Raw genomic sequence first — 144,179 nt, 5'->3', positions numbered from 1 at the left:
ATTTGTTTTATTGCTTAAATGCAAGGTAGAATCACAAGATGCGTTATCGCACATATTTGACGAAAAGCTTGAAGATACATTTATTTGAGGTGAGAAGCACACCCTTCCTTCGCACACTGAACAGGTTTTGGCAAAGGCTCCAAATGATTTTCTTCCTTGTTCACAGGGTACACAAGATGTGGGACGTAAGCTCTGTAAGCCAGAATTTCTAGTACGGAAATGATTTGAAGGGCAATATGTTGCCATAAAAACTCTTCCGGTGCTTAACCATTGATCATTGTTTGGCCAAGTTAGGACGCCAGGTATTCCAAATAAGATAGTGTCACCTTTGAAGGACACAGATGTTCGAGTACCCATACCATCAATCCGTAGTCCACTTTCTCTTGCAAGAACTGTTCCTAGATCGACACATTCCTTCCTCTCTTGAAGATCGTTAGAGTAAATTCCTTGGAAGCCAAGCAATTGGACCCCTTCAGAACCTTTTAGTGGTTCAATGCCGATAGCAACAATTAACCCTTCTTCTCGGGTGTTTACATCAAAATTTCCACTTAGTTCGTCAACACCTATCCAAGCTCTGTACTCACACACATCATGGTAAGAATTTGAAGTGGTGTTAAACTGAAACACTTTCAGCAATCGTGATGTCTTAGACAATACTACAAGGGCATCAGTCTCAGTAAGATATATAGAAAGAGGTGCCACTAGGCTTGCAGACTCGGCTATACAGATCTTTGTAAGGTGAACTAAGGTCGGTATCGAGTAAATATAGATGCAGCACTTTTTTCCCTCTCCGGCTGCTATCGCCATAATACGGTTGTTCAAAGATATTGAATGTCCAAAGTTTGCATCTTTCACTTCCTTGCCACGGCCAATGACCTGAGTAAACATCCAATTTCCGGCATTCTCTCGAAAAACTGCGACAATGCTTTTGTTGGTGATTGAATTGGTTCCGGTTACTGCAATCACGTGCCCACTGAAAGCAAACGCCTGGCCAATATTATCTGCCCATGTTTTATCTCTGGGGCAATCCAACGCTGAAACGCTTTTGCATTTTCCTATTACGATGGTCTTGCTTAATACAATCACGTCGGCGTCACTTTCCGTGTGTTCGTAGAGATGGAGTTTACCATTCAGAAGAAAACCCGTTCTGTTTTCATGCGACGTCACCTTCACTCTTGCATTAGGATCAGACTGGTCATCTAGTGCCATATAATAACTTCGATTCTTCAGTGATTGGAAAACTATTTTTCCTTTGCATCCTATAGCTGCGACATCATTTGGTAAAACCGCGACGGAAACACCGAAGTCGTCTGTTGGTAAGATTGGCTTAAAGTGAGTGTCACTTAAGGAAGATGGTGTATTTGCAGAATAATTGGCACAGCATGGACCCTCGGAGTCAGTAAAGCCTGGGATTGTCTTCATTGTTCTGGACTGGGAAGTCGTGTTTGAGTCGTTTTTTCCACTTGTCACTCTCTTTACGACAATTTTAAATTCCGCCGTTGGGCTAAACATATTGTGCCCGAGAATAAAATCCGTCCTGTTAAGTGTTTGGTTTAAGGTGTCACTACTGACAGTGAGTTCTAATTCCGCTGGAGAAGAGACAAAGGTGGTTACGGTGTCTATTGCACTTTTATTAACAGCAGGAATCCTTAGGTTCGGCCACCAACGAAGATGTTCATTTTCGGCCGCCTTGTCACGAATTGTCAGACCGCGGGTTGGTGGAGGACTCGGTTCCATTTTCAACCCATCGCTGCAGCCCTCTGAGTAGATACCGCCCTCGTTCCACACCCTTACTATACCACGATAACGTTTCCAGGGGTGAAAAGTTACACTTCGTATTGTAACATTGCGTTGCCATGAAAGCACGTCCATGAAAGGTTGCTTAAAAGGCTCGCCATTCCAAGACTTTTCCTGAAGAAGACGTGGTACAGAGCGGTTTGAAGACAGTTTGGTAACTGCTACTTGGACACGCAGGCGTGAAATTTCCTCAAGATAGCTTCCGATGACAGTCCACCTCAGCGATAAACTTTGCGTGGTGGCCTTCCAGTCAATGTCTGTGAAATTGCTTGTGTTAAAGCTTAAAATATCAATCACCTCGGATAGTTTTGGCGCTACGGAAATGACTGTACATGGATCAGATATTATTCGCCTTCTCAGCTTCGCTCCATTTACGGGATACACAGTGGAGAAAAGTTTCGTCCCCGAGCGAAGTCTGTTGACAATGGCAGCGCCTCGAGTTTTTATTCCGACCGACCTCATAGACACCACGTCACATAAAGCCTCTGCTGTTCCGACACACCAATCATACTTCACCATTCCACTCTCTTGGTCTTCATATTCTTCCCAACTGGATGTTAAGTATTCTTCAGAGCACACGAGCGTGATAGGGGAGCTTGTTTGGTTCTCTTTTGACGATGTTAAATTGTTTGCCTTTGGAAGGGAGACATTTAAATCTGGTTGGGTCACGGATAAACGTGTCGTATGAGATAGATAGCCATCATGTTTTAGAGTAGGCAACGTCAAATCGATTACCACTCCATTACTTGCCATCTCCGATGACAATCCAATTCTATTTGTACCTCGCACGATAGCGTAGTACGTCTTCCCATGAGAAAGGTGAAGGCCATCGATTGTGTAGCTTCTATTCAATCCTACTTCGACAAAAGTGGTGACGGTGCAGTTTTGGAGAGCAGAACTTGCACAAACTTCGTACTTAACTATGCCACTCTCGAAGTCCGTAAAAGGAGTCCAACTGCAAGAAGAGATACACATATCATGATTAAGAAAACAAATTATTACTATTACCACGACTTATAACAGATTCATGCTACAACTTGTATATAAAGTGGAAAATGTAAAATGCTAAAAGATAGAGGTGCTGTTGGCCTCTCAGGAGGGGAAAAGCCTTCGCCGTATAAAATAATTTATAAGCCCGATAATTTTTTATAAGATAATTTAAAAATTTAATACCCTACACAAAGCACTTCAACTGTACTGGTGAGAATAATATTTACGTAAGAATCATGTCTTTTTTGTTTTGACTAATATCAACGGTATCTTACCTGACTAGCATCTTGCTGGAATCGGACTGATAGCTTACATGCCCGGTTCCAGCACCAGCCCACACTTTGCCTTCAGTTGGAGGAGTAAAATCAACGGTAAATCCATCAGAGAATGCTTTCACTTTAAGACCAGCGTAGTTTGTGGCCCTGACAATAAACCTGTATTGCCCGCCTCTCCCCAGATCCAAACCTGTAGAAAGCATAGTGTTTTTGATAAAATGAATTTTACCTTATTTTAACTTTAGCTGTTCATTTTTTTACAACAATATTGCTTAGACAGTTAAACAGAGAAAAATCTATTAATCACGACACACTTTAAATCTAAGTCAAATTCTGTTACCTGCCATAAGATTCTTGTGAATTGATAGCTATAGTTTACAGCCTACTGCTGAAAAAAGATAAGGTAAGATATATATAGGTACATGTGCCTATTGCCTTACCTGCGATAGTGACATTAGTAACCAGTCCCACTGCAGTGAAGGGTTGAGGACAAGAAGATAAGTTCCTGGCATCACATATGGCGACTTCGTAAGACTCGATACCAGACTCCAAATCCACAAAGTCTAACCAACGTGCACTGATGTCATCTTCGCCATTCACATAATCAATGTCTGATGCCAATCCATCGAACACAGTACCTGAAATGGGTGCGGTATCATCAGCTGTCACTCCATCTGATGTCAATGATTTTGTCACACCTACACCGTTTGTTGCTTTGACCGTGACATAATACCGCTGGCCATTCATAATCGGCTTGGTGAGAACTCTGTGAGCACGAGTGCTATTATGGTCAAGTTGCGTTTTATTCACGAGGTCACAAGCACCAGAGGAAAACCCAGCACACCAAGTTACTTTTATTACGTCACTTTCAAAGTCTTCAAAGGCGTTCCAGTGAGCTGCAATGAGGGTTCTGCTTTGTTGAATATCAATGTCTTTGCCTTCTTCAGTTCCATCTAGTATGGCACCTTCATTGATAGGTCCTGTTAATATGGAAGAAAACTTTTGTAAACGTAGTTGTAAGCCCACGAATACTTCAGTAATACTACATTTGACGTCTGGTAAACAGTGTCATTTTTACCTGTGCTTGAACCACCTAATTAGCCAGTCCGAGTAGGAGTAAATTGAAGATCGTTACACATTTTCCCGAGAAGTAACAAAACTTCATTGTAGTATGAAGTGGTCTTTGGACGTATTAATTTTTAAGTTAGATTTGTTCGTTTTAATGTGTGACAGCACAGCACCTTCGGGAATGGCATAATATATGTACCAGAAAGAGATCTGGCACTCATGTAGTAAAATGGTATCATGGTAGATGCAGGCACTTGGCAAAAATTTATGTACACATGATTCGCATAAAACGCAGAAAAGTAAAGTAAGTGAAGAGTATTCCTGTAGTTATTAACATACCGATCCTTGCATCTTTACAGATGAAATATCATAATATGTAATGAAATCTAGAAATTAATTATTCCTGGTAGATGTCCGGTAAAAACGTAACAGGTATAAATTTAATTTGTACCTGTCTTGTCAACGACAATCCCGTCAGATGCTTTGACGTCACTAGTTAGACCAGCTCCGTTTTCCACCTTGACCGAAACAAAGTACGTTTCCCCTTGATCGAGCGACAAATTTTGGAAATTGTAGGCTGTAGAGTTTCTCACTTCGGTAAAGTTTTTGATGTTGCATTCTCCTGGCTGAGTTCCAACACAGACATAGGAAGTCCGTATACCGCTCTCCTTGTCCCAGAATCCATTCCATTGAACAGAAATAAGAGAATGTGTGAAGTGTTCTTCAGCCTTTTCCACTCTTGAGCTTGAGCTCTCAACGTAAGTTATTTCACCCATAAAGGGAGGCGTCGAGTCAACAACAAAGCCATCTGAATAGAGTTCTGTGAGCAGTCCAACCTTATTTTCCATTCGAATTTTTGTCACATACGTGATTCCTTCTTCGAATTCCAGATCAGCCACACAGACAGATGTTTGGTTGCCTACATCCAAATTATGTAGCAAACAGTCATTTACGTCCAACTGAGAACATACGAAGACCTCGCTTTTGAGTACACCACTCTCGGAATCACCGCCATCCCAACTAACACAATAACTGTCTTCTGCAGTGAGGTAGTCAATATCTTCATCACCTAAGCCAAGCTGCAGGTCTAACACCTAAAGGAAATGAATTTAGACGAAACATGAAATTCCGGACGTAATATTTTCACATTACATAACGTTATTTACAATCATACAAATCATAATGCATCATATTAAAACAATCGCTTAAAATCTTGATGCCATAGCTACTTGTTTCAACAACCAAATTCATGTCCTTTACGGGCCTAAACAGTGCATTTTCTTTAAAAATTGGGTCAAGCAATGACCAACTACAATGAAAGCCTTGCTTAAAAACGTGTTTCAGTGAATACAACTTAAGAAGTAGCATACTTAACTGCGATGATTTTCCTCACGCATAAAATATATATAGGCTGTAAGCAATCATTAATGAATACATTCTACTAACCCTGGAAAGTATCGGCCCTGAGTCGTCAACTTTAAACCCGTCTGAAGATACTCTGTTGGATGCGCCTGCTTTGTTTAATGTGCTGACAGTGACAAATATTGATGTTCCGCCAGGAAGTGGTGGCAAAACCTCTTGACCAACACTTGTGCGATCACCGGCTTTGGTTTCTGAAATGATGTCGCAGATACCCTTTCTCGTACCAGCACACCATGTGTACTCGGTAATGCCCGATTCTTCATCCTGGAACTCATCCCAGTTGGCATAAATATACGTGCCATCTGCTTGATAATCAATGTCCACGAGCGTCTGACCATCTCTCACTTTTCCTCCTGAAGGTGGAGTACTGTCAATTGTAACGCCATTCGAGGTTGCTGTTGTGCTGTAGCCGGACTCACTCGTTGCACGTACGGTAACAAAGTACCTCCCATTGTGATTTAAGCTTAATCCTCTTAACGCTCCTTTGAACTTGATACCAAGATTAACAAAGCCACTCACATCACATGTTTCTGGTTCACGTCCTGCGCACATCTCGTAATAAGCAATTCTGCCACTAACATCAATAAATGGCGACCAGTTAGCTGAAAGTTGAGTAGTAGACGTTTGAAATTCGATATCCTTCCGTCGCTCTTGTCCATCATACACAGTCCCTGCAGATGGTCTTTCACCATCCACTATAAACTGGTTGGATGTAGCTTCGCTGAATAAGCCAACCTTATTAAACGCTCGGACAATTACCATATAAGATACGCCATAACTCATACCGAGGACTTCGATATTTGTTGTAGTGTTGAGGCCAACGTTCACGAATGGACTAATACACTTCTCTTTCGAGCTCGCTTGACATATGGCCCATTCAAAATGGCTGAAACGGCTCTCGCTATCTTCAAATCCACTCCATTTAACTGCCATTAAATCTCCCTCTTTGACATATGTCGTTCCTGTTTTTTCTGTCACAGTCACATTTCCAGCAGACGGTGGAGTGTTATCGAGCAAAAGTGGTGGGGCGACCACCGTTCTTGTCATTCCAGCACCATTAGTGACAACTAACATTACATGCACGACAGTACCAGGGGTAAGAGAAGGCAAGTAGTGCTTTATCGAAGTATCTGTCTGACCTACAGAAGTCAAGGAGATTAAATTACAGGAGTTGTTCTTAGTTCCCGCGCACCATTCAACAGACGATATTTCACTTTCCGTGTCATAGGGCTTATCCCAATAGAACTCCAAGTAACCTCCATCATTTTGGATCTTCAACAGAGACTGGTCATTTTGTTCACTTTGAACACCATGGTGAACCCCTTTGATCACAGGTGGCGAGGTATCAACAGTGATACCATCAGAGTAGATTGCTTCTGTTAAACCAGCGCCATTGGTTGCTGTGACCGTAAAGAAATACCGCAAGCCTTCATGTAGAGCACTCAGGTGATTGACGCTTGTGTGCAGGTCAGCAGATGACATCCTTTTTACGTCACAGATGCCTACAAAAGAACACGACGCTATGTTCAATGCCTTCAGTTTTTACGTAGGAGACTTGTGTTTTTCGCCAATTTACAAAAGATGTAAAACGGATCGCTACATTGTAACTATAAAAAATTGCCCAATAGTTGGCAAGCAAAGTACTTTAACAAAAACAAAAAATTGAGAACACATCCTTACCCTGAGCTGTTCCAACACACCATTGATATTCTATAACGTCACTTTCAGAATCTTGAATTCCACTCCAGTGGGCAAACAGCATGCCTTTGTCTCTTTGGTAATCGCTGTCGATAAATACCTCAGTCATCGGCATGGTACGATTTCCATCCACAATTTCACCAGCTTCAGGGGGCGTCCAGTCCACCACTACTTGCTGTGATATTAAAAATGTCTCCAAACCGAGCATGTTAACACCAGTAACAGTCACGTAAAACATCAAGCCTTCGTAAAGCGTAAAGTTTACTTGGTCTAAATCAAGGGAACGGCTGAGACTGTCGATACGTTGAAAAGGCAATAGGTCACTCTGAAATGGAATGCTGCCAACGCCAACAAGAAAGTGACTTATTCCACTTTCGGGATCGTCCATTGACCAGGTAACTACAGGTGCAGAAGATGATGTTAAGAACAAAGTGTCTTTTCCTGATGACGGCGAGATCTGGATTGATTTCGCAACGGGAGGAGTTCTATCAATAATGACACCATCCGAGGACGACATTACAATATCACCTCTTTTGTTTTCAGCCTTGACTGTAACGTAATATTTCTTTCCATGAGTAAGTGTCAGATTATGAAAGCGACTGGCTCTTGTTTTTAAATGACGTACTTCCATGAATGGCCATGCACATGATTCTAGTCCAGATAGATTGGGTGGCTTGTCTCTGATGCACCAATCATACCTTGAGATACCAAACACAGGATCCCTGAAACCACGCCAGTGAGCCCAAATTGCTCTGTCGTCAAGCTGGAAGTCAATGTCATTTGCTAACGTAGCCGGACCATCGCTTACTACACCAGCAGATAGTTTACCCATTGCAATTAACATTCCTGGCGAGCAACTTGTTCTGTAAAGTCCAACCCCATTTGTAACACGAACAGCAACGAAATATGTTTCATTTCCTACAAGGGTTTGATTTTCAATGATGACTCCGCCAACAGAGTCATCAGCCACTACCTCAGTGTAAAAATCGCCACCATCTCTTGTGAGTTTTTGGCAGTCTGTTCCAATAGCCCAGCTGGTCTTTTTAATGCCACTTTCAGGATCTGTAAATCCTGTCCATGCTACAACAAAAGACGAATTTGGTACACTCTTCCCACTTTGATTATAATTGCGCGGAAAGGCATGATATGCGGCTACAGATCCATGATTTGGTGCTGAGCGATCAATGATGATGGCGCTTGAGGAGGATTTGCTCGATAAGCCACCATTATTAACAGCTAATATGTTCAAAAAGCAAGCAATCCCCTGCTGAAAAGACATACTCGATACTGAAATATTATTTAACCGCGATGAAACTTCGGTAAAGTTCTTGATGTCATTTATCTCTGGAGTTGTTCCAAGTCCCCAGGCTACAGACCTCAGGCCACTCTCTTTGTCGCTTACTAACCATTTAGCTCTTAAAAAATCATTTGGTGGATAAAATGAGAGCTTTAGGTTAGTCACTACGGGAGGTGTGCTGTCAATTGTAACACCATTTGTCCAGTTTATCGTCTTTAAGCCAACCGCGTTGACAACCTCGATGCCACTTGCGTATGTGTGTCCTTCCTCGAACTTCGTTACCATTTTACCTTCGCCTGTAATTATTGCGGATCTTGATGACGTGACATTCGTTTTGAAAATGTAAAATGGAATTGCGAAGTCATTTGTTTGCACATCTCTGACCGAAAATCGATACCCTACTATTGGGGACTCCGTGTCATGGCATACCCATGAAATAATGAATCTGTTTGAGCTCGGAGCATATTCAATGTCATCTCCATAGTCGCCTTTGCCATCCCAGATCTTCGAGCATATTGGAGGAGTGGTATCTACAGCAAATCCATCTGACTGCTTGGTAGCTTCCAATCCGACGCCGTTTACTGCAGTTACATTGACATAATATATTTTTCCGCTGACAAGATCCTTTGACAGTTCTAAAGTTGACCTGGTAACATTTCCACTAAAATTGAAAAAGCCATGCACATTCAGCGAACCTGTTTCCCATACTTTTACTCTGTATGCCTGTATACCGCTTTCAGGATCAACAAACCTAAAACCAACAATAACAGTCCTTTTTGTGCTTTGATAGTCACCGTCTTGCACATAAACATGACTAGGCGGCGTATTGTCGTAAACGATACCATCTGAGAAGGACACAGTCGTAAGGCCAACTTTGTTTGTGCATCTAACACTAGCAAAGTAGCGAAAGCCAAACTGAAGCTTATAATTGGTCGCGAACGAAGTTTGGGACACAGGTAATCTGGTGAAATGCATTACGTTTGTATCACCTGGCTGCAGGCCAAAACCAATTTCGATAGTGGAAAGCCCAGTCTCAGGATCCTCGCACTTCCATGTTGCTTTCAACACCTGTACAGACGTGTAACTGAAGTCGCTACTAGAATCATTACCATCCCTAACTGGTTTTGAGAAAATTGGAGGAGTAAAATCTACTACCACGCCATCAGAGGAAACCATTGAGCTAGGCATTCCGAGTACATTGTAGGCAACCACAGTTGCAAAATAGTGATGTCCAATTGTAAGCTCTGAAACTTTTAATTTAGAACTCGTGGCGGTGTTTACCATCCCCACATTTGTAAATCCCTGCACGTCTTGGCCACCTGGGAAGGAACCAAATGCCAGTTGATATGATACAATGCTTGTTTCGTTTTCTGTAAAGTTACCCCATGAAGCTCTAAGAACTGAGTTATCCATTTGTACGTCTATGTCGTGTCCTGGTCTTCCATCATTAACATAACCTGGATGAGGAGCACTGGTATCTACGACTAAACCATTGGACTGAAAGAATTTGGAGTTTCCAGCTCTATCCACCAACTTGAGACACGCATAATATTTCTGCCCTGATATCAAAGCAAGTCCGGATAAAACGTGAAAGTTTCTGTTATTTGAGACAATTTCTTCCATTTTTACATCACAGGCGGTTGAATTAGATTTGCTGGACAATCCGAGGTAAGCCTTCTCGATTCCTGAAAAATCAGTAAAACCATACCAGTGTGCACGATAAAGAGAACTAAAGCTCTGAAAACCAGCATCCTGTAAGTCCCATCCATCCAATACCAATCCATTTTCGGGTGCTTCAAAGTCAGATAGCAGAGGAGGAGACGATTTAATGGTAAAGAGGCCCGCGTTGTTTATAGCTAATGCGGTGATGAAGTAACGCTGGTTGTTTTTTATAAATGTTGGTTTGGGTGATGTCCAGTTAGCCCGCAGTGATGATTTCGCGACATTTAATGAGAAGAGCTTGAATTTGATAATGTCGTCCGCACCAGAATAACTTCCGACACCGATTTTGTAAGCTTTGACTTTTGAAAGATCGTCTTCGATCACAAAGTAAGACCGAAATGTTACTTCAGCACTATTAATATACACCAGATTTTCGCCAAAATGACCATGTTGCACAATCGTTATTAACGGAGGACTACTGTCAACAATAAACGTGTTAGAAAGACCACGGGAAGCAATGCCTGCTTTGTCTGTGGCCTCGATAGCTACTGAGTAAACACCATCCTGAAGATTAATGTTACGGCCAGCGTTTCTTTGGTGTCCAGCCGACTTGAATGGTGCAAGGAGCTGATCAGTACTTTGGGACACCACCGAGATACCAAACATACCAATTCCACTGTGAACATCATAGAAGCTGTCATTGTTACATTGACTGGAGTTAAGAACTGCAAATAATCTCTTTTCGTCTGCCAAGCACCAATTCCATCTCGCCCATACTGACTTAGTTATCCACTGATACAATACTGGGGGACCTGTCAATCCAGTGAGGACTTTTCCAGAATGCGGAGGTACAAAGTCTACAATGGCACCATCACTGCTTGCGTTGACACACATTCCGACTCTATTACAACCAACCACAGTCACAAAGTAACGCTGACCACTTTGGAGGAGGATTCCCGTCATTGTTACATTAGTCTGCGAGCCCACTGTACTAAATGCTTTAATGTCAGCTAGTCCGGGTTTAGTACCAAGCCCCACACGATATTCAGCCATCCCACTTTCTGCATCAGCGAAAGCTTGCTTCCAGTGCGCACTAAACATAAAGGGGTCGGTAGTATAGTTCTTGTCCTTTCCTTTTTCTCCATCTTTGATATACAGTGGGGCAACTGTCGGTGGTGTCGTGTCAATTAAAATGCCATCTGAGGAGACAGTTTTCTTAAGACCTGCTCCATTGATGATCTTTATGACGACGTGATAACGAACTTTTGCAAGAATGGTTATGTTTCGAAATTGAACATACGACACACCATTCACTGTTTTTTGAGACAGAAAGCCGAGTTCCTCAAATGCTCGTATGTCATCACCGCCAGGGTACGTCCCGACACCAACAAGCTGTGAACGAAGGTCACTTTCAAGGTCATAGCATTTCCACTTTGCTTGAATGCTTTTTAGCTCACTCACGAAGTCTAAGTCTGATGTGTCCGTCTCATTAGTCACGTCAATCACTTGACCTTCGCAAACTGGCGGTGTATTATCAGGTATAAATCCATTTGTCTCAATGACTGCCTGAAGCCCAACTGCATTAGTTCCACGGAGAACAAGTCTGTAAGAAGAGCCTGCTTTAAGAGAAAGACCATCCATAAGAGGGGTCTGTTGGGTGAGGGGTATATTGACAAAACCTGAGATGTCTTCATCCGATTTGTTTGCCACAATCTTCCATTCATACTTGACAATAGGACTTTCAGGGTCAATAAAGGGATCAAACTTCCCACGAACGCGTCTTAGTGATATAATGAACTCAGCGTCAGCTTCACCAGCACCATCTTGAAAATATGTTGGTATAGGGTGGGTTGTGTCAATTATGATACCGTCACTGCACATAACTCCCTTTAATCCAAATTTATCCAAAGCATATAACCGATTGAAGTACATTTGTCCATGTTGAAGATTTAAGCCAGATACTTGAATAGATTTAGAATCCCCAAGCGGTATCAAGGGAACTACGTTTAGCTCTGATTCATCCAACGTGCAAGTTGCCTTTGACGAAACTCCCCATTTGAGATTGACAATCTCATTGACGTCACTTTTAAATGCAAAGTTCATTCCTATAGAAAAAGTATCGAATTGGTAGTCAGCATCTTTTTCTTCCACAACGCCATCATACACATAACGAATTTGTGGTCCCTTTCGTCTTGCTTGGAACAACGGGCAATAAGCTAAGGGACTGTCTATTCCACCGTTGTTTGTTGCCAGGACACTGACAAATACATCTCTGCCATGCATAATTGGCAGGTTGGTAACAACCTGGCTTAGTGATGTACCCACCCAGGAAGAGTAATCATCACCAGAACCTTTTATAGATCCTATCCTGACTTGGTAAGCAATAATTTTTGTATCCTCCATGAAGCTATTCCACTGTACAAAGTATTTGGTGTCCGCCACTTGCCGTGCTGTGCAGATGCCCGCCACTGGAGGCGTTTGGTCTACGTTTTCTTTGCAATTGGTGAAAAGGGTTTTATATAGTTGTGGCGCATTCCATCCCCATTCCCAGATAATATTCTTTGAGCCCCAACGGAAGCCTATGTCACATCCAAAAGCCCAAAACTTGGCAATATACGGAACGCGGAATCTATACCACAGATAAACTCTGATGCTGAGAGGGGTCATTTCAAGTGTCAGCTCGATACATGCTTTTAATGGCCACCTATCAAATTTTATTCGTAACTCTGGAATAAGGTAGGTTTCAAGCAGTCTGGCCTCAATTGTAACCCCACCTTGCAAAAAAATAATATCTGCGTACGCCTCCTGCATATACTGAAATCCACGCTCCTGGTATCAGACCCACACTAAAGATTTTATTTTCTAAGCAAAGTTCTGCTTGGAGATCTACACTATAATGACCAGCAGCTCCAACAACAAAAAACACAGGAACTGGACCAATCATCATAAAGAAAGATTGACGATAGAATTGTACAGAACCACGTAATAAATTTTCTCTGAACGAAATTCCACATGAGGCTTGATCTGCAGCATTTCGTCGCAATCTTTTGTTGGTTTCATGAATTTCTTCAAGTTTCTTATCGTAGACATCTGTTTCAAGGAGCTTCTGGAAGATACTTCGTTTTCGTTTTGTTCCACATATCATTTTTCCAATGGGAAAGAGCCTTCGCGGTCTCAAAAAGTAGTAGGAACTGACTCTAAAGTAAATACAATTCTCGTTTATTCCAAATGTAGTTTTGAGGATTGGAAGCCTTATTTTAAAGTATCTGTCTTCAAAGTCACCACCAGCGAGTTCCACATTTTCCTTTTCAGCAAACGTACCACTTGAAAACGCCAGTGCAATAACCTGATCAACGTCATCAACACTGTTGACAGACTCTAAGCCGGATGGAGTTCGAACCACCCTTACTAAAGTACCTTCTCCCGTTTCGTCACCCTCTTTTAAGGTCATGAAATTCGAGCCTACATTGGAAACCAGCAATCATTGCGCACCTTGAAATACACGCATACTCGTTGCCAAACTGTCTTACAATCGTCATTCCTTGAGCCTTTCGTTCCAATGTAGATAACTCTGTCCGGAGCTAGCCCGGCCATTAACAGATCTCCATTTGATGACAACTTATAACCGTACGCCTTTCCATCATTACCGTCTGCTACCCACAGGAAATTACTTTGCTTATCATAAGAGACAGAGCCAGCTGTTCCCTCGACAGATACAATCTTGGAGACATCCACTTGTGAAGGTTTTTGTGAAGAAATAGTTGACGTGAAGTCAGATTTTTTAACTGAAAGGATTTCCTTTTTATTGCTATTACTGATCCAGATATAATCTTTAGCTATGGCAATACCACCCAGCTTCACAGTCAGTATACTCCCTTGTTTCGTTAGTTGAACAATTTTTTTGACGCCTCTGTCGAAGTTTGTAACGACAAGAAGTGATGCTTTGTCTTCGTTACTTGCCACGCCATACATTCCAAGAATCATTTCGTTATCGGAGAGTTGAGCAATTCCTTTCACTTTGTAATCATCAAACAAGCCTGGTGTTAGCCAGCGTCCGCTCTTTGACATAGAAGATAGATCATCGAGATGCGGAAATTTCCAAGAGAAAATATCGGATAAGTATTGTGGTGATGATCTTCTAATAGATCTCAAGCAAACCTCCTCAGAACAGTAAGGTATATCTTGCCAACGTTTGTACTTACTCGGGTTCAAGCCTCTCTGTCTCGTCTGAACTGAGTTCAAGAAATCGGTAACTTTATCTAAAAACCCGTTGACCTTGCTAACCGCACCTGTCACATCTGGAGTGTACTTGTCAAGATGGGGTTTAACCACATCACTAAGCTCTTCAGCGTTAGCGAGAAGAATGCCAGTTGGGTTCGAAACTAAATTCGTTACATCTTGTAACTTGTTGGCAAATTCAAACGCACTTTTGGTATCAGTGTCCAAAGCCTTCAAAGCACCGCTGACATCTTTCGTCTCTAGCCACAGACGATAGGATAATTCTAGATTGGAACGCATGTTCTTCACTGAGCGAACTTGTTTCAGTATAGCGTCATTATAAACGCTTCCTAATGCCTGAAACATATTTCCTAGAAACGTTTGAATTCGTTTTTCCATTTTCTTGATTTTCTGGATATAGTCAGCAGTTCTTTCAACATCGATATATTTTGCCTCTGGTATGGATCTCTTTCCACTTCTGCTTCCCATCTGCTGGACCTCTTCATCAGGCGTTCGTCCCGAGATCTTTTGTAAAACAGCTTTCACTCGCTTGTTATTGTCTTGCAGAGAGAAGTTCCGTACTTGTTCCATGAGTAGCTTTATGCTCTTCACCACGCCGGTCATGTTGTTGACACCTTCTTCGCACTTGCTAAGCAGATCGGTATATTCACTGGCTTTCTCTAGCTTTTCTTTTATGATATTTACTTTGTTTTTAATTACCTTTCCCTGTTCGATGAACGCTTTGGAAATGCATGAACCACCCCTCACACATTTCTGTATCCTGAAGTTCTTCCAAGTTTCCGGCACCAACTTGTTAAGGATTACTATCTCCTTCTTAAAGTCTTTATATTGATCGATAAGGAATCCACCAACCAAAAGTGCTTTTCGGACGCACGGTTTCGTACTGTGAAAGAAAATCTTAGTCATCCCCTGACAATCAGGTAGCTTTCTCGCCGATTCAAGTATAGGCGAAAATGAGTACGTGAAAGGCCTGAGATCTCGAAAAATTGTGATCACTTCACCAGCCATAGAACTAACCTCTTGCAGTTCTCTTCGAATCTCGACTACAGTATGTTTTATACTCCTAAATTTCGGCAAAGCTTTATCGACGAACATGTTGGCTTCTTTGATGAACAAAGTGTTGAGTTCTTCGACAACATCAAAGTTTCTCACTTTTCCAAGCATTACGGTAGCGATGGATTTGAACTTGTTACAAACATCCTTTATTCGCTTGTCAAAGTCAATACCGAACTGTTTTCGGACGTCAAGTTTTTGAATTTTGTCCTTATAATTCTGTGCTCCGGTTGCGAAATCAATGACTTCGTCTACCGTTTTCTTCGCTTTGATCGCGTACTGTGGGAGATTTTTGAGCTGTTTAAGCACCTCATTTAGGCGAGAAGCAAGGTCACGAACGTCATTAAGAAAGTTATTTTTTGTGTTTACAATAGACAGAAAATCTGTTGTTGTTTGGAAAACACGAGACATTTTTCCTACACGAGCTGCTAAGTTTTCTTCGTACCATTTTTCGACTTTAGTGACTGCAGACTTCAAATCTGTCCCAACAGCCTTGATGTTCGCTTCCACGGGTCCAATCACAGAGGATAGGTCATTAACGGCCTGACGAGCGTTGTTTTGCACTTCGTCGATTATATCTGCAGAGAATGCTGCTGCATTTGTACAAGCCCCACTGAACTTTGACGAAGTTCCGCTCGTAAAGTTCACGACACCATCCGCTAGATCCTGGATGTTTCTCAGCTTGTCCGTGGAATCCTGCAGAGAATCCGAAATGAACCCTTTTACAGAATTGGTGAAATTTCGTTCGATTTTTTCTATCAACGTGTCTAAGGTAATTGTAAGATTAAGCAATTCCAAAAGAACCTTTTGCGTTGTATTTTGAATGTCCTCTAGAAAAAAGATTTCCTCTTTTTCAATCTTTTCTCCAAAATCTTTAATCTCGTCGGAAACTTTAAAGGCTGTTTCATGGATTCGGCAAACTTTCTGGGCATTCTGTTCAGCGAACTGCGTCGCTGCTGGTCCAAGCTCTTGAAAGAAGTCCGTGATTTGACTGATTTCCGATATATTTGAAACATGAAAGTTAACTATATCAGTTATTGCAGAAAGAAACAATTGCAGCGAGTCAGAAGGATTAGATGAAAGTCTATGGTTAACTTTGTACACTCCAGGGAAATGTGCTTGTAAATCATATGATCCTCCAGGTAAGATCTCTTGAAAAAACGTTTCGAGACCGAAATTGAGATGTGTAAACTGACTAAAAAAGCCTCCGATATCTTGAAGGAGACTAAGGAATTTCAGAAAATCTTTGCGATTTCAACTTCAGATCGAACTTTAAGGTAGCCTTCCAGTCAAAACCGAGGTCAAAATTTGATCTTCTTTCTTGAAACGTTGGAGAATGTAAATTTAAAAAAGGCAGGTTTAAAGTTGGTGACTGTGTCCCGTCCAGTAAGTCGAGCAAATCATACATTTCCAGGAAATTGTTGCTGAAATGCTGTAACCTTAACAAGACTTCCTGAAACTTCTCTAGTGAAGCGGAGAAGTGAATAGAGAACATGAATGGAAGCTGTAAGTAGAATCCATCAGGTACAGACGACCCTAAGGTCTTGAAATATTCCTTAATCTTGGCACTCTGGTGACTGACAGGAACCTCCCTGAGAGTTTGAAGAAGGGTCTTAATATTGAAATCATCCGGCAAACTGTTTGGCAGGTGCTTGCTTACGTCATCGATTATTCCAAGTATCGTATCAAGGGTGCGAAGAACTTTGTTGTATAGGGTATCCAAACCAGTAAGCTTTGCAAGGTTTTGCTGTATTCTGTTGACTCTATATATTAGCGACATCCAGTCTTTGACACGAATGCCTAAATCGTTGGAAAAACCGATTACTTTTCTGATGCCTTTTAAAGCTTGCAAAGGAAATGTTATGTCTTTTAAAAAGTTATCCATTTTCCTGACAAAAGCTGTGAATTTGTCAATGCTTAATGGGACGTACCCTGCAAGTTTTGCTCTGAATTTCTCTATTTTCTTTGTGATTACACTTGTAATGCTATCAAAGTTCCTTAAAAGTTCATCTCCAGCGTCCGCAACAGTATGAATAAGGTCTTTTGGAAAGTCGTTCTTAAAACTTGCTGAAGCCTTAAACGCAGCCTTGCCCTTTGCTATTTCAAACGGGAACTTGAGAATGTGAGCTTGTATTAGCGCATTATTATCAAGATTTATTTCGAACTTTCCGCCAAAAATTCCAACTCGTAACTGAAGCTTATTCATGAAATTAACGGCGGCTTCAGCTCCCAACCAATCTCCTCCCACTCCCATATCCCAGTCTCTGGTTTTGCCGATCTCGAACTCTCGAGGTCGGAGCTCTGGAATCAGTGCGCGCTTGCGGCGACGAATGACTCCCCGATTGGTGCGTAAATAAACTGCTTTGGTATGATTACCATGGTTTTCTAGGAATGTTTGTATTGACGAGTCCAAAGCGTCGCCCTTATTCGCATGCCAGAGCGCATGCTCTAAGCCTCGAACTACTGATTCAGTTAAATTCTGGTGACGATCTATGAATACGTTAACAACTGCCGCTTTAACTTCACTGTGTTCATCGTGGTGCAAGGTTCTCATCAGATGTTGGTCTGTGTGCTTTGGAGACAGTTTCCGCATAGCTGAAATTACAGATGACCGAATATCAGAGTTATCGTGATCAATATGTTCGAGAAGGACTGGAAGTCCTGAATGATGACCAAGATTACCAAACGCCCATACATGGTCTCTAAGGTGTGACTCATATTCCTCACTGTCGGGATGATAGAGGCTTGACCTGTTTCTGTATCTGTGGTGAACCATCTCCGCAACGGTGTCGCTTAAGGTGTCATTGTATCCTGCTCTCTTCGCTCTCTCTGTAAGTGCAGCTAAGACCAACATCGCTGTAGCTGTAACATCCTCTCCTTTTCCATTTTCCATAGACAGATCAGAAAGAGCTTTGAAGAGACTAGAGTGCAGTGGCCCATCCGGTAAGAAGTAGATGGATAAAAGCAAAGCCTCGTATTCTTGATCGGTGAGAGGTCTTGGGTAATCTGTCTTGACGGCGTGTGCTAGAATATTTTGAGCTTCATATTTGCCATGCGCAGCTAGTGCAGCTGCATAGACGGCCCAGGAGGTTATGTTTTGGTGATTTCGATTTTCAACAAATCGCTTGACGGCTGTAAATGCACTTCTATCATTGCAAACCATGTGGTGTAGTTCGTTTGTACAGTAACCAATTTCCCGCTCTTTTACGCTCTTGTCAACAAAACAGCGCAGGACTTCGTGCAGAGGTCGCACTTTCTTCTTTCTCCTTACCTACCTCTGACCATTTTATTTTGTCAATGTCATCAAACACCAAACTGTCTCTGGTAAGAGCTTTGACAGTCTCCAGATGTCCGTTCTCGATCGTAGAGCGTTTTGAACGCTGATATTTAGGATTAGAACAAGATCGTAACTTCAATTTGATGTATCCACTGGTTGACACTTCTATGTCCTGCTTTTTAAAGTCCTTGAAATTCTCTGCCCTTGGATGACCATTGGCAGGTTTAAAGAATGCTAGTGTAGAACGGTGAACATTATCCACTTTTCCATCTTTCAAATGAACATGAACGCTGTGCTGAGACTGTACCTTGTGTTCTCCTTTCGCCGGAGTACCGTCTGCAAATTGTTCATAGTCGAAGTTCGACCAGGTTCGATGAAGGTGCGTGTGTGTATCGTTCGAGGAAATGACGTTGTACTTGGCTCGAAAGACACCAGACTCATCGTGTTCTTGTACTTCATAGGTGCTGGATTTATGCGCGTCTCTCAGGTTAAGTTGAAATGCACCAGCGATGCCTAATGTTGAGAATTGTATCACATGTTACTGTGCCTTTAATAATACACGAACCCTGAAGTTTAAAACCCAGCAAACCATTGCATTTTTTACTGCCCTCCATTTTAATAACGACGGAGACAAACGAATACATGGTTTGAAAACCACCAATCAAAAGCCGTAAAAAAAAATCCTTTGCTTTTCGAGACGTCCGCCTGGATAGTTGTTGGCAGCGTAAAACGCAACAGTGGGCTACCAAGTTTCTAGCTTCAATGTTCGCACCTTAATAAAAGACGTACTTATGATCGATAATTTTTGTGTCTTGTTGTTTTATGCTGAATGTACTGCTAGACTTCTTATTTTTAGTTATTATAATAAGCTGAACGAATGAATGATTGATCAAAAATTCCCACAACATCCAGAAGATTCACGAGAAAAATTAACAAAGTGAGCATTAGTTAAGAGGAGAAATAAGGTGCAGATTTAAAAAAGAAGGTTCTAATTAAGTATTCGAATGATTTCAAAACGTCTAAGTTGGAAACATTTGGTCTGAGATATTTTACTCAATATCTCGTCTTCTCATAGAGTATTTTTCGTGAAATCAAGAAGCATGTGTGGCTTCGTAAACGTTCCCTGGTCTTCCCTGGCATAAGTTATCATCTGGCTGCGTGTAGACAAAAGCAGTTACGCACGATTGATGTAACGACACATCTTTGAGAACAGTAATTCTGTGTGACCTCTAGATCTATCAAATGGCAGGCAATTCTAGACAACACCAGCAAAACTTAGAAAAAGCGACCTTCACAAAGAATTGATGAATCCTTTGTGACCTTTGTAACAAAAGACAGAAAATTCTAGAAAACACGTGACGTAGGCACGAGGACTTGAAGAAACCTCGTGCTAACATTTTTCCCACGACGATATGAGAAGTGTTTTGTCGATCTGTAATTAAATGTCAAAGGATGTGTTTTACGAATCTCGCTGGTCCTGAACTTATTTCCTAACACAAGGAAACTGAACTTCAACAGTCCAAATTACAACATCAGTAGTCTGGAAAGATTGGAAAATCTAAGGAAGGAGTGTCCTTGACAACAGCAACCATGCCAGTAATACATGATGGGACTAGAAATGCTAGACAATGTCGAGGATGTTGACACCTAAAAAAGGACTATCTTTGACAACAGCAATCACGGATGCGTATTACTGTAACACATAAGAAAGAACTTCAACAGAAACATAATGTGGTGGTAACTAAGGAAGGGGTTTCCTTGATAACCAAACTTTCTTGTGACCTTTTTAACAAAGGACAGACAATTCTAGACAACGTCAGCACTCTACTACGATATGACTAAGAAAACAACAGATGAGAGGGAATTCTAGACATTATAAACAGTCAGATATGATCATGATATTTAAGAGGCTCCGACTGAGAATATGAAGAATCTTGGACAGGCTGTTGTTCGAAAATATTATTCTCATCTTCTAGGAATTTATGGTTTTCGAGAAATTAAGAAAAAACGAAAATAACGGTTTTAGCTCATTAAATATGCAAAAAATATGCGTAAAAATGGCAAAGTTCTCGATATTCCTATAAAAGCAATTTTCAATGCTCGGAATCGAAATAAACTTAGAATAATAGCTTGACCTTTCTTCTTTCAGGCAACATACACCTTTAATTTTTTCCGGCTATTTTGAGGTTTCCTTCGCCTTTTAAAATATTGCTTTATCAAGCACTTCGGGAAAGGGCAAAAATTGAGAAACTTTGGAGGCCGAAAAAGCACCTTGATATGTCCGATATCGAGTCAAACTAAACACTGTGCAAAAGCGCAATGTCTCTTCTGTTATAATATTAAATAAAAAATCTGGGTACTCAAGATTCACACAAATGAGAAACGAAAGTCTACGACCTCCTCGTGTCTAATTTGCATAAAGCTAATTTTTGAATTCGTCCTCCGCTAAGTGATCTGGTCCGCTAAATTTAAATTTGGGAGCTATGATTTGCACAAAGAAAGCAAGTTTAAACTTTATTTGATTTTGTTGACGACTTATGCTTATCGACAGGTTATATTAACGCGAAGAAAGAAGAAAAAACAGTAAAATCATCGACTGAGCTCATTGCGTGACCTGCGTCACGTTATAAATTTTCTTGTCAACAATTGAATTTGATTTGTTTGTTAGTACTCAGTTGCATTTCAAATTTAAGATTAAAGAATGAGATAATAATATCATTCACTTACCTGAAATTGGGAATGATTTGTACCTTTTATTTACTCTGGCGGGTAACTCACGTCAAAGCCGTAACTTGCGTAGTATTATTAATTTGGAAGTTGACTTCAGTTATAAACATAAACGTACATAAATATTATGAACATATATCGCTGTTAGTTTCCGTTCAGTTGTCATTTATAATAGAAATAATATACGAAAAGTTTCTCATCTTGTTTTAAAACAACTATATAAAAGGTTTCGATCGTGCAAAAACCATTCATTCATTTATTCAGATGCACATCACAAAATTAAATTAATTTATAATTCAATTTAAAGAGACCGAACACGTACACAGCGACAGAACTCGGCGCCAGGACATTTAACACAAAGCACAAAATTATTTGGCTGAAATTTAAAAATAGAATGATGTAGCTGTGTACATGTTCGGTCTCTTTAATCTAATTTTGTGATGTACATCTGAATGAATGAATGGATTTTGCACGATCGAAACCTTTTATATTGTTGTTTGAAAACAAGATGAGAAACTTTTCGTATTTTATTTCCATTAATGACAACTGGACGGATCTAACAGCGATATATGTCCATCATAGTTTTAATAATTATTTACGTTTATGTTCGTAAAAAGAAAACTTCCAAATTAATAATAACTACACGATTTATATTTTTGACGTAAGTTTGCGAGTAAATAAAAAAAAGGTATACAAATCATTCCTAATTTCAGGTAAGTGAATGATATTATTATCTTAATCTTTAATCTTAAATTTGAAATGTAAGAGTCCTAACAAACAAATCTTTCCTCCGATCTTTTTAATTCAATTATTGACAAGAAAATTCATACCGTGACGCAGGTCACGCAATGAGCTCAGTCGATAATTTTACTGTTTTTTCTTCTTTCTTCGCGTCTATATAACCTGTTGATAGGCATAAGACGTCAACAAAATCAAATAAAGTTTAAAATTACTTTCTTTGTGCAAATCATAGCTCCCAAATTTAAATTTAGCGGACCAGATCACTTAGCGGAGAACGAATTCAAAAATTAGCTTTATGCAAATTAGACACGAGGAGGTCGTAAACTTTCGTTTCTCATTTGTGTGAATCTTGAGTACCCAGATTTTTTATTTGATATTATAACAGAAAAGACATTGCGCTTTTGCACAGTGTTTAGTTTGACTCGATATCGGACATATCAAGGTGCTTTTTCGGCCTCCAAAGTTTCCGGAAAAAATTGAAAGTTTATGTTGCCTGGTAGAAGAAAGGTCAAGCTATTATTTTAAGTTTATTTCGATTCAAAGCATTGAACATTGCTTTTATAGGAATATCGAGAACTTTGCCATTTTTACGCATATATAGAGGATATTACATGGTTGCGCGGAGATATGAAATTTATCTTCGAGTGTTCAAATCGATATTTCACGAGTGAGCGCAGCGAACGAGTGGGATATCGATTTGAACACGAGAAGATAAATTTCATATCTCCAAGCAACCATGTAATATTCTGTTTATTATATAAACCTACCAATTACGATGTTTTTGACGATTTTCCGAAGATTTTTCGATCATTTTCCGAAGATTTCCGAATATTTGCAAAATGTTGTCCGAACGTCGTACGAAAGTTTGCGAACATTTTTCGAACTTTTCCGAAAATTTCCGAAGATATCCGAAGATTTCCGAAGATTACCGAGGAACATCCGAAGATGTTTCGACCAAACATCGATTTACTTTGGATCATTCAGCATTGAAACAGGGCAAACTTGTCATAAAAAAGGTTTCGAAATCGATATCTTCACATGTGAAAATAACATGTTATTTTCACATGTGAAGATATGATTTTTTCGCGCGAAAGATTTCCTGGTATTTCACTGATGTTTATATAATAATGTTTGCATATTTAATGCGCTAAAACCGTTATTTTCGTTTTTTCTTAATTTCTCGAAAACCATAAATTCCTAGAAGATGAGAATAATATTTTCGAACATAGTTCCCCAAAGGTGTTATTCAGGCAAAGTTTCAAGATTTTCGATTTCCCCAGCCTGTCCAAAGATTCTTCATATTCTCAGTCGGAGCCTCTTAAGAAAGGAGTATCAGACAATAGGAATCATGCGTGCCTACTGTAACTGATGGGACAAAGCTTCCACAGTATCATAAGGTGGTGGTAACTAAGGAAGGGGTTTCCTTGACAACAGCTATCCTGTTTGATCTTTGTAACAAATGACAGACAATTCTAGACAGCATTAGCAGTCTAATAAGGACGGAAAACTAAGGAAGGAGCATCCTTATAACAGCAATCTTGTGTGACCCTTGTAACAAAGAACAGAGAATTCAAGCTAGGCAACATTTGCACTAGATTGCACTAGAATTCTAGATTGTGTGACTTTTGTTACAAAGGGAAGATAATTCTAGATTGTGTGACCTTTGTAACAAAGAAAAGAGAATTCTAGAATGTGTGACCTTTGTAACAGAGGAAAAAAAATTCTAGAATGTGTGACCTTTTTAACAAAGGAAAGAAAATTCTAGATTGCATGACTTTTGTTATAAAGGAAAAAAATTCTAGATTGTGTTACTTTTGTAACAAAGGAAAGAAAATTCTAGATTGTGTTACCTTTGTAACAAAGGAAAGATAATTCTAGATTGTGTGACCTTTTTAACAAAGGAAAGAGAATTCTAGAATGTGTGACCTTTGTAACAAAGGAAAGAAAATTCTAGATTGCCTGACTTTTGTAACAAAGGAAAAAGAATTTCTAGATTGTGTTACTTTTGTAACAAAAGAAAGAAAATTCTAGATTGTGTGACCTTTGTAACAAAGGAAAGATAATTCTAGATTGTGTGACCTTTGTAACAAAGGAAAGAGAATTCTAGATTGTGTGACCTTAATTTGTAACAATGGAAAGACAATTCTAGATTGCATGACTTTTGTAATAAAAGGAAGAAATTCTAGATTGTGTGACTTTTGTAACAAAGGAAAGAAAATTCTAGATTGTGCGACCTTTGTAACAAAGGAAAGAAAATTCTAGCACTCTAATAAGATTGCGAAAACTAAGGAAAGAGTTCCCATGATAACAGAAATCTTGTGTGGTCTTGTAACAAAAGACAGAGAATTCTTAACAACTTTAGTACTCTTATGAGATAGAAAAAACTAAGGAAGGAGTATCCTTAATAACAGCAATCCTGTGTGACCTTTGTAACAAAGAACAGAGAATTCTAGCAAGGCAACCTTAGCACTCTAATAAGATTGAGAAAACGAAGGAAGGGGTATCCTTGACAACAGCTATCCTGTGTGATCTTTGTAACAAATGACAGACAATTCTAGACAGCATCAGCAGTCTAATAAGGTCGGAAAACTAAGGAAGGAGCATCCTTATAACAGCAATCTTGTGTGACCTCTGTTACAAAGGACAGCGAATGCTAAACAACCTTGGCAGTACTCTAATAAGAATGAGAAAAGGAAGGAACGAGTACCTCACAACAGTAATCTTGTGTGACCTTTGTAAGAAAAGACAGATAATTCTAAACAACCTTCGCAGTCTAAAGAGATTGATAAAACTAAGGAAGGGGTATCCTTAAAAACAGCAATCTTGTGTTACCTCTGTAACAAAAAAACAGGAATTCTAGATTGTATGTCTTTTGAAACAAAGCAAAGAGAATTCTAGATTGCATGACTTTTGTAACAAAGGAAAAAGAATTCTAGATTGTTTGACTTTTGTAACAAAGGAAAGAAAATTCCTGATTGTGTGACCTTTGTAACAAAGGAAAGAGAATTCTAGACAACCTTAGCACTCTTATAAGATTGAGAAAACTAAGGAAAGAGTTCCCATGATAACAGCAATCTTGTGTGATCTTTGTAACAAAAGACAGATAATCCTTAACAACCTTAGCCCTCTAAAAAGATTGAGAAAACTAAGGAAGGAGTATCCTAAAAAAACGGCAATCTTGTGTTACCTCTGTAACAAAGTAACAGGAATTCTAGAATGTGTGACCTTTGTAACAAAGGAAAGAGAATTCTAGATTGTGTGACCTTTGTAACAAAGGAAAGAAAATTCTAGATTGCCTGACTTTTGTAACAAAGGAAAAAGAATTTCTAGATTGTGTTACTTTTGTAACAAAGGAAAGAAAATTCTAGATTGTGTGACCTTTGTAACAAAGGAAAGAGAATTCTAGATTGTGCGACCTTTGTAACAAAGGAAAGAAAATTCTAGCACTCTAATAAGATTGCGAAAACTAAGGAAAGAGTTCCCATGATAACAGAAATCTTGTGTGGTCTTGTAACAAAAGACAGAGAATTCTTAACAACTTTAGTACTCTTATGAGATAGAAAAAACTAAGGAAGGAGTATCCTTAATAACAGCAATCCTGTGTGACCTTTGTAACAAAGAACAGAGAATTCTAGCAAGGCAACCTTAGCACTCTAATAAGATTGAGAAAACGAAGGAAGGGGTATCCTTGACAACAGCTATCCTGTGTGATCTTTGTAACAAATGACAGACCATTCTAGACAGCATCAGCAGTCTAATAAGGTCGGAAAACTAAGGAAGGAGCATCCTTATAACAGCAATCTTGTGTGACCTCTGTTACATAGGACAGCGAATGCTAAACAACCTTGGCAGTACTCTAATAAGAATGAGAAAAGGAAGGAACGAGTACCTCACAACAGTAATCTTGTGTGACCTTTGTAAGAAAAGACAGATAATTCTAAACAACCTTCGCAGTCTAAAGAGATTGATAAAACTAAGGAAGGGGTATCCTTAAAAACAGCAATCTTGTGTTACCTCTGTAACAAAAAAACGGGAATTCTAGATTGTATGTCTTTTGAAACAAAGCAAAGAGAATTCTAGATTGCATGACTTTTGTAACAAAGGAAAAAGAATTCTAGATTGTTTGACTTTTGTAACAAAGGAAAGAAAATTCCTGATTGTGTGACCTTTGTAACAAAGGAAAGAGAATTCTAGACAACCTTAGCACTCTTATAAGATTGAGAAAACTAAGGAAAGAGTTCCCATGATAACAGCAATCTTGTGTGATCTTTGTAACAAAAGACAGATAATTCTTAACAACCTTAGCCCTCTAAAAAGATTGAGAAAACTAAGGAAGGAGTATCCTAAAAAAACGGCAATCTTGTGTTACCTCTGTAACAAAGTAACAGGAATTCTAGATTGTGACTTTAGTAACAAAGGAAAGAGAATTCTAGATTGTGTGACTTTTGTAAGAAAGGAAATAAAATTCTAGATTGTGTGACTTTTGTAAGAAAGGAAAGAGCATTCTAGACAATCTTACTAAAAATAGCACTCTAATTAGATTGAGAAAACTAAGGAAAGAGTAGTCTTGATAACAGAAACCTTGCGTGACTTTTTTTAAGAATTCTATATTGTGTGACGTTTGTTAGAAAGGAAAGAGAATTCTAGTTTGTGTGACTTTTGTAACAAAAAATTTTAGAGAACATTAGTAGTTTAATAACCGCCACCAACGTCTCGAAAACTAAGGAAGGCGTGTCCTTTTTCATTTGTTACATTTGTTTGGATATTGCAATACTGTGGTTACTAATAAAAGAGCATGCCTAGTAACGAGCCATTTAAATTAAGTAACAATACTTCTGGTAACAAACGTGTTTTCAAAAACGAGCCTCATGTAAATTGAAGTGATTTTCTCAGTCGAAATGCTTGCAGCCTGGTTCCAAGGAAAACGCTGCGCTTTCTATTTGCCTTAAACCAAGCACTATTTAAAACTTAATTATTCAAAAGACGTCCTTGTTTTATTGGACTCCCACTTGGTCACGTTTAACAACTGGAATATATGTTGGTGTGGTACGTACTCATCTAAATAGTGTTCAATCCTACCTTTCTTAAAGCCAGCTATTTGCGGGGATTCGGTAGCCTTGGGGAACAGCACTTCTACCACAGTTCCGTGGTCTTTCTGTCGAAAGTAGAACGGCCCTGACAGCTGCTCTTCAAACTCTTCATTAACAGGATAGTTGGAATGAACACGTCCATATAGCGCACGCCTCAATCTGGGTTCCCGGAGGTCTAACTTGTAAAGATGCAAGGGAGATCTGCCATCGTGCTCGCGTGATACAGACGTTACATCAACCTGGAAAAAATTGAAACCGCATTATTCCAAAGAATAATTCGTGCTTAGAGAAGATATGTAGCACATACTTGAAAAAACTTTAGAGTCGCCACAGAACACGAAATCAACAGGTCGAGTTTGAACAGAGCAGTCTACGAAAACGAACGCTAAAAATTGTTCCTTGCGTACGCCACCCCCAGATATAGTTCGAATAATTATTTTATGTTGTGTGATTATGAATTTCTTTAGCCTGTTGCTGATTAATTTGAAAAGAAAGCGATCAAATATTGGGAAGGGAAATGTTCCTTTTGACAAATTCCAGTTTTGACTGAAACTAGTGTAATATAATATATTGCCAGTTTTGAAATTTAGTGTATATAAGCACTGCTTAAACGTGACATGAGCCATAGTTAAACCTCCTGTAAATTAACGTGGTTGTCGCCTTTAAATCATTCCATGTAAGCTATATCAGTGAACGAATTAGAAGATCTACATCAGACATTTTTGAAGCCATTTATTAAACTTGCAATTCGTGCTTTATCGAGATTAAAGCACTCCTGCTCGTTTATTAAGCATTACATAATTTTATGTGGATTAAGTACACAGCTGTTTTAAGTTTTAACTCTTGAATGAGATCGTAAAGCGTAACCATTCAAGTAAAAGCCATTCAGGGCCGCCCATGCATTATCACTCGGAAATGAGGCACCATCAGTGTGCTCTTAAACCAAACAGGTCAAAAACAAGCACAATGCCTTTACCCCCAAAAATGGCTACGTAGAGTTTCAAATATTATAGAAAGGCTAGCTATTGCTTTCATATATATTTTTTTCATAATTATATCATTTTGGGTTTTATGTATTGGGGTACTCTTGTGGAGTGGGAATATCAATAATATTTTTTGTTGTATTCGCAACCCGGCTAAGGTGAATAATGATGTAACAACGCTTACAACAGCGAGGTTAACGAAACACACACTTTGTTCGACTTGGTTATATCTACGGCATATTTCGATCAATCAATACTTACAAGAGCGTGAACTTGAAAGCCGTTACTTTCTGTAGACTTGGAGCCTCGTGCAGTATGAACTGCTACCTCGTAAGAATAAGTACATTTGGAGTGTTGGACAAATGAAAGTCGTTTTTCCTTTAGCTCTCTAAATGCTGCTGCATTTTTGCCAACGGCTAAAGCTGAAACTTGCAAGAACAGTAAAATCCAGCAGTGCCAATCCATGGTCACTGCTTCCTTGCAAACCCTTATCAAGCCTCAGCGTGTTCGTTCTGGTTTGCTTGCATTCCAGCGATAAACAAAACTGATACCAAGATAACTGAGGAGTTAATTAAAGCTGACAGGGTATTGTTCTTATTAATAGATAAGCAATAGGATTGAATTAAGAAGCATTGTCATTTGCTGTTATGATGACATGGGGTCACTGGCACATCTTTTCTACACTTGTGCAGCCGATACTGCAAACCTCGCATGAAGGACCATGATCATCACACAAAAAACCCGTTGCCTTTCCTACATAAAAGGAGCCTCCATAGGGAGGGTAGTAATTTTGTTTTTCTTATGAAATACAGGTTTTTGTACCAAATGAAAAAGAAAACAGTAAGTTCCAATTAATTCACCTGCTCTTTTTTATGAGTTATTTCGTGCACTCGGCTGAATTCCTACGGCTACAGGGTCAGGCTTTTATTTTGCCATTGTTTGTTAGTGCCTGGCGCTGGATGGTGCAATACGCCCGTGATTTTAAATAGAAGGGGAAAACATGGCATTCGGGGAAACAAAAAAGACAAAGACAATAACAATGCTTATTTGGACATTGGTGCTTCCTTGATACCTTACGTTTAGTTCTCATTCAAATATCTAGCGTGATTCCAAACAAGAAGAAGAACGGCCGTGTATGTACATAAGACAATAGATAGAGATAAGCTTTGGATTGCACACCATTATTATCCTGACTATCAAATGAATGACTCGTAATATTATTCCAATGTCTGCAAATGTCGTGGGGTCAAGCCTTGTCGGCATTTAATTGCGTAACGTTATCTTTTGAGGGACCTGAAACGAGACGGAAACGCGCTCCATTTAGCATTTGCGTTGATTGTGTTTTGTTCTGAATTGGGCACTTAAGATTTTGCTTGGTTACCCCTTCATGTTTGAGGTTCTTTAAAACGTGGTAAATTATTGCAGCGCACAAACCAAGTAATGCAATGATTTTTACAGCCAGCTTTTAATCTTGGCAACGTTTTTTTCTTATGTCGTAGGGTCAATCTATTCTATCGTTTTTTTTTTCAGTGCCCGGTACTAGATGGTGCAACATAGTTACTCCTGAAAAAATAACGTGAACCTGGACCAGAAAATTCATGCGCATAATTAAATAAAAAGTGAATTTCCAATGAATAAAAAATAGATTTCTTTTGAGTTTACTAAAAACTTTGTTTTGAATTCCATCGAAATATGCTTGGGCATGACCGTAATAACTCATAACAGAGGCGGACCTTTTTATTTACTTTTATATTTTGTTTCATCTTCCGATTGTACAACATGTTTTTAGAAGGACTATGCAATTCAGTGGCTTCAAGTAAACGTTTTAACAGAAAACAAAGACAACGACAAATAGGTAAAAGAAATGAGAGTTGTTTTTACTGTTGCATAAACTCTTTGTATCTAACCTACTTATGGATGACAGCATTAGTGAAGCCGTTATATACGTGCCCTTCATCTCTTAATCTGATAATCATTCTTCGATTTTTCTATTCTGGGGAGTTTTTTTTACCATGAGCTGCTTTTATTTAATGCAAGTGTCACCTTAACAAGCACAAAGAATAAACCATGGAGATAAGAAGTGGTAGTGTTTTTTTAAGCAAAAGTGAAAAAAGAAAACGGAATTTCGTCTTTTTTTTTTTTTGGTGTTAATTTTGCAGTGCTTCTCAATTCACTCAGTCGAAATTTTCACGTTTCATTGCAGTGCCACAAACAGCATATCCATTGAATTGGTATTACATGTAATTCTCGTGAGATATAACATGTTTTGGCTTGAATAGAAATCGAATACTGCAGTTCTAGGATAAATTTAGATGCTGGTTTAGTATTGTTTGAATAACTCGCTGATGCCAAAAGGTTAACCGTTAATCTTCGCTTAGAATGTTTGTTGATACAAAGCATGCCTTTCCTAATTGACCGAAGACTCGCTGACAGATAAACGATCAGTTGCAAGCGCTTGCACTCCTTGATAGTCCTGACAAGCCGTCTTTTTTGCTTGAAGACAAAGATACAACAGTGCACTAACATGACTAAAGTTAAAACTTTTCTTTTCGCTTTATGTATCGTCATGCTATTTTCCGAAACGAGTTCCTGGCGTCGAAGGCGACGACGGCGGGCTCCTCCTCCTTGCAGACCCCGTGATTGCACCGTCATTGTTTGGAAAATCGGTCCGTGTTCTCATCCTTGCGGTACAAGTGGTATAAAATGGATAACGCGAAAAGTTGATAAACCAGCAAGTTGTGGAGGACGTTGCCCCTATCGGTTAAGCGAACCAATACCGTGTAATAGAGGTCATTGCGCAAATTATGGCACGCCACACAGTTCAGGTTGCCGTTGTAGACCGGGATATACTGGAACTTGCTGCCAATATGGTGAGTCCGTTTGACGGCTTTTGCAGATTGCAGATTAACGCTACACTAACAGTTAGCTAGCTAGTTTAATTCTTAATTGAACTATTGCAGGCCTGATTCCTCATAAAATTATGTGATAGCTTTGTAAAATACTGTTTATAGCTAATTTTAAAACTATTTTATGTCCTAAAAATAGCGCATTGGTGACCATTGGCGGACGTCCAAACAAGGAAATAAAGAAATGACTTAAATATAAAAAAGTAAAAACCATTTATTTTAAGAAGCTGTTAGTCATTGAAGTGCTCGCACTTATTACTTAGTAAACAAGCAATTAAAACTAACAGGAACACTGTCCCTTTCTTACGTGTTTTCAAATTTGCTTTCAAGCGAAGTACAAAGTTTCCTAACTGTTGAAGAGTTTGTGAGTATAATTATTTTACCGGCTTTGATGCTAAAAAGTGTTTTCGTATCTGCTTATTCGAAATAAGAACTACATGTCTAGGAATCCGTTGTCCTCATATCCGAGTCCTACCAGTTTGTCTTTCCTAAAAGTAGGCTTGGTTACCTAGCACCCGCTCTCGCTCGCACGCGAGAAGAAAGAAGAAGGAAGAGGTTTCGCTTACGTAAATTTTAACAAAATATCCGTCATGGTGAGGTCTAACTAAAGTATTTAATCCGAGATATAGCTTAGAACACTCTTTTAACGTTACATGTATGCCGTAAGCTTTGTTCTGTATGTTGTATATGCATCCAGCTCGACTCATGGTCATTACGTTTTAGGCACGTTTCTGCATGATTTGTTCGACAAACTGGTCATTTGACAATCATGAATGCCAGAATTACAAACGCTTCTATTTCCTTTTTTTTTAGTTCCAACTAACAGCAAGAGAAGGTTTTAAGGACGTTTATGATTGTTATTTCAGTGACATTTCTGAAAATTAGCCAAAAAGTTCAGGTGTTACCACAGGCAGACCACACTCAAGACAGTGGTAATTCATCGAAAGTCCAACACCTCAAATTTCGTCAGAAATACTCCACTACGCGTTGTATTTTCAACTTTCTTCTCGGTGTTCGGATGTCCTCGTACATATAAAGCCAACGGTCGAAAGCGAATCAGTGAAATAACACTTTAAACAGTGCAGAAAGGCAGATTTATAAAACGCCACACACAAAATAGTGGACTTACACGTTTCACTTTACTTAACTGAGATATTCAGATCAAGATGAGCCTAAATATGCATTGTTCAGTGCTTTATTGATGTTTATTCAAAACGTCATAGTTTCCTTTAAATTTCTATCAATCGAAACAAAAAGTTGGAGGTAAACAGAGAAATAAAATAGTAAAAATCCATGCTACCGGTAATTAAGATCGAGTATCCAAACCTCCTTTGCAGTTATGATTTTCTTTGTTTTGACGTGATGAATTAATTATTGATGTGTTTGAGAAGGATGAAGCTTTATATCGGTACAGGCATGAAGAAATATCTAGTTGATCGGATGCTGGTGTTTTTGAGGTGATCATTTTGATGGTTTGGCATCATCTGAGCATGCGGATAAGTTTTTTTGTCAGTATAAAAAATTATTCTATGTGTTCTGCTGACTATTTCCGGTTTCTGGGCATTTTGAAAACTGAGACAGTGCCATTCTGTCACAAGGCAAGTTAATATTTAAAGGAGAAGTTCACTCTAGAATGGCCATTTATTTTCTTTACGCCAATAAAAAGTTTATACAAAGATATGTTATTCACCAAAATTTTAGCCCCCAACGTGCGCTATAACCCTACGAAATCTTATCCAAAACTCGACAACTGGACGCCGCCATCTTGGAGCTGTTAATGTGTGCGTGATCTTTTATTACACTGTAAGCAACCAGTTAATATTGAAGTCACATCATTGTTTTATAGCTCTTTTTTGCAACAAAATTCAGCAACAAAACTCAGCTAGCTATGCAGGCTTAGAGTTAAAATATGACAACACTATTATTTTAACTTGTTACGGTTTTTGCTGGTTGTTGTTTATTGTGATGTTCAGAGCCAGCAGTGCCCCCCCCCCCCCCCCCACTCTTACCTGTGTCGATTGAGGAAACTGGTCAACAGGGTACTGTAATTGCACTTTTACTTACATCATGGGAATATTTTTTTCTGAACATGTAGATGTGAATGAGTGCAACTCAAGACCATGTCAACACACCTGCCACAATACATATGGAAGTTATACCTGCAGCTGTTACTCGTGCTACACTAAACTTGGGACAAGATGTGATCTGAGGCAATGCCGAATAAATGGTCGCTGTTATTCATATAATACAGTCAATCCATCAAATCCTTGTCAGGTATGCAGTTGATAGAGTCATCTAAAACATTATTGTCCATGTATGTAAAAAATGTTTGCATGCACACACAGACAGACCAGCTAATTTAAGGGGGCCCTTTTTAACTACAGGCACAGAGCAGTTGTGTAACACAGTATTTTGTGGCAATTAGGGATTTTTGTGGGTTTTGTCATGCTCAAAGGTAAATTTTACTTTGGAGAATACATGACTTAATAAACATTGCACAAACCCAAAACTACATTTTGTATAGTGCCAGTCCCAAACCATTTACACTGGAATTTAAATTCTTTTAAAAATTCAGAGGAAACTGAGAGGGTAGAGTTCTGACCTTTTTTTTCGAAAATGGGAAATACCTGACTTAATAAACATTGCACACACTCAAAACTATAGATCTAGTCCCTAACCATTTACACTGGAATTTAAATTCTTTAAAAAATTCAGAGGAAACTGAGAGGGTAGAGTTCTGACAAATTTTTCAATTCAGAGACAACAATTTGCTTTTTGTTTAATGTAGGCAAATACCGTTTGCCAAATAAAGGAAATGGCCAATTTTTGAACTTCGGTAATTTTTTGACATTCTCTGTCTTTGTTATTCTTTAAACGCGCGATTTTGGTTTTAAAATATTAAAAAGAAAAAATATATATATTTGTATATCTTTGTATCACTGCTATAAACTTCGCTGAAATCTCAGCCTCGTCAGGCATGTTCCACCATCTTACATGTAATTCTTTTATAGCTTCGACGAAAGAACTTTCTGAAGCAGGCCAATTTTTGCTTAAATTATAAAGTTACTACAGCTTATTAAGATGAGATGAAAAGAAATTTTTTAATGATTTTTGTGATACTCTTTAAAATAGGCAAACATAGTGAATTTTCTTTCAAATAGTTTGTCTCTGGCAAGATTCTACAGCTGTTACAAAACGGATAAAAATTTAAAGAGTTCATATGGTTTTAGGGGATGCTGGCTCACATTTAGAGATAATTGTATGGATTTTGATCCATGTTCCAAGGCCCGTCTCTCTTCATCCTAGAGGCATCAACCTTGGTCAAATGAACAATCTAACCGAGAACTTTCATATGGTGGTGTCAGATTATCGATTACTTAAAACTTGAAACTCGCCCCAGTTCCCTGCACAACTTCAGAACGGCCAATATGAGCTCATATACCATTTACCACAATTTTTGTCAGCGAGATTACAGCTGGGGAGCTCAAATATTTCAATTCTTTGGGCGTTTTTAATAAAACAATTATTCCACTTTTTGGATATGAGAAATGTTATAGCCAACTTGGGGCTTCGCACCTTGTTGGCTATCGACCATCTCATATCCAATGCTCCCGTGGAATAATTGTTAAAAAAGATAATTTAATTTATTTAGAACAAAGCAAAAACAGATTAAAAAAATGGATTTGTTAATTTTTTTCTCTCAATTAGAAATGCAACATTAACAGAAAGACAACGTGGACCAATGACAATGCTTTGTCCTGCAATGATGGTAATGCCTGCACCAGAAATGACCGCTGCTTCAATGGAAGATGCATCGGTACAGTATTCTTGACCTGCTTGTCATGTGAAGAGTGTTACAAGGAGACATGTCGTGTCAAACCAGGGTACTGTTCAATCATGGTGGGAGGTGTGAGAACATGCTTTAATCATGGAGACCTGAGGCCAGGATATGAATGTCAGGTGATCTTGACTATACAAATATTTGTTATATATATATACCATCGAATTATTTTTTCAGCGAAACACTCGGCTACAGTATAAGCCGAACCCCCAATTTTGTTGAGTTTTGACCAGTTTTCAGTAAAATTTGGTGAAAAAATCGCTCGGCTTATAGCCGAATAAATACGGTAGTTATTTATAAGTAAAAAATAAGCTTTATGCATGTAAAACAAAATTTCAAACTTCATTGTGACCACGGCCACCTTCTTCAGGAATTACCAACTGGTCTTTTCCTTTATTTTCAGGCTCTTGTAAGTGACCAGGCGAAGATTTGTGTTAGTTTTTACTGAAATTTTGCACAACTTGATCACATTTTACACTGTACTTAGTACAGTTGTAATATAATGCAACATTGCTTTATGATGTTGGTTTATAAACATCTTTAAAATGAAAGTTCAATTTGATTTACAGCTGCAGAAAAAGTGTCACGGTATTCTTATGTGCTGTGGTATATAGAAGCTCCGTTAATCATCCAGTCTCTACTCTATAAGTGTGCGGTTGCTTAAGGGAGCCCATTCCTAGCCTGTAAATGAGCAGCTCTAGTTACATGTACATTATCTCTGACTCACAATACAATACATATCTCAATACAAGCACCATAATACGATAGACATTGCAAGGAATTGTTTACACAATTTATATTAAACCAGAGCTGTCATTTCTTTCAGCAATGTGACAGCAACAACCAACATCAGTGGACAAGCAACAATTATCTTCAATGTAGTGACAACAACATAAAGACGAAAGATCGTTGTGTGAATGGAGCATGTGTGGGAACACTTTATGACTGCCTTTCATGTGAAAGGCATGATGGCAAAGGTTGTCCAGTGCAACCTGGATATTGCACCATACACTATAATGGTCAAAGGACCTGCTTTGCTAAGAGTCAGTATAAACCTGGAAATCCATGCCAGGTAATCATAGATTAAAGTTATACACAGTGTGTGATTACATGTAATTAATTCTTGTCATATTACAGTGGTAGAGATGTTGTGGTTTAATTTTATCTTTGGTTTAAAATTTTGCAAACCATAATTGAATGAATGGTCAAACATGCTTTTTTGTAATAATAAGGCATATTTAACATTTAGCTATAGTTTGCACAATCACTTAGTGACATTATGTGGTTCCAGAAAAATTAATGTCCACATCCACCACATGGAAAGTCAGTGTAAAATCCAAAGGTGGTGTGGGAAGGGGGGGGGGGGATGGGCTCAAAAACTAAAATCGTTTAAGGGGTGGGGTAAGGTGTTTTTCTTCAACATTCGTTGGAAGGTATAAAAATTCGGATCAATTCAAACAATAAATTATTTGAACTTTGTTTGGTGTTTGAGGAAATTTTGTTTTGTTTAAATTTTTCGTTTTTTAGGGGGCAAAATTTGTTGAATGACAATAGGTATATGACTTTTTGTGTATTTGTATGTTCTTCTTTCTATCGCAAATTAGAAAATCATTAAATCTCGTTGGAACTATTTTGTTTGCATTACTTTTGCAGTACTGTTTAAATATATCTGATAATGGGAAACATTTATACATCTACCATAATGACAAGTGTTTTAGTTACCAGAATGTTTTTTTTTTTTTGCACTAGTGGTGTGATCCAGGAAGCAGCACCAGCACATGGTCAAATCGTGAGGGTGTGGCATGTGATGATGGTAACAAATGCACAGGTGGAGACACCTGCCGCAGTGGACAGTGCACAGCCACGCCTTTCACTTGTAACTCGCATTGTCAGTACTGTAATGGCACCAGCTGCAGCCTTAAAACAGGATTTGGATTCGCGAACAACAAGTGCACATGTAAAATAGCAGGTAGCTGAAGTGTCACTATAACCTATTCCCATTCAGATCTTACCAGTTTATGTATCTTTTTTACTTCTCCAATTTTGCACGATTTTGAATACTTGATTTTTGTAGACCTTACATGGCATTGACTTACAAAAGGAATTTATTTTGTCAATATTGTTTTTTATAGGGCAGGACTACAGTCATCAGATGTTAAACCCATCAAACCAGTGTCAGTGGTGTGACTTGTATGATGCAATAGCTCGTGCTAATAGTGATTGGTCTAATCGTCCCACAGTTCCATGTGATGATGGAAACAAATGTACAAAGCAGGACACGTGCAAAGCTGGGAGGTATAAACCATCTCTTATTCTATATAGTAGTTTGCCTAGGGTAGTGGTGGCAAGTCGTAACACCTTTGTTAAAAGTAAATTTACAGTACTGTACAACTATGTACATGTAGATACATGTTTACTACTATGAACAAGTAAATCGTATCCTGTAAGTTCAATTTCCAAATTATTTTTTCTTTCTTTCTTTTTATTTTTTAAATGTTGCTTTAGTATGGAAATGAGCCACAGCTATTTGCAGTCTGTACATTGCATGTAGGCTTACAAGTGAGTTCTCTGTACACGTGTCCTATCTGTTTCAGGTGTTCAGGGCTGGGCTACTCTTGTCAATCATCTTATCCTCCGTCACGTTGTATCAAGACATCTGAGTGTGTTGGAGATGGAACTTGTAGGTCTATAATCAGGACAAATGGAACTTTATGTCGACCTGCTGTTGATTTATGTGACCAGCCAGAGAGGTAAAAGTTATAAAAAAATTATTATTATCAAGCTTCTTTTAGAGTTAACAAACACATACAGTATGTATTTTTAGTTAACAACAACTCAGAGGATAAAGGACTGAAAGTTAAACCATACTGTGAGGGATAGTTCAGAATTGTCGTTAGAAATGTCATTCCGGTAATTAAACCTTTTCATCAGTCGCGACTGATGAATGGGGTTATTCCCGAAACTCCTGCAAAAACGAGGTAAGAACTAAGCACTTTTCGTGATACCACATTTTTATGATATTAATTTTATGTTTATTTAGATTGTGTCATATGTTTGTTGGTCAGGTGTGATGGTGTCCTTGGAACATGTCCTGGACAGGTCACAGATGAAATCGTCTTGAAAACTGGCATCCTGCAAATGATGGACTCCAAGTTCCAGTCAGTTAGCACCTATCAGTACATCACAGACAGATTATTTTTGAACATATCTGGATTTTCAGTGTCGTGTGGACAGCTTAACCTCAGATGGTTTGTTCTATTAGGAAGTTCGCCTTGTTCCTTTAATTCGTCTGCAACTGGTACTCTTCCAGACACCAATGTATACCAGACTATCACTGGGTTAACGCTTCAAGATAATACCACCTACAAAGTCTCCGTGAAAGCATCTGACGAAAGAGGCAAAACATATCAGCTTGTCTGCAGCAGTGAAGTAGTCGTCGATACATCAAAACCACAAGGTGGATGGATACGTGATGGGCCTGGAGCTGACCTGAGTTACCAAGCCTCCACATTGTTGCAGGCAAATTGGGGAGGAGTGCAAACAAGACATGGTGTTGGCAAGTATGAGTGGAAAGTGCTTCTCACTTCATTTAACACCAACCAAACCAGCGAATTAATGCCTTTTACCAGCACAAATCTAAACACCAATACTAATACAGGGAAAACCTTCAAAAACATAGCAGATGGTTCAAAAGCAAGGTTCGTTATTCGGGCCTACACTAAAGCAGGCCTGTATTCCGACTTCACAAGTGATGGAGTTGTCATTGATACCTCACCACCAGTAGCTGGCAAGATATATGATGGCAGTCAACTTGGCGTAGATGTGAAATATGCCAAATGGACAAGCACGTTCACTGCAAACTGGGACCGTTTTACTGATCCACATTCTCCCATTTCACGATACACTTGGGCTGTACAGCGGATTGGCGCTGGATTGATTACTTCGTTTAAGACCACAGCACTAAATCGCTCTCCGACAGCAACCAACCTGAATCTAGTTTCTAAAGAACGCTACTGTGCAGTCGTCAGAGGCTACAACGAGGCTGGTCTGTACACTCAAGTAAAGTCAGACAGTGTGCTAATAGACCATGATGCTCCCCAAGCTGGCATTGTTAATGATGGACACTTCAGTGATGTAGACTACCAATCAGAGGACACTATGATAGCAGCGAACTGGAATGGTTTCACAGATGGAAGCAAGGGAAGTGGAATTGCTGAATACAGATACAAGATAGCAGACAGCAATGGAAACATAATTGTGCCTTGGACCTCTGCAGGAAATGCAACGAATATCACACATGATGGGTTGACTTTGAAGAATAACACAAAGTATTTTGTGACTGTAAAAGCGGTTGATACTGTGGATCTAAGCACTGACGTCACTTCTGATGGTATTACCGTGGATGCCACTCATCCAGTGTTCACTGGTAAGGTTCTAGTAACAGGTGAAGATGACTTCATAAATGGAACCCCATGTGTCTACATACCAAGTGTATCATCCGTATCAGTGCAGTGGGTCAGTTTCTCTGATGCACACAGTGGACTTCTTCGATATGACTGGGCTATTATCTCTTCAGACATGTCACCATCGAGCTCTAATTTCACTACTGTGCCAGGATCTAACCTGCCAACATCTGCAACATTTACTGGCTTAGCATTATCTCAGGGTAGACGTTATTACACCATCATAAGAGCCTACAATCGAGCCAAAATGTTTAAAGACGCGTATTCAGTACTTGTCATACCTGATGCTACACCTCCAGCCCCTAGAGATGTGTCCGATGGACCAACTCCTCAAGTAGACATCGAGTATCAGGCTGACTTGAAATATGTTTCCGGTTCATGGACAAAGTTCTCAGAGCCACACACTGCTGTCAAGCAGTACTACTACGCTGTTGGTAGCTGTATAACAGGAAATTATCATGTAACAGGAAATGGATTTATTCGACTTGATCCTCCAAAGTCAACTTCGTTTATGCTAACAAACATTGTACTGAATAATGGCCAAAAGTATTGCATTAAAATCAAGGCTGAAAACAAAGCTGGACTAATCAGTTTAGAAGTGTCTTCGAATGGCTTCATCGCTGACGTGACAGCTCCAAATGTATATAGAGCTCAAGTGCGTGATGGCAATACCGGTTTGGATATCGATTATCAAGCCAATACCACAGGATTGTCAGCAGAATGGGATGGTTTTGTTGACTCCGAGTCTGGGATTCACTATTATGAGTATGGAGTGAGCCGAAGTCGTGGTGGTACACCCGATGTCTTTCCATTTGAAAGTGCTTTTCTGAACACTTCGGCTACTGTCACTGGCCTATCACTGGCTGATGGTGTCTATTACTTTATAGCTCTGTGCTGTGAACAATGCTGGACTTCGCAAATGCATCAGCTCTGATGGTGTACTCATCGACATGTCCCTTCCAAGCCATGGTGTGGTGCATGATGGGGTTATCGAACCAGATCTAAAATACCAGTCTTCCCTGTCAAGCATGGCTGCAAACTGGGAAGGTATCTGGGACTTAGATAGTGGCGTTGAGAAATTTGAATGGAGTATTGGAACGAGTAAGCATGACAAAACTAGTATAAAGAACTACACAGACGTTGGTCTTTCAACGCATGTGAGAAGTCAAACAGCTCTTAATTTAGTAAGTGGAACAAAATACCATGTGCACTTAAAAGTGACAAACCAAGCAGGGGCAATCAAGGAACTTGTCTCAGATGGTGTCATAGTAGATGGAACTCCGCCAGTGCCAAGCAAAGTCTATCCAGGTCTTGGGTCTCGAGGTGAATGGAAATACAACGACCAAGAGAGTACTTTCTACTCTGCTTCGGCACTAAGCATTGCAGCCTATTGGAACCGATTCTCTGAGCCTGAAAGTGAAGTTTGGTACTACAAGTGGGCCATAGGTACAAACAAATGTGGTACTCAAGTTCAGCCATTTATAAACATCGGTCGAGCAAACTTCGCCAACCATACAATGACTGATTTAGTCTTCAGACCGGGGGTGAAGTATTACGTTACTGTTATGTCTAGAAATAGAGCTGGTCTTGTGTCACAATCATGCTCTGATGCACTTATCTTTGACAGAACTCCGCCACTTCTGGGAAAAATACACTTTGGACTAAAATCTAGCAGAAATGGGGAAGAAAACATTTATCGGTAACAAAAGAGCCACAGTCTTCTGGGAAAAATTTGCAGATCCGGAAAGTGGAATAAGAAGGTGCAACATTACAGTTCTCAACGAAGCTGAAAATGCTGTTTTCTTTGCAATAAGAAATACTTCTGCAGGCAATGCCACACTCCCTGGCGGCATAACCCTTCCGCAAGGCAAATACAATGCCAGCGTAGAATGTATAAACAATGCAGATCTTGCATCTTCGTCATCTTCAGTATTCGTCATCGATACAACACCTCCCATTGAGACTGGACCTATTATAGCAGGTGTATCTCGTGATCACTTTTTCCAGTATCAGTCAGACACAGGTTCAATTACAGCATCATGGCCTTCATTTAAAGACCTTGAAAGTGGTATAGAGAACTACTATTTTGCCATTGGCACTCAACCTTACCAAGACGATGTTGTAAGGTTTGAAAACGTACACTTAGCCACTCGGGTAACCAAGAAAGACCTCGGTCTTTTGCATGGCGCAACATACTTCATCACAGTCGTAGCAACAAACCAAGCTGGATTAACCTCCAATATTTCGTCAACTGGTCTCACAATAGATACATCTTCACCGCTTGCTAAGAACGAAAACGTCCAAGATGGTTTTGGTGGAAAGATGTTGACTACTTCTCCCCCAGTGTGGTATTATCAGCGCATTGGGAAAACATCACAGATCCCGAGAGTGGTATCATGCAGAACGAGTATTGCTTGGGCACCAAACCTCTAGGCTGTCAGATAAAACCCATGACCAGCACTGGGACCAACAAGTCATTTACTTGCCCAGAATGTAGCATACACGAGGGAGATAAAGTGTTTGTGACAGTCCGCGTAACAAATGGTGCAGGTCTGTCTGAGACAGTTACCTCTGATGGAATGCTTTTGGATGTCAGTCCTCCAGTAATGGGAGATGTTGTTGATGGAAGCCACGTGACTGGATTTGACTACAATGTTGTACTCGAAGATTGGAATATTTCTATGACTTGGTTTGGTGTAGAGGATGCTGAAAGTGGTGTACGATCATGTAGGTGGACCATTGAAAATACTGATGGAGTCATTTTGTTTGAAAGGAAAATCACCAACAACTCCAGGTATGAAGAAAGGAATATTTTCTCAGACAACCAGCCATACAAAAATCTTCAGTTTATTAGAGACATCACTTACTATAATGTGTTGACTTGCTTGAATAAAGCAGCTTTGCGAAGCACTGTGCACGTCCGATGGCTTCAGGGTAGAACCTATTTGGCCTATTCCAGCTCCTGTTCGAGATGGCTCAATACCAGGGACAGACCAAGTTTATCTTACCAATACAAAAAGAGTTGGTGCCCACTGGGACCCATTTCCTGCGGACAACCGAGATCCTGTCGTCGGCTATGAGATGGCTATCGGGACGGCTGTAGGCAAAGAAGATATTCTTCACTTCACAAGTGTTGGCCTACGGAAGAGTATTGAAAAGGACTTGGCCCCAAACATTCCAGATCTCGATATTTTAGAAGCTGGTAAAATATATTATGTAACCATAAAAGCCACGACCTTAAGTGGTCTTAGCTCGATAGAACATTCGGATGGATTCACTGTAGACCCTAGCCCACCACTTAAGACAGAAGTTTCAGTGTCACACAAAGTCGTTGATCAGGAAATGCGAACTGTTGAAATAAGTGTTTCGTGGAATGATGTTAAAGACGACGAAAGTGGCATAAGTAGCAGTGGATACTGCCTTAAAACAACTCCTGGCACTTGTGGAAGTGGTCTTGTTCCAGCAGGTTCTTCAACGTTTGGAACTATTGGTCCATTTAGACCTGAGCCATGGGTTGAATATTTCGTCACGGTTGTTGTTGTAAATGGGGCTGGTCTAAAAACAGTTATGTCATCAAAGAAGCTTGTTTTTGATACTTCACCTCCATCTGTGGGCAGTGTGATTGATGGCATTGGCCAGGACATTGATTTCATGAATTCTACGAATTTCTTGTCAGCTCAGTGGGAAGGTATTGAAGATGAAGAGTCTGGCGTTGCCAGTTGTTCATGGGCACTGATCGAACAGTCGGCTTCACAGGACCGATCCGTATTTGGAAATGATACTGTTATGTTAACAAAAGCTGTGGAAAGCAAAGGAAACCTCACTCAAGCAAATCTTGATCTTGTCCCAGGCGCTCGTTACATCAGTCAAGTCACGTGCACCAATGCTGATGGCTTCAGTAGCACTTCATCCTCTGATGGTGTCATTGTAGATATTACGTCACCAAATCCTGGTAAAGTTCATGGATTATCTCAACTGACAGATATTCAATTTCAGTCATCGGCAACTTTGGTAGAAGCAGTATGGAATCCCTTTAAAGACCAAGAAAGTGGAATCGTGGAATACCGCTGGGGCCTGGGGACCACTCCTGATGAGGCGGACGCCGTGAATTTTACCGCCGTCGGAAGATTGACATCAGGGAAGGCAGACAATGTATTACTAACTCATAGTGTCAAGTATTACGTCATAGTGGAGGCTGTAAACGGCGCGGGAATGACGTCACGTGGTTGGTCACGGGTTTTTGTTGTCGACATCACTCCTCCTGAAATTACCGAGGTAACTTATAAGCTGTTTTCGTAAATTGCAATAACCACAAAAATTAAAAGGCTTGCGATTCTTTCGAAGAAAAGGTCCGTTTAAGCAATTTAATTGAGCGACTTGGGCAAGCGGTCGAAATCTTGCTCAAAACTTGCAAGGGATGCTTTTTATTATTTAAAGAATTACCTTCATTATTTTGCGGTCCTTCTCTGCTGAGGCAACCCTATAGAAGGAATACCTTAAGCTTTCTAACTTTCTAGCAAAATCAAGTAAGTAAAGGTGGTCTGATAAAAATGCTTTATTGACTGACTAAGGCTGGGATGTGTAGGAAAGCATTTGAGTTAGATCATTTTGCTTAAACCTTACAACAGGTGCATGCCATGACAAACCTTGCGCCAAATATTTTTCCCTCTGGCCCTCTGACTTAGTCAATAAGTTCTTAGAATTTTTGAGCCAGAAACACCTTCATAACTTAATTCATGTGGTTAATCGAATCAATTTATACATTTGCAAAGCTAAGAGGAAATGTGGTCCTTTTAGGATATAATGCCCAATATAGGTTAACACCGAAATAAAAGTCAAAGTTAAGTAAGGCAACATTTATTTAAATGTCTATGAAATTCTCCAAATGTCGGAAAGGAAAAATGTCTCGGCAATTCGTAATTTTTTTTCTCGGGGGGGGGGGATTCTTGTTTACCAGTTACGTAATGTAGCTGTTAAGTCATTAAACTCAGCTATACGCATTCTTGTCCTGTCAGGTCACTTCTGGTTCAAAACTTTGGATTGGTCCTACAGACGATCTGCGCGCCTCCTGGAAGTCACATGACCTTGAGAGCGGTATAGAGAAAACGGAATTTTGCGTTGGAACATTGCCCGTTGGATGCCAGATCAAATCCATGACCGAAATACCCCCAAACGCAACAGACGTGACATGCAGCGACTGCCGCTTGAGCCATTATGGGACTTATTACCTTAGCATAAGAGTAACAAATGGTGCTGGTCTTTTTACTGTGATTGCAACAAACGAAACAAGGGTTGATCTGACGGCTCCTTTCCTCGGAGATATCATCCCGCAGTTCTCCGTGACATCGTGCGTTACAAAGTGTACCCTGGTTTCAAATATCACTGGTGTCCAGGATGATGAAAGTGGTGTCAGACTGTGTAGCTATGCTATAAGAAAGAGCACCAACTTTGTGACTGACTTTATTGATAATGGTTTGAGTACGACTGTGCAGGCCACAGGTCTTCAGTTGCAGCCTGGACAAAGCTATTACACTGTTGTGAAATGTGAAAACAATGTTGGAATTGCCACAGAGATGGTGTCTTCTCCGGTAATTGTTGACAATACACCACCTTCAAAGGTACGATCAAGTCCTCCTCCCCAGTACATTAATTCATTAAGGCAGTGATTGAACGCTTTAATTTCTTGACTTGGGGAAGCTAGGAACTTTCTCTAAACTTTTCTTTAAAATAATGTCACCCCTAGGAACGTGTTATTCTTCCTTTTTTTCATTTATTGAACGCTTTTTTTTAATGGAATGAGTTATTTGAATTAAAAAAAGAGAGAGAGGGCGAGTAGATTCAACTGAATTTTCCTGTTTATTCAGTGTCCTTTAGGAACATGCTTTTTTAGTCCTCAATAGCTTTTCTGATTGTCGGTATTTTTTCTTAAACATTGTAAAGCGCCATGAGAAACTAGTTGAACATGTCCCTTCATGTATACAACATATAATCATTGTTGTTGTAACTTATTATTATTAAAAATATATTTTTATTATTATCATTCTTTTCGCGCGCGCTTTGTTATTGGGTGATGATTTTTTCACCTCCAGAAGAAAAAAAAAAACGCGCGCCTTGTTACCAAAGGATTTTAGTCCGCAGTTATTCAACTTGTGTGGTATATACTAAAACAATTATTCACCTCCACTTCGTTAATAATGATAATTATTGTCCCACTGTCGTCTCTCCACGATCTATATGGACAAATGTTATATTTGGTAGTAATTGTTCTATTTTGATTACAAAAAATTGCTTGCTAGAAAAGAGTTGGTGCAGTACAATGAACAGTACTCTTTCTTCTTTTCCCAGGGCTCGGTTATTGTGAGTGAAGACCGCACGCATGACGTTTTTGGGATACATTCCAGTTGCCATCTGTTCAACAAAACACTGCGGGCCCACTGGTACGGTTTTAACGACAAAGAATCTGAAATAAGCGGTTTCCGTGTAGCAGTTGGCAAACAGGCAAACGCAACCGACGTCTTGCAGTTCCAGGATGTTGGCTTAGTGACAAACGTTACTCTGCCTTTGGCCAACATCAGCACGTTGTTTGATGGTGACATCGTTTACGTGACAGTTGAGTCACGCAACGGCGCAGGCTTGGCTACTCAAAGTTCGTCACCTCCTACAAGGTTGATTGCAGCTGACAGTGAGCAGTACTTGAGAGAAGGAGATTTTTACTGTCTGAACGTTTAAGAAAAGAGACTGATAATAGCGACAAACTGTTGCATGAGTGATTTGTGTTTAATTCACTGCTCGACAAAGTGATTTGAAAATCTAAAATTGTCTTCAGATGTTTCCTTAAGGGACACGTGATTTTTCTTAGATCACATATTATATCAAGAAGTAGTAATTGTTGAGAGTTTTTTTTTTTTTTTTGATTATTATTAATGTGATTTTTTTACTTCGGTCCCCTTTGTTTTTAAACATATAATTGATGAAATGATTCATGACTGGCTTTTAAAAGAAAACAGAGCCGATATCAAACTGCCTAGATTCATGAGCAGGTCCTTGTTAAAGCTGATTTCCAGTCCGTACTGCGCAATCTCTGGCTTTATATCCATGTTTGTTTTGAATTCGTTTATTGATACATTACTCCTCGGTAATAGCGTACATAAACTTTTTTAGTCTGCCATAAACGGGTCGTTTCGTTCAGGTCTGCTCGATGAGCTGAAGCGTCGAGTTGGAATAACGACGGCGTTCTTCTGCTGATTATTATTGTTTTCCAAGGATAGCTGGCGGAATTTTTAATTTTGGCTAGTAAACATTCCTTAGTGTAAGGCTCACGTAAACATTGCAGGCGGAGATTGCGTAGTGCGGACTTAATAACCTCTAAAGAATCAGATTTATTACTCACCGCGTGAGCTTGACCTTGTTTGAAGAAGTAGGTTTTTTGATAAACGTCTTGGGCTTTGATTGCAGTTAATAACATAATTGTCGTGTTTTGTTCAAAGAATGTACTGATTGGTATCGCTACGGCTTCTCTGACGTCACAACTTTTTAAGAGTTCCTCTTTTTTACCCCCGTGGCCTTTACTTAGTGTTTTCCCCAAAGTGTCGGTTTTGTCATCTTGTATAAGCTGTGTGAGTTTACTAAAACCCGGAACACCGTAACTGACCCCTTTAAACAAGGTTAGTTTATACGGTTAGAAGTTAGCGATTGGTGGTTGGTTAGCAATTAGTGTTTTTGGTTGTTTGGGCGGGCTCTTGGAAGGGTGTTCCGGGCTATTCCGGTGTTCCAGGTTTACAGGGGCTATGTCACGCAATTTTAGGCAATTTCGGCACTGACCAACTGTTTATAGAACTGACTCAAAAGAAACACAGTAAGGCCAAAAAGCGGCATGGATGGGCAAAATTCCAGAAGATTAAAACCGATTTCGTTGGGGTAAACTTGAAAAACTCTCATTTTGTGTAAAAGTGTCATTTACAAAACTGGAAAATCACCCTTGTTTGTTATGTGGCCGTGATTTTGCCAATAAAAGACTTTTGCTCTGCCAAATTAAAGATTAGAGCTCTCAATTGACAAAAATAAATAGAATTACTTAAAACACGGTGACGTAGTCCCTTTAAGTATATGCCGAGATAACGTGCTTTTTGTTTATATAGCTGTACTCTCGAGTCATAGGGGGTGATCGTGTGCACGTGCGTGCATAAACAGTTTACAAAAGAAGTGACCCTGTTTTTTTACGGCATGTCTCAGACCACTCTTGTAAGTTAAAAAATTCGTGAGGTGTATTCTTTGGATAGGTCTAAATGATAGCATGATGTTATAATGTGGCTTCTCAGTTTAATTTATATATTTGTTTGTGGGAAAGCAAAAACAGTGTAATGTAGCACAGATGAATTAAATTACAGTTGGTATCCTGAAGAGAAGTTTTTAATGGACTTAACGGTATAAAGAACAGATAGGCTGTTCCCATCGGTGGCATTAAACATCGACATCAGGGGATTTTTTTCCTTTGCGTAACCTTGTGTTTTCTGCTCGGGAGCTGCTATGTCGCTAGTGTGAATTAGGCCTTACACGCCGTTTTGCATGTGTGGGTAAGATGTGGCTAATTTTAGAAAGGGGTCTTGAACCAAATTAATACCTTGTGTAATCTTGAATCGGGCCAATATCGCCAATGCAAGAGAACAAATAGTACAGTTGTACAACTCAACAGGAGATAATAGAGAGATTAAGCATGACGTTATACGGCAAACGCGAGCTTACCTTTCACTTTTTTACCTTTTTATGGAATTCTAAAATTAATCCCTCAAAAACAGGGGAAAAATCCCACATTCACGACAAATATAAAACTACTTATTTCCGCGTACGAACGGCAAACGGCAGAAGTTGAATTTTTGCCGTTTGCGGGAAAAATAAACGTCATGCTTAACCTCTCTAATACCTAAATCTTCCTTCTTTAAGCTACCGCTCCAGATGGCATGGGGATTCCCCCTCCCTGACCGGCTCGTGCACGTGCCGCGTTCCCGCGTTAACACAAAAATCACGTGAGGTCACGCTAATGTATCTCTACTGATAGTATTAAAACAACTATATAGATACAGTCAATAGTGAATTAAGACTTTACTGCAAGGAGAGCTCTGTCTGGGATCTGTTCTTTTACTAAACTTGCATTCCGTTTTGTTAGCTTTTTATGGAATTCTAAAATTAATCCTTCATAAAACTACTTATTTCCGCGTACGATGGCGCGGCTTAACCTCTGTAATACCTAAATCTTTCATCCTAAAGCAACCGCTACAGATGACATGGGTATCCCTTCCCGCCGGCTCGGCATGTGCCGCGTTCCCGCGTTAACACAAAAGGTCACGCTAATGTATCTCTACTGAAGTATATTGAATTAAGACTTTACTGCAAGGGAGCTCTGTCTGGGAACTGTTGTTTTACTAAACTTGCATTCCGTTTTGGCGTTTTCCATTGATGCGACTGAGAACATACGTACGAAACGCTGTTTTCTTTTATCGCGGTTTTACGCCAGCACTCATACAGATACAGTCAATAATGAATTAAGTCTTTATTGCGAAGAGCTCTGTCTGGGAACTGTTGTTTTACCAAACTTGCATTCCTTTTTGTCGTTTTCCATTGGTGCGACTGAGAACAAACGTACGAAACGCTGTTTTCTTTTATCAGCGGTTTTACGCCAAGCACTCTTATTTTTGGCGCAATTTTGAAAATCACTCTCTCTTAGTAAGTGTGATGTTTCTTCCCGTCAGTTAAGGTAATTCAGCATGAATTTTAACTTTATAAGGCAACTTGGAAAGCTGTGCGCTAAAGGTAAGTATTGTTATCGAGTAAGAGTTCTTTTAGCAGCGTTACAGCTGACCCAGAAGGATAAAAGCGGCAAATTAAAGCGTAACATTAAAAGGTCATTTGCATGTTTTAAAAGATTGCATATCTCTCACCGCAAAGATTATATTTCAGCTGTTGTGTCTAATCATAGCTCCTTTAAGCGGCGTTTCAGCGTTCACTTTGTAACTTGAACAAGCATGCTAGCGATTGTGTTCCATACAATTATTTTTTATACATGCAGGATAAAGGTTAATCCGAGCAGATGCATTTTTTTAAATAAGGTTTCTAATATGTAGACAAGTAGAATACCCACTTATTACTCCTAAAACATAAGCTGCGCGCATACCAAACATCATTTCATGATTATGATTCTGAAATATTGCTGAAATATTGCACTTAACTGCATTATTATATTGTGATAACCAAAACTTATTTTTTTTTTTTTTTTTTTTATTTATATAGTTTATACGATGAGTCCAAAGCTCGGCCCGGGGGGGGGGGGGGCACTCAAAAAGTTTTATACGGGGAGGCTCCGCCCCAAGCTCTTACCCCTTACCCTTTTATATACCATTTTGACAGAAATTGTACCCCTTTCGTATACCTTTTACTGAAAAAAGGTACCCCTTTCATATATCTAAAAGACGTGACATAGCCTTAGAACAGGACGTTTTCTTGTCATTTTTATGAAGCGCTTAATAAATTAAAATAATACAGCCATAAAGTGGGTCTGTTCGAAATATTTTAATTACAGGCCTTTTAAAAAACCTAAATGACGGATTTTTATACCCTTTCATATACCTAAACTTGTGAAATCGCTACCCTTTATATACCTGAAGCCTGAAAAAGGTACCCCTTTCGGGCGGAGCCTCCCCGTATAGGCCGTTATATGGAGTACCCCCCCCCCCGGGAGCTCGGTCTCGCTTTCTTTATTCTAGGTTAATGTAGTTGTGTAGAATGGTACAGTTTGTCATTAAATTTACTTTATTTGGCCCTCGAGAAATCTCAGGAGCCTTATGCCCCATCATACGTCCATACTATTAATTGTGAAACAACAAAACGATCGAATCCGTTTAGGATCGACTTAGAATAATTTTACAGAAGAAATGATCCAATGTCTGGCTTTACTATACTTAATTAATATTTATGATGGCTTGCTTAAGCAATCTGTTTTTGTCAATGAGACAACAATTCCTGCACTTGGCAGAGAAACAATCTTTTAAAGAAAAAAATAACTGGAATTTCTCAGGAATACCTCTCTGTTATAGGCCCATGCAAAACGAGTACACAACCAATCAGAGCACGTTCCATGATCAAAATTATAAGAATAGATATAACTTGCCCTAGCTTGAATAGCAATACAAGTTTCTAGACACTATAACGACAATTGTAATCTATATTACAGTTGCGTTCAGTTGGCATAGCCGGGAGCATAGTTTGTAATTTGTTGCGAAACCCAAACCGAAGGGAAAGCCCTACCCATCACGCCACGAAAATCACGTCATGTTAATGTAATTATGTAAGCTTAGCATGCCATGTAAATGTAATCTCAACAACAGCAACTTTATCAGTTGTACCCAAAATTAAATAATAAGAACAATAATTAGAAGAAATAAAATAAAAACGAGTACATGGCTGTCCGAAACAACCATTATCATGGGCTAATTAAAGACTGGCCAGCCATCCTTAATCTCCATTAAAGGGTGCACTATGTTACAAGGCACTCTTTCTGGTATGACGTGCTTGTAACTTGTATGAAAGCAGATTGTCAATGTCAATAAGTCTTAGCATAGTCTATTGAAGGAAAGACGAAATATGCTCCTACTCAACAATGTTTTATATCTACTCATGCTGTACTCTTTGCTTGATACACCTTTTACGGGTTGCATTTTCGAACTGGTACTGCCAACAGAAGCTAACAGATTCCCATTTGGACAAATAAACGTAGACATACTTAGAAAAACACGCAAATGATACTGGGCATATGGTAAGACTATGGTATCAATTGCAAAAGTGGGACATAACGTGTTTTGGCATATATAGCAATCGAATAACGTATAGAAAACATACCGTATTTTTTTTACATACATGAAGTTTTTGCGGATGTGCTTCAAACTGCAGTGTCACAGGGTCGGCTTTAATCTGCATAATTTTTGTAACTTTTAGCATTTCATAACTTCGAAGTTTGACTTGAAATCAAAAATAAACCAAAGGAAACAAACAGTTTAAACAACTTGTGTGTGTGGTACTTTCTCCAATGCGCTTAACTCTTTATATCCCTAATACAAACACGAGGCCTTATGCGTCACATGACTGCACTACAAGGAGTGATGAAAATGAGAACATAACAATTCTCTTGACTGGTCTCCATACATTTTGTACAGCACGACTTCTGACAATATGCTTTGAGACAACAGAAATCTTTTATTCTTGTTACATGTACTTGTTTGGCTGATTATTTCGTTCAGAGAAATTTCATGGTGGTCCTTCTGATATGTTCCTTTCATTCCCGAAAATATGAGATGTCAAAGGTGGAAATAATGAAGCGTTATGATACTACGGGTGATGGAGTTTAGCAAAAAAAATTAAACATTGTAAGATCATTAGTTTATAACTGGCAAACACAGCCACACGTGCAAGTTTGAAGAAAACTTTTCCACATCGATTCTATTTCAGCTGTTCTTTCTTATCGTATCTCCTTCAAGCGGTATTTCAGCGATTTTTTAGTTCACTTTTTACCTTGAGCTTAAATGGTAGCGATTAAGTTACATACAATCATTTTATATGGAATTTCGTGGAATAATTAGCTGTATCAGCAGTATTTGACTACAACTCATATGTCGTTGCATAAATTGTCCTAGTAAATCGGCAAATTTACGACCTAATTTAATATTTCAACTAGTTTGAAAGGACAAAGGCGCGAGCTGATCGGACTCAAATTAGGCAAGATTATAACTCGAAGACTGTTCAATTCCTTTGAGGACCGAGAGCTCTGATGAAAGAGAGTCGGGGAAATATATTGTTCCGGCTACATTCTAGAGGCGCGGCACCAGATGCTTCTATGTCGAAGTTGCACGCCTTGTGTAAATAATTGTACACTAATTGGGCATGACAGTCGAAAACGTTTAAGTTTAAAAACTCAAAAAACTGCTCTCACGCGCTTCAAATCGCCCAAAGAGTTGAGAGTTGATGAGAGTTCAAACTCTCTCATCTCGTTTGGCATGGAACTCTCATGCACTCTCATCGACTCTCATGCGCTCGAGAAGATCATCGACTTTGAACGTGCTCAAATTGTCACGAAAGTCAATGAAAGTTTGACAGACTCTCGTTCTCGTTTGGCACGATTTGATGATAGTCGATGAGAGTTGACAAAAACTCTCATGTGAGTCAACTCTCATCAACTCTCATCCTCGTTTGGCCCGGGCTTAAAGGCGTGAAATTAAATGTCATTTACATGTTTACATACATCTCACAACATAGATTAAAATCAGCTGTTGTTTTTTATTTTTTATACTCACTTTGTAACTTGAATCGAGTAGATGTTTTTTTTTAAATAACGTGTCTAACATTAGACAACAAAATAGACTGATCACAGCCCTCTTTTTTTCGGTTTTTTTTTTTTCGATCGAATGAGCGCGGGGAAAGAACGGCGAGAGAAAGAGAGAAAGAGAGGCTGTGGACAGTCTAACAACACAATACAATTGCAGATTAACGAAGATATGATTAACGATTGCCCTCAGTTAGCAGCCGGGTTAACAGTCTGTGCTAGTGATAAAGTTCAAAACGAAATAGCACTGAAATATTGTACTGTATTATCATATGTAATCAACCAAAACTTGTTTTTTACGATGATAACAAAGCTCGGCCTCGCTTTTTTATCCTATGCTCAAAATGTAGTCAGTTTTGTAGTATGGTATACAAGTACAGGATTCCATTAATTTTACTTTGCTGACGAGAAATGAGAGTCTGGTTCTATCTCCGTTTAGGACTTTACATTTTTATGCAGGAAATGATCCATCGTTTCTTTACTGTCGTCAATTTATGATGGATTGCTTTAATTTTGCTTTGTTTTTGTTAATGAGCCAAAATTGCCTACTGGCGACAGCATAACATAGTCTTTAAAAGGTGAAACGAATAACTTGAATTTAAATTAACGCCCAACAATCAGACAGTTAATTCAGTGAATGAAAAGCCAAAAAGTGTTCTTAACGCCTTGCATGTCCGTGTGACATGGGTACCATTAAAAATGGAGCACGAAAATCGTTCTGTGTGTTATCTTTAATTATCCCAGACCGGCAAGGAAATGACAAGAGGAACATAAAAAGAATTCATACATACTCGCCACAGATGGCATGGGGATTTCGCATCTCTTTGGCAAAAACAGGAATCCTTCAGTTCCGACCCTTGACGCACAGTGTCATGTGTCAATGTTTCTTACGCTAAGCAGCACAAAATAATCCTTTAAAGGAGAGACAACTTAAATTTTCCATGGGATGACGTCTTTGCATCAGCAGTATTGACTACTACCGTACTTATGTTGTTGGCCTTGCTGTATTATTAATTTTTACTTCCTTAAGATAAGGTATTTCAACTGGGAATGCCGTTTTGGAACTAGACAAATAGGCTTTAAAAACTTTATCGCGCGAAGGGTACCAGTTGCAAAATGAAAAAAAAAAAACCTGCCCTGACTTGTAACGCCATCGAATACTCCCCTCCTGATATGCAATTATATAAATTTCCATTTATGGCATTGTGTGAATGTACGGTGCAACAGGGTAAACTTAAATATATACTGCAAACGTCAGTTGTGTCAGAGGATCCCTACACCGCCAAGCTTGTTATATGAAAGGCGTATTTTTGTTTTGAAGACGAGGAGACTTGGATTAAAGAAGAACAAAACATGATGACCAAAGATACGACACCTACTATCTTTTTAGCGTTGTGCGTGGTGATGCTATTTATGGAAACAACATCTCGGTTTTGTCTTCCAAGTACTTCCTGTGCGTGGGGAAGTTGGTATAGTTGGAGCAGTTGTTCCGGTAACATACAGACACGTGTTCGATGGATGGAAGGGCCGGGTTGCCGATGTGACTTGCCAGACTTGCCTTCATCACCATCAAGTGACCAACAAACAAAATCGTGTGGTATTGGTAAGTCGTCCAAGTTCAATAATGTTCAGCTGACAAATACTGCTAGTACTAGTAAATACGATTGCAGTCCATCACTGTTTAACGTTTAAGGATCTGCCTACTTTTTAAGTGATGTTTATGCCATCGCACGACTGGCAGGATCTTTTAATCTAGTCAATTGCAAGTCAAGGATGAATCGCCGCGTAGTTAATAAAGCAAAATGAACTTGGCCAATACAAAAAATAAGCGGAAACCTTTTTGTAAACATTTTAAGGTTTAATTCTCTCTGGGCTGCGTTCCCAGGGGGGGGGGGGGGGGGGGGTACTCCGGCTTGAAAATGACGGGGATGATCGAAGGATTTTTTTGGGTTTGAAATTTTCGATTCCGGGATTTTTTCTTGGGTTTGAAAATTTGGCAAGTAATTTTTGGGGTGACTTGATTTAAAAAGGGATTTTTTTGGGTCCTGAGTTTTGCCTCCATTCAATCATCCCCGTCATTTACAAGCCGGAGTAACCCTCCCCCCCCCCCCCCCCCCCCCCGTGGCTGCGCTTCCTAGCCGTACATTTTTAACAGACGTTTGGAAGTGAAAGTAATTTTCCTGGCTTTTGAATCAAGTCAAGTCAAGAAGGAATCAAGGCGCAGATCGCCAAACAAAATACACCTCGACGGTAAGAAAAGACTAAAACAAAATATAAACAAAAGAAAAAAGTTTTATTCGCTGATCTCTCTGGGTTAATTAAAGCAACAGATGATGTTGTTAAATAGTTCAATAATGAGGTCGAGGAAGGTGACTGACTTGAAAACTGATATTATGACAATTAAAATTGCGAAGTTAATCGCGTAGTTAGTGTTGCGCTGTGAATCGAGAAACCTTTCTTTAGCGAAGCAGTTAGACTTCATTTTTTTTTAACAAAAGACCAGTTAAACATTAACCGCTTCGTTTAAAGCCTCTTTATGTTTCTTATTTTGTTTACTTGTTTAAACCAGTATGCCTTTTAAAATAATTACAACATCGCTCTTCTTCTCTCTGTTTTCAATTTTCTCCATTTTCACCTTTATTGAAGAAAGGAAGAGCACTGACTCAGTATGGAAAATTATTTTAAGGTTAGCATCGCAGCTACATGCAAATTGGCCGCGTTTTGCAGTGCAAGACAACCCGAATGAAATTGCAATTGGTCGAATGATATTAAGAACTCACTCGGTTGTATCCAAGGTCAAGAATACACTTCCCTGTTGGGAAACTTTAGATCTGGGGAACTCCAAAGGAAAAAAAAAGAAAAGGGGGTGGGGGGAGTTGTTCGTCGTCGATAACCTTACAAGGTCTTCCAAGGTACATGTAGAACAATGTCATTTTTGGCGTGTTTCAAATTTGTTCTTGTGGCCCTTTTAACAAATTAAGCAAAAAACAGTCGAACATCTTTACGTACCGTGGTAGCCTATGTTTGAAGAGGAGGTCACCGTTTTTGTTTCATTTGTTCTTTTCTTTTTTTTTTCTTGCATCAGTTCCACCCCCAAATCCTTGTCAGCCAAATCCATGCCAACACACCTGCACAAACACAGGAGGAAGCTACACCTGCAGCTGCTACTCGTGTTATACCAAATTGGGATCAACGAGGTGTGACCTGAGACAGTGCAAAATAAATAACAAGTGTTATTCGTACGGCGCCATTAATCCAAGCAATGCTTGTCAGGTGAGAACTCTCTGATGGTAAGACATTTCTAACCAGAAAATATAAATACTGGATAGCTTGGAAAAATTTCATTATTATTGGTAGAGTGAAAACACAAGTATTTCATTCCATCGGTATATTATTGTTGTTAAAAGGAGGGGCAGTTGGAAAATGGAATAAGCCTATAGCTGAAGTAGAAACGGTTGACGGTGTTGTTGCATTGTAATCAGTGAACTCCATTTCGTTACAATTGCCGTCAGTCCAGTCCCTTATCTCATAACAACACGAATTTTTAATATGTTCATATTGCTCCCCTTTAAGGGAGGGCTATGTGACCTTGCGTACTACAATAGTTAAAAAGATCGTGTTAGATTTTTTCCTGTTATTAAATTTTCTTATCGCTAGGTTGAAATTCTCAGTTTTTGCCGTTTATAAATATATTTGCCTTTTGGTGCCACGGATTGTTAATACTGTATTTAATTGAACATAAGTTGATTTCCAACACAGCACAATCTATTTAACAAATAGATTCAATTTTGCCGTGCGTCTGTTCAGTAATAGATTACAGATGACGTGAAAATGTGGTATGGACAAAAACGTGGCCCACGAGCCGCTAGGCGAGTGGGTCACTGATGTTCATACCTCAATTTGACGTCTTCTGTGATCTATAGCTGAACAGACCCAAGGCAAAATGGAACCTATTTGTTTTATACAATAACACAAGACTTCAGCACACTTCAGTGTGAGCAATGCCGCTACCGGTGAGCTAAGTTGTTTTCATTTCACGATAAAGTTCAGTGCCGTAACCACGAAACACTGTTAAACCGATTAAATAAACAGAAAAATGGAAAATTGAAAGTCAATGAACAAAAACCTTTATTCCATTTGGAAAGTTGTTCAAATCTGTAAGCCTTAACCTGGCATCGTCCAACTGTAGAACATCGGTCAAACACTTTCATACAGATTTCGATAATTTCTCGAATAATTCACTGCCTTCTTCAAGCTTGTTTAGCCCAGTTAAATGCTTCGAGAGGTGAGCGATGCTTAGCGTATTATTGCTCACTGTAGATTTGTAATTAAGAGTGAACTTTTTTTGCTTTGTTGTGACCCCGCGAGTTTGAAAAACTTTGCCGACAACTCTGATTTGGACTATGAACTCTGGTCACGTGCGCGAGTCACACCACCCCGTGACATCATTTGTGCGTCTGTACTCTAATAGATGACAGGCATCAACCAATCACAATGCGCGCAATAACCCGGCTATTGTATAAATGACTATAGATTTATGTATGAAGCCTTTGAGTATCTCCTCGAATGAATAGATACCGTGCATTCCATTGTGGCATAGAGTTTTCATATGACGTCACGGCAGCCATATTGATGTTACAAAACAAAGAAACGGCGGCCATATTGGTGTAGAAAGCAACTTCTCCGGGAATTAAACTCTATCTTTATGCAAAAATCGTCTTTTGTTTTAGTTAACCAATATGGCCGCTGGTCACGTGAGTGAAAATGCTCTATAGGCAGCACATCTAATACAGTCAACTCTTACTATAACCGACACCTTCGGGACCACAGTTTGGTGTCCGTATTGGAGAAAGTCCGAGCGGGGCACGTGTGTTGGATCGATCTACAGCTGCCTTTTATGTCAAACACACGATGGCAGTGGCTGTCCAATTAACTCTGGGTATTGTGTCATACAAGGGGCTTGTTTTAGCTTGTTTTAATTTTCCTTTTACCTCAAGGAATGTGACAGCACAAACAACAATCAGTGGACAAACAACGACAACTTGCCGTGCAGTGACAATAACCCGAAGACAAAAGGTGATCGCTGTGTGAGGGGCACGTGTGTTGGATCTATCTACAGCTGCCTTTCATGCCAAACACAGGATGGCAGTGGCTGTCCAGTCAACTCTGGGTATTGTGTCATACAGGGGACTTGTTTTAGTCACAAGGCAAAAAATCCAAACAATCCTTGTCAGGTTAGAACAATCAGCAACATTTAAAAAAAAATTAAAAGAAAGAAAATAAATAAGTGACATGTACATACCTTTCCATTATAATGCAGGAAAAATTTGAAATTGCTAACTGATGTTCCTTTCACCTCAAGGAATGTGACAGCACAAATAACCAACAGTGGACAAATAACGACAACTTGCCGTGCAGTGACAATAACCCGAAGACAAAAGGTGATCGCTGTGTGAGGGGCACGTGTGTTGGATCGATCTACAGCTGCCTTTCATGTCAAACACACGATGGCAGTGGCGTGTCCAATCAACTCTGGGTATTGCGTCATACAGGGGACTTGTTTTAGCCACAAGGCAAAAAATCCAAACAATCCATGTCAGGTTAGAGCAATCAGCAATACTATAAAGAATTAATTAAAGGAAAAAAGATATGAATTGCGCTTATATGCCTTTCCATGAAAATGTAGGAAAAATTTGAAATTGCTAACTAATTTCCTTTTATGTTCCTTTCACCGCAAGGAATGTGACAGTACAAACAAACAAACAGTGGACAAACAACGACAACTTGCCGTGCAGTGACAATAACTCGAAAACAAAAGGTGATCGCTGTGTGCGGGGCACGTGTGTTGGATCGATCTACAGCTGCCTTCCCTGTCAAACACACGATGGCAGTGGCTGTCCAATCAACTCTGGGTATTGCGTCATACAGCGGACTTGTTTTAGTCACAAGGCAAAAAATCCAAACAATCCTTGTCAGGTTAGAATAATCAGCAACATTATAAAAAAATTAAAAGAAAGAAAATAAACAAGTGACATGAACATACCTTCCCATCATAATGCAGGAAAAATTTGAAATTGCTAACTGATGTTCCTTTCACCTCAAGGAATGTGACAGCACAAACAACAAACAGTGGACAAATAACGACAACTTCCCGTGCAGTGACCATAACCCGAAGACAAGAGGTGATCGCTGTGTGAGGGGCACGTGTGTTGGATCGATCTACAGCTGCCTTTCATGTCAAACACACGATGGCAGTGGCTGTCCAATCAACTCTGGGTATTGCGTCATACAGGGGACTTGTTTTAGCCACAAGGCAAAAAATCCAAACAATCCTTGTCAGGTTAGAATAATGAACAATATTTTATGTTGGATCGAACGATGGCACGATCGATGGCACGTGTGAGAAAAAATTAAAATTGCTAACTGATGTTTGTTTCACCTCAAGGAATGTGACAGCACAAACAACAATCAGTGGACAAACAACAACAACTTGCCATGCAGCGACAAAAACCCGAAGACAAGAGGTGATCGCTGTGTGAGGGGCACGTGTGTTGGATCGATCTACAGCTGCCTTTCATGTCAAACACACGATGGCAGTGGCTGTCCAATCAACTCTGGGTATTGCGTCATACAAGGGACTTGTTTTATTCACAAGGCAAAAAATCCAAACAATCCATGTCAGGTTAGAACAATCAAACAAATGTATACCCATCTAAAGATTAAAATAAGTAAGAAAATTAATATTTAAATCGATAAGCAAACAACGCGCGGACGAAGAGGCGGGAAAAAGCCAACAAACAAATGAATGAATTTCTAATAGGTGCGGTGTTCAAGAAATACATGCCCTAAAGGTAGGTAACTAAAATTGCTTTCTTTTCAAGGAGTGTGACAGTATCAACAACAATCAGTGGACAAACAATAACAACTTGCCGTGCAATGACAACAACCTGACGACAAAAGGTGATCGCTGCATGAGCGGCGCGTGTGTTGGCACGCCCTACAGCTGCCTTTCATGTGAAACACACGACGGCAGTGGCTGTCCAATCAAATCTGGATACTGCATTATACAGCAAAGCAGCCAGAGGACTTGTTTTGCAAAGAATCAGTATAAATCTGGAAATCCCTGTCAGGTTTGTAGAGAAATAAGCATATTAAGGCCGTGAATGGAGTGCAAATTTATAATCATCATAAGACATGAAGACAGGCTTTATTAATTTGCATTGCATGAATTATTTGTACGATGGCTCATACTGTATTCAATTTTCTTTTTGCGTTGCAGATATGTGATCCAAGTAGCAGCATTAGCACGTGGTCAGACCGTGATGGCGTGGCATGCGACGATGGTAACAAGTGCACACGTGGTGACACGTGTCGCAGTGGCCAGTGCACAGCAACCCCTTTCTGGTGCAACTCGGTGTGTCAGTACTGTAATGGTCATAACTGCAGTCTGAAAACAGGATTTGGATTTGTGAAAAACAACTGCACCTGTAGAATTAATGGTGAGTTTGATCTTGCCTGTACATACGTCATTGGAAACCCAGAGTCAGATTATTAACTACTAATCCGGCGCGAATAGTAGTCAAGTAATGACTGTTGTCACTGTGTACCTCTCTATCGAAGTAATTAAAAAGACCTTTTCAAAATATGGCTCCTGGGTTGGCTGACAGGAATAGCAAAATATGGTTCATGTTTCTGTTACCTGGCTGGATTAGCTTTTTTTCTATCGCTAGCAACATTTTCAGCTACGTTTACAGGTTAAAGCGGTAAATTTATTTCAATATAATTATAACATATTTTTGTTGTTTTCCTTGTTGTTGTTATTAAGCAAGGGTTCGTTGACGGCCCTTTTACGTGCAAAAACTTTTCAGTCTTGGTATGAAAACGAGTTTTTTTTCTTTTTAGGTCAGGACTATGCACACCAGACTGTAAATCCATCAAACCAGTGTCAGTGGTGTGACTTGTTAGATGCAGCAGCTCGTGTTAACAGCGAATGGACTAATCGTCCTACAGTCCCATGTGATGACCACGACAAATGTACCAAGCTGGATATGTGTGTGGCAGGAAGGTAAAAACTTTAGCTACTATCTTAGGGTCTTTATTGAGTAATTAAAACGGTAAAAGCCTCAATGCCTCTTAGATTCTTATCTTATCTCCAATACTAATTCTGTGCCAAGGCTTCAAAACGTACCTTTCAAAAACAATTTGAGGGGTCATTGCTTTCATAGGTCGAGACCCAAAACTGAAAGCACAATACGTGTTTTAGAGCAAGGTACCTAACCGCCCGCAAAAGTATAGACCTACCTCCTACAAAAATGTATTCGCTCAGAATACCAGAAATGGAAAGAGCATAATGATTTAGTAACAGTTCATTTTAATACCAGTGACGTTTTTAGTCTATAGATTTTTGATAGTTTAATGCGTCAGGAGGTGCTGGGAAGCAAATCTTTAAACATGGCAATTATTTGACATCTACAGTCTATTTCACTCTAATCATTTTATCGTACTCTCTACATTTCTTGTACTCTTGAGCTCGTGTTCGATCTCGTGGTTGGATCCAGTTTAGGTAGCTGGAGAGGGCCTATTGGGCTCCTGTCTAAGTAATAAGCTTGTGATAAAGTGGTAACTTGAATTCAAGACAAAAATAATTCTTCATTAAACCTTCAGTTGTAAAGGACAAGGCTACAGTTGTCAGTCCTCTTATCCCGCTTCAAGCTGCCTAAGAACTTCCGAATGTGTTGGTGATGGAACTTGCAGATATAAGATGAGGTCAAATGGGACTATATGTCGACCTGCTGTTGATAACTGTGATCAGCCAGAGAGGTACTTTATTGAATGACTGATGTCGAACTTAGGGCTAAACAAGACACGTTCACGAAAGCAGAAACCCACATGCATGTGTATATGTATTTGTAGATGCACTGCCATGAACTGAATAGATGCAAGCATTCCTACGTAAATATGATCACACGAAGTAACAAAGGAACTTTTTCTGGTTCTTTTTTTTGTACCGGACACAAACCAGGACGCATTGTTTTAGTACTGTTTTTTAGTCACTGTTTTTTGGTTCAGAAGTGTTTACAGTAAAACAACAGATGTGCGAAAATGATGTTGCTCAAAACATAATGAACAAACCGTTGCTCAGTTGTCAAAAGTTTACACTGATGTGCAGTAATGTTCTATACCTTCCAGTTTTTACTTAGATGCACCCTTGCATCCTATGCTCACACTTCAAACCAGTTATACATCTATTCAAAGCTGAGGTGCATTGCATACCTCATGTCTTCTTACTAAACTAAACAGCTTGCACTGCGTTTTTGAAATTGTCGCTAAGTTAATGAGTTGCGTGCAGTTGACGGAAGAGTTGTAATCTTACTTGTTTATAGCATAGCATGTCATGTTCTTTTCATCTGCTGCTACCAAGCAATTTTCATTTTTTTAAGGACCTTACTACCAATAGTAACACATCACTTAAAAATGTTTTGTCCCTTGTACGCGTGAAATTTAAACTTGTAGCGTGGTTGCCAGAGAAACGCTTCGAATCAAGCTACCTATTTTTGCTATTAAAACTAAACAAGTACTATTTTGTTTAGATTTCCTTTGATTTACACGATTTTTGTATACAAAAATTACACTGACACATTTATACAGCTCCTTTAATGACAAGTTAACCTGACAAACCATCATCATATTGCTCTTAAGGTGTGATGGTAGTCTTGGAACATGCCCTGCCGCAGTGGTCGATACAGTCGTCATTACAACCGGTATAGCTGAGATAATGGACCGGAATTTCCACTCACCTAGCTCCTACCAGTACAACACAGACAGAATTTTTCTGAGGATCTCTGGCTTCTCTGTATCATGCGGAACAGTTAAACTCAGATGGTTTGTTCTGCCAGGAAAGTCCGCTTGCTCGGATTCTTCCCTTGCTAACGGCACCCTGCCAAACGGCAACATACATCAGACACTAACTGGGCTGACTCTTCAAGATAACACTAGTTACAAAGTCGCCATTAGCGCATCGGACCTGAGAGACATAGTGCAGAAGCGTGTCTGTAGTTGCGTTATAGTAGTGGACGCAACCGAACCAACAGGTGGTTGGATCTATGATGGGCCTGCAGCTGACATAGATTACCAATCTTCAAAACTTTTTCAAGCAAACTGGGGAGGAGTGCAAACAAGACATGGTGTTGGCAAGTACGAGTGGAAACTGCTTCTTACCTCATATAAGAGCAATCAGACCACCGAGCTAACACCTTTTTCCAGCACAAATTTGAGCAAACATGCAAGTAAAATAATTAGCAATGTAACAGATGGTTCAAAATTGTTATTCGTCGTGCGATCTTACACGAAAGCAGGACTTTTTTCTGATCTCACCAGTGACGGAGTCATCGTTGATACCTCGCCGCCGCTACCTGCTGAAATATACGATGGTAGCACAGCTGGTATCGATCTTGAATACGCGAAATGGTCAGATACATTCAGTGCCAATTGGAATTCGTTTCACGACCCTCACTCACCTATCTCGCGATACATGTGGGCGATACAGATGCAAGGTACCGGCCTTAGCACCACGTATACGATCACAGGGCTTAATCGCTTTGCAAAATTTACTGGATTAAGTCTCGTCTCTGGAGAAAAGTACTGTGCAGTCGTAAGAGGCTATAATGAAGCAGGTCTTTTCGCCGAAGCTAAATCAGACTGTGTGCTAATTGACCACGATGCTCCACAAGGTGGCACGGTTAATGATGGATACGTCAGTGATGTAGACTACCAAGCGAATGACACCACGATAGTGGCCAACTGGAATGGTTTCACAGACGGGAAAAAGGGAAGTGGAATCGTAGAGTACAAGTACAAGATAACATCGGAGAATGGAAGCACAATTCTAAACTGGACACTTGCAGGAAATGCAACAAGCGTAACCCAAAATGGCTTGCCCTTGAAGAATAACACCAAGTATTTCGTTACAGTTGAAGCCATCGATGCTGTGGGTCTGAGCACTAATGTAACCAGTGATGGCGTTCTAATTGACACCAGTCATCCACTAGCAGCAGAGATTTATGATGGTCGTCATGCTGGTTCAGATTTGAAATACTCCTCATGGACCAACATGTTCAGCGCAAACTGGGAACCGTTCACTGATCCGCACTCTCCCATCTCAAAATACACTTGGGCTGTACAGCAGCTAAACGCTGGTTACATTACTTCATTTATTAACACTGGGCGTAATTTCTCTGCTACCGCAAGTAACATCAGTTTAGTTTCCAAAGAAACGTACTGCGCAGTTGTTAGAGGCTACAATGAAGCCGATCTCTACACCGAAGCTACATCAAACTGTGTGCTTATAGACCATGATGCTCCACAAGCTGGCACTGTTAACGATGGACAATTCAGTGATGTAGACTACCAATCAGAGGACACCATGATAGCAGCGAATTGGAATGGTTTCACAGATGGAAACAACGGCAGTGGAATTGTGGAGTACAGGTACAAGATAACCGAGGAGAATGGAGCCACAGTCGTTTCGTGGACATCTGCAGGAAATAGAACAGAAATGGCCCAAACCTGCCTTTCCTTAAAGAATAACACCAAGTATTTTGTTACAGTTAATGCCATAGATGCTGTGGGTCTAAGCACCAATGGAACCAGTGATGGCGTTCTGGTTGATACGAGTCACCCATTAGCGGCAAAGATTTATGATGGTAGTCAAGCTGGTTCAGACTTGAAATACTCCACATGGACCAACACGTTCAGCGCAAACTGGGAACCGTTTACAGATCCACACTCTCCCATTTCAAAATACACTTGGGCCGTACAGCAGCTAAACGCAGGCTACGTTTCTTCATTTATAAACACTGCACTTAAATGCTCAGCGACTGCAAGGAAACTCAATTTAATTTCCGGAGAAAAGTACTGTGCAGTTGTTAGAGGCTATAATGAAGCAGGTTTTTACACCGAAGCTAAATCAGACTGTGTGCTAATTGACCATGACGCTCCACAAGGTGGCACTGTTAATGATGGATACGTCAGTGATGTGGACTACCAAGCGAATGACACCACGATAGCGACGAACTGGAATGGTTTCACAGACGGGAAAAAGGGAAGTGGAATCGTAGAGTACAAGTATAAGATAACAGTCGAGAATGGAAGTACAGTTCTAAACTGGACATCTGCAGGCAATGCAACAAACATAACCAAAAGCGACTTGATATTGAAGAGTAACACCAAGTATTTCGTTACAGTTAAAGCCATCGACGCTGTGGGGCTGAGCACTGATGTAACAAGTGATGGCGTTCTAATTGACACCAGTCATCCATTAGCGGCAGAGATTTACGATGGTAGTCAAACTGGTTCAGACTTGAAATACTCCACATGGACCAACATGTTCAGCGCAAACTGGAAACCGTTTACTGATCCGCAATCTCGTATTTCAAAATACACTTGGACGGTTCAAAAGCTAAATAAAGGCTATCTATTTTCATTTACGTCTACTGGTTTTAACTGCTCTGCGACTGCAAGAAACCTAAATTTAGTCTCGGGAGAAAAGTACTGTGCAGTCGTTAGAGGCTACAATGGAGCGGGTTTGTACACCGAAGCTACATCAGACTGCATACTTATAGACCGCGATGCTCCACAGGGTGGAACTGTCAACGATGGATACGTCGGTGATGTAGACTACCAACTAGATGACACCATGATAGCAGTGAACTGGGATGGTTTCACAGATGGAAGCAAAGGAAGTGGAATTGTGGAATACAAATACAAGATAACAGACTGCAGTCGAAATGCAATTGTTCCCTTCACATCTGTTGGAAAAGAGACAAGGATAATTCACAGAGGGTTGTCTCTGAGGGTGGCTGAAAGATACTACGTGACTGTTAAGGCGATTGATGCTGTTGGTCTAAGCACTGACGTAGCTAGTGATGGTTTTATTTCCCCCGTAGGTAAGGACTATACAATAATGTAATTTTTCTTGTGATTCAATTTGTTTATTGTTACTTTTCACCATAACATTTTAACATGGATAACCGTTGTAATATTGTATCTTTATTACAATGTTTTTCCGTATGATTGTACAGAATTTTATTCTCCATTCAAACGTAATGCTATAAAATTATGTACACGGAATTGGTGCGCAAAAACAATACCAGAATGTTATAAATTTTATAACGTTTTGCTATTTCAACAGGGATAAAATTTCATCAATATGTCATGAAATTTTATACGGCAATTAATTATACATAAGTCTTATAGAAAGTTCTTTGGGGAACATTTATAACATTTTTATGTTTGAACAACATTAATGAGGAAAAACGTTATATTTCAGTTTCGATATAATGTCTTTCCATTTAAAAATGTATTATCTTAATGACATTGTTTAAAGTACAAGTATATGTCATTATGTCATTATTTGCTGAACATTTTGACTTCTCAATTCTTGTAGTTAAAACTGGCTTTTAGTTTGGCAAAAAAATGAATAGTAACTAATATAGTTTTTTTTATTATGTTGCTGTTAATACACCCTTGTTACTAACAGTTGTAGTGCGCTCTGTTCTTGCAGTTATTACTTTACAATGCAGCGGGAAAAAAAGTAAGAGATTCATCGTTTTAAAGTGCCCCTGTGATCAAATTTTTGATTTTTATTCTTTTACATTTTCGTGAACAATTAGAATTTCTTACTCACCTTGCCAAATTTCAATCTATTACGAACAGCAGAAGTCGTTTTATTATATCATTTATTCCAGAGAATTTACGGCCGCCATTAATATAATCAACCTTGTTCCAAGGCTTAGAGAAAGTGACGTCAAAGGCTCAAAAATACCTCATGGGTTGAAATTATAATAACAATCAGCATAGAAAATTGCACGAAAAACAAGTCCAAAGTTTTTGTTGCTTTTCGCGTGATTTTCAACACTTATTGTTATTATAATTTCAACCCGTGAGGTATTTTTGAGCCTTTGACGTCATTCTCTCAAAGCCTTGGAACAAGGCTGATTAATGGCGGCCGTAAATTCTCGGGGATAAATGTTAAAATAAAACGACTTCTGATGTTCGTAATGGATTGAAAATTGGCAAGATGAGTAAGAAGGTCTAATTGCACACGAAAATGTAAAAAAATGAAAATCAAAAATTTGATCACAGGGGCACTTTTTCTACTTAGTTGCAATTGTACAACGATCAGTCATGATCAGTGCATTCAACTTTCGTTTTTCTTTCAAGGTCTAAAGAAACTGATGTCACAGCCAGAAGTGTGGTAGTTGGTAGTTTTAAATTTCGTTTTCAATATGCACTTTCGTTTCCCAGACAAACTGACAATTTTATTATTTTCTCTACCTCATCTCTTCTCAAGTTATTCACAAACGAAGTTGTCTCAAAGCCCCAACAGCAGACTCCCGCTTAATGCAAGGAAGCCTCCTTCACTCTGACAACGATCAAGCCTTTCTATATAGTAAGGTAAGTGCAAACAAGTCCGTGGGCCGCGCTGGAGAAGTTTAGTGCCTAAATCGTTAACCTATTTTGTTCCTTACATTATATACGTCGTAAACCTTTCCCCTAAATTTTCCTTATATCTCTCCAGCTAAGAAAACAGTAACATTAAGGCGTTGATATTCAATTTAATATAAACAACTGAAGCTTTTGAACAAACACTACTGTCCAAATCCTGTAATTCAGTACCCCATTTATGGTAACCATTTAAGGCCCAGGTACCAACAAACTGTTTAACTCTCAGAGTCACACGCTCGGTCCATTTGGGTGGCTTTAATTTAATTTAATCCTACTGTTTTATTTTTCAACAATTTTCAAACTGAAATTTGGGGTTTTTAATAAATTATGATCTTCAATAGTCATTATTTGTGGTCATGTATCTTTGCAGTTTTCGGTCGGTCTATTGCTTGGATTCTTTCTTTTCTTTCTTTCTTTTTCTTTCTTTCTTTCTTTTTTTCTTTATTTCTTTCTTTCTTTCTTTCTATTTGATCCACAGGTTTCGTGTCCCAATGCTGGTAATTGGCTCAACTTCCTTGGCTTCACTTCTTTACGAAAACAATTACAAAAAGAGTAAAGTCCTCTAGATCAAGCATCGCCTATATGTGACTGGAGCAAATCAGTTTGTAAAATGGATGGACAATCACGTTTGATGCTTTTAGGAGTGCGCCGCCGCATAAGTTACATCAGGAATAATGGACTCCAGGTTACATCTGATCTACTTCGATTTCTACAAAGGAACTTTGGAACTTTTAAGAAAAAAAATCTGCTTAAATTGTACCTGACTTTGTCATTAAAGAAGGACGTTGTTATTTTCCGTGGAAATTAAGAAAAATAATTGGAAGACAAAAAGTCGTATTTGCATTTGTTCTGTAGCACAGCAACGATAACAGGTCGTTTCTCGCTATTAAAATTTTGTCATATTATGCAAGGCGCAGTTGCTCAAAGGGTGGATAACGCTATCTACCAGATAAATCGCTATCCAGTGGATAACTGTCATACATAACCTACTCCGCTATCCACCGGATAGTGATTTATCCGGTGGAACAACAGGGGCCAGGGGTAAATCCTAGCTCCACTGAAACTTCTGTAGGGTCTCCACCAGCTGAATGGTAGTCCACTTGTTTCACTATCGTTCAGAGAACTCGATTTTTTTTCCAGCTTTTTTGCTGGTGTGTCTTGTGGTATTGACTGAAAAATGTCTTCTTTCTCGTGATACCGTCAACTTTCTCTAAAACGGACACCGTCGGGACCGGCTCCAACTGTCCATTTTAGAGAGGTGTCCGATTAAAGGGGAGTTTAGTTACAGTAAAATCATTGGAGAACGGCAGAAACGGGACCAACACTAGGTGTCCGTCTTATAGAGGTGTACATCTTATAGAGGTGCCCGTTAACAGAGAGTTGACTGTACGCATGAACGGAACATCTCATATCTCTATTTTCCAGCTCATTAGTACTCAATGCAGCACACATCAGCTGTGGTCAAGACAAATGTCACCTACGTTTGTTGTTGTATGTTACAATTTTGGAAAAGACGACTGTAAATAAATACGACTGTAAATAAATATGTGAACTGATGTTATCTTGAATGTCGTGAAGCTTATCGCTCATAAATTCTCGTCGCGAGACAATCGACAATTTGTAGATATTTTCTTTTTGATTATTTGCATGATGACTTCAGTTTTTGGATCGTGCCCCCTTACAAGTAGCCTCCTACGAAACACTTTTTTTAAATAAATTTGTTATGTGTCTGGTGGAATCCTATCTCGTTGAAAATCTTTACATGTAAAGATGCCCTCAGTTGCAATATTTAAGTAACAGATACTACCTTATTATAGGAAATTAACGCTCGTGTTAATTAAGGACCATTAGGGTATTTGAAATTAACGCATTGGAGGGAAACTTACTCCTGAATAAAGGAAATTAACGTGGAAGAGGAGGACAATTTTCAAAGTGAAGCAAATTAATGCGATGAAAGGACCCTAGTCAGCCTTTGCCATTATCGATGCCATCGAAATTATGAAAACTGTATGGCAAAGCGAAATCTTATTGTTTTGCTGAAAGTTGTGCTACTGGAAGTCTATTAAAATACCTTAAGCAGTTTGATAGTGATCTCTTTCGTTAAAACACGCTCCGCGCAAAATATGATAACTTTCGTATGTAAAAAAAAAACAAAGGCGTGGCTGACTAGGCTCCTCTAATTAACACAAGCAGGCTTAGTTTAGTTTTTCATAAGAAGTTGATGTGGCAGATGTTGACATGCCCTTTGAAAGCAGGCATGAATTGGAAATATCGCAAACAATATACCTGTAGGATTTTACGTTGCAAAATCGAAATACAGTTTGCAGAAAAGAGAAAGTCAACTATGTCTAGACTGCAATTTGGAAATTAAGATCGCGGAAATTAACGCTTCATATAATTAATGTCGAGGAAATTAACACAGACAAAAATTAACGCGAGTAAACTTAAGGTGGATTTTGCGCGAAAAAATTGAGACAATGTATGAACGACTAACGTACACGTTAACGCAAACTCCTTCATACATTGTTTATAATTTTTTTACGCACGTAAACGTACTTAAAAAAATACGCCTCAGTGGAAAACCACCTTTACTAGTAAATTTTTAAATTTGCGTTAATTTATTGAGCGTTAATTCCCTATAATAAGGTAACCCGCCACTTTGTTAGTTTTTTCACACCGCCGAAAATATATGCGCATGCGTAGTAGGTGCCTGTGTTGTTTTGGACGCGTATTTGGAAAACCGCGCGAAAGGCGAGGGATGGCCACGCGAGGGAAAAACGAGAAGGCTTCTCATTTTCCCCTCGCGTGGCCGTCTCGCGCCTTTCGCGTTTCCCAAACGCGCGCTCAAAAACTACACAGGTGCCTGCTACACAGGCTAAAATTATTTCTGGCCGCAGGCAGACAAATTCCCCGGGAAATGTGTAGTCAACCGGCCCCTACCCTACCACTTTAACATGGAAGTTTCCCTGGGTTTGTAACACAGGAACAGTTAAAATATGCTCGAGAACGAGTGCTTCAGTTGAACCAAACTGTTAAGCTAGCTTAAAGTCTGAGTAACATTGGAATCCAAATGAAAATGAACTACATTGAACTGTATAAATATAGCTGACCTATACAGATCAAATGCACTAAATCATGTACAAATGTGTGTACATTTTTGGAACGGCATATGAAGATCAATGAAGATGGTTGAGGCGCCCGAATCACACAAGTCATTCGCCTCTCTACCATACATTAAAGGCGTAACAGAACCTCTGACCCGTGTTCTCAAAAAGCACCATATCACAGTAGTAAACAAACCACTGACCACCCTCCAACAACAGTTCCCGGCCCCAAAATTTCGACCTTCTTTGGATTCGCAGACAAACGTTGTCTATAAAATTCCTTGTGCTGAGTGTTCATGGTGTTACATTGGTGAGACTGGTAGAGCCTTCAACACCAGGAAAAAAGAACACCTGAGAAATGTTAAAAACGCAGCAAAAGGTCCAAGAATTGTCAATCACGTCTGGTCCAATAATCACGCGATTGACTTTGAAAATGCATCTGTCATTGACAAAGGCGGCTTTAGAACAAGAAAAACGTTGGAAGCGTGGCATTCGAAGCTAACTCCCAATGCAGATAACAATTCTTGTCCTCTACCTGGACAGTACAACATTCTTTTTAACAAATATTCTTAGTTATTAGCATTTTTATTTCTCAACTTCACACTCTGAATTTTTTACCTTTTTACATTTTATCCGTCGAAGGCTGTAGTTCAGACAGCCGAAAGCTCGTATTTTTAAAGTTTTTTAGCCAGAGATCGTTTTCAAATTTTATAATATGTATTATCCTGGCTGCGGTCCTTCAATATTTTCACGTATCTACCAAATATCTTGACAAATTTTGTCTCTACCAAATTTTGAATTTGGCAATCGTGGACGCACTTGAAAACACCAAATTGTTTGAGAACCACAAAGTGTAAATCATGTTAAATCTGTACATCTTCGATAACTTTTCGTTTGCTGAAAACAGTCTTACTTTCCGGCCGATAGGAGCCGTATTTTTCGCTTTTAGTACAATTCAATAGTCTTGACTCGCCGCGCTTTCATTTTCAGCAGCGGTACTCGTACTCGGGCGGTTTGAAAATTGTGCCAAGCCAGGAGTACTTGTCGATACTTGTATACCGGAAGTGTAATGGAAAGAAGATCTGCGAGCCATATATATAGTTGTTGTATGGAGTTGATGGTCATTATAGTCGTTTCCGTTAGGACTCCATGTTCACAGCTCAATCGTCGAGAAAAATATTTTGGCGGACATATGCCTTGAAAAGCGAGATCAAATATACTTGTTTGACAAGAAGCAAAGAAACAAACTGTGTCTGACAATTACGTTTAAACTAAAAAATGTTGTGGTTAATCATCGTGGTAGAGTACAATAATAATAAAGTATTTTTCGTTTGTCTCACGACGTAGTGTCACTTGTGATGTAGATCGCGACGTTTCGACTGCACACTGCTAGTCTTCATCAGGCGATAAGGTCGACTGGTTGTGCTGAGTGTGGTGTGGTTGAAAACCAACCAATCACAGCGCAGCAGCGTGCTTTATAAGTTCACGCACAACCAGCCGACCTTATCGCCTGATGAAGACTAGCAGTATGCAGTCGAAACGTCGCGATCTACATCACAAGTGACACTACGTCGTGAGACAAACGAAAAATACTTTATTATTACGTTTAAACTGTACACCTTCGATAACCAGATATAACTCTTCTTTTATAAGAATACAGTTTTTCCGTCCCAGGCTGAATATTCTTATTTTTCTGCCGATTTTAGGCTGAAAATATTCTTGTGAACATTCTTAAGGCTAGTTCTCATATGATCGCCCCGATCGTCTCTGTCACCTCTGTCGCTTCAGAAAGTTTGCTTGCGATCGGGGCGATCATATGAGAACATCACAGAGACGTCTGCGACGATCGGGGCGATCGCGATCGCTTCAATCGCCCGTGTTCTATCCGGGCGATCGGTCGCAGACTGCGGCGATCGCGAACGATTATATGAGAACTACTGCCACAGAGGGAGACGATCGAGGCGATCCAAACTGTCCCATGGTGCATCAGTATTACTCAGAACTACGTTTCCGTTTGGCCTGCCTTTCGCTTCTTCGCCGTAAAACGGCAATAACGAGAAGGTAGGAGGCCACGAATTTTGACTTTGCATCGAAGGCTGCCATAAGCGATATCGGAGTTTTGAAAAAACACACGTGCGTCGATCGGAATAAAATCGAATATTCATATGCGGGAACAAAGAAAAGATCATGAATTATTATCTTGGTTGATTAACCCTATTTTGCATATACCAGACGATCGGGGCGATCATATGAGAACCCCCTGATCGCTTCCAATCGCTTCGATCGCCTACGATCTCCTCAGAATTTGCAAATGACAGAAGCGACAGAGACGATCGGGCCGATCATATGAGAACCAGCCTTTAGAAAATACCGTTTGACATTTCCGTTTTAGCAAGTATTGGGTAATCAATTACAAGTAAACACATTCAATTTGGATTAAATGTAAAGTTTAACGCTGGAAAGTTCAATGTAAAATACTAAACGTTTCGGCAGTGCTGCCTTCATCAGTAGTAGTCACTACTACTACTGATGAAGGCAGCACTGCCGAAACGTTTAGTATTTTGCATTGAACTTTCCAGCGTTAAACTTTACATTTAATCCAATGTGTTTATTTAAATTAACGCTGCGCAGGACATTTTCGTTTTTTTTTCAATCAATTACAAGTGTTTGGTGTCCAGTTCTGTATCGTGTTACATTGTGCACATATACCATTGCTTTTCGCCCGGGGGTCTTCGTTGCAGCCTGGCCGTTTTGGCTTTAAACAAAGCATTCCTCACAGAGATAAAGTGACGAGAAATGAAAATACCTGATTTTGTTTCAACTAAAAACTATATTCTTTTCAAAATCTCAGCCTCGGGTTTATTCTAAAAATATTCTTAAAAATTCGCAAATTTCAGCCTCGATATTCTTATAAACTAGATTCTTATAAACTAAAAAGAGTGTAGTAGAAAGAGTGTAGCAAGGCGGCCGTAAAAGGCGGCTGCATAAAGGCGGCCTTTTAAATTTAAAGGGGTTTGACAAGAAAAGCAAGAAGCAAAGAAGCAAAATGTGTCTGACAATTACGTGTAGAAAGTGATCGACTGCCAAAAAAGTGGACATTGAGAGCCATCAATCGATCGATGACTTTCGTGTCTGTAGAGCTAGCGTCGTACATGAAGGAGCATTCGAAAGCTAAATCGGTTTTCACATAAGCTTCATCAACGATGAATCTATCGATCTAGAAACCAGAGCGCTGGCTAAAATCGAGTGCGTGGCTGCTTTTTCGCAAGAAAATGAAAAGCTTTTCAGTTGTAACAGCACAAGTACATTTTTACCTGAACCAGTCTATATTGTTACAGGACAAAATGCACTGCAACTAGGGGACTAGCTCAGTCAGACTTCAACTTCTAGGATCAGAGGTCTTCTTTATTCTTCAGCTCTTACTCTCAGTCGTTGCCGGCAGTAACTCATGAACTTACACCAAAAACTGGCGATTAAGTACGCTCGCACTATGTCCATACTGCGCAGTGATTGGCTAAAAGCTACATTCTTTTGAAGTTCGCGAGAACTATAGAAATTGCGGTTTCTTTGATAGTCGAAAACGTGCTTCGAGTTCAGAGCAGGTTTTAAGTGAGATATCATCCAAATTAAGTGTTTATCTTTCGCTCAACTGAAAGTATCTTTAAAAGCGATCCCGAAATCGGAATAGTTGATACCAATCACAGCAGTTGCTGGACAGAATGTTTCAAAACCAGAATGTACGTGATCCTATTTTCTTTAAGCAGCACAAAAGAATTAAAAGCTATATTATGAAACTTAGTAAATATTTCCCGCGTGTATGAGTAAACATTAATTAAAGTGTTCCATTGTTCGTTTATATCGGAAACTAACGTTTCCGCAGTTCTTTTGAAGTACACGACCAACGCAATTACTCATAAGAAGGTTTACGTCCAACGCAATTAACTAAGATCACATAACTTAACTCAAAACATTTTTCTTTTAACTAAATTCACTCTAAGCATAGCTAAAAGCACAAACACTCGTACTTGCCAATCTAAAATAACTGTGATAAACATGAAAACACTATGAGAACATTTTGGACTATTAAAATAACCCGAAAGGTTAACAAAAGGTGTTTACGACAAACGTAAGTTAATTACTTTGGCCAAACTCCGTTAGCGGTTTGTGAGCGGATGTTATTGAATTCCTGACCAACGCATGGTATCAAATTATTCCTGGTAGTATAGAAATCGACCGTGGGAAAGTTCGGTAAAGGTTAATTGACTGAGTGAAAGGATTAGAGTGGCAAGTTGTTTTTGTTTGAAACACTTCCTGAGTCGAGGAATGTTTGCCTACGTGATAGTTTGTTTTCAGCAAGTATTTCGAATAGCGCATGCCAAAAGCGAAGCCTAATTTAATGTCACACTTTAGGTTAATAATTAATAAACGTATATTTCAACATCTATAAAAATATGCTTCAACAATATGTTATAACCGTGGAGACAGAAAGAAACCGGCTGGGTTGGCGTTCGTGGGGGGGGCTGCTGTTGCATCGGCGGCGGACCGGGATGGATGGCGCAGTTTTCTGGCCGGTCTCAAGAGTCCTCATGGGCTCGATGAGGATAAGTAGTAAGTAGTAGTCTATATGTTATGATATATTTATTTACAATTATGTGCCGTTTAGGGCTTGATATTGTATGTTTTAGTTCGGGGCTGGATATTCTATGTTATGTATAATTTGGGGCCTGATATCGTATGTTGTCGTCAGGGCTTGATATCGTATGTTGTCGTTCGGGGCCTGATATCGCATGTTGTCGTTCGGGGCCTGATATCGTATGAGTATGTTGTCGTTCGGGACTTGATATCGTATGTTGTCGTTCGGGGCCTGATATCGTATGTTGTCGTCGGGGCTTGATATCGTATGTTGTCGTTCGGGGCCTGATATCGTATGTTTTCGTTCGGGGCCTGGTATCGTATGTTGTCGTTCGGGGCTTGAGATTGTATGTTTCAGTTCGGGGCTTGAGATTGTATGTTATGTATAGTTTGGGGCCTGATATCGTATGTTGTCGTTCAGGGCCTGATATCGTATGTTGTCGTTCGGGGCCTGATATCGTATGTTTTCGTTCGGGGCCTGGTATCGTATGTTGTCGTTCGGGTCTTGAGATTGTATGTTATGTATAGTTTGGGGCCTGATATCGTATATTGTCGTTTGGGGCTTGATATCGTATGTTGTCGTTCGGGGCCTGATATCGTATGTTGTCGTTCGGGGCCTGATATCGTATGCTGTCGTTCGGGGCTTGATATTGTATGTTTCAGTTCGGGGCTTGATATTGTATGTTATATATAGTTTGTGGCCTGATATCGTATGTTGTCTTCGGGGCTTGATATCGTATGTTTTCGTTCGGGGCCTGATATCGTATGTTGTTGTTCGAGGCTGGATATTGTATGTTATGGGGGGCCTGGTATGGGGGGCTGGTATGGGGGGGGGGGGGGCTGGTATGGGGGGCCTGGTAATGGGGGCCTGGTATGGGCGGTCTGATATGGGGTGCTTGGTATGGGGGGGGGTCTGATATGGGGGGCTTGGTATGGGAAAACGTTCCAACCCTTGGTCGTTTTCTAAGTAAAGTGAGCTGTTTCGATTTCTTAATACAAAATCAAGACTATCAAATAAAACCAAAATTTTCTTTTTATTTCCAGTCCCTTGAATTACTTTGACTGAATTAATTTATCAGAATTTCTTAACTTACACAATGTACATATGAACCTCTATTATAGCAAGCACTCCTAATTGTTTTGTTACTTCAAATGATTTACGTACATTTTATTTTTATTTGAAATTTTAGATGATGTGTTTAGTAGCATTTTAACTGAAACTTATAACAACATTGTATTCACACCTCTCGAAATTGCACTACAAGTGGCCTTTCATTAGATTGTAGCAGTCACTGTACTGGTCATTGAAAATAGTCTGAATTGACTATACGGAAACTGTATTTGTCAACACGTGTCTGTAATGAGCTGGACTTACTTTTGCTTGTTCCGCTCTACTGTGTGCGCTCTTTGAATGTGCAGTTCCAGAACAAATCACCCACCCCATGGAAGCTCACTTGAAATTTCAAGGGACCTGGGGGATCTCAAAGGCCAGAATTTTTAAAGGAAAGTATAAAGCTAAACTGAAATTTCCCACTCAGAGATGAGGAGTTCAAACCAGTGGTAGGGGGATGGATATTTTCTGGAACAACACAATAACAGAAAACTTATTTTTAAATAAGACATTAAAATGTCTTTAATCCATAGAGACGCAGCTTACATACCGATTCTGCCTATGAGAAATAACTGTGCTTAGGAGTTGAAATACTCAATGTAACTCAGATGCAGCGATTGGATTTTTCTTTCCTTGGCTCTTGTATTGCGTGTACTTTTGTTGGAGGTGTCTGTCATTATGACGTTGTTAAAATTGCTAAATTATATTAGTAGTGGGTGAAGACTCCAAAGATGTAATTCTATACTTGGAAGGGAATGAATTTGGTAGCTGAAATGGCATTAATTAATAAGCTGCCAAAGGGGATCAGTAACCTTATCTTGCTAGTTTAACTTGAAACTTAACTTCCAGGTCGCACTGTACCCTACCCTTCGGGATCACAGTGCTTTCTTTTATTAGTGTGCACCCATCCTGCCCATTCACGGGTCAGTCCTGTGGGATTGTAAGAGTTTTCATGTACTTCATTCGGTTTAGCCTATACAGGATTTAAATTGCTAAAAGCATGCCGCCTATACTATGAAAGACTGAAGACAAAAGGCGTAACTATTGTACATCAAGAAACATTTTTTAAAGAAATCTTGGGTTCTCACAGGACCTCGCTGTGATGCGAGGTCCTGTGAGAACCCAAACCCCTGCACACTAGCAAACAGGAGGTCCCTCCTCACTAAGTGCAATATTTAATTTTTACTTGAAATTTGTTTGCAATGCCGCTTATTTAATTTACTTAAATTACATGTACATACATGTATGCACAATATAGCACTAGCACTGCTACAATCGTAGCATTATTTTTATTAGAAATTTCTACAATTATAGCCGACCAGCATCTTGACATGTTTTACAACAAAGATCCAGCCACGCCCTGGTGGAACAGAGGTTGTACTTCACTACCGCCTGGCATTGCTTGCTGCTGTACTTGTCTTTAAAGCAGACTGTCTCTAATACCACATCTGCAAAATCAGTTAAAGCAACAGTGGGTATATAACAAAATTTATCAGTCGAATCGCTAGTTAAAACCATGTAGCTATATCAAAAGAAACTTTATTAACGTGTCAAAAAAAAACTTAGCTCGGGAAAACCCATACTAATTTGGGGACACAACTTGGAATTAAATGGATTGAGAAATCATTAACTTATTAACATAAGGAAAGCACCGACACAGGTTTTTCGCATTTGGCCAACCAACACAAGTCATTGCAAGTTGATCGGTTTCTTTTTTATGTTTTTAGGATATGTAAGTAGAATGATCTTTTTGACAACTTTCGCACACTATGCAAGCCTATCATGTTCCAAAACTTACGACTGCTCACACGAGTGTCTCCGTTTGGCAAGAGCTTAAGAAAGCGACTGTGTTTGATACACCTAATGGAGAACACAAACCTATCTCCTTGCATTCCTTGAGTTTACACTCGCGCGCTGTCGCAGGTTTCGATCCTGCGTTGCAAGTGTTACCAGTTTTTCCAGTAAGTCGGTGCGTACAAGTCACTGGTCGGCTTTGCATTCCTGAACCACATCCGGCAGAACACTGCCGAGGCAAAAGAAAAAAGAAAATAATTTAGTACAGTGTGATAACATGACTGTGTGCATGTAATTCTCTTCTATATTTCTTGTTGCCTGCAGTCTGTCTTAAGCCCCATAGCTATACTGTAGACCAAGCGTTTAGCCAAGGCATTTTTCACTAATCATTCTTAAAACTGGCGACAATATGCACGAAATGCTGTCAATAAGCACCTGCGGTCGACTAAAAGCGTCGGATACTTCACTCTACTATACTTATAGAAGACGGCTACTTTTCCCTCTAAAAATGAAGTCGGTTATTCTACTAAAACTAGCTGCCCACTACAACATGATTTTATTGAAACCCCTACAGCACGAAAACAAGCTTCTTTATGCCATTCTGTGCCGCTAGAAACTCATGAATAGTGCGCTGGCCGGTACATTACTTGCCTTTATGTTCGAAATCTCGTATTTCAAAGTAGTAGACGGGTGAGGCAGACAAAATTTCAACCGAAGCAACTGCCTTGGTGTCATATATATAGATTCAGGCCTTATTGTGCTATTATTGCAAGGAACACGTTTTTACTCACGCTTCCCCATTTTCCAGTGGTCCAGTCGTAGCACGATCCTTTAAAGCAGGGTTTCCGGGTGCGAGGTTTTTCCCTGTGTGCACATTTCCCCTCAACTGGGCAGCGGACTTTCCTCAGACGGTAACCAACATCGCACAGACCGTGGCACTGTATATCACAGAAAAATACCATATTTTACAAATGATTACAAACCTTACAATTAGTTAAGTTAGATTCTTCAATCTGTTGTTTATAGCTGTAGTTCTTTGGAGTGTCGCTCAACTCGTTTTTCCCTGAAAAAAACGTGAAGCATGAAACAAAGTTACGTAGCACCAATAAACAGCAGTGCCTGTAACCGAGCATTCTTGGCAAAAAGGATTGTATTTTAGACAGTCTGCTAGAAGTTTCAATTAACTACTGCTAGGTGATTCGGTTAGCCTTGATACTCGTAAATGACATTATTTAGGAATATCTTTGATAACGTCTACAGGGGATTTTGTGCTTGAAGAAACTACTGAAGAGCAGAACACGTATTCAGACAGTAAAAATACGATACATGTGTTTAGATAATACTCGTCGTGACTCACTTGAGACCACGGTCCAGCCATCCAATTTAAGTGGCACGCTTTCTTGATGCAGTTTTGAACCCCTGAAGGTTTGTCGCTGGGACATAAGTGGCTGGAGCTCTCTTCAGTGGTGCCATCTCTAGTTTGATGCATACAAGTAACTGAGCGGTACTGGAGACCAGGTCCACACGTCTTGGAACAGGGTCTCCATGGCGACACTGCCCACCTGCAAGAGATGTACTAAATCCTTGAGTGCTCTCGTAACTTCCGTTATAGTACTTTTCAACAAAACGGACGGAAGTGTTTGAAAAGTGTCTTTATTATATTACAGCACTTTGTTTGAAAAAAAGTTGCTTTGCCTTGGCGATAAAACAAATTGTTTTGAAAGGGAGTTTGAGACGCGTAATGTCATCATGTCTATCCTTTTGTGTTTTCTTCAAGCCCACTCATATTCGCTTCATGCTATGGAAAGACTGGAAACCGGGATAAGCTCCGGCCTGATGGGCCACAAGGCTCGAATGAGGGCTTTGCCTACCCTTTCACCCACTAAAATGAAGCGCTTTTATATACAAAAAAGCAATGAAAAGAGTATAGCAGAAAATTTTCCCTAAATTTTATGAAAAAAAAATCCGTCAAGTCGCTTTTACATGTATTTTGTCTGAAAATCAACATTTTGAAATAGGTTTGCGCGCACACGAAATGGTGTTTCGATTTCCATGCTTTATACTCTGAAAAGGCTCGCTCAAATTCAATGCACCACTTCTGGAACCGTATCAAAGCAATCATCGCATCATAAAATTATAATTCGATGCAGTGAAAACGTTTTAGGGTCGGCTAGCAGCTCTTTCAAGGTTTCACCTGAATGGCTCGCTACGCTTCGATAAAAGAAGAGAAGAAACAACAGGAACAACGTATCAAGAAATGCTCTATTGTTCGGTATCAAATTCCTCCGCAGCTCTTGAAACAAAAGCCTTTTGTTGTCTGTCGGGCGGCAAAGTTGAGCCGAGAGGTGCCGACGATAAGTTTTTGGTAATCGGAAGATTGTCGGCGTGGCAAATTAGCAACCTTAGGGGGAGGAGAGCGGATTGTTGCCCTAGCCCCCAAGAACTGCTTTCGTATATGGGGATCCCTTTCTCTCAGGAAATCCGATTATTCCAGCGGATCAATATCAATATCTTATTTCTCCTTGAGGAATCATACTTTGTCGAGCAGACAGATGATGAGAATAAATTAGATCACTTGCAGATACTGTTTGGATGCGAAGCCAACTTTCAGGGCTACTTCATTGTGTTACAAAAATGAGTGACAATTATGTTTCGACAATTAAGGCTTACCCAGGATTAAAAGTTGGTCAAGGGTTCAATTTCTGTTGAAAGGGCTTTTCATTGCTTATGATTTGTGGAGTATGAGATTAGCCAAGGTTAAAACTGGAGGACAGAAAATATAAACAGAAAATCCAACTAAAAAGTTAAAAAAAATGAAAAAAAATTCACGCTAATCCAGGGTTAGGAGTCCAGGGCGTGTTTCTAACAGAGTATTAAGGAAATCAGAAATGATTTACTATGTACGTGTATAAGAATCATATTCTTCTCGTGGCAATAAAGATACAGCAAGTACATTTATTCACTTTTATTTATCGTTACCTGCGTTTTTAGTTACTACATCTGATACTGTTAAACATTACCTAAACAGTTATGCATGTTTCCCCGGTTATGTTTTTCTTCGAAGGAGGAGAGAGGTTTAGGGTTACCTTCTTACAAGAGATCTTTCAAACAACTGCAACATCTATTAACCCCTTAGTTTACAGTATATGTACACAAGGTCAAGATAATTGTGGCATTGTGCAAGAATAAACAATTATTGGATGAGGTTTTTGTGATATCCGGAATAATCAAGGTCGAGGTAAGTGTTATCAACCGAAACCGAAGGCTTCGGCTGATAACACTTAAAGAGACCTTGATTATTCCGGATATCACATAAAACGAAGCTAATAATTGTTTTATTATACATTGTTTTTCTGGAAAAGGAAGTAATGACAAACGATTTCAACTTGTTTCAAAACGTGCTAATTCCGGCTGATCGTCCTACTAAATCGTGGAATAGTTCCTTCCTAATTTTTGTTAGTCATTTAGTGATTTCCGAGACTTAATTGTCAGCAATTTTTGAACTTTGGTCAAACTATTTCTCGTTTGAAGAAGTGAATCGCCGCCAGATGCCTGACACATTCGTCTTGGAAATCATGCATTTCGAGCGCAACCTACAGATTAGTGAATAATCTGCTAGCAGATTATTCACTAATCTGTAGGTTGCGCGGGGTTGCGCGGATTCCCAGAATTAGCTGTAGGCTCTTAGCCAATGAGAAGATAGCTAGTGACTACAATGTATAATAAGAACAGTAATTGGCCGCCCTTGTTTTTTCCTTTTCCCAGTATCAGGCTACTACAATATAGCCTCAATCTTAAGAATTCAAGATATTAAGAGGCTGTATCTGTAATAGTGGTCTGCCCTATCTGGCTTGTTAAATAGATTTCGCTCTTTTCTAGTGTGTTGCAAGACTTTCATGTACTTATACTAAAAACACAATTCACTTGACCGGATCATTAATTTTTTTCGAGTTTTTAAGGATTTTCGGTTCACCCGAACGAGCACTTGTAACGACCACTGTCAAGGCTTAAATTTACCACAACTTTGAAAATTAATTAAAAAAAAACTAACAACTTCTGTACCAAACAAACACTACAGCCTGTTAAATTATGTCTTTTTAATTTATCACACCAACTTTCACGAACATTGAGCTCGAATCAAGCTAGCAGCAAAACATTAATGACACCCCTATCACACACCTTGATGAAACACTTGAAAACGGCTCAGATTCAAACTTTAATTTTGAAAAAGTGAGGCGGTCTACTTCAATCAAACCAACGCAGCCGAAAAGTAGATGTAATAGAAGATGTTCCTATCGAAAAAAACCTTTTGGTATCGTCTTAATGAAATATTTACAGCTGTGTAAACTTGCCCAATTTCGAGGATCTTCATGTTTGCAGCCATTTTGAGGGACTCGTCAGGACGAGGAGTTTCATCAACTGGCCTCGCAGACATACCTCACACCTTCAGAAATAAACAAAGATTAGATATAAATGCAGTGCAGTTCAACTGAAAGAGAATAAATCGTGTTTAAAAATGGAAGCTCGACTTACATTTTGACTGTTACGGACGTCTACGGACGTACGGTTGTTACTATTTGAATTTCGCTCGATGATTCCACTAGAAATAACAATATTTGACATACAAACTTAATGTAGCCTATGAATCAGCTCAAGACAGTAACTTTGTGCTTTTCCTTCCTTACTGGCGTACAGCAAATTTCCATCGCAAAACGTTGAACGTCGAAGAAACAGCTGAAGAAACGGCCTGTCGGTCACTAGTTCATGTATGAGGCACTATACGGTACACATACGGTACACAACGGTACTCCATACATGAAGTATATAACCGACCAATCGATAAACATGTCAGTTTGGTCTTCTTTACCTGATGCTTGCTGTTTTGTCGTGAAAACAACTTCGCTGTACGCCGGTAAAGAAGGGAAAGCACGAGGTAACTACCTTTAACTGATTCAAACGCTACATTCAGTCAAAGTCTGCGTGTCAAATATTGTTATTTGTTGTGGAATCATCAAGCGAAATTCGAACAAGAATGACCTTACGCCCGTAGAAATCGTTTAAATGTAAGTCGAGCTTCCATTTTTAAACACGATTTATTCTCTTTCAGTTGAACTGCACTGCATTTATATCTAATTTTTGTTTATTTCTGAAGGTGTGAGGTATGTCTGCGAGGCCAGTTGATGAAACTCCTCGTCCTGACGAGTCCCTCAAAATGGCTGCAAACATGAAGATCCTCGAAATTGGGCAAGTTTACACAGCTGTAAATATTTCATTAAGACGATACCAAAAGGTTTTTTTCGATAGGAACATTTTCTATTACATCTACTTTTCGGCTGCGTTGGTTTGATTGAAGTAGACCGCCTCACTTTTTCAAAATTAAAGTTTGAATCTGAGCCGTTTTCAAGTGTTTCATCAAGGTGTGTGATAGGGGTGTCATTAATGTTTTGCTGCTAGCTTGATTCGAGCTCAATGTTCGTGAAAGTTGGTGTGATAAATTAAAAAGACATAATTTAACAGGCTGTAGTGTTTGTTTGGTACAGAAGTTGTTAGTTCTTTTTTAATTAATTTTCAAAGTTGTGGTAAATTTAAGCCTTGACAGTGGTCGTTACAAGTGCTCGTTCGGGTGAACCGAAAATCCTTAAAAACTCGAAAAAAATTAATGATCCGGTCAAGTGAATTGTGTTTTTAGTATAAGTACATGAAAGTCTTGCAACACACTAGAAAAGAGCGAAATCTATTTAACAAGCCAGATAGGGCAGACCACTATTACAGATACAGCCTCTTAAGCACGGAAATGTTAAGAAACGCGCACCTATTTACTGAGGTTTCAACTGTGTGCACTATTTCTTTCCCAACGTTTTTTCCTTGTCTACTGAGACAAATGGATACGTTCTCACAAAAATTCCGGTTAAGTTAAACATATATGTTTTTCTTAATTTATCTTATCAATTTGCAATTGTGGAGGAAATGAACCTTCTATTAAAGTATCTAATCTTATCGTAAAGTATCTTATAAACGACAAATACTCGGAGATAAACACGGACCAAGACAGAGTCGAGACAAAATCTGCCGGGAAGTCGAGGAATGAAAGAAGATCGATTGTTTTCTTAACTGATGGCTCTATTTTCAATCATGATTCTCGATACGAGTTACTAGAATAGTTGAAAACGAGATGCCCTCTTCTTGTACCGTGTGCGAGTTTGCCTTTTTAGTCGGAAATCCTTGTTATAGTACGCGTAAATTAATGGATTTGCCAGTGAGCTTGTATATGTGGCAATGTCGACCATTGAGCTAACCAGTAGCAGTGTGCTAAACGGGGTTTCGTTGAGAGCGCCATAAGATCTCAGCATAGCAAAAACAACAGCAGGACCTAGAGACAGGACATATCCAATGGACTTTGATCTCGCCGCCACTTTGTGCATCGTTCCATTACGGCTTCTTCTTTGCAAGAAAATGACTAATTTTGAGTACAACGTGATAACAGCGACCAGTGGCAAACAAATGCAAGCAGAAAGTATATAGTAGTTGAAGACTGACCCAGCGTGTTTTGTGGAATATCACAGATTTTTTTGTCAGTGCAATTGTCATATTCCATATCTCGAGCTTCAGGAATTGTGGTGACTGAAATGCTTTGGACGCTAATGACAAGAGGACATGATACCATTACTGCGTACAGCCACACCAGTAGAACAAGAAAAGCAGGTTTCCTCTTTGAACTCAAAGACTGTAAAGGATGCACAATGTGTTAGTACCTGTCGGTAGCTATGGCGACCATGCTGACGAATATGACCGATCTAAAAGTCTCCGAGAAGAAAGTTATCAACTTGTAGTGGAGGCTTTTGATTTCCAACCTTGGAACTGCGAAATAGACAACCAAGGGAAAAACCAGCAGTCGATAAACCAACTCCGTCGAGGACAGATTCAAAATGAATAAATTTGAAGAATTTCTTTTATAGCGTTTTCCACGTAACATAACCAAGAAAATGCCTACTTTTACGATGATTGCCAAAACTGTTCAAACGATGTTTACTGATATCTTCCCGAGCATCGTGGTACGAACGAATCACAACAGATATTCTAGAGCCTATACTATCGTGCTTGTTTCTATTGGATTTATTTCCCGCACTGTTCATGGCTCTCTTTCTTTGGATTCGGCGTCGTGTTTCCCGTATAAAGACTGTGTTTGTCCAATAAGGAAGCAACCTTGCGCAAGTTAAAGTCGCAAAAGTGGTCTTTGCGTGTATTACGATGATCGTCGTGACTGTTGAAGAAGCCTTAAGCACTGCTGTTGGGAGACGACTTGACCTTTAACTAATGACAGTGCATTTGAACAAACTATAATTTCCTTTTTATCGCCCGCATGAACTATCAAAATAGAAGTCGAATAGAGCAAAATGACGTTGCCGGAAAAGACATCGAATAGGAAACGATCTGCATTTATATATATATACACTTACAAAAAACTGCGCAGTATGAAGGCAAAATTTGAAACAACTTTCGAAAATCACTAATGTAAGCAGAAACGAACAAGACGAAGTTTACCACTAAGCATTATTGAGAATCAAGTCGTCATTTTGACTTCGTCATTCAGTGCTCTACTTAGAAAATCCGGTTTTCAAGATTCTGGCCGTATTGTATAACACCTTGACTTTAGTAGGACGCTTAAGAATCTATTATTGGTACACCTACGTTGTAGCATTAAACACAGAAATCGCGGAGACCATTTTAAAGTGGTAGGGCCAGTAGGACTTCGTAAAGTGCATATACAAGAGAAGACGTGTTTTGTTACTTTCAAGTGGTAAAATTCATACATATTTTATGCCATCTGGAGCCCTAAAACGTCACCCCAAGCAGAAACATGGTAGGGCTAAAACCCTACTAGCCGCTCCCCTTCCGCGGTCCCTGCAACATAATTAAGTGTTTCCCCTGCGGTGTTGCTTAAATGTGCATGTGATGAATAAATTACATATCAGGTTTGAACTTTCTCCTTTCTAAAACTTCTAATAGCGAAGAACAAGTTGATGGCCTAGGGCTGTTGTTCTCACTGACTTCTGTTTAACGTTTAAGGCATCTTCAGTAACTAGATTACCATTAGAGCTTATTTCACCGGCATAGGAAACGAATGAACAATAATTGTATGAGAAAATAAACTTAGTTGCTAAACAAAAACGAGCTAAATCCATCATCATTTTCTCGCGTTGTATAATTTTGTTTTTCTTTAATCGTCCAACGCCTTTTGTTGACCGCAAATATTGTCTGCGGCTGTTAGAACTCATCCAAACCCCCTATTTATCTTCGTAAATAAAATAAACGTATTTCACTGTAATATTTACCAGCTACAAAAATACTAGTTTAAATGCATAATAGTGAGTCAATAAGCTGGGTCGGAAGTACCATACAAATGAAGTTATCTTTCGTCTCAGGAAGTGAGAAGTGAATTAATGACTTATGATGTCGGTATAATTGATGTTCTTTATCTTCAGTGTTTTAATGACTAGGGATTACTTTACCGTATATAAAACAACTACAAATTCGCAATGCAATAAGCGTTGAAACCAATAAGCTGTGAACATAATACAATGATATTTGAACCGCACAGCATAGCGCTATTTGCTATTCGTATAAGTTTATCTACAATAATACTACCTACAGTTCGATCCTTCAATTATAGTATATCTAATAAAAGCATAGCTTTGGGCCTGTACAAAACCGTCATAAACATGCTTAAATCACAAGCGCTGTACATAATGTCCTATATTTATTCAGCTGAACTTTTGGGTTAACTATAAACAAATAAAAAAGCCTTAATCACGCTTTTTTCTGTGACAATGCAAAAAAAATTACCTAGGGCACTAATAAAAATGTGGTAAAAAGCACAAGCTCAAATTAGTTTTTAAGAAATTTGTTTTTCGTTTGCTAAAATACAAACAGTTATTAAATCTGGGTTGCATGCGTAGGATGATATCATTTCCAAGGCTAATGCTGTCAAATCAAGCTGCGCCAACACTGAAGCTGTCATTCCTTTCCCACGCTTTCCTAATGTTATCAGCTAAACACAGTTTTCGTGTACTGCCCAAACTCGACCTCTGTCGGTCGAGAGATCTTGCTTTTACTGAGGTTACTGTTAATTTCAGTCCCAATATATCCGACGATTATACAGTGATTAACAGAAGTTAAAAATGCAATGAGCGTATTGTCATTATAATTGCGCTGTTCCCTTTGTTCACATCATTTCCAACTACTACCATTCCTTGGTTGCAAGTTCAACTCACCAGCCTTGATTGGCTGCTTACATTGCCAGTGTTTTTCACGAAATAAACTACGTTAAATTTTTGTATTTGAATTTACGAACGTAACCACGTACGAATTCACTTTTTGCCGGTTTCTTCTGCGAAAAATGCGGAAGAGTTCCTTGCGGAAATCTCCGTTGTAATACGCATAAATTAACGGATTTCCCAGTGAACTTGTGTATGATGCAAAGTTGACTATCCAGCTAACCAGTAGCATAACACCAAACGGAGATTCGTTTAAAACACCGTAAGATCTTAACATGGCGAGAACTACAGCTGGGCCCAGGGACAGAACATATCCAAATACAGTAACAATGAGCATGCGTACCGCTTTGGACTTTGCTCTTGCCGCCACTTGGTGCATCATTCCATTGTTCCCTCTGTGATGCAAGAAGATGGCTACTTTGGTGTACAACGCAAATATCACGGCCAATGGAGCAACAAATGCGAGAAGAAAATACAACGTGGTTGAAGACTGACCCAGTGTGTTTTGTGGAACATCGCAAAGTTTCTTGTCAGCACACTCTTTGCAGGCCATACCTCGAGCTTCGGGAATTTCCAAGATTGAAATGCCTTTTACGCTTATAACGGAAGGACACGACACAATGGCAGCATACAGCCAAACGAGACAAAGAAGGAAAGCAGGCTTTCTTTCTGACTTCAACTTCTTCAAAGGGTGAACAATGCTTTGATATCTGTCCGTAGCTATGGCAACCAAGCTGACGAATATGGCCGAAGCGGAGGTGTTTGATAAGAACGATATCGCTTTACACTGGAACGTGTTTATTCCTGTTGCTGGAACTGCAAAGTAGATAACTAAAGGAAAGACAAGAAGGCGATAAACCAGCTCCACCACTGACAAATGCGTGATGAAGAAATTTGAATTGTTTCGTTTGTAGCGTTTACCACGCAGCATAACGTAACAGATGACCGCATTCACAATTATTCCCGACACGATAACAAGCAGGTTTATAGATAGAGTCACAGCGAAAACGTTCCTTGCTTCTTCGTACGAACGAATAAGCAAAAGTGTTGAGCCAGCTTCGTTATTAGTCTCAATGCCAGAATTGTTGTTTAAGTTCTCTTCTTCCATTGTGAATTATTACTAGAAGGTAATCAAATCTTGACTCTCAGGATCTCGCTTTAAAGCACAGCCGTTTAACACAATTTTTAACCAGCTCACCAAACGTGAGAAACTTTATGGGCAGATCTCTCAAATATCTTTAGGTTTTAGTTGAAGCCTTTCGTTACCTTGTTCACTTGTATTGTATGACTGGTCATAAAGCTCTTACGTTGCCTGTGAATTGTCGTATTTTCCGTGTTCAGTGGAAGCAGAATTTAGTTGTTTTTTCCGTTCCGCAACAGCAGGTCAAATACTATTAGCATATAGAATAAATGCTATTTTAAAACGAAATTAATGGAATGACGCGTGAAAACGGTAAAAGCAAACAATATAATTAAATTAATTAGCAAAATTTTAATCGATATCGTGCGATATGTGAATAAATGAGCATATTATGTGTGAGCGATTTCTTCTCCTTATCTGCCATTTTGAGCAAAGATTAAGACATTTGAAGTTGGAAATTTAAATAATTAATTTAAGGCCATATCCTAATAATGAAAGCCAATATCGGTATAACGCAGTACTAGGGTCAAATGCAAATGTGATGATAACTAAAGTGGCAAGACAAACGTCGACTCCATATGGCCCCAACAGGGCGAATATTCAGAATATTAAAAGACGGTATTTTCCGTAAGCGCCATTTTGCACTCAACGACGATACGATTTGGGCATAGATTTTAACATTTAGACATTTGGAGTTGAAAACATTAATGTAAATACGGAAAATAGATATTTATTGCACATAACATTTTAATGGGAAACTTAATCGATATATATCACGCAGTCAGTAGGGTCTTTTTTAATTAATTCTGCATTAATGACCCCCACAGATTCCGTGGTGCAACTGTGGTGAGGAAGGTTTCCAAGCTTCACTTCAAAAAAAAAACGAAACGTCTGCTGCCAAGTCATGAAAAGAGCAAATTTTAAATTCATATACAGTAAATAACTGTAATCTTTATTTTCTTTTTTCCCTTCAAGTGCAGGATGTTTTACGTGGTTTATATAATGAAGTTAGAAAAAATAATATGGAAGATAATTAACTATTTTCTAGAAGATAAAACTACTTTCTCGAAACTAGTAAATTTAGTCCATTTAAGAGCTTTCTCTTTACAATTAAATGATTTCAAAAAGCATTTATTTCGTATGGTAGTGGTGTTTAACTTTTTTCAGCAGTATTTCTATTTGAATTCGAAAATCAAAAACAGGTAACATGGAGATATCACTGTCGAATAATTTGCTCGTTTAAACGTCTTTTGGCAAGATTTTTCATTTGTTAAATTTGCTTTAGATGATGAATAATTTAACTGAGCGAATTATAACCGAAGGTCAGGCAATCTTAGCTTGAGCATTGATATTAATTCAACGAAGCTCTTAGCTCAGGGGCTGTGCTTCGTTTACCACAGCGGTTAATTTAAAGTTGTCAAATCATAATTATAGACAAACTGGATGAATATAACGTAAGAACTGTAGTATAGCTTGGGGAGACCTATTTTCACTTTTTATTTGAAAACCGACTATCCATTCCTCGGTTACAAGTTGAACTCATCAGCTTTGATTGACTGCTTACATTTCAAACATTTGTGTATTTTAGAAATTTACTACGTTAATTATTTGTATTTGAATTTACGAACGTAACTGCGTACGATTTCACTTTTTGGCGCTCTTTTCTGCGAAAAATCTGGAGAAGTTCCTTGCGGAAATCTCCGTTGTAATACGCATAAATTAACGGATTTCCCAGTGAACTTGTGTAAGTTACAAATTCGACCATCCAGCTAACCAATAGCATAACACCAAACTGAGTTTTGTTTAATACACCGTAAGATCTAAAAAAAAAAAAAGATTAACATGGCGAGAACAACAGCGGGGCCCAGGGACAGGACATATCCAAGTACAGTTACAATGAGCATGCGTACCGCTTTGGACTTTGATCTTGCCGCCACTTGGTGCATCATTCCGTTGTTGCCTCTGTGATGCAAGAAGATGGCTACTTTGGTGTACAACGCAAATATGACAGCCAATGGGATAACAAATGCAAGAAGAAAATACAACGTGGTTGAAGACTGACCCAGCGGGTTTTGTGGAATATCGCAGAGTTTCTTGTCAGCACAGTCCTCGCAGGCCATGCCTCGAGCTTCGGGAATTTCCAAGACTGGAATGCCCTTTACGCTTATAACGGAAGGACACGACACAATGGCAGCATACAGCCAAACGAGACAAAGAAGAGAAAAAGGCTTTCTTTCTGACTTCAACTTCTTCAAAGGGTGAACAATGCTTTGATATCTGTCAGTAGCTATGGCAACCAGGCTGACGAATATGGCAGAAGCAGAGGTGTTTGATAGGAACGCTATCGCTTTACACTGGAACGTGCTTATTCCTGAGGCTGGAACTGCAGAGTAGATAATTAAAGGGAAGACAAGTAGGCGATGAACTAACTCCAACCCGGACAAATGTGTAATGAAGAAATTCGAACTGTTTCGTTTAAAGCGTTTTCCACGTAGCATAACGTAACAGATGGCAGCATTCACAATTATTCCCGACACGACAACAAGTAGGTTTATAGATAAAATAATAGCGAAAATGTTCCTTGCTTCTTCGTACGAACGAATTAGGAGAAGTGTTGACCCACCGCCGGGACCACCGGGTCCCGGAATGGTGAGGTTTGTCTTCACCGTGGTCATTATGAATTATTACAAAACGGCAATCGGCAACTTTGTCTCACAGGAACTCGGTTTAAATTACAGCCATTTGTACTAGTTTCATGACCTTACCAAAATGACGATGCCTGCCAGTTTGACGAACCGATCTTTTAGTCCTCCTGAGGTCTACGTTTTAAAAGCCGTCCGTTCTCATTTTCGCTTGTATTTGATTGATGTCGAGTCAAAAGCTCTTTACTTCTCTGTGTTGTGTTCTCTGTGTTGTGTCGTGTTGTGTTGTGTCGTGCTTTGAGTGCTATAAGCGAAATTAAGTCATTTTGTCCGTTCTGTAATAGCACTCAAAATTCTATTTGCATATCGGACTGACAGGTACTATTAAATATTTCAAAAAAGGATGACACATGTGAACTGGAAAGGAAATGTAATAACTTTTTTGTATTTAAATTCACTAAATTTAGCAAGATTTTAACGGTTGTCGTGTTATGTGAATAATGAGCGTACTATCCGAAGACGCAGTGTTGTTCCTATCTGCACGTACCCATGAACGCGTATCTGCACGTACCTATCCGCACATACAAATTCCATTAGCACATCAAACAGGTGCTTGTAAATATTCTAATAAAAAGGATGGCACACGTAAACTGGAAAGCAAATGTGATGACTAATTTTTATTTCTAATTGATTTAAAATAGCAAGCAAATGGTTTTAGAAACCGGTGATTAATCTTCCCAAACAAACTTAAACCAGCTAGTTATTTGAAAAATCCGGGCGGCTGTAGTTACACTATATCTAAATTTAAATATAAATTGCTAAAATTAGGCATATGAGTTGAATGCTTTTAAAAGGAAAGAAAGAAAGCTCTTAAATACATCTCAAAAGCACCTGAACTAACTAATCTCTAGAAAGTAGTTTTATCTTCAAGAAAATAGTTAATTATGATCCAACGTATTTTTTCCAAATTCAATGTACCAATTACGTAAAACATATTTTACCTTAGACGGAAAATAGGAAGGCCATGATTTAAATTTTTTACTGCCTGTCAATTTGCATAGTTGCAGTAATAATTTCGCTCCAAGGTGAAGCGTGGAAAATTTGCCACTTTTCTTTTTTTTTGTTTCACGGAAGCAAAATTAATTACAAAGACCCTACTGACTGCGTGCTATTGATGTTGTTCTCTATTTGAGACTTATACCGGGTAGCCGAGAAAGCCCTGACTTGTTCTCTAATTATGTATAAATTATTATGTTATGGCCAATAATTTCAATATTATAGTCGATTTAAGTGCAGTGTGAAGACCTTCTTCAAAACATCATTCGCCAAGAGTGCTGGCGACAGATAAATTTTGCTTCGCAACCACGACTCTTTAAAGTTTTTGACTGGCGAAGATTGAACTTATGCAGTTTATTTGTCAGAAATGGCTTTGCATTGAAATAAAACACCATAAAAAGAAAAGGTGCGATTATTTTAGCCTCAGCGAGCCCTAAACCCGAAGCACCCTGTCTACTTGCCCGTGACACCCTTCTTGGTGGTGTTTCCTTTTTACTATGACCGGTCAAGTCAGGGCTTTCTCGGCTACCCGGTATAAGTCTCAAAACGTTTAAATCAAACGTGATGTAAATGCATTAAAATATAAAATTCTGCATACAAACAGTGTCATTTACCTAGAATTAGTTTAATTTGTCGACTGGAAAATATTTCTTTGAGCACCAGCCAATTAATTCGAAAATACGTAGAAAGGATTATGCTAATTCTGCCAACAACAAATTTAATTTTAAGTTGGGCAGCCATAGACTGTTGAAGATTTTACGCGGTAAACTTCTAAGAGTGTGGACATTCAAATCAAGAGAATATGAAGTTTTCTCGATTAAAATATAATAGCTTTGGGCCGCTGGCCTTGATTTTTGAGTAAAAAGAAATATTTTAGTTCAATCATTTGGAGCTACACTCTTTTCCCACGATGTGACACGCTTCAATGGCGCTAGGGAAGAAGGGCTGTTAATTCTCGGGAAGAAGGGCGGTTAATTCTGCATATAGAGGCTTCCTGCCCTCCATGTGAACAGCCACTTACATTTGAACCTCTTATTACAGACACCTCTATAGTTCGGACACCAAATCCAGAGAAAATTCCCTACATGTCCCTATGGTAAAAGTAAGTCAGACATGCTCTTAACTAAGGGACAGTCCTTAGTATAACAGAGAAGTTATTAGCCAATTAAAATGTGACTATGTCAACCACGCCACTACTAAAATAAAAGGCACTCAGGGAAGTGTTTGTTGTTTCAAATATGTTTTGACGGCCTCGATTTTTATTTCACCTCAATTTAGCGGTCCCCTATTTAGATTACAATGCGATATTTGACGCAACCATCAACATAGCATGTACGAAGCTCGTGCTAAACTTAATCAAATAATTTGCGACATAAAATTAAGAAGAAATATAAGTGTACAGCTTACAAATAAGTCTGACGTACACATTTCAAGTACTGTGTGCTCTGAGAAAAAACAATTAGCATACAATTGGGGGTCTCTATGCTAAAACGAATAACTACGTGTATTAACTGTGTTCATTTAGTTTTATAAATTTAGTTCAGTTGCAATTTTATGATCCACGAGCGGAAATTTTTACTTTTTGTCTTCATTTCAAAATAACAGTCAAAATGATTGACCGGGATGTTTGCCGCAGAATACATCGGCCTGCGATGTTAGCAGAGGCTGGTTAACGTTGACAATTGGTAATGTGATTCGCGCCAAGATACTTTTGCGGTTTTTTAAGCCGATCTCTTTTACAACCTACTTTCTACTGTTGCCCCTTAAAAAGTATCTACATAAAGATTACTTCCTTGTTTTATGAACATGACTTCTAATCCATGTGATTTATGGGAAATGCTTTATTAAAATGAATATATGACCCTTTGTTGGTTAGAATTGAATGCATTTTCATTTTCTTTCCTCTACATCCAACGTTCACGTCTGCCGGTTAAGTGACTTCCTAAACCTCTGTTGCAAGTTGAGCACGCTAATTTTAATCTGTAGTTTACAAGCATGTTCGATTTTTTTTTTTACAATATATACTGTGTTAATTATTTGTATTTGAATTTACGAATGTAACCGCATGCGAATTCACTTTTGGCGCTTTTTTCTTCGAAAAATTCGGAGAAGTTCCTTGCGGAAATCTCCGTTGTAATACGCATAAATTAACGGATTTCCCAGTGAACTTGTGTATGACGCAAATTCGACCATCCAGCTAACCAGTAGCATAACACCAAACGGAGATTCATTAACTGCGCTGCGCGTCTTGCTCTGCCGGGGTTTATTTTTTATTATATTTTTTTCGTCCTGTCCCCCTCCCTCGTCCGTCCGGTGGCTCTCAGTCAGTCTCTTTTTCGCCGTCCTCTCCCGCCCGGCTCCCGCTAATGGCTCGTCACGCGGCCCCCCCACGCTCCCCGAACCCCCTCCCCGCTGTCCTCCCTCATCCCCCTTCCGAACAGGTCACTGGGCCTCCGCGTCTTCTCACGTGCCCGGCCGCCCGGGGGCCCCCCCTCGTCGATGGCGCGTGTCGTGCCATGGATGGGGGTCCGTCCGGCCCCTGGTGGGGATATAGGGGGTGGGGTGCATTTCTCCCCCATGCTACCCCTAGGGTGTCACGGACAGCGCAGTGCTCTAAGAGCTTCTTGTTCAAAACGCCGTAAGATCTCAACATGGCAAGAACTACAGCGGGGCCCAGGGACAGGACATATCCCAAAACAGTTATAATGAGCATGCGTACCGCTTTGGACTTTGATCTTGCCGCCACTTGGTGCATCATTCCATTGTTGCCTCTGTGATGCAAAAAGATGGCAACTTTGGTGTACAAAGCAAATATGACGGCCAGTGGGGCAACAAATGCAAGAAGAAAATACAACGTGGTTGAAGACTGACCCAGCGGGTTTTGTGGAATATCGCAAAGTTTCTTGTCAGCACAGTCTTCGCAAGCCATACCTCGAGCTTCGGGAATTTCCAAGACTGGAATGCCTTTTACGCTTATAACGGATGGACAAGACACTATGGCAGCATACAGCCAAACAAGACAAAGAACGAAAGCAGGCTTTCTTTCTGACTTCAACTTCTTCAAAGGGTGAACAATGCTTTGATATCTGTCAGTAGCTATGGCAACCAAGCTGACGAATATGGCCGAAGCGGAGGTTATTGAAAGGAACGCTATCGCTTTACACTGGAACGTGCTGATTCCTGAGGCTGGCACTGCAAAATAGATAATTAAAGGGAAGGCAAGTAGGCGATAAACCAGCTCCACCACGGACAAATGTGTGATGAAGAAATTTGAATTGTTGCGTTTGAAGCATTTCCCACGCAGCATAACGTAACAGATGACTGCATTCACAATTATTCCCGACACGATAACAAGCAGGTTTATAGATAGAGTGATAGCGAAAACGTTCCTTGCTTCTTCGTACGAACGAATAAGCAAAAGCGTCGAGCCTCCGTCTATAGAAGGAGACGTAGAATTGCTGTTTGAGTCCTCTACTGCCATTGTTAATAATCACTAGAAAGAAATCGATTTTCTTCTCTCTGAGGATCTCGGTTTAAAGTGAAGCCGTTCAACACAGGTTTTAACGAGCTTACCCAGATGAGGAAGATTTCCAGCTCTACGGGCAGATCTTTTAAATTTCTTGTGGTCTAAGTTAATGCCTTTCCTGTCCTTGCTCACTAGTATTGGATGACCGGCCACAAAATCTTGACTTCCCTGTTAATTGTCGTGTATTCGTGTTTAGTTGGAACGGGAATTAGTTGTTTTGTCCGTTCGGAAAGAGCTGGTCAAATACTATTAGCATATAGAATAAATGCTATTTAAAAACGAAATTAATAGCATGACGTGTGTAAACTTTAAAATCAAACGTTATAATTAAATAAAATTAGAAACGTTTTGGCAGATTTCGTGTAATTATGCGTTTGCGCTATCTTGTACTTATCTACGCATTTTGGGCGAGATTAAGACATCTGAAGTTGGAAAATGTAATACAGAAAATAATTCATTATTGGCCATTACATTATAATGAAAAAAATAACACCGCTTTTACGCAGAACTAGGGTCAAACTGCAAATAAGATGCTTTAGCGGCAAGCCAAACCTCGGCGTGATATGGCCCCAATAGATTACGTTGTACTGTTCAAATACTGAAAGACGGCGTTTTCCGTAAGAACAATTTTGCACTCAACTACACACGTTTTGGGCATAGATTCTAAGATAAAGACATTTGAAGTCGGAAATGTAAATAACCAAAAATAAATATTTATTGCACATAACCTTATAATGGAAAACGACATCGATATCACGCTGTCAGAAGGGTCTTCATTTAATTCTGCGTTAATGAATCCCACAGATTCCACGGAGCAACTGTGGCGAGGCAAATGTTTCAAGCTTCAACTAAACAACGAAATGTCTGCTGCCAAGTCATCAAAATAGCAAATTTTGAATTAAAATGCAATTAATAACTGCAATCTTTTTGTTCTTATTTTCCTAATAAGGTACAGGATGTTTTACGTGAATTATACATTGAAGTTAGAAAAATAATACGGAAGATAACTAACAATTTTCTAGATGATAAAACTTATTTCTAGAAACTGGTTAATTTGGAAGCTTTTTTTTAAGAGCTTTCTCTTTACATTAAGATGATTTTGAAAAGCATTTATTTCATATGCTAATGGTATTTAACTTTAATTCTTAGCAGTATTTCAATTTGAATCGAAAGGGAAATCAAAATAACAACTACCTGGAGTTTATGAATAATTCGCAGGGTTAAATTTATTTTGGCAAGGATAATCACCTCTCTTTAGCTTAGAACCATTTGCTTAAGTAGTAAACAAGTAATTTAACTTAAGTTCAAGCAGCCTAATCTTTAGCATTTATATTAATTCAGCGTCCTTGGTATACAAGAAAAGTTTATTAAACCAACTGGGGTTTCGTTCTTTAAATCCTACTTACAACTCTTTGCAACAAGCTTGTTATAATGTAACCATTACTGGTTCGCAACCACACAAGCAGAAAAATCAATTAAAAATTAATATTTCGATGTACAAAGCCAGCGAAAACTACTATTGATAATCAATCAATAAAAATTATGAGAGATCTGTATGTAGTGACAAGGATGTGTACAGCTGACAACGTACGTCTCTTGTCCACATTTAAAACTTTGCAAATCTGTCATCCGTGGGCGTTGTTCGTGGGCGGATAACAATTTTACTTTTAGTTGTCAGATCATAACTATAGTCAAACTGGATGATCATTTCGTTAGAACTGTAGTATAGGTGGGATAGACATATTTTCACCTATTTTTAAAAGACTTCCCACTCCTCGGTTGTGGGTTGCAGTTTTAATTGACTGCTTACATTTCAAACATTTGTGCATTTCAGAAATAAACTATGTTAATTATTTGTACTTGAATTTAAGAACGTGACCGCGTACGAGTTCACTTTTTGGCAGTTTCTTTTGCGGAAAATGCGGAGGAGTTCTTTTCGGAAGTCTCGTTGTAATACGCATAAATTAACGGATTTCCCAGTGAACTTGTGTATGATGCAAATTCGACTATCCAGCTAACCAGTATCATAACACCAAACGGAGTTTCGTTTAAAACACCGTAAGATCTTAACATGGCAAGAACAACAGCGGGGCCCAGGGACAGGACATATCCCAAAACAGTTATAATGAGCATGCGTACCGCTTTGGACTTTGATCTTGCCGCCACTTGGTGCATCATTCCACTGTTGCCTCTGTGATGCAAGAAGATGGCAACTTTGGTGTACAACGCAAATATGACAGCCAGTGGGACAACAAATGCAAGAAGAAAATACAACGTGGTTGAAGACTGACCCAGCGGGTTTTGTTTAATATCGCAAAGTTTCTTGTCAGCACAGTCTTCGCAGGCCATACCTCGAGCTTCGGGAATTTCAAGAACGGAAATACCATCCACGCTGACAACAGAAGGACACGACACTATGGCTACATACAGCCAAACGAGACAAAGAAGGGAAATAGGCTTTCTTTCTGACTTCAACTTCTTTAAAGGGTTAACAATGCTTTGATATCTGTCGGAAGCAATGGCAACTAGGCTGACGAATATGGCGGAGGCGGAGGTCTTTGAGAAAAACGTGGTAGCTTTGCACTGAAACGTTTTGATTCCTGAGGCTGGAACTGCAAAGTAGATTATTAAAGGAAAGACAAGTAGGCGATAAACCAGCTCCACCACAGACAAGTGCGTAATGAAGAAATTTGAACTGTTTCTTTTGTAGCGTTTTCGTCGCAGCATAACATAGCAAATGGCCGCATTGACGATTATTCCCGTCACGATAACCAGAAGGTTAACAGATAGGATTAAAGCGAATATGTTTCTCGCTTCCTCGTACGAACGAATCAGCAAGAGTGTTGAACCACGGCCGATAAATTTGTGGCTTGAATTAGTGTTGTTTGTCTCCTCTACGACCATTGCGAAACATCAGTAAAATGAAGCCGATTTTCTTCGGTTTAAAGTACTACCACCAGGTACAAGTTTTGACTGGATAACCCCCAAAAAAAGATGTTTTCCAGCTTTACGAAGAAGTACCTTTTATACCTTCTGAGGTTTCAGTTTGCGCCATTTTTGTTCAGTAATACTTCATAACTACTCTCAACTTCATTACATGCATGTGACTCTTCACTTTAACAGTGAAATATCTGCTGCCGACTTTTCAATTAGTATACAGTGAATAACTGAAACCTCTCTATTTTTCTTCCCGATTGAGGTACAGGACTTTTTTTACGTTTGAACAAGGGTGAAGTAAGAAATATTTTGTTATTAAAACGTACAAGATGATTAACAATAAAATCTTCCTTCTTTAAAGTAATTTCTTAAGAGGCTTTACAACAGTTTTCTCCTTTACATTTTAATGATCATTTTATGACAAACATTTATTTAATATGCTTACAATATTCTCTGTTTTGCAATACTCTTATTTAAATTCTAAAAAAAAAATAATGCAAATAACTACGACATGAAGCAAGCAAATAATTTTCTGGTTGTATTTTGGCCACATCAATCACCTGCGTTTAGTTTAAAAGCATTTGCTTAAGAAGTTTACAAAGAATTTGAATGAGCAAATTATAACGGCCAAGTTGGGACAATTTTACCTTTAGCATTGATATTTTTATGTTATAGTTAAAAAACCATCCTTGGTGTAACAAAGTAGTAAATTAGATTAGATTCTACTCTTGTCAAGTCCTACTTACAACAACTGAGTGCATTGAGCAAAACTGTAACTATAACTGGTTGGCAAACATATCACTAAAATAAGAAAATCAATTCTTTGCTAAGAAAAAAAGTATTAACAATGTTTCGATGCACAAAGCACGCCCAAAATTAATAACAATAAGCAAATAATTTGGGAGACAAAGTTAAGAGAGTTATGCGATTTATTACAAATTGAAAAATTTGACGACTGCGATACTTCTAAGTTCGATTAAAGCCATGTATTGGTAAAAAACATAGTGAAAGCCCTTACCGTTTTTAATTGCTATGTAAATATTCTAGCTATATTTATTACCTTATTGTTAACTTTGTAAATTTTCCACCAAAAAGAGCGCTTAGAAGAGCAAACAAAGACAGGATATCTTCGGATGTCTCGTGTTTCCTAGCACGGAAGAATTACCGCTCAAGAGCAAAATGAAAGCAAAGCGAGGGGCAAAGGAATTTGCATACATGCAAAAAACTTCACTGTTTCGCGATTCCTCCGTATTAAATACTCATTCTCGACCAAGCATCTTCTCAAAAATTTCACAAACCCATCTCTTCTCAAACTTTGCCGCCATACTTATCACTTATATTATCATTGCTGAGGAAGATATCCGGAAATAGCTACTTGTTTTAATCTATTTTGTTTTTGGCATGAACTGCATGGAATACTACCACGTTCTCTTATTTGTTATGTGCTGATAATTTCTAGTGTTGCCTTTCAAAGATATTCTGCATCAAAGACTACTGGCTTATTTATTGACACGACTTTCACAAACTAACTTAAGAAGTTCCTTTCGAAAGTCTCCATTATAGTACGCATATATTATTGGATTTCCCAGTGAGCTTATCAGTGTCAAAAATTCGATCGCCCAACTGACAGTCAACATGTCGCCAAATGAAGACCTATTGAGAAATCCGTAAGACCTCAACATGGCGAAAAAGGCAGTGGGCCCTAAAGATAATGTGTATGCTAATGCAACTACAGTGAGCATGCGTACTGCCTTTGACTTTGATCTTGCCGCCACTTTATGCATCAACCCATTGTTGCTTCTCTGATGCAAGAAGAAAGCAATTTTTGTATAAAGCCCAATAATGATGATCAGTGGAACAAAGAAAGCAAAACCAAAGTAGACAGTTGTAGAAACTCGACCCATTGCGTTCTGTGGAATATTGCAAATCTTCATGTCAAAGCATTTTTTCAAATCCATACCCTGTGCTTCTGGAATCTCGAAGATAGATACACTTTTCACGCTCAACACAAAGGGAATCGATACCCCTGTAGCGTACAACCAAACGAGAAAAACTAAATGGCGATGATTTTTCTTCCCTTTCAAGGCTTTCATCGGATAGATGATGTTTTGGTATCTGTCAGTGGCAATGGCTACCAAACTTATAAATGTGGCGGAAACGAAGGTTGTAGAGAAAAATGCTAAAGCTTTGCACTGAATGCTTTTTTCTTCGGACGTTGGAAATAAGAAATAAATCACGAGAGGAAAAACGACAAGGCGAAAAACCACTTCTGTCACAGACAGATGCAAGATGAAGAAATTTGAAGTGTTCTTCTTGTAGCGTTTGCCACGAAGCATAACAAAGCAGATGGCTCCATTGATGACGATTCCCAATACAATTAAGAGTATGGCTATTGATAAAATAGTTTGAAACGCAATTCTTGATTCTTTATGTGAACGAATAAGGAGAAGGATATTCCCGCTTTTTACATTTGTTAACAAGCCTGAGGTTGAGTTTTCTTGTTCCATTATTTGAACACACTGAGGTTGTGGAGTCCCTCCGGCCATGTTTCTCAAGTCGTCAATCTGCTATCTTTTCTGACTAAATAAGATTTTGTCACACGGTACTTTTCGAAAGACCAATGACAGATTTTGTTTGCGGAAGTAATGCATGATTTTGACGTTTTTAATTAGAAATACAACAATGGATAGCAATACCACTTTGCAGAAACAACGCCTTTAATACACTCTTGCTTGACATGAATGGTTTTGTAATTATGAGAGTTCCGTTTGATTTTTTATTAGAACTTTACTAATGCCATAGGCCACGAAACCTAAGCCCTTGATTCGACTATGATTGAAATTTATTCTTAATTTAAAATCAACCAAAGGGATAGTTTTAAAGCCAAATGTCTCCCGCTCTATATAAGTGTGAAAATAATAAACATAATTTATACAAATATCGTGAATGTCTTCCAGTGGCTCTTGTGTGAAATTGTTTTGTATGTAGACAAAATACTGGTTAATGCTGTGAAACTAAGCGGGTTCAGAAAAAAACATTGACAATGAAAATACACACATCCTTCCCCCTCAAAAAAAGAAAAGAAAAGAAAAGAAACCATTACAACACTACTAAAAATGGTATAGGGCTCCCGTTAAGTGAAACTCGCCTACTTCTCAAAATAAGATTACCAAGCGAATGATTATTCATTAGTTTAAATGAAATGAAAGCTTACATTATTCATTAAGGCGTGTATTTCAAGTAATAACTGTATTCTAGAAGATTATTTCAACTAACTATTTCTTGTCGAGGTTAAAGATGTAACGGTGGATGGCTCCACTTTTCTATCGTTTCTTATACGAAACAAACGGAGGATTTCCTTTCGGAAATCCCCGTTATAGTACGCATAAATCAAAGGATTTCCCAGCGAGCTCGTATAAGTAGCGAAGTCGACCATCCAACTAACCAGCAGCATGACGTCAAACGAGGAATTGTTCAGGGCGCCATAAGATCTCAACATTGAAAGGACAGCAGCGGGGCCTAACGAAAGGACATATCCAAATACTGTAATAATGAGCATGCGTACTGCTTTGGACTTTGACCTTGCTGCTATTTTGTGCATCATTCCATTGTTGCCTCTGTGATGCAAGAAGATGGCTACTTTGGTGTACAACGCAAAGATGACGGCCAGTGGGACAACAAACGCAAGAAGAACAAACAAAGAGGTGGAGCACTGACCAAGAAGATTTTGCGGAATGTCGCAAAGTTTCTTGTCGGCACAATCCTCGCAGGCTATACCTCGAGCTTCGGGAATTTCCAAAACTGAAATACTGTCCACGCTAAAAACAGAAGGGCCTGACACAATGGCAGCATACAGCCAAACCAGAAAAACAAGGAAAACAGGCTTTCTCTCTGACTTCAAAGTCTTCAAAGGGTGAGCAATGTTTAAGTATCTGTCAGCAGCTATGGCGACCAAACTGACAAATATGGCCGAAGCGGAGGTCTTTGCAAAGAACGTGATAAATTTGCACTGGGTGCTTTTAATTTCTGATGCTGGAACTGTAAAGTAGACAATTATAGGGAAGACAAGCAGACGATAAACCAGCTCCACCACGGATAAATGTGTAATAAAGAAATTTGAACTGTTTCTTTTGTAGCGTTTCCCGCGGAGCATAACATAACAAATGGCTGCATTGACAACTATTCCCGACACAATAACAAGAAGGTTTACAGACAGGACAATAGCGAAGACGTTCCTGGCTTCTTCGTATGAACGAATTAGCAAAAAGGTCGAGCCACTGCCGGTAAAGACGTTGCTTATTTTGCTGCTGTTTGTGTTGTTAACGTTGTCGACCATTGTGAGCTTTAAAATATCCGTGCATATCAATGCATCTATTCACGTTAAATGAAAATTACTGAAGCGTTGTCGAGTACTGCCAAAGCGGAGACGTAAACTGAGGCCTTTGGATTAGGTTAAAAACCTCTTTTGCCAAATTTTGTTTCTGTCTGATGATACACAGAGATTTTTGAAACTGTAGATCAGGTAATGTCATACAAAAGTAAGTCGTTTTTCGGCCACCAAAGTTGTGTAGTCCGAGTTTAAGTTACCCAGTGGCAGAGAATAGCTTCCCCAACAATTTAACGCTTTCTCTTCAGCGCTGAATTTGCTTTTGAGTTGCGTGCTGTGTTCTATGTGGTAGATGTTTAATGTAAATATTACTGCCACAAATCTGACCAAACTTTATTACATAGCAAACAAAATATTTAAACATTACTTAAACAAATTCCAAAAATCTGAAAAAAACTTTATTGCATGTCAAACAAAAGATTGTGAAACCAGTTTAAATTAAATACTTTAACAGAAGATTGATGAAATTTTTTAACAAAATAAATTGTGAGCCAGTTGTAGAAAACAGTGTTGGTACGTAAGAGATGATTTTTACTGAAATGAATATATATATTTGGGGCAGATAATTAAATCCCTTGTTTTATTTGAGGCATTATGTGTTACGTGGTATGACGTGGAAAAGTGGGAGGTATATCTCAGGCAATTAAAACGTTTGTGTGATGCTAATTAACAATTATTGGGTTAGGTGAGCTTTACAGCAAGTATAATCAAGGCAGATGTTTGTCTTCTGCTCGGAAGTTAGGGCTGAAGTTTCACGAAAGACGTCATTGAATCGATTCACGGCTTGCAAAAACCCAAAACGAGAAAAAATATTTTTTCGCAGATATTTGTTTCAAGTTGAAAGCCAAAGAGGTTAATAAATCTGATTTTGTGCTCAGTATAAGAGCGATGGTCTGGGAAACGACTCATTCCTGTCTGCGTAATAAAACTCGTGGTTTTTCGTTTGAGGCTGACGTTTAGGGGAGTAAACATCCGTTTGTTTGGCGTTGAATCTCCGGTATTTGAAAACGAAACTAAATACAGGTCCATGTATAAGGTGACAGGAAGTGAAGCAGGAAAAACCATTCACATCTTTTTATCGCAGTAGATATACTTTTATGATCCTGCTCACCATTGCCTAAAGAGCAATATACGAATCAGTCTTCAACATCACCCTATTTGGGCTATTTGGTTAAAATGAATTTTCATACTTTTTCCAAAGTTTTGCTTTGTCTTGAAGTTTAAATTTAAAGTCCTGAGCTCCAAGTTCGAAACACGAGCGCATGTCAAGCATTTCCTGGGATACGATTCGGTCTTCTACATTACCCTATTTTGGGCTATTTGGTTAAAATGAATTTTCATACTTTTTTCCAAAGTTTTGCTTTGTCTTGAAGTTTAAATTTAAAATCCTGAGCTCCAAGTTCGACTCACGAGCGCATGTCAAGCATTTCCTGGGTAATAAAACAACTGATCTCACTAACTGATCGGCAAAGTACCATCTGAAGTGAAAAAAGGAATAACCGTTAAATGGTGGTGTTTGTAAATTGAGAGTACGATTTACAAAAAATGTACAAATTGTAAGAAATTAAATTGAGAAGATATTCGTCCCCGCGAAATGTAAATAAAAGGATTATCTTTAAATTGATTATCTTGTTATTCTCTACAACCTTTGACGTCTGTTTATAGGAAAGTGAAACAACATCAATGAAAGTCGATACTACGCAATCAAACTTTGGCATATGAAGTAGGAAAAACAAATATAGGAAATAATTAATTATTGGCATTTTCTTTTTCGTGAGGAGAGCAAAATCATTAGTGGGCTGATCTGCGTTCTCTAAAACTAATCTTACAGTAACTTTTGCTAGGCCAAAAACCAATTTGTGTCACACGGAGGTTTGTTTAATACAAGTCTTGACATAGACACAATTTTCTAATACGACATCTGTGGCATTTCGTGCTTTTAGTTTAATAACAGAGACCTTCCCAATTCTAAAAAGTAACATTTTCAAACAGCTTCAGTTCAGAAAACCTTCCTCAGATTCTCGGATTCATTTGTATGTTTTCTAGCGCCTTCCAAGAGCATTCAGAGAGAGATTCTTCAATAACTGCGAGTGATATTCCTTCGAGAAAAGAAAATATTTGGGCAAACGGCTGTGGAGAAAAAGTATTTGATTGCTCAATAAATTGGTAAAATAAAGTGGTATATAAATTAGAATGAAAGATTTTTTCCAAGGCTCATTAAATGAGAAACATAACATAATCAAAAAAAATCCGGCAGCTACCAGAATTGTATTAATATTTTATTTTGTCCAGAAGCCTTCAATCAAGGGTTCTTTTAGATAAACAGCCGGAAAAACTAAGAGTAGATTTAATTTATGCACAATAATTATTTCATAACTTATTAACATAATGCTGCAATTCCTTTTTCAAATTTGTTCTTTGAATCTTCCTGGCCCTCGAGAAAATAATTTACACCCAAAGTAATCCAGACTAGATCTTTACTCTGTGTAAAAGAATATTTATTACGTGCATATGTAACTATTGAAAGTAGCGTTTGATGATCAGAGTAGCTTTTCGGTTATTAGTTGTTATTTACACAAGCCTTCAGTATAGTAACATCAAAAATATACCTAAATATGAAACCTGACAACAGTACTTTCATTTTGTAGAGTTTTTTGTCGCAATAAGGGGGTAAGGATGATGATGCAGGGCCGTAACTAGCAAGAGGCAAGACGAGGCACTTGCCTCGTCTAAATTTTTACCCAAAATTTAAAAAAAAAAAACATAATATGTTTTGTTGGGAAAGTTATCCCCAGTTGAACGAGATTGATTTTTCTCAATAAATACTTCATGAAAAATGACTCTGAAAGAGTTTCAAAGCTTCTAGATTTTAACATTTTCTGGAGGGCATGCCGCCAGAACCCACTAGCAAGATGTTGCCTCGTCTATGGCAAAGGTCTGGTTACGGCCCTGTGATGATGGCGAAGATGCAAAATGAATTACAACATATGCTCAAACTTTAAAGGGGCTGTGTCGCGGCTTAGTTTGGTCTATTTTATAAGTTACGCCAAATACTCGCTATGAAACTTAATGTTAGCTAAGAAATTAATTCTATGGATCTCAGTTGCATGCATATTTCTCCCAGACGTTATAATTTAAAGTTGCAAACAAGCTAAATTATCTTTGAAAACGTATGCACTGTTCAGCCAAACAGTTTTTAAAAAGTAAGCCCCATATCGCAATCCGTTTTAATCCATTTGTGAGCAAATAATTATAAGGGGTCAGTGTTTATTTAAGTAGGGCTTCTTCAATTTATTACTTTGTTAAAGATTATTCTACAAAAATGAAATTGTCGAGGTTTTTCCGGATGTACATTACACATGCAGCTCGCTTGGCGCTACAAATGTTGTTCCAGTATATGTAAGGTTCTCTATAAACTAGTTCAAGATAACAGACTAGAATCTTTTCGTGTAGATTTTTCACTGCTATTTCAACATCATTTAGTCCCCACGAATTCCATTCATTCCTAAAGTTAGGAAAGCTTTTTTATACCTAAGACATGTTTCACAGATACATTACGATTTATGGATTTAGAATCGCTGACACATCAGATATCTTAAGATCATTGCCCTGTATTGCATAGCGCATCTTTACTGCGCAGAATTTTACGCGTAATTAGCGCGCGCACATAAACAAAATGGCGGCTTTTTCTATGCGGCTTAGACCGCGAGAGAAGTAAATTGTCGCTTTCTCGTAAACGAGTATGGTGACCTATCTATTTTTTCTCATATTTTGGGTGTAGCGATCAAATTCTTTCTGTAAAATGAAAACAGATCAATTCCTATGTTTGAAAAATAAATTATCGCTAAAACGTGTACTTTGCCAGTATTCGCAGAGGAATTATAAAGGAATTATATGGAATATACAAGGTCTTCCTGTTCCTAAACGAATGTGGTGACTCCCTTTTTTATTTCGAAATTGAAGTTCCCTTAAAGTAATAAACCAGTAGGCGAAGTTTGGTTAAAAATCTATGTTCAGTTTTATTTCGGGTCAATTAAAATTATTAATTTTCTACAGTGATCATTTCATTTGTCAAATTTCTTCGGTTTTTGAATGGAATATAACTAAACCTTGCAGTCCAGCAAGTCTATCAAGTCAACACAAGGCTAGGTTACACTAACAAGGTGAACTACTCCTTGAGATACTAGCAATAATATGCAAAGTTTCAGTGAAAGCTATACTGAAAGAGCTGGCGGTCTCGCCGTAGAGTTTTATTCTGGTTTCTAGTTATTTAGTAATCGTCTATACCGTGCTCTATGCTGAGGGCTATTGCCCATTAAATTAAATATTTTAGTTCGTTTTTGTGAATGTTACCATATACGAGTTTCCCATTTGACCTCTTCTTCTCCGAAACAAACGGATGATTTCCTTTCGGAAATCCCCGTTATAGTATGCATAAATCAAAGGATTTCCTAGGGAACTTGTATAAGTTACAAATTGGACCATCCAACTAACCAGTAACATGACGTCGAATGATGTGCTGTTTAGAGCGCCATAAGATCTCAACATGGCGAGAACAACAGAGGGGCCTAGAGACAGGACATATCCAAATACGGTTACTATAAGCATGCGTACTGCTTTAGATTTCGATCTTGCTGCGACTTGTTGCATCCTTCCATTGTTTCCTCTTTGATGCAAGAAGATGGCTACCTTGGTGTACAACGCAAATATGACAGCCAGTGGGACAACAAACGCAAGAAGAAAATACAACGTGGTTGAAGACTGACCCAGCGGGTTTTGTTTAATATCGCAAAGTTTCGTGTCAGTACAGTTTTCGCAGGCCATACCTCGAGCTTCGGGAATTTCAAGAACGGAAATACTATCTACGCTGACAACAGAAGGACAGGACACAATGGCAGCATACAGCCAAACAAGACAAACAAGTACAAAAGGCTTTCTCTTTGATCGCAACATCTTCAATGGGTGAAGAATGTTTTGGTGTCTGTCGGCAGCTATGGCAACCAAACTGACAAATATGGCTGAGGCAGGAGTCTTTGTGAAAAATGTTATAGCTTTGCACGGAAATGTTTCAATTTTTGACGATGGAACTGTTAAGTAGATAAATACGGGGAAGATAAGAAGGCGGCAAACCAGCTCCACCACTGACAAATGTGTAATGAAGAAATTCGAACTGTTTCGTTTATAGCGTTTTCCACGCAGCATAACGTAACAAATGGCTGCATTTACAATTATTCCCGACACGATAACAAGCAGGTTAATGGACAAAATCACAGCGAAGATGATTCTTGCTTCTTCGTACGAACGTATGAGCAAAAGTGTTGAACCACTTCGGGAGATACTGGTCTCCGTCGAATTGATAGGGTTTGAGGTGGTTTCTCTGGGCATTGTGAATGACAACGAAGTTTTAAAATTAATCACGGTGCATATAAATGAAAAGAAGAACAATTTCTTTAGGACGTTTGACGGCCTAACCCTCGGTAAGGAAGAGAACTGTGGTACCTTTTTTACAATGTCCACGAAGTACTTTACCCTTGTATCTCTCGTACGTATAAAAATCGTTTTTTTAGCTTACTTACGGTGGTGTGATCTTCGAAAAATGGCTGAGATGTTTTTGGCAAACTCTTTTCTAGAGATATTTCACGAAAGTCTACTCTCTGTAAGAAATAACGCCTCCGCTCAGCGTACTTGTGCGTCTTAACATGAATTGACAAGGCGGGTAAGCTTTAATTAGAAATTACTCAGCTTAGTAACATTAAAAAGTATTTGCATATAAAGTGCTTGAACTGAAGCAACAAACATTTTACGCCTGTATTCTGCCTCTTTGTGTCTCGTATTATGTTTTGACTAGGTGGGCGAGCTTAAATTAAACATCACTCAGCCCAAAAACATTAAATGATATTTGCATATAAAAACGTTAAATAATCTTTTTATATAAACTACTTATCACCTTGTTGTATAAGCTGCCTACTTGTAAAATTTAGTATGACACGATTTTGACTCTGAAATAGAGTCGAACTGTTGTATATTTTTATTCTGTCTTATCTTGTAAAGAAACAAAAACTTGGTTTTTCAATGAAAATGTTACTCGGTCTAGTTTTTTATGCTTTATATAAACTACTATTTAAATTAATATGGATTGCCACAATTTTTGTCCTGCTGGTAATCAACGTAACACAACACCGCTTGGGGCGAGTAATTATCCAAGTTTGCTTTCTGTTCTTTTGTTTGTGAGATATAAAGCCTGGCTGTGCAAGCAGCAAAAAAAAACAAAGATAACAAGCCCATCAAATTTAATGCCGACGATCAAATTATTGATAAGAAAAAAGCTATCACGTGGTTAAAGCAGTTATTTTTAAAACTGCTTTTAAAAAACTTAATACAAAATCAATCATCCTTGCTAAGATGATGATACAGGATTTTAACACTATGAAACAAGTTTCAATTAAATACTTTAACTGCAGATTGATGAATTTTTTTAAAAAATATATATGTTGTTGGCCAGTTTTAAAACAGTTGTAACAGTGCTGGTACGTAAGAGATGATTTTTACTGAAACGAATATATATTCGGGGTAGATAATTAAATCCTTGGTTTATTTTGAGGCATTATGTGTTACATCTTATGAAGTATAAAGGTGGGAGTTCTGCTTGACTTCGAAATCTCAGGAGATTAAAAAAAAAAAAACATTTGTTTGATATGCTAATTAACAATAATTTATTGGATTAGGTGAGCATTATAGCAAGTATTACCAAGGCAGAAGTTTGTGTTCTGCTCGGAAGTAAAGGCAGAAGTTTCACAAAAGACGTCATTGAAACGATTTAAAGCTTGCAAAAACCCAAGACGAGAAAAAATTATGTTGTGTCGCAGATATTTGTTTGGAGTTGGACGCCTAAGAGGTTAATGAATCTGATTTTGTGTTCAGTATAAGAACGATGGTCTGGGAAACAACTCATTCCTGTTTGCGTAATAAGACTCGTGGGTTTTCGTTTGAGGCTGATGTGTAGGGAGGCAACATCCGTTTGTTTGGCGTTAAATCTCAAGTATTTGGACACGACAAAATGTATTAGTGGACTAGGAGTGAGGCAGGCAAAGACATTCACATTTTTTTATTACATTAGATACTTGTAAGATCCCGCCCTCGCCTATAGAGCATTATTCGTATCAGTCTTCTAGCTCACCTTATTTTAGGCCATTTGGTTAAAATGAATGATTCGTACTTTCTCCAAAGATTTACTTTATCTTGAAGTTTAAATTTGAACTCCTGAGCTCCTAGTTCGACTCACAGGCGCACGCCAAGCATTTCCTGGGTCAATGGTTTAAATAAAACAACTGATCTTACTAAATTGGCAAAGTATTATCTGAAGTGAAAAACTGAAAAGGCCGTTAACTAAAATGGTGGTGTTTATAAACTGAGAGTACGATTTTCAAAAACATGTGCAACTTGTATGAAATTGAATTGAGGAGATATTCGTCCCAACGAAATGTTAATAAAATGATAATCTGTAAACTTTATCTTGTGATTCTCTTCAATTTGTGACGTCTGCTTAAAGGAAAATGAAAAAACCATCAATCAAAGTCGATACTATGCAATCAAACTTTGGCATATGAAGTTGGAAAAACAAATATAGGAAATAATTAATTATTGGTATTTTCTTTTTCGTAAGGAGAGCAAAATCATTGGGGTGATCGAACGAATCAAATCATTACAGTAGCTTTTGATAGGCCAAAAACCAATTTGTCACACGGAGGTTTGGTTAATACATGTCTTGAAATACACCCATTTGGCTAGAAAAAATTTTCATACTTTTACTTCAATAAAAATGACCCTCCTTATTTATAGAGGAACATTTTGAAACAGCTTCAGTTCAGAAAACCTTCCTCAGTTTTTCTGATTTATTTGTATGTTTACTAGCGCCTACCTAGAGCATTCAGAGAGATATTCTACAATAACTGCGAGCGGTCTTTCTTCGAGAAGTTTGTTTACCTACAATAATACTTTGGTGAACGGCTGTCGAGAAAAAGTTTTTGATTGCTCAGTAAATTGGTAAAATAAATTGTAAGATAAATTCTAGCGAAAGATCTTCCAAGAAACCTTAACGTTATTGACAAAAGTCGAAAGCAGCTATCAGTACTGTATTAATATCATGTCCAGAAGCCTTCAATCTAAGGGTTCTTTTAGATAAACAGCCGGAAAACTAAAAAATGAATTGAATTTATGGACAATAATTATTTCTTAACTTATTTACATAAATTTGTTCTTCGGATCTTTGTGGCCCTCGAGAAAATAACTTTCACCCAAAATTATCCAGATTACTCTTTACTCTTTAAAAAATAAACTATTTATTGCATGCATATATAATTATTTAAAGTAGCGTTCAATTAACTTTTTATTACTTGAGTTGTTATTCATACAAGCCTTCGTATAGTGAAACATAACTCACCTTTAAAATGTTAAAAACTTTACACTGAATTGAAAACTGGCCTAAAAAATGATTGAAAAACGAATCGTTCTTCAATAATTTTTAGACCATTTTTCAAACCAGTGTAACGTTTTTAATATTTAAATGGATCAACCTGGTTACAAGGCTATTTTTATTTTGTAGAGTTTTCTCTCGCAATAAGCGGGTAAAGATGCTCAATTATGGCGAAAGATGAAAATGAATTACAACATATGTTTAAACTTTAAAGAGGCTGTGTCACGGCTGAGTTTAGTCTGTTTTATACGTTTTGCGAAATACTCGCTATGAAACTCAGCCAAACAGTTTTTCAAAAAACCATATCGCAATCCGCTTTAATCTGCTTCAAATTTTGTCCATCCGCACCTTCGTTTGTATTTGCTGTGTTACTGTAATGTTCTTTCACTGTTTTTAGTGATTAATGTAGTGGCCATTTTCTTATGTAATTGCCAAGATTTTTCCGGACATACAGTACATTACACATCCAACTCGCTTGGCGCTACAAATATTTTTCTCTGTAAACTAGCTCAAGATAATATACTTGCGTCTTTTCATAGACGAACACAAAATTGTTCGTTTTATTGGAAATAAGTCATATGAGCTCCAAGTTAAATGAAGATTTTCAATGCTATTCTTGTATTTTAACATAATTTCGTCTCCATGACTACCATTCACTCCACAAGTTTAGGCAGCTTTTTATACCTAATGCACTTTTAACAGATACATTATGATTAACTTATGGTTCAAAAATCGCTGATGCTTCTAATTCCATAAATTATGAAATTTGCTTTCGGTGACCATTCCACTTGTTCCTTCCATGTTCAGGTGGAATATAACTAAATTTTGCAGTCTGACAAGTCAACATTGGTTCATAAACAAGGCGACTACTCCTTGAGATATGCTAGCAATTATATGTAAAATTTCACTGAAAGCTAATGAAAAGGCGGACGGTCTCGCTGTAGACTTTCATTCTGGTTTCTAGTAAATCTATGCAGTGGTCTATAATGAGGGCTTTTGATTTCAGTTCGTTTTTGTGAATCTAACCGTGTACGAGTTTCCAATTTGACCTTTTCTTCTATGAAACAAACGGATCATTTCCTTTTGAAAGTCCCCGTTATAGTATGCATAAATCAACGGATTTCCCAGCGAGCTTGAATAAGTTGCAAATTCTACCATCCAACTAACCAGTAACATGACGTCGAATGATGTACTGTTGAGAACGCCATAAGATCTCAACATGGCGTGAACAACAGCGGGACCCAGAGACAGGACATATCCAAATACCGTTACTATAAGCATGCGTACCGCTTTGGACTTTGATTTTGCCGCCACTTTGTGCATCTCTCTGTTGTTTCCTCTGTGATGCAAGAAGATGGCTACTTTGGTGTACAACGCGAATATGACAGCCAATGGGACAACAAATGCAAGAAGGAAATACAACGTGGCTGAAGACTGACCCAGTGGGTTTTGTCGAATATCGCAAAGTTTCTTGTCAGCACAGTCCTTGCAGGCCATACCTCGAGCTTCGGGAATTTCTAGAACAGAAATACTATCCGCGCTGAGAACAAAAGGACATGACACAATGGCTGCATACAGCCAAACAAGGCAAACAAGTAAAAAGGGCTTTCTCTTTGATTGCAACACCTTCAATGGGTGAAGAATGTTTTGGTGTCTGTCGGCAGCTATGGCAACCAAACTGACAAATATGGCTGAGGCGGAGGTTTTTGCAAAAAATGTTATAGTTTTGCACTGAAAAGGTTCAATTTCTGAAGATGGAACTGTGAAGTAAATCATTACAGGGAAGACAAGGAGGCGGCAAACCAGCTCCACCACTGACAAATGCGTAATGAAGAAATTCGAACTGTTTCGTTTATAGCGTTTTCCACGCAACATAACGTAACAAATGGCTGCATTGACAATTATTCCCGACATGATAACTAGCAGTTTAATCGACAAAATCACAATGAATACGATTCTTGCTTCTTCGTACGAACGTATAAGCAAAAGTGTTGAACCACGACCGGAAATACTGATCTTCGTTGGATTTATAGCGTTTGTGGTGGCTTCTGTGGGCATTATAAATGACGAAGCTTTAATATCACGGTGAAAATGAGTAAAACGAAGAACGCTTTTCTAGGGTGTTTGACGGGCTTACCCTCAGTAAGGAAGGAAAACTGGTGTCCCTTGTTTACACTGTCCATAAAATACTATACTTTTGTATCTCTCATATATGAGCCAATGTTTTTTCCAATTTACTAACGGTGGTGTGATCTTTGATAAATGACTGAGATGTTTTTGGCAAACTCTTTGCCAGTTATATTTCGCAAATGTCCGCCTCCGCTGTCAGAAGAAATTATTTCGCCTCTGCTCTGCCTCCTTGTTCGTCTTAATGTGATTTGACAAGGTGAGTAAACTTTAATTAGAGATTACTCAGCTGAAGAACATTAAACAGTATTTGCATATAAAGTGCTTGCCAACATCTTATGCCTGTAACTCGACATATGTTTTGGCTAGGAGGTTGGATATAAATTAAACATTACCAGAAACCAATTTGGGTAACTGACATTACTAAGCGTTAAAAACATTAAAATAATATCTGCATGTAAACTATTAGCTGTTAGCATTAATGAGCTTGGCACAATTTGCCACCCTGCTGGCAATCAACCTAGGATAATTACTCGCCTTGAGCGGTCTTATGTTGTTCGTTCTCTGTTCTTTTGTGTGTGAGATGTAGAGCCTAGCTGTGCAAACAGTAAAAGAAATAGCAAGCCCAAATTGTTGATAAATAAAAGCTATCACGTGGTTAAAGCAATTTTTGCAAAACTGCATAATACAAAATAAATCAAACTTGTTAAGAAAATGAAACATGATTTTTAAGTGAATTTAAGTAACTTTTTATTCCTTTACATAGAGGTGATTTATTATGTAGCGTGTTCCACGAAGCATAACAAGACTAATTGCTCCATTGTAACTTTTCATATGTATTTTATCAAATGAAATAAAGACACTTTATTTATTTATTCATGACGATTCCCAACATAATTTAAGGCATGTCATGAGCTATTGATTGAAAGCTGAAAACGACAGTGGAGCTTCTTGCATTTGGCGAGAGTGTTTAAGAAGGTTTGTGTAAAGGGTTTTTATTGAGTTATCGTTTCCGGTTACTGGATCTGTGGTTGTAAGTTCTTCCTCGGGGCGTAATATGCATATTCATTTATTTGAACAACACAGGATTTACACCCAAGTAATGTTTGTCTTCATTTGACTCTTTCAGGCGCAAACGTATGAAAACTTAGGGCAAGTGATCTTCATTTGACACAGCCGTTGATTTTCCAGCAAAAAACGTCGACATATATAGAGAAGTCCAGGGTTTATAACTGGGTTTCCACGGTATGGACACTTAAATGATTCTTGTTTTGAGGCTGCTGCCTCAAGTTAAATTCGCACATGATTAGCTTATGTTGCAAAACTCAAGCATAACTTATTAATTCATAGCGATTCCGTGCCCCTAGCTTTTACTAAGTATGTAAACAAACCATCAAAATCTCAGTTTTTTACCACAGACTTCATAATTGTATTCATCTGCAGTGGGTCACACCTTTGCGAAAAGTCAAAGAAAAAGGCCTCAAGTAATGTGCTTGTCATTGTTAAGTTTCTTGACGCCTCTTACTGATTCTGCGCATAAAGACTACTACCTGCGCGAGTTTGTAAACTTAACGAAAGTGGAGGTGCTTTTGTATTGTTTTTGCAAAATGGCATCACTAATTCCTTTCGAAAGTCCCCGTTATAGTATGCATAAATTATCGGGTTTGCAAGTGAGCTGGTAAGTGTCACAATTTGGACCGTCCAACTGACTGCGAACATGTGATGAAATGAGGTGTTGTTGAGCTGTCCATATGACCTCGACATGGCGAGAAGAGCTGCTGGGCCTAATGACAAAACATATCCAATAACAGCTAAAACAAGCATGCGAACTGCTTTGGACTTTGATCTTGCCGCCACTTTGTGCATCTTCCCCTTGGTGCTTCTCTGATGCAAGAAAATAGCAACTTTTGTGTAAAGTACAAAAATCAAGATCAGTGGAACAAGAAAAGCGAGTGCAAAATACAGAGTTGTCGATACCTGACCCACAGTGTTTGGTGGAATGTCGCAAATCCTCCCATCAGTGCAATTTTCGCAATCTATTCCTTGAGCTTCTGGAATCTCGTTCACATATGTACTTTCTACGCTCACCACAGAGGGAATTGATACCACTGTAGCATACAACCAAACCAGACAAACCAGATGAACAGGCCATTTCTTCGACTTCAAAGCTTTCATGGGATGGAGGATGTTTTGATATCTGTCAATTGCGATGGCAGCTAAACTTGTAAATGTGGCCGAAGCGAAGGTTTTTGAAATTAATGTTAGAAATTTGCACTGCACGCTTTCTATCGCCGATGTTGCTGCCAGGGAATGAACAACAATTGGAAAGATAAGCAGACGTGAAACCAGTTCTGTTATTGACAAATGCAAAATGAAGAAATTTGAGGTGTTCTTCTTGTAGCGTTTGCCACGAAGCATCACAGAACAAATGGCTCCATTAACCACGACCCCTAGAACAATTAAAAGTATGGCTATTGATAGAATAGTCGAAAACGATACTGGAGCTTCTTTGCGAGAGCGAATAAGAAGAATTATACTTCCTACTTTGCCAACATCGCGTGCCCCTAGTTCAGTCTCGTTGTCTCGGGAACTTGTTAGGTTCATAGTTTGTAAGTCTTTTATCTGTAATCTGCTCTTACTAGCTCGCCCTATTAGGAATACACTTGTTGTGGTAATACCATTCGTGGTGTGGCCACTGCTCTTTAGGAAGAAATCACTCAACTCAACTCTGCTCGATTTTAATCACTTTTGTATGCCATGGTATGTTTCTGTTAATCTGAATAAAACCCTGGTCATACCCTGGATTAGCAATGCAGTTGTCTTGGGTGGGAGGAACATATACACTCGTCTCCACCTTTATCTTTCCACAGTATTTTCCAAAGAGTTTGTCAAGTGTAACCACAAAAGCGTCAGTATTTAAAATAAACGATCTTCCCTAGCGTGGCTGTGTTGAGAAAACAGTGACCAGTGTTCCAAAAAGCTTGATTTTGCAGATCTTTTCGGAGAGATTTTGATGTAAACCTTGAGATGAGGTGACAGATGGATTGGATCTAATAAACGGAGTTCGGCGTGAAGATATAAATACTAGAGTGGGGTTTCCTAATGCATATTTTTTAATTTGAACACAAAACGATTTTGAAGGTGACAGCCGAGTACGATCTGTCACATTAAAACTTCTCCAGGCGTGAAATTATTAAAACGTTAAGTGGATTTTCCGTATACCAAGCCATTTATTCCCCAGCTTGTGATTACCTACTCAACGCCCGAAGAAAATTTATCAGACGTAAATTAATTTTCATGCAATGAGACTTCAAGATTACACTGTTCGTTTACTTTTCTAATCCAAAATGTATTACCATTTTTTTAAACCAATTCAATATAATGATAGAAATATGGCTTCATTTAACCGAAAAACAAAAATACGTTTTGTCAATCGCAGTTTTCCACTTAAACGTTTCAAGAAGCTGTAAAATTTGAAGGAACAAGAATCACTCTACAGGAAATTAAAAAGTCTTACAATTATGATTATAAAAAGCGTCTTGGAACAGGGGCTTACTTGCCGAGGGTTGTAAAAATACAAAATCATAGCCAGGAAGGATATATTCATAATTCATTAGTGGAAAGTGTATTAAAAATTAAACATCTAATGACTTGAAAATAGATGTGCTTTCCTTATTGCGACAAACATTTCGGAAATGTTTTTTTCATGGACAGCTATTGCGTTTTGTAAAAAGGGCAAAACGATACCAACAATCTCTTTGAAACTTTGTAAAGATAAGGCAAGTTACGATTTATCAGTAAATAGGAAACGCGCTATTTCCTAAAGTGCAGAAACCTCTTAAAACGACCTGTCAATTGAAATCTTTGTAACATCTTCTGCAACAGTACTAGTAAGATGGATGTCGACTTAGATAAAAAAAAGACAAATAACACAGAAAACATCGTTCTGACGAAGCAATAAAAAATGGAATTGTTTGGTTGTGACGTTTACTGACAAGATATTAATTTTCTTTCCGCGAAAACGCTTCTTGGTAGCTAACTTTTACTTTTGAAGCGTTAGTGACCTGGTTAGTGATATGAGCTTAATATATTTTCTTTAATTAAACGAGAGGTAAAATATTACATACTAGCAAATCTAGCAAGGCAACTTGAACCATTTGCTCAAAAATGATAGCGTGCGAGTAACATCTTTGTGAGTGATCTTGAGATTCGGATGAATTATTCAAAACATCCGAGATCCGTAATTAAGATTATTGATAAGGACATTCTAGTGAAATATAAGAATATCTCTCGATCGCACAAACATTTTCTATTAATTTTATACACTACATTGATTTTTATCAAGAAACCAAGATAGTTTTAGATGTAAAATAAAACTATATATTGTGAACGTGCTTCATAACGCAAGAATAAGGCAACGAAATCTGACAAACCTGCGGTGTTTTGTGTCTTAAAATTGCATTCATCCTACTTTTTAATTAAAATTTGAAAATCCCCCAAATGACTTTTGATGAAAGTGCAAATAACCCCCCATTTTAGATCACGTTTGCGGAAATTACTCCTGACAAAAACATAGGAAAGAGTAATCCCACTGCCACAAGGTCACGATATGCTTTGAAAAAAATGAAAAAAATCGAAAGAAACCATAAGTATTAGTTTACTAAGGGAGAAAAACACCAGATGTAAAAGTAACACCAAGGAAGAGGATGGTAACAAATGGGTAGGATTGAGACGGCTTGTTATCGACAATCTTAAAAAAATGACTATTCTTTCAAGATGAGTCATCCGTATCAAAACTTCTCTGAGATACCTTCCGAAAAGGACCTACGGAGGTTGTGGTCTACACCTGTCACAAACGCCGTATTTCTATGGTGGACAAGTCTCAACTTAAGACACTTCGAATGCCTTAAACCGTACGTCATGGACATTTTCAATGTATGTTCAATATTATCTCAGTATTTTTCTATCCATTCACCGTCCAGTTGGCAGCGATCTAACTTGTCTGCAAACTGAGCTTGGTTTGACAAAATCTCGATAAAATCGATTGTTTTTGTTTGTTTTGTCCCATATCATTTAGCAGTTTGGAAAATTTCCCCGACAGTCTTAGTGCAGACCGTACAAAGCCTACCGAGTCAGTTATTTCTTCCCCGAAGTTCAACGCGAACGATATCCGCGTGCAGAATCTGCGCTTAATCGCAAACGAATTAGAGTAGAAGCTACGAAGACTTCTATAAGACTTCTTTGAAGTCCTTCACCACAGTTTGAAACATCAAACCTATTACTGCCCTCTGACGATGAAAACACAGATTCTCCCTTCTGGTGTACAGAAAATGTATACAGTGCTAGATGAGAGAATTCGATCACTTTTGACAAAATTTGTCGTCCTTATGGCCCGTGCCTGACATTGTTATAATATTTAGAAAAAAAAAATTATGCCTCCCACTATTGAGCTAAAAGAGTTAATAAGCCTCTTGCGTCTGTTTGAAAATGAGGTCTGGTACAAAACCTTTTCAGTATAATTATGAGAATCAGGTTTTCAGACATTTTCCGATTTCATGCAATGACATAAAAGGTTTTCATGAGGCCTCATTTTCAATAAAAGGCGACAAGGAAGTATTGTTTATTGCTGTGTTACGCGGTCTGGGACCGACTTACCTGAGGCCGCTGGGCTAGTCCTTTGCAATTCCGGTCAGTCCGGTAAACACGCTCATTTTAGCGCTACGTTTTCTTCTTTATCTATGATTATCACTCACCATATTGGACACTGATGCACGTTGCACACTCGTTCTTCCTGTCGTGGCTTTGTTGCTCCTTTGCAGTAGAAATCTTGCACCAAAGAAATGTTTCCCCGGTAAAAACGAATGCACCTCATTCGTAAGCTTTTCCTAATGCCTGCAAATTATCAAATATAAAATAAATAGTCACATTAAAAGATGATAACAGGTAATACTAGTTCAAGAAGAGGCGAAAGTTGGGAAGGAGAACTGTTTCAAACCAGTTCCTGTAAAATTGTTTAATAATCTTGAATCATGAAGATGAATTTTTCAACAATGACACGAGCATGGGACAAAGAAAAATTTTGAGTCCCCGACGCTCCCTGACAAAATCTAGAAACTGCTCTGTGCTGTTTGTACTGCTCTTTAGTGTGCCACTGACTCACCATTTTAGTACTCGATCTTAAGATTTTGTTATTGTGGTCCGGGCCATGCGACCGGTGAACACTTATTATCCTTTGTTTTTCTTTATAATTAGTATTCTGTGACAAATTGCCGATCAGAGGCAAAAAGATTTAGAAATATTTTTTTGTTTACCTCCTCCACAGTGCACGTTACACTCTCCCCAGCCCCCGTGAACCCATCCGTACGAGGCTTCGTGGAGTAAGCGATGTCTTTTCGCATCTTCTTTCTCCTTCTTGTTTTCGTGAAGTGGCACAGCGTATCGATACTCTACTCCAAGATTGAAGCCATAATACAACACCTGTAAAACATACCAACGAAAATGCGAATCCTAAGAAAGGTGATTGCGGTCAATCCATCTCTGTAAAAAACACTATTACGCCCCAAAAGTTATCCCTTTTATAGGTTTGCTAGGTGTTTACAACAAAGTCCTGGTGTATGGGATAAAATACCAAAGAAATGTAGGCTCGATTTCCAGCCGCTTTTCGGGAAAAAACCGGACTCCAGAAGGCGGCGGAAATCGAGCCTAAAGAAAATGCGGATCCTGAAAAATGATTGCTGTTAAATCCAACACCGCACAAAACACGATCGAGCCCCATAAGATATTTGCTAACTGTTTACAACGAGGACTTGGTGTTACGAATAAAATGTTTTAATGAAGATTATTTGCTGGAAGTAGCCCTATTGAATCGTTTTTTATCGACTCGAACTGTTTAGAAACTAAAAGAGCCTGAGTACTTAAAACATGCAAAACTCACCATAATGTGTAAGGGAGCATTTGTCGGCCCGCGAGCTATGATCTTCTCTAAGGTTCCTTTGCGCATGTACCGGAATATAGTTCCGTCGGCGTTGACGTCACCAGGAAGTTGAATTCTCCAATTCCCATTGATATAGTAAGTTCCGGCATCGGCCCTGAGAGCTGTGTATATTAAAAAATGCGTCACGTTCGGTTATTTCCCAACAGAAATAGACTACTTCTATTTTCAACCAAATTATACAGGGTTCGGACATGAAGAAATTTTCTGTTACAGCTTCAACATGTTGCTATACTGTTCCATGAAATATGAGCCTTCAATCGAGTTTCCTGGTCTGCGAGTACGATTTTACACTAAGTTTGGAAAACGTTAGCCTAAAACCTTGAACTTTGCGTAGCAAACTGTAAGACCCGGCATACCCGTTCCCTCTCGCGCCTGCGGATCACGGTGTTGTTTCATCCCATGCGCGAGCTCGCTGTGCGCGTTGCTGGTCTCGCGCGGTGAGTCCTCCGTGTTCCCTGCGGCGCCGAGGACAGCTATTGAAAACGCGTGATTCGTGAATTATCCCAAATTTACTCGACCTCTAGTTGAGTTCTAGAAATAGCCTTACCAAGAAAACTCGTGCATGGTTTAGACTCGCTTATGCTTATACTTCTTGCTCCCTCAGGAATGACAGCAGCTTCCACGTAACCTGAATAAAGAAGTGATCTGTTACTTACCGCAGAAGTAGAGTCGATGATGTGTTTGAGCTAGGTTGCTCCCTCAAGAAGCGGTGTATAAGAATAATTTAATGGTTTCATTCGGTCACAATTTTCCTCTATTCCACCGTGGTTTTAGTCGACGTCATTTTAAATTTTGAAACTAAATTGTAAGTTAAAGATAGACTATCGCCCTTTTTCAGATTTTTTCCTTATCGCATTTTTCATTTAATCAATCTTCAATCTTCCTCATTTAAAAAAATCAGACGATCTATATGATCATTCAATCTCGGATGTTTACCTTAATTATGTTGTAAGAGGTTGTAATCCCCCTTGTTTTTCTTCCCTATTGTGTAACTTTTTTGGCTCTTCTAAGTATGTCTTGTTTTGTAATTCTTTTATTAATGGGAAAGGATAATAAAAGTTGGTTTATAAAAATAAGAATCAGATGATTGTCATAAGCCTAACGGAGTATTAAGGTAAGTTAAACAACAGTTATAAGTGCACCTGATCCAGCTAGTTGATTAAACCTTCCTTCCACTGTACGACACGTTGTACCGTTTCCTTTACAGACACCACAGATGTCCTCCTCTGCTCCTGAACCAATCTTGTGGTCACAACCAACATCCTGGTGTATACAAGACATTATCAAATTTATACTAACAGGTATGATATTGAGAATATTCGAACTAAGAGGGCAGCCTGCAAGGGCTAACATGCCTTTGCTCATTGTTTCACGCTGTTTTGTCAGCCGCGTCAGGTAGAAGGCGAAAATTCGTTTGCGTTGGTGGGTAAGAGTAGAAAAGACTCTTTGACTGAAACTCTTTAAAACTCTTAAATTTTCATGATATTAACAGTATGCATTATAGCTTGAACAAAATTTTCTACAGTTAATTATAGAAAATACATAAAGTATAGTTGGGGGAAATCTTGATTTTGACAAAACGGGACTAAAACGGTTAGATGATTGCAGATGAGCCTTAACTGTACTCTCAGCCTTAAAGTGATCGGGAAGTGATGAGTAGGAATCACAATACACAAATGGCGCGCGCAAACTGTCAGTAACTCAGCGGAAAGTATTGGTTCCCATGGTGAATGGTGCGACAGTCCCGTGACATGCTTAATTGAAGCCAACGCAATTCCTTGCTTTTCTTCATTTTGATTCGATATCTTACTTGTGCAGTTAATTATCTCAGAAAACCTTGGATTTTTATGTTCTGCGTTTAGTTTGAAATTATACAACAAGCCATACGTTACCTGGCATCTTCCATCAATACAAATGTCAATTGAACCAGGCCTACATGGAGTACCATCTATAACTTTAGAGGCGAGCTTCGCTGAGAAACGATATTGCGGATCCTTTGGTTTGCAGAATAAAGAACATGGCTGGCCTGAAAAAGGAATGCGCAAAAATAAGGAAAAGAAACATAACTGACGAATTTCAAATTGATGCATGTTTGACAAATAATCATGAAAATGCAACCACAATACGGACAACGATAACTTCCTTACTCTTGCATAAAGCGTGCCTCATGCAGTGTAGGCTGGTCAATGTTAATAAAAGAAAAATGTTTTAAATATATGTAGAGATGAAATGGAGAAATCTTCTTTAAAAGAATTCATAGTACATCAGAACAGAGCAGCATATATTGCCTTAGTTGTAGGGGTCATGTTACTTAATCCGTTGGTACAGCGTGCACATTTTCCCATTGACAGAAAACTCGCTGTATTTCGATAGAAAACCCATATTTCTACTTTTCGCCTTCCTCCCTCGTTTCAGACTTTTCAAAAGACAACTTAAGGTCTCCTGCACTCAAATAATAATTTGTTTGCATAGTCGTAAAGTAATTTACTAATTTGTATCGTTTATATAATTAATAAGCACGAAAAGACGCCATCGCTGCCCTTTATGGCAGTTTGCCTGATACTTTACTGGGCATCTATATGAACGCTACATTTGCTTACCATCACTAATCACAGGAACCCATTCATGTTTCCCTCCTCTGTATGTAATACCATTAAACGATTCACATTGTAGAGTTCTGAAGTCCCTGGATCTTGGAAGACATGGCTATAAGTGAACGATTAAATATAAGCTCAAACGCCACTGCTCATTGAACCACTTATGTAGACAAGTTAAGTTATGGCTTACTCGGTGATAACACACATGCAGGATCTAACATATCAAACAGAGCAGGCAAAAAGTATTTGTAGAATTTATAGAATTTTTTCAGTCACTTAGCCAAAAGAATCATAGTTTGGCCAGATAACAAATGTTTTCATGAATGTTTTCAACAAAGTTATAGGCAATTTTAACATAAGTTACCCGAACTTGACTTTTGTGAGCAAAAATACCATTCATTGATTTTGAACATTTTTTACCTCCTGTACCTTTCGAGGACCCCCAAGTATTCTTCTATTACTTTCTTTTTACCATTTCAAACAATCGTTCTTCGATTTTAATCATTGTAATCTGGCCTAGTCACTTTGTCATTTCCTTACCTTAACATTACAGGTACGAAACTTTCTAGATTCTCCTTCACAATACCGGCCACCGTTCAAGGGGCTGAAATCGACAAACGTCAAACAGGATTACAGGCTAATCTAGGGTCGCTGTAAGATTCACGTTACTGTACCAAAAGCTAATTCAGAGTCCTAGCCTATGGTCAGGAAAATTTGATGGGAGATAATCTTAATTACAATCTTTGTCCAACAGTTTAAAAAAAAAATGAACATTATTTCTTGTATTGCTTACGTACAGCGTTTTGAGTGTCGAAATAAATTCGCATTTGCTTTGGTTTTGCATTACTACCCTTAGTAGTTAAAAAGACTCGTTCCACTTTCTCAACCAATCAGAAGTTAAGCCAAAACCAATCGTGTCTCACTCGCACAAATTTTCCCGCACTTCGCGCAAGCCTCACATGTGTTCTTTGTGATCGGCCAGAGTGATTACTTTGGCTTTGGCTTCGACATTCATTTGAAAACCGCTCTAAGGTGACAAATGAAATTGAAGTAAGACGTTACACACTATGCTTACCTCGGCGAGTCACATTCTCTTTTCTGGGCACTAACACCCATTCCACAGGTTCGGGAACATTTGCTCCATTCTGTCCAGGGACCCCAGCCACCGTCTCTTCTCAAAGGTATAGTACTGTTGTCAACACATTCCCCGTACATACACCACTGCGATCATGAAAGACAAAGCAGATTACCTAACATGTAGTTAACGTTGCCTCTTGATGCGAGCTCTACAGTATTTACATCACTTAGTTCAATGCGTGTAAATGGTAATACACTTTTTTTCGTAAGTTTATTTTTGTTCGAAAACTCGCTTCAAAAAGAAAACCTCCTTCTTCGTTGCACACCGATCTGATTTGCATTCTATATCTGTACGTGCTATAAAAATGTGCATGCTTGCCAGAACAAAACTCTTAAGTTCAAAATGCGAGCACGCTCAACGTTGATTGACCACAATCACATAGAGTTTTAAAAGAAGAGGATCTCAAAGAAAAAAAACTTTGTGAAATGATGTAACGTCTTCTGCCCAATCAGAACAAGCAAGCAGTTCACTACCGATCAGGAACAAAACCAAAATCAATCGTGGGTGCGTCTATGCGTGCTCTGCACCACACATTTTACTTTGTTACTTTTGTTATGTTAGGCCGAATGTGGTTTAACGTTGGTTTTGGATTCACAATGCCATTTTACTTTTGGTAATTGGCGTTATGCCATAATAGTGGAAAACTATACGCAGTTACATAATCACTGAGAAAGAAATTGATGATGCCTAATAAGTAACAAGTTACCAACCCACCTTACCAGTAGCACAAGCTGTCCCTGTGGCTGGAGGATTCAGTTTACTTCTACACAGCTTTTCTCCTTCAATCTCGCACCACAGTTGTTGGCATAGACGATACTAAGGTGTTAACGAATAAAACAGTACAGTTTAATTAATCGGCATGGTAACAGTGACAAGGTAAATTAACCGAGCATTATAATTCTAATGTCAGTGTAGCCTTATGCTCCAGTTAGAGGAGCGAAGAGGATGAGTGAGTGAGTGATTCTAATGTCAGTCCGACGCAAACTAGCCACCCCTTCGGGGCGGCTGTACACAGGCTAACGCAAACGTAATTTGATCTCGTCACGCATTCCTTCCCAACGTCAGGGAGGAAAGATTGCGTGACGAACCCAAAGAAAGTCTTTGTAGGTCCGCAACTACAGCACTGCTATGCGAGTTGTCACGCAACGCTTCCCCCTACGAAGTGGTAAATAGCTTTTCTTAGTAATCCAAGAGACTAAACGCCGACATTGACAGCGCAACAGTTTCTTTTGCAAACTAATCGCCTAACCCGTTTAATTGTTACATGTAAATAAGAAGCATTGTAATATTGATGTTGAGAAGGTCGCCAGTTGTCACTCAGTACATTAGCGTAGCGTTGGGGTATTGACTTTATAGGACTATCGTATAAGCTTAAAAACACCTGCGAGTAACTAGGGTGTAAGGTATTGTATCAGATAGCTAAAATCCGCAAAAAGTTAAAAAACAAAGGAGTTTATGGGACAGTTTCGAATATTGTCCAAAACTTTGAATGGATCAGAAGTTCAGCACCAATGCGAAGTTTACCGTCGATTCTCGAACATGACCGAAAACTTGCGAAGGTTTCTATATCGTCCCCCTCTACTAACTATGATCCTAACGATTTTCGATTTCCCATTTAATCATTTACAAGAAATGAAAAATTATGCATATATTTACATGTAACGTACGCGAACGAAATATCGTTTCTGCGTGTAGAATTCATGGTAAAAAGCTTCCGTTAATAAAACAATTTGATTTTCAGGATTTCATGGTATGACATCAGCTATCGTATTTTCCCGGTAGCTTTTCACAAAATAAAAAGACGACTTCAATTTGATTAGAACATATATCATGTTATCTGCATTTCAGTCGAAAATAAACCCGATATCATTCTCTGCGTATGTTTTTAAGAAGAAAACCTTAAAAGCATGGAGGCATTCTTTTTTAAAAGAATATTAAAATATTGTTTTTAGTCTGCATTTAACTTTCCATTTTCTACAATGGGTCATTCATCTGAGCTTCGTAGGAATATTAGTCTAAAACAAAGATATGTTTAATATCTGTCAAACTGCACGTTGAGAATCTGTCATTTGAAATGAATTTGAGCATCTGTTTGGAGACAAGAAACGTCATTGGACAGAAGTACCGCACTGAAAAACAAAGGGTTTTAGGTATAAGACCAATATTTCCAAAGAACTACATTTTTAATTCCTTTTATTCAAATATTAATATTGCTCCGGATTTGGTTAACAAAAGTAGATATATTTTATCAAAAGCGAGTGTGAGTTTTATTAGAAACCGAATTGATAGGCTTTCTCTTTCTATTCACCTGCACGAAACAAAACCCTTTGACAGTGAAAATAAAACAAAAGCCCTAGAACAGATCTAAATTTAAATGAAAAATTCCAAGTTTAAAGAAGTTGATCTGATATAAAAAGGAACGTTAAAAATTGATGACTTCAAATATAAAATATGAACTTTTTACCTACATGTTAAAAAAAGTCCTGGCAAAAACCATTTCTCACAAATTTTAGAAAATTTGTGTAAATTGATTCCATCTAAATGCAACAGTTAAATGAGCTTTCTTATTCCCTTTCAATCAGGCGCCTGTCAATCAATCAACAATGTTATGTTTGTTTGTTTTTTTCAAAGACTTCTTTTATCGTTAAAACCTTAATTTATTGTCAATCGATCAGCTGGGTAAGTAATTTTGCGACGTCATGCTTTCAAACCAAAACACAAACTTCAAAAACATGAAGAAACAACAAAAAACAAATACAGGACTTGTAAGACCTTATGAAGAAAACAAGTGCGCCCAGCCGGTTATTTAACATCTTCCACTGTTGATTTTTTGGATAAAAATCACGAATTTATCACATGAAAAAAATATATATATATACATATCTGTGTTGTTATCTTATAAAAGCAATAGCAATTTAATGACGGCCAACTTTCCATTATACTTATTACTTTCTTGGTGATGGTGCGTAAATGTAAACGATAAATTATTAATACGGACTCGCGTTAATAAGCACTTTATAATTATGTGTTCCAAGCTAGCAAGGCAATGAGTTCGGTAAATGAAAGCTTACAGCCGCAAGACTACTAACAGTTACTCCCTATTTCCACTCAATGGCATCGAATACTTCCAAAGTTTACAACAATAGTTATTCACCGGGTCAGGATATTGCCTTCGCTGTGATGTATTCGTTAATTGTCTTTATCGGCGTACCGGCTAACTGTATTATTATCACTATCGTGCGAAAAACATCTTCAATGCACACCACAACCAACTATCTCTTGATGAACCTGGCCGTTGCAGATCTTATAACGTTAATGATGTGCCCGGGAATATACGACTTCGCCCTAAACAAAGTACATCTCAAGAAAGCTGTTGGAGATTTCATCTGCAAGTTTTTCGCGGGCAATGCAGTGGTTCCAATCACAATCAACGCGGCCGTATTAACCATTTGCACTATTGCCGTTGAAAGATACCTAGCCCTTGTCAAGCCGTTTCACACAAGGTTAAGATTAACCAAGAAAAGGGTTCCCTACATCGTTGCATTATTGTGGACATTTGCTGTGTTATCTTGCATCCCTGACTTGATAACAAATACTGTAGAGCCCAACCGCCATTCAGCCTATCCGTGCAAGCGTCCTTGGAGCCTAGACGAATATTTCCATCACAAAGGCTTCCTTATTTTCACTGGCGTTTTCTTTGGGTTCGTTCCTAGTATCATCATTTTCTTCTGCTATTTTAGCATTTTTCGCGGCTTGTTTATTAGCGATACAATCTGTGCTACCCCGGAAGGTTCAAGCAATGCAGCAATCGAAGACCAACGCTCAAAGAAACAGCTCTTCAAGCTATTATTGTGGCTTATGATAATGTTTTGCGTTTGTACTTTGCCGTTTGCAATATTTTTTACCTATTTAATCACTATCAACAGAACCACTGTAGTAAATAATCATGAACGCTTGTTTCTCGTTCATAGAATGGTTAGATTTCTTCTCACTGCCAACTCGTTTTTTAATCCACTCGTATACGCATTTCAAAGTTCCAATTATCGAGAAGGATTCAAAAGAATCTTTTGTTGCAAGAGGTTCTCAGAAAGAAACAAATGAACTATCGTGGAACGTACATTATGGAAGAACAATTAGTAACCATAGCAATAAAACCTAACTCTTTAATAATGGTTGCTCCTTAAGGTATACAATGTACTAAAGTTATAGAGCTAAATGTCAGTCAAAATATTTCGAAAACCTTGCTGATTAGTTGAAATCCTTTATGCTTAAGATTCGCGAGTTGTGTTAGAAAATATAACTCGTATAGCAAAGGTTAAAATCTTGTGGCACTTAAGATCGATAATGGCCGTCGATAAATCAAAAGGCCTTTTAGTCCCCCTTGTGTCACACTTAAGCGCACTAGGGTGAAAGGGGTGGAAACGAATAGCTGTTTTTAAGAAAAGTTAAAATTTTTAAAACTGCTTATTTAATTATATTTATTATTTAAAATTAGTTTTATCAAAGTAAAATTCAGAAACTGATGCATGAATGAAGCAACACACTGAGTACTTAGCTGTATAAACGCCTTCGTATAAACGCTGTAAGTAAACAGAAGCACACTTTTACTTCCGGCATTAATTAACGAATACAGCTAAAGTGCGTTTGAAGTCTCAGCTCGATCTAACCCGTGTAAATATAAACAATGATATGTGTCATTCACTTTTTTGATACATGTTCGCTTATTTCGGAAATAAAGCGTGCATTAAAGTTACTTTGATAGTGCCTGTTCTACTAAAGTCAACAAACTTTACTTTTTATCCTCGTTGGTTGCGTTTGCTTAGTTTTAAGTGTTTCCTGAGCATCAGTTGTGTCAAATTAGATCATTACGTCGGTAAGCATTTTTTTCTTATAAAAACCTCGTATGGCGTATTTATTAATGTAAGGAATACTTTAATGCACGGGACTCCAGATCGAGCGGTCTGGGTTTAAACCTGGCCAGGGCACTGCCTTGTGTTCTTGGGCAAAACACTTTACTCCCCGGTACTGCTGGGAGTAACTCTGCGATGGACCAGCATTCAATCCACCCACTTGGCCCGACGCCAGGCGTTACCTCAATATTTTAGATGGGGGGGGGGGGGGGGGGGGCTAACGTTAAGTTAATCCATGGAAAACAAGTACTGTGTCGCAGGATAAGGGTGTTGTATTCACCAAGAGAGGATGAGGGTCCCCTCATCCTCTCTTGATTCACATATTACCATGTTGTGCGTATTTGCATTTTTAGGCAATCTTATCAGAAATGGTTGAGAATTTTGAACAAATTTGTAGAATAAAATTTAGTTACGTAAACTTTAAAGTTCTAAAAGTGTTAAACACTATTCAATAAGCGATATGGAATTTTCAATGATACAGATGTTTATAAGCCCCCTGACTTTTGCCCCTTCGAACGAAATAATTTAAAGAAAAAATTTCACAACAAAACTTTCTTTTAATTTTCTGTTTTAGAACAAATAAACACGCAGAACACAGTGTTAGTTTAACGAATCAAAATTACTCCGGCAGATAATTAAATTTCATTGGATGTTTTTAATAATTCTCCAAGTCAAAGATAAAACGACCCGCTGACGCCATGGAGAGCCGCAATAACCAGAATGCGGAGCTATTACAAACATTTATCAGGTGACGAGTTAAGATGATAAAAATTTATTACTTCGCCAAAACTCGGTCAACAAAATCAGCTGACACCTACTTGATGTTTTAGTCAGTTGCACTAACAAAATTAACTCGGTTTGCAAAGTAAATTGCAAAGAAACCAGGTATTTAAAGAATTGAAGAATTGAACCTATGCGGACTATAGGTAAAATGGCCGTTTTGGAGACATTGATACATAGTTAGCAAATATATGTTATTTTAATAAAACTTTCGACTGCCGTAGTGCAATGGGACATAAACAAAGAGCCCGCTTTAGGTCTTCCTATTTATAAAATGCCGACTGTTTACACACAAAAAAGCAGTCACAGGGATGTTGTTATTATTAGTCCGACAGCTGACATTAAACGAAACAACTAATTTTACCAAGTTACTAGACGATGAGTTTCTTTAGTTATAAGAAGTCCTCGTATTTTTGTAACGCAATTCAGTTATTCTATAGTGCATCTAAAAGCGTGAAGTCAAAGCGCTGGGTTAAAAAGCTTTAACGATGCCGCATTGGTCTTGAAACCTGTCTCAGCTAAAAAGCACCTGTCAGCTGGAAAACCTTTCCAATCTTTAGTTGCACAATATTGAGGCTTCACCATTTTTTTTCTTCATATATGACAGAAATGTTTTTCTCCTCATTTTCCTACTGTTCAGTAAGCATTTATTGATCTTTATTCGCTACTTTCAGTAACACTCTTGCAGCAAAAGATCCTTTTGAATCCTTCTCGATAATTAGAACTTTGAAATGCGTATACGAGTGGATTAAAAAACGAGTTAGCTGTGAGAAGAAACCTGACCATTCTATGAACGAAAAACAAGCGTTCGTGATTTTTTACTATAGTGGCTCTGTTGATAGTGATTATATAGGTGAAAAATATTGCAAACGGCAAAGTACAAATGAAAAATATTATCATAAGCCACAACAATAGCTTAAAAAGCTGTTTTTTTGAGCGTTGGTCTTCGATTGCTGCATTGCTCGAACCGGCGGGGGCAACACAAATTGTGTTGGTAATAAACAATCCGCGAAAAATGCCAAAATAACAGAAGAAATATGATGATACTAGGAATGAGCCCAAAGAAAACGCCAGTGAAAATGATAAAACCTTTATGTTCCAAATATTCGTCTAAACTCCATGGACGTTTGCACGGATATGTTGAACGAGGATTCCGGTCTATTGTGTTCGTTATCAGGTCAGGAATGCAAGATAAAACAGCCAGTGTCCACAATAATGTAACGACATAAGGAACTCTTTTCTTGGTTAATCGTAATCTGGTGTGAAACGGCTTGACAAGCGCCAGATATCTTTCCACGGCAATAGCGGAAATGGTTAAGATAGCCGTGTTGATTGTGATTGGAACTACTGCATTGCCCGCGAAAAACTTGCAGATGAAATCTCCCACAGCTTTCTTGAGATGTACTTTGTTTAGGGCGAAGTCGTATATTCCTGGGCACATCATCAGCGTTATAAGATCCGCCACGGCCAGGTTTGTCAAGAGATAGTTGGTTGTGGTGTGCATTGAAGGCGTTCTTCGGACGATAGTGATAATAATACAGTTAGCCGGTACGCCGATGAAGACGATAGCAGGAATACATCACAGCGAAGGCAATATCCTGACCCAGAGAATAACTGTTGTTATAAACTGCTGTGCTATTCGATGCCATTGGATAATTTGCGTAAGCCAGTGAATATGTTTTTTGGTTTTTAAGTGTTTCGTTCTGTTGCTGTGCTTAAATGCGAGGACTTATTAGTGTGCTTATTACGTCCGTCAATATTAATAATTTATTATTTAAAATTACGCACGGTCATGATAGAAGGATGGCTGTCATCAAATTGCTAATGCTTCCATAAGATGCTGCATGTGTGCAATACCTCTTTGCATTAAATTCACAACTATATTTAGAATCGTCAGTATATCTGTCTATCATTTTATGACGTACAAAGTAGGCGAAGTCCCCGTTGCTTAACTTTCTATAATGCATTTCTCTTTTTTTCCTTTTTTTGTTTGTACCCTGGTATACCTATCAAAGGGAAAAAGGTTCAGTAATTTATTTCATGACGTACAAAGCTAAGTAGGCGAAGTCCCCGTTGTCTAACCTGATATTACGCATTTCTTTTTTTCCTTGTTTATCTTGTACCCTGGTAATCCCATATGCGCTCCTAATAATGGCTTCTTGTTTTTTATTTATGTTGTGTGCGGAACCAGTTATTGAGTCTGTATGACACATGCATGTTAATTGTGAAAACGGACTATTATCTAAATTCAAGAATAAACTAATTGAATTGTTGTTTCCAACGATCTTGTGTTCTGACTCATTGATCTGCTTTGAGTCTGCTCCTCTGTGAAATACTAAGCGTCGATAAGCGATTTTGCGTGATATTTTTTCATACTGGGCTCACTCAGTATGAAATGTGGAGTAAATCAATTAAAATTTGAAAAGATCTGCCAGTAATATGTAAATATGAGCTTAAAATGTTTGTCTTCAAAGAGTCGTATTTTTTATTCACATAAAAGAGCTTTAAGTGTCTTAGGTGGCTATGAAGCATCGATTTGACAATCAAATTGTTAAAACGCCAACCGTTTAACATCGTATTTGAATTCCTGAATTTAGATGCACAAAGGAAAAAGCAATTTTTGGCTTCCATTTGTCGTTAGATCGGAAATCGACTTTTCAATACACTGGAGAAATTTAAAAAGGAAAAGGAGAACGTTCTCGCATTTCTACCAAGCTTAACACATACCATCATTTTATTTTCAATGTAAATGTTAAGTTGTTGTTGCGTTATGAACCATTGAATTTGATCTTCATCAAATATCTTTCTTACGAAGTTTTCTCCGCAACGCAGATGTATTTCTAAGATAAAGATGCACAACGCATAAATGGAAACAGATGCTTGAACACTTTAACGAAGCAACTTTAGAGAAGGCACATTTTTGAAAGTTTAGCCTAAATGATTAAATTCGTCGACCTTACTACGTGTCAACCTTCCTTCGTCTTAGCCAGTGAAATATATTTAATTTTTTTAAAAATATATATTTTTTATAAATTATTATTATTTTCTTTCAACTTTGTAATTACAAATTGTTAGCGTCTGAGTTCCTAATGAGTTTTTACTCTCAGATTAGTTTTAATATCTCCTTTTATTAAAAACTAGAAATGGTATATTGCAATTTCTGCGTTTTGATTAGTTAACGGCTGGTATATGAGCTCATATACCATTGACCACAAATTTGGTAGCCGATACCCGTCAACGAAAATAGTTGGGAAACTCAAATATTGAAATATTGCAATTCTTGGGGCGTTTTTAATAAAAAAAATTATTCCACTCGCGCTTATTTGTATATGAGATAGTTATGGCCAACTTGGCGCTACGCGCCTCGTTGACTATCTACCATCTCATATCCAACGCGCGCTCGTGAATTATTCCACGAGCGCGCGTTGGATATAAGATGGTAGATAGCCAACGAGGCGCGTTTGGCTATTACGATCTCATATCCAACAAACGCGAATGGAATAATTGTTTTATTAAAAAACGCCCTGAGAATTGCAATATTTGATCTCCCAAGCTGATTTCGTTGACGCGTATTGGCTACCATTTTTTTGGTCAGTGGTATAGTCTGTCAACCAATCAAAACTCAGGAAATGCAATATACCATTGCTAGTTTTCAATAATTGTTAAGTATTCATGTTTAATTTCCAATAACCAATCAACGGGTTTGTGGGAGCTCGTCGGTGTTTACGTACGCGTGCCTAAATTGATTGATCGATCGATCGATCGATCGATTGATTGATTGATTGATTGATTGATTGATTGATTGATTGATTGATTGATTGATTGATTGAACCATCCTTGTTCTCCTTGGTTCTGCACGTGTTTGATTGGCTCCTTGCCCAGTGTTTTTTATCAAAGGACAGATGCATGGATGACGTCAGTACGTGATGGGAATGGATCCAGTGTGCAAAATGCAGTATCGGTTACCAAAACGCCTGGTAGGCAATATTGGTGAATAGTTGTTTACTATATCGAAGTACACCATTCTTATCTAGGGCACGGTGGGGGAGGAGGAAGGGAGAGGGTAATGCATGTACCTTGTATTTGTGACAGTGTCTAGCTCTGTTTCCGTACTGCTGCCTACACTGATCGTCCACAGTGAATGTGACTCCAGGCATCTCAGCAGGTAGCTCCAGTGGTTTTTCTTCGGCGTGATTCCTCAAACACTTGCTTGCTTTAGAGCTAAAAGGAAATAACTATGGTTACATTGAGGACATTCCAGTTGTGTTTCAAAAAACGGTCTGATGGACAGAATAGTGTTCCGATGACGTGAAAGTACCTCGGCTGTGTTAGCTTTGGTCATTTGCTCATCCTTTTTTGGATTTGTTTCGCATTTGTTTTGTTTTTATCTCCTTCACACTACAACAAATGTTGCCTCCTCTTTAAACTTACAACTGTAAGGGTCTATTGCTTATATATATACTTACCGGTATGTTCGTTTATATGTATTATTTTTTCAGTAATATGTAACTTTTTCCGGCTAACCAATTTACTGATATTTTGCGCGATTTTTTTTTCATTAGTGTGTGTTCTACGCCGTCAAACTTTCATAAGCGGTAATCGGCCGCACCCGTATGGTGTAGTTCTATGCAACACTTGTTTATCACACTGAAATTTACGGATAGGGGGGGGGGGGGGGGGGGTGGGTGGGGGTGGGGGGGGGGGGGGCGGGGGGGGGGGGGGGGGGGGGGGGGGGGGCGGGGGGGTTTTTTTGTGAAAAAAACACCCCCCCCCAAAAAAGAAAAGGAAAAATAAGGGGGGGAAACCCGGAGAAAAAAAACACCAAGGGGGGAAAAAAAAAACAATAACTAAAAAAAAAAAAAAAAGGAAAAAAAACGCGCAAGACACAACAACCGAACAAAAAAAAAAAAATTTTTTTTACCTTACTATATATAATAAATGTTTATATAATGCTCTCAAAATACGACTTGCCTCGAAGAAACAAACCGCCATGTTGGACATAATTCAACAAGGTGTAAATACTACACAATTCTTACTTGAGAAAAGAGCGGATATAAGCTTTACTGCACCATGACCACTTCATTGTACCGCGGCGATTTCTTGCCAGCCACTGCGGTGACATAAGGTGAGGTGTTGAACCGGCGGAGTCTGGGCACGTGTTCCCGTCTCCATCGTGGTATGCACCAAGGCTAATTACAACAAAACATAATATTGTCAAAAATAGTGGTGGTGTTTCAACGTGCAGCGAAAGGGCACAGTATTTTAGGGCGCTTTCCATTTGTCACAGAGGGTCGGTCGGTACGGTGGTTGTCAACGTGAAATGAGCCTTTTGCATGAGATTTTCCCACAAATCCAGCATAACAATTTATAATATTTATATATTGACTGATTTGACAGGACAAAATTAATCTGATTATCAACGAAATTCTGTCCACAAATTTTCCGGTCTGGCCGGCCAGTTCTAACAAATGGAAAGCGTCCTTAGATGGAGCCTCCTATGGGCCGGAGATCCGCGTTAAGGCTACAAATAAATTATAATAAATTTGCAGCAAACATGTGTAGAGCTTTCAGTTACTGGAAATTAATGTAGATAATAACTACCTACGTATGGGTTAATTTTATTTGCCTACTGAAATGAGAACTTTTAAGGCCGGTACTCACTAACTGCATAGTCTATCTGCACCTTCTCATTGTATAGAGACGCCTCACGATCACGTATTATTAACTTTGAAATTCAAGTTCAAAAGTTGCTGCTTATTTGACTGACTGACTGACTGACTGACTGACTCACGGACGGACGGGCGGACTGACTAGCTGGCTGACTGACTGACACTACTACTACAATAATGACTGAATGACTGAATACTGAATGACTGAATGACTGAATGACTGAAAACTGAAAACTGACTGACGGACGGACGACCGGACTGACAGTGACTAGCTAGCTGACGGACGGACGGACGGACGGACTGATCGGCTGGCCGACTCACGGACAGACGGACGGACAGACTGACTGACTGACTGACTGACCGACCCCAACCACCACCGACCAACCGACGGACCGACGGATTGACTGACTGACTGACTGACTGACTGACTGACTGACTGGTAACTGAATTTGATTTGTTAAATAAATTTATTGATTTGTTTGCGTATTGTAAGTGACCGTGAAAGAAAACACTTACTTGTGTCCAATTTCGTGTGCGACTGTAAACGCGACATTTAGCCCGTTGTCTTGTGAGACGCTACACCGTTTTTTAGGGTCACACATTCCATGCAAAAACGCCATGCCTGTGAAGAACGAACGGAATATTCCTAATATAAGGAATTTACCGATTTTAAATAAAATAAGAGAATATTTACCTACCCACAGTGTCACAAGCAGAGTAACGATTAGCGCATATATCCTTCCTGGAACATAAAAAAGATCGAAGAACTAATTTTAACCCTATTCAGACCGGGGGGACTTTTGAGGCCTGCGCTGACTTTGAACGCTTATAACTTTTTCAAGATTCAACCAAACCCTGCCAAACTTTGTGAGTTTATCTAAAATTTATCTGGAAATAATTTGGTTGGAAAGGATGTTGTGTTAGGAACTTGAAATCATCATGCCACCGGCATTTTGACAGGCATGTTTTCCCAAATTTGTAATTTTGGTGTTTCTATTAATTTTTCCCTTCTTACGGTTTTTAAGCTTAGTTTTATTAATTTTGTGTACACTGCAGTAAATTTGGGTGGTTTTCTGGCATTTTGGAAAAATTTTGAAATCCAAGATGGCGGCTGATTTGACATCATGATGTAATTGTCACGTGATGTGACGACATCGTCCCACGTGACGTATACCAAAACAAAGATGTTTGGACATACTATACATCCTTTAAGTTTCATTGCGATTGCTTAAATATTCTGGAAGTTACATAGAGGGGCTTCCCCACCCCCCCCCCCCCCCTCCCCCGGTCAGAGAAGGTCCAAAAAGCCCGCTCTGAATAGCGTTAATAATAATTTCTAGTTATTAGACTGCACACACATGTAATTTTACAGAATTTTGTCATCTGTAGGTCTTGAGAGAACACGAGAATACTGCAAGTTTGTTTAGTGGTTTACTGAAACAAGCTCAGAAGCTAAGTACCTGGTTAGCAGCACTGCGCCGTCGTATGTTGGGTTTTCACTGGACTTGTCTTTTGTAATCCACTGCTGCCATTTACAGAAGCTTTCCAGAGTCCTGTCACCATGGTGACTGATTGACAAACCTTTCTATCGAGTATAAGATGAACGCAACAGAATAAGGATTTTTAAATCGCACTATGATTTTTTTCAAGAGCCCAGAAAAAGCTAAATCACTGGAAACCCACAGAAAAGTAGCGCAACATTTGGCATTTCAGCTTTCTTACTTACGGGCATGTTGTACAATAGCATCAGTTTGGAGACTTCAATGTTTATCGTCGTTCCAATACTCGGATCACGGTATAAATCGGCCACCTTGAAAAAATAAAAAAAATGTTATTTGTTATCCGCTTGCCAAATGCCATCAAATGAAAATTGTAACTCTTGAAACTTAGAAATTTACAAAGAAAGCAATCCGATTTAGGAGTAGGCGCATATAATCCTGTTTTTAAAGTTTATATAACTTTATGCAATCCATTTTAACGTCTGGTAGATTTTAGTATACAGTCAACTCTCTCTAAGCGGACCCGTCGGGCCGGCCCCAGCTGTCCGTCTTATAGAGGTGTCCGCCTTATAGGGTCGAGGTACGTGACACTAGAAATTTTGAGACGATAAAGCTCGGCTATGCACACGTACACGTCTGTTTTGTCGCTTACGTGCTTGGACAAAATATATAGGTTCGACTTGTTTGTTAATAACAAACGGTGATACTGTAAGTAGAAAACTAAATCTAAAGTTAGCGGAGTAATGCGTTTTAGCGGATTGTTTTTGGTTCTGGCGCTGCTGCTGCGTCGATAACAAGTTTTGAAGTATTTTCACGAAAAATAACTTTTAGTGCCTGTCCGTTGGCGGTTTCAAGTGTCCGTTGTCCGTCTTAGAGAGGTGTCCGTTTTACAGAGAGTTTTCTTACAGTAAAATGACTGAACGGCAGGGACATAACCAGGTGTCCGTCTTATGGAGGTGTCCGTCTTATAGAGGTGTCCGTTAAGAGAGAGTTGACTGTACAAGCATTATGCGTTCCAATTTTTCGAACAAAGACGTGTCGTACATCTGTAAGACGGAAATTCTTCTACTGTTTCCGAATTTTTTAAACAAGTCTTTCCTTAGGATATATCTAAACGTTTTATCCAAACGGTCTAATCACACACAACTATAAAAACGATTCGTCATTCGTTGTTCGTCTTATTCTTTCCTAAACTAAATCATCCTTGTTCCTTTTGTTAGCTCGTTATAACATCTTTGCTGTTTAACTGCCTTAGCAGATAACCATTTTCAGGTTTCCTACGATTTTACAATACTTTTTTAGATCGCAAAAACTTGACCTTATATATTGCCACATGGCTCCCAAATTACAGTATCGCCTTGTAAGAATTTCAATATTGCAGACAGTATTTCATGGTGGTCCGGATTTGTTTTCCACAGGGTACGATCAGTGTCTGTTGATTTACTTACCATATTCATAACGGTCAAAACGTATTCCTCCACAGACTGGTTTCCATGGAAATTGATCATATCTCTGTCAACAACAACCAACAGCTGAACGGTGACCTCACTTTCCAATGAACGACGCTGGCGGCGAATTAGTTCCCGCCAAAATTGCCACTTGGTGTTTTTCGAATTTCCATGAGCTGAAAACACGATTTGTAGAACGTCAGTTGAAGGAAAAATATCGTTGAAGTAAGAATTATAATAATGAAAATAATATACGTTATACCGAGCTGGAAATTCGAAGCTTTTGAATTGATCGATTTGAAATAGAAAAAAGTAACGTAAGTTCTAGACTGCAAAACAGTCGGGTTTTTTTCTCTAAAGCCGTTGGAAAAAGCTCTTATCGAAGGCGCGAAGCGTCGATCGTCTCGCGAGCCTGTATGTAGGGCGTGTGAGGCGAGAAAAAACGTCTTTTAGCGTCTCTCCCCAGTCTCACTCACAGTTTTGACATTGCTCCAGACCTCTCGCTCACGTTCAAAGACCGAGCGCGTTCGCAAAAGATACGACTGTTTTTGCAGTCTACGTAAGTTCTCGAACCCTCGATTTCTCGATCCACCCGATAACTAAACCAAAAAGTCATTTCCCTTGGATTTTTCTCACTATTAAGTCAGATACTGCAATTTTACTCTTGATTTCTAAAACCAATTTTCGTTTCCCTTGGAGGTTCGAGAAATCCAAATTCCACTGTAATTTAGAATACTTTATTTAAAAGGTTTCCAAACAATCAAGGATTCGCAAACAATCGACCTCATCGCCTGATGAAGACTAGCAGTGTAGCAGTCGAAACGTCGCGATCAACACCTCAAAGCGATTATATCGTGAAACAAACGAATAAACAAACACATCTTTAATGATTCCAACTTTGTTGGGCAATCGCCAGGGTTCTGCACAGTTTTAGAGGATTACTTTTTCACGTGTACAGTTCCAAAGCTAAGAAGCTTAATCGTATGAATACTGATATGGGCTTATGCAAAATACTTGATTCTCTTCCAAAACTTAGAATATGCGTTCCCAACGTTATTAAAAGCCCTTAAACCTCACAGGTGATCAGCAACTTATCTTCTTCTGTTATTTATCCAAAATCAAGGATAAAGACGAAAGTAATGTATGAAAAGATCCATGAATAAAAGCCGTGATATTTAAATCCTTCAAGATTTTATGTGGAGAGCATAAAGGGAAAGATGAATATTAGCATTGCATGGGAAGACGTTCAAGGTTAGAACAGTATAAAAACCTATATAGCGTTCTTCTCATTACGCAAAAATAATCACCATCAATGCCATTTAAAAACCCACCCCCTTATTACGGCCCCCCTTAATAAGAAGAAAGCAGTTTAAATAGAGATTTATAGGAGCTTTTTTTAAGTGTCAGTTTTCCGTCCACCACATTTTCTTTTTGTTGTTGCATTTGTGAAGATGGCCTACTTAACAAAAAGAACATTAATAAGTGGCTTCCCTTACCTTCATTCATTCATAAAACGCCCCCCCCCCCCCCCCCCCCACTTACACGAGGTAAAAAACTTGTAAACATGTTTTTTTCCTTTTTTGCGTTTATAAAAGTTAGAAGAGTACCTCCGAACTGGCTACTAGGCGTGAATACGAAAACAAATTTGAGAGTAGTGTTAATGCATAACGGTTCAGTTGGATTCATTTCTTCGGCGACTTTTTTCGTCTTAAATTTACGACTTCACTTAGGCGAAAAACAGTGCTAACAATGGTGACTTTCATTATTAGATTAAATTATAAAAGGATCATTTTTAGCCGGCAAAGATGAAAACTTACGACCCATACCAAAGTCCTATTTTTTTAATCTGCACATAAAGCAAAATAATTCCAAAAATTAAAGTTTGCACACAGGTAATGTCACGAACGTTATTGAAACGTTATATACCCTGTGTACCGCTATAGGTCAATTTCTCACACTTATTTTTTCTTTAGAATGCGACTAATGTCGCTTTCAAAACCACATTAAGTGTTAGCTGGAGAGCTCTCATAAATGGATGGTGAATGATTGGATTTATTTATGTAGCACCAATTATTAAATTTTCGTAAATACCTTTGAAGATTTCAAATCCAGATTAAGGGACCATCAACGTACACTTGCTGATAATCTTAAACTTTTAAAGACTGATTCGCTAATCTCGTTATTCAAATCAAGGATTTCAAAATTACTCAGATAACTGGTAATGTGAAAAGTTATCTATGTAATTTGTACTTAAAAGCCCTTTATCATTAAAGCAATGATAACAGAGATTAATGAAATAAAGATCCTTTGTCTTTCATGTTTCACTAAAGACGTCTAAGGAAAAGTGGCTCTAAAAATAGCTTTACTTGTAAAAAACGCACCATAACTCGTGATGGGCCTTTCTTGGTAAGGGGTGAATTTATGTTTTTCAACTTATATTAAAAGTGAACCTGACCCCCGTTTTTTTTTTTCAATTTATTGGGCTTAGATTATGATGGCCGTCTCTTCCTGAAAACTCTTACGCCTCAAAACCACATCGATTAAATGTGGTAGCCAATATTAACCTCTGAAAAATATCTTATTTCTAATGGCATCAGGATGTCCTTATAAAGTGGAAAGTGAAACAATAATAGGTGGTGTAAAAAGGGAGCGCTGTTTTTGTAAACACTTTTTCGTCTTCCCAGAAAACGGAGAATGAAGGAACGCAGCTGACAAAAGAACACGTAGGATTTCTATCTGTAAAGTCAGTGTCGACCAATCAAAATATAGCTTCAGCACTTCGAATGTTGCTTTGGTGACAATTTAATTGGGAACTGCAGGTTGTCAACCATCGCTCAGGATACAAACCTAATCTACAAAACCAGCTAGGAGTTTTTGTCTCGATACTGCTAAATTGTTAGAATAAAACTGAAGGAACTTCTTTTTCAAATGGCGTGACAAAACAAGATAGCTAGCGAACTGCACACGAGATTTGCACGCGAAAGAAAACGAGGGAAATCTCGTCGTTACCCTCTATAAACTCGGAGATACGCCCTTAGATTGCAGACCGTTCCTTTTCCGAGAAAAATTAGTTCCAGTTGTTTCAAGCCGATAAAAAACATAACCAGAATTTTTTCCTATTAAAAGAAAATTCGTCAAATGAATAAAAAAAATGTTTGTCACGTAATCGGAAATCATTTGCACAAGTAGAGGACACATTGGCTGCAATACAAGCTATGGCTGCACAAGCAATGCCTGCAATACAAGCTACTTCTTCAGTTATACCTTCTTTCAGCGGGGGATGACAGGATTAGCCTGATTTATTTCATCGCCTGTCAGGAAAACTCAGGCAAGAATCCTTCGACCCGTGACCCCTAAGAAAAAACAGCAACATAAATAGAATACTTACCTTGCGGATGAGTAGATGAGAGAGTGCATTTCCGGGAGAAGGTCGAACTCTGTGGCAACGTTGCTAAAAGTGTAGACCTTTTGTAAAACACATGATGTTGTTTTTTCGTCTTTGCCATGGGTTCTATAAAGTAGTCTTCCTTTACCGTCTGTATCAACCCCATCTGTATTAAATAAAAGCAAACGATTTTCAAAGATAACCTTTCAGGGCCAGTCTAGACCTTACTCGGAGAACAAAAAGAAACATTTTATCTTTCAACGCGTTCATTTGTGATGATTGATGAGGCGAGGTAACTATGAATTTTGCCGGGATCGGCTTGAACATGAAAACAGTTTGTAAACAAAGCCCTCCGCTCGAAATAAACAAAGAAACGTTATCAGTTCTTACCAGCCCGTGACATCCGCTAAGTGCGACACTGGATTGTGGACGAAATCGCAAACTTCCAATGTAATAACAGTTTCTGGATAAATTCGCTCTCGGTGGCTGATGAAAGAAGTTATCTAGAATTTCACTTGTGAACTTGGGATCCACGAGTTTGCGGTTTTTTCTCAAATCAAGCAGGAATTCCTCTCCAAAAGCGCGAAAGCGTATATACACTCTTTCGTTGCCAATGGCGTCATTTAACTCGTTGCTCAGAAACGAACCGCTTTCAGTCACGACCTGCGGTACAATGACTTCATATTCTTGTAAACTTTTCGCGAGGCCCTCTGTGGAAAGAATGATTCCCGTAATGATTACATTAGTCTGCATATCGTAAGTCACGAAATGCAGTCATAGTAAACAACTCCGTGACGATAAAGACAAAATAAAATAATAAATGAACCATACCTTGTCGTCGATCACGGAACGAATTTTCAGCCTCAATGCTGCTTAGCGCACACAGAGAAAAAATTAGCAACAAAGTAAGTCGCCTCATGGTCGTTTCTCTCCGTGTAATGTTTAAATCGCCAAGTTAGCTTCCCAAACGTCAAGATTGACTTTATTCGGCGTCAACCTCGTCTTTCAACACCTGATTTTCCGAGCTGGGAGTTCCCCCAGACAGGGTGATTGTCTGTTTGGGTTAGTTATTATTCCAGTATTTAACGAATAGACAAAACTATCCAACGAAAAAAATTACCCGTGGGAACTAAATCAGTTGAAGAAAAACACGAGTCTGTTACAAGCCTTTAGTTGCCCTCGAACGCCATGGGGGAATTTCCTAGTTATGTTTCGGGTTAAACCGCGAAAATCTACCGCACTGAATGATTAAAATGCCTCACAAAAATTTCATTGTCCGTATCTCAAGATAATATTCCAACTAATGAAAAGAAAATCCACACGTGCCAAGTTAATCGAAAGGATACAGTTTCTCGCGGCTTGGCGGGACTTTAAATACCTGGCGTGTTTATGAGCGACCCAAGTGACCCGGCGGTCACAAGCTCGATACTGTATTACATTTAAACTGGAGTTGTTTTTCAGGTAAATTCTGTTTTGTTTGGCGGATTAATGTTTTATCGCGTTGAGCTGTTATAATATCGGCATGTGAAATATCCGGAACAGCTTGGTGCTATTTTATGGGACAGTTGAAAGAAAATATACAGTGGCTGATCCTGCAGTAGCTGTTTCGCGAGGAGGGGAGGGAAGGAGGGCAGAGCAAATCTAACTCTGGACCTGGTCAATGTTATCTATGTTGTTGTTTTTGACATTTCATGATCAATTCATAATTAAAATGACAATTATGAAGTTTTGGTACCTAAACTAAAAGTGAAGCTCTCTAGCTCGGTCAAACACACAAGCCTACTGGGCTGTCCATTGTTTGATTAGTAATTACATCATCGTATTTTGGATATTTTGGATCTATTTCTATACTTTTCGTGTAGAAAAAACGAGCGAAACACAGCAGCAAAAGCGAGCGGGTTCGAAGGGTTGGATATCTATTACGAACGGGGGAGGGGGTGGTGTTAATTTTTTTAGCCATTTCACGATTTGTTCCAGGAAGTGCGCTTTCAGTCCCTTTTCCTTCACGACCAACTCCTGACAATCCTCCCTTTGCTTTACGTTCTCTGGCTACTCCCCTTTTACTTCCTCCGTAGTATATTGATATCCTTCATACCCTACCGGACTAGTTAATAATGTCCCAGGTAACGCGTTACAAGTCAGATGAGCTCATTT

The 144,179-nt window shown here is 38.9% G+C and overlaps 11 protein-coding genes and 4 pseudogenes across 12 annotated transcripts in view; 3 read left to right on the top strand and 12 right to left on the bottom strand.

The window, feature by feature from the left end:
* The window catches only part of LOC144661314 (uncharacterized), a 37,795-nt gene extending 9,001 nt beyond the window's left edge, over nucleotides 1–28,794 (bottom strand). The window contains 13 exon segments of the mRNA XM_078522038.1: nucleotides 1–2,752; nucleotides 3,063–3,252; nucleotides 3,503–4,042; nucleotides 4,582–5,224; nucleotides 5,577–7,054; nucleotides 7,233–13,011; nucleotides 13,013–13,654; nucleotides 13,656–13,760; nucleotides 13,762–16,737; nucleotides 16,739–18,763; nucleotides 18,765–19,291; nucleotides 27,326–27,575; nucleotides 28,581–28,794. The exon segment at nucleotides 1–2,752 is cut by the window's left edge and continues 588 nt beyond it. Of these exon segments, the coding sequence (XP_078378164.1) occupies nucleotides 1–2,752; nucleotides 3,063–3,252; nucleotides 3,503–4,042; nucleotides 4,582–5,224; nucleotides 5,577–7,054; nucleotides 7,233–13,011; nucleotides 13,013–13,654; nucleotides 13,656–13,760; nucleotides 13,762–16,737; nucleotides 16,739–18,763; nucleotides 18,765–19,291; nucleotides 27,326–27,575; nucleotides 28,581–28,784 (18,111 nt within the window). The 5' untranslated portion in view covers nucleotides 28,785–28,794.
* Nucleotides 28,795–30,104: 1,310 nt separating this feature from the next.
* LOC144661322 (uncharacterized) lies at nucleotides 30,105–47,915 on the top strand. Its single transcript, XM_078522051.1, is given in 14 exon segments — nucleotides 30,105–31,189; nucleotides 33,321–33,499; nucleotides 34,934–35,185; nucleotides 35,893–36,138; nucleotides 36,816–37,035; nucleotides 37,199–37,361; nucleotides 37,661–37,816; nucleotides 38,132–40,415; nucleotides 40,417–41,208; nucleotides 41,210–41,846; nucleotides 41,849–42,447; nucleotides 42,449–43,804; nucleotides 44,545–45,147; nucleotides 45,875–47,915. Coding segments are annotated over 14 exon segments (8,217 nt in total). The 5' UTR covers nucleotides 30,105–30,843; the 3' UTR covers nucleotides 46,259–47,915.
* Nucleotides 47,916–58,263: 10,348 nt separating this feature from the next.
* On the top strand, nucleotides 58,264–68,923 carry LOC144661203 (uncharacterized). 2 transcript variants are annotated; one of them, XM_078521902.1, is made up of 10 exons: nucleotides 58,264–58,495; nucleotides 58,634–58,871; nucleotides 58,999–59,235; nucleotides 59,341–59,577; nucleotides 59,777–60,025; nucleotides 60,175–60,394; nucleotides 60,798–60,960; nucleotides 61,560–61,715; nucleotides 62,595–65,839; nucleotides 67,246–68,923. In XM_078521902.1, the coding sequence occupies exons 1-10, from the start codon at nucleotides 58,389–58,391 to the stop codon at nucleotides 67,389–67,391; spliced, it is 4,998 nt and encodes a 1,665-aa protein (XP_078378028.1). In that variant the 5' UTR covers nucleotides 58,264–58,388; the 3' UTR covers nucleotides 67,392–68,923. The 2 variants fall into 2 exon arrangements, with proteins under 2 accessions (XP_078378028.1, XP_078378034.1); XM_078521908.1 differs by lacking the exon at nucleotides 59,341–59,577.
* A 7,228-nt stretch (nucleotides 68,924–76,151) lies between these two features.
* Nucleotides 76,152–143,890, bottom strand: LOC144661220 (A disintegrin and metalloproteinase with thrombospondin motifs 19-like). The gene is made up of 24 exons (XM_078521919.1): nucleotides 142,857–143,890; nucleotides 142,416–142,735; nucleotides 142,029–142,191; nucleotides 138,641–138,816; nucleotides 137,420–137,503; nucleotides 137,154–137,278; nucleotides 136,392–136,435; nucleotides 136,210–136,315; nucleotides 135,061–135,213; nucleotides 134,101–134,245; nucleotides 125,049–125,150; nucleotides 124,272–124,417; nucleotides 123,737–123,800; nucleotides 123,200–123,305; nucleotides 122,492–122,625; nucleotides 121,742–121,862; nucleotides 121,147–121,227; nucleotides 120,540–120,700; nucleotides 119,917–120,082; nucleotides 119,359–119,497; nucleotides 79,399–79,603; nucleotides 78,833–78,979; nucleotides 78,126–78,270; nucleotides 76,152–77,695 (listed from the first exon to the last, which is right to left on the bottom strand). Exons 1-24 carry the CDS (start codon nucleotides 142,942–142,944, stop codon nucleotides 77,556–77,558), a joined length of 3,261 nt encoding a protein of 1,086 aa, XP_078378045.1. The 5' UTR covers nucleotides 142,945–143,890; the 3' UTR covers nucleotides 76,152–77,555.
* LOC144661306 (neuropeptide Y receptor type 1-like) lies at nucleotides 84,260–85,436 on the bottom strand (annotated as a pseudogene).
* On the bottom strand, nucleotides 86,455–89,864 carry LOC144661248 (neuropeptide FF receptor 1-like). Its single transcript, XM_078521949.1, has 2 exons — nucleotides 87,365–89,864; nucleotides 86,455–87,329 (listed from the first exon to the last, which is right to left on the bottom strand). The coding sequence occupies exon 1, from the start codon at nucleotides 88,422–88,424 to the stop codon at nucleotides 87,366–87,368; it is 1,059 nt and encodes a 352-aa protein (XP_078378075.1). The 5' UTR covers nucleotides 88,425–89,864; the 3' UTR covers nucleotides 86,455–87,329; nucleotide 87,365.
* On the bottom strand, nucleotides 89,867–93,106 carry LOC144661239 (neuropeptide FF receptor 2-like; annotated as a pseudogene).
* LOC144636883 (neuropeptide FF receptor 2-like) lies at nucleotides 94,578–95,856 on the bottom strand. The gene has a single exon (XM_078496089.1). It carries the CDS (start codon nucleotides 95,634–95,636, stop codon nucleotides 94,578–94,580), a length of 1,059 nt encoding a protein of 352 aa, XP_078352215.1. The 5' UTR covers nucleotides 95,637–95,856.
* On the bottom strand, nucleotides 97,528–98,596 carry LOC144661256 (neuropeptide FF receptor 1-like; annotated as a pseudogene).
* Nucleotides 99,184–103,134, bottom strand: LOC144661309 (RYamide receptor-like). The gene is made up of 2 exons (XM_078522024.1): nucleotides 101,891–103,134; nucleotides 99,184–100,757 (listed from the first exon to the last, which is right to left on the bottom strand). The coding sequence occupies exons 1-2, from the start codon at nucleotides 102,952–102,954 to the stop codon at nucleotides 100,118–100,120; spliced, it is 1,704 nt and encodes a 567-aa protein (XP_078378150.1). The 5' UTR covers nucleotides 102,955–103,134; the 3' UTR covers nucleotides 99,184–100,117.
* LOC144661273 (neuropeptide FF receptor 1-like) lies at nucleotides 107,053–108,858 on the bottom strand. The gene has a single exon (XM_078521982.1). It carries the CDS (start codon nucleotides 108,388–108,390, stop codon nucleotides 107,335–107,337), a length of 1,056 nt encoding a protein of 351 aa, XP_078378108.1. The 5' UTR covers nucleotides 108,391–108,858; the 3' UTR covers nucleotides 107,053–107,334.
* LOC144661266 (pyroglutamylated RF-amide peptide receptor-like) lies at nucleotides 110,791–113,945 on the bottom strand. Its single transcript, XM_078521970.1, has 2 exons — nucleotides 111,936–113,945; nucleotides 110,791–111,849 (listed from the first exon to the last, which is right to left on the bottom strand). Exon 1 carries the CDS (start codon nucleotides 113,534–113,536, stop codon nucleotides 112,481–112,483), a length of 1,056 nt encoding a protein of 351 aa, XP_078378096.1. The 5' UTR covers nucleotides 113,537–113,945; the 3' UTR covers nucleotides 110,791–111,849; nucleotides 111,936–112,480.
* On the bottom strand, nucleotides 114,395–116,775 carry LOC144661231 (neuropeptide FF receptor 1-like). Its single transcript, XM_078521928.1, has one exon. The coding sequence runs from the start codon at nucleotides 116,207–116,209 to the stop codon at nucleotides 115,127–115,129; it is 1,083 nt and encodes a 360-aa protein (XP_078378054.1). The 5' UTR covers nucleotides 116,210–116,775; the 3' UTR covers nucleotides 114,395–115,126.
* Nucleotides 127,065–128,992, top strand: LOC144661293 (tachykinin-like peptides receptor 86C). Its single transcript, XM_078522002.1, has one exon. It carries the CDS (start codon nucleotides 127,446–127,448, stop codon nucleotides 128,433–128,435), a length of 990 nt encoding a protein of 329 aa, XP_078378128.1. The 5' UTR covers nucleotides 127,065–127,445; the 3' UTR covers nucleotides 128,436–128,992.
* LOC144661284 (tachykinin-like peptides receptor 86C) lies at nucleotides 129,851–131,709 on the bottom strand (annotated as a pseudogene).
* Nucleotides 143,891–144,179: the final 289 nt, after the last annotated feature.

This window comes from Oculina patagonica, chromosome 1 (genome assembly GCF_052425735.1).
Source record: "Oculina patagonica isolate OP01 chromosome 1, crgOcupat, whole genome shotgun sequence".
Classification (NCBI taxonomy): domain Eukaryota; kingdom Metazoa; phylum Cnidaria; class Anthozoa; order Scleractinia; family Oculinidae; genus Oculina; species Oculina patagonica.
This window is presented reverse-complemented; position numbering and strand designations above follow the sequence as displayed.

What these genes read in the sequence shown, in the direction of transcription:
- LOC144661203 (XM_078521902.1), top strand. Translation starts at nt 58,389, where the DNA reads ATGTCAAACACACGATGGCAGTGGCGTGTCCAATCAACTCTGGGTATT. An exon ending in ATCCAAACAATCCTTGTCAG is followed by an intron (nt 58,872 to 58,998) that starts GTTAGAATAATC and finishes TTTCACCTCAAG; the next exon opens with GAATGTGACAGCACAAACAA. An exon ending in TGGTTTTATTTCCCCCGTAG is followed by an intron (nt 65,840 to 67,245) that starts GTAAGGACTATA and finishes TCTCTTCTCAAG; the next exon opens with TTATTCACAAACGAAGTTGT.
- LOC144661248 (XM_078521949.1), bottom strand. Translation starts at nt 88,424, where the DNA reads ATGGAAGAAGAGAACTTAAACAACAATTCTGGCATTGAGACTAATAAC.
- LOC144636883 (XM_078496089.1), bottom strand. Translation starts at nt 95,636, where the DNA reads ATGGCAGTAGAGGACTCAAACAGCAATTCTACGTCTCCTTCTATAGAC.
- LOC144661309 (XM_078522024.1), bottom strand. Translation starts at nt 102,954, where the DNA reads ATGGTCGACAACGTTAACAACACAAACAGCAGCAAAATAAGCAACGTC. An exon ending in ACCTCGACAAGAAATAGTTA is followed by an intron (nt 100,758 to 101,890) that starts GTTGAAATAATC and finishes CACATTTATAAG; the next exon opens with TTTGGTAGCCATTGCCACTG.
- LOC144661273 (XM_078521982.1), bottom strand. Translation starts at nt 108,390, where the DNA reads ATGCCCAGAGAAACCACCTCAAACCCTATCAATTCGACGGAGACCAGT.
- LOC144661266 (XM_078521970.1), bottom strand. Translation starts at nt 113,536, where the DNA reads ATGCCCACAGAAGCCACCACAAACGCTATAAATCCAACGAAGATCAGT.
- LOC144661231 (XM_078521928.1), bottom strand. Translation starts at nt 116,209, where the DNA reads ATGAACCTAACAAGTTCCCGAGACAACGAGACTGAACTAGGGGCACGC.
- LOC144661293 (XM_078522002.1), top strand. Translation starts at nt 127,446, where the DNA reads ATGGCATCGAATACTTCCAAAGTTTACAACAATAGTTATTCACCGGGT.
- LOC144661220 (XM_078521919.1), bottom strand. Translation starts at nt 142,944, where the DNA reads ATGAGGCGACTTACTTTGTTGCTAATTTTTTCTCTGTGTGCGCTAAGC. An exon ending in GTTCCGTGATCGACGACAAG is followed by an intron (nt 142,736 to 142,856) that starts GTATGGTTCATT and finishes TTCTTTCCACAG; the next exon opens with AGGGCCTCGCGAAAAGTTTA. An exon ending in GTGCATCAGTGTCCAATATG is followed by an intron (nt 79,604 to 119,358) that starts GTGAGTGATAAT and finishes CATCTCTTGCAG; the next exon opens with GTGGGCAGTGTCGCCATGGA.